The sequence below is a fragment of the Schistocerca nitens genome, chromosome 2, assembly GCF_023898315.1.
Source record: "Schistocerca nitens isolate TAMUIC-IGC-003100 chromosome 2, iqSchNite1.1, whole genome shotgun sequence".
Lineage (NCBI taxonomy): Eukaryota > Metazoa > Arthropoda > Insecta > Orthoptera > Acrididae > Schistocerca > Schistocerca nitens.
The window spans coordinates 261147324-261291502 of record NC_064615.1 but is presented as its reverse complement, the minus strand read 5'-3'; the positions used below and the strand labels follow the sequence as shown (position 1 = coordinate 261291502).

Genomic DNA, 144179 nt, shown 5'->3' with positions numbered 1-144179 from the left:
CATCAGAAGATCAAAACAAACTGCAAAACGATTTAGAAAAAATATCTGAATGGTGCGAAGAGTGGCAGTTGACCCTGAATAACGAAAAGTGTGAGGTCATCCACATGAGTGCTAAAAGGAACTCGTTAAACTTCCGTTACACGATAAATCAGTCTAATCTAAAAGCCTTAAATTCAACTAAATACCTGGGTATTACAATTGCGAACAACTTAAACTGGAAGGAACACACAGAAAATGTTGTGGGGAAGGCTAACCAAAGACTGCGTTTTATTCGCAGGACACTTAGAAAATGTAACAGACCTACTAAGGAGACTACCTACACTACGCTTGTCCGTCCTCTTTTAGAATACTGCTGCACGGTGTGGGATCCTTACCAGATAGGTCTGGCGGAGTACATCGAAAAAGTTCAAAGAAATGCGGCACGTTTTGTATTATCGCGAAATATGGGAGAGAATGTCACAGAAACGATACAGGATTTGCGCTGGAAATCGTAAAAGAAAGGCGTTTTTCGTTGCGACGGAATCTTCTAACGAAATTTCAATCACCAACTTTCTGTTCCGAATGCGAAAATATTTTTTTGACACCGACCTACATAGGGAGGAACGATCACCACGATAAAATAAGAGAAATCAGAGCTTGTACGGAAAGATATAGGTGTTCATTATTTCCGCGCGCTATACGAGATTGGAATAATAGAGAATTGTGAGGGTGTTTCGATGAACCCTCTGCCAGGCACTTAAATGTGATTTGCAGAGTATCCATGTAGACGTAGACGTAGGGGCACTCAACTACATTTCATTAATACAGTGTTATTGCATAATCCTTTCTGCTGTTTCTTGGTGCTACAATAACGTCTGAAGACAAAATTTTGTAATTTTGAAATCCATCATCCGAAGTAAATGCCGTCAATAAGATAAAACAGCTGAATTGATTACCCAATAACAGTACATGAGGTGACACAAACTGAGATGACAAAAATCATGGGATACCGCCTAATATAATGTCGGGCCTCCTATTTTCCTGGCGTAGTGCAACAGCTCGACGCGGCGTAGATTCCCACAAATCCTTGGAACTACCCTGCAGAAATATTGAGCCACGCTGCTTCTATAGCCGACCGTAATTGCGACAGTGCTGCCGATGCAGGATTTTGTGCACGAACGGACCACATCATTCCATCCCTTGTCGGCCGATCGCTCGAATTGTCCAGAATGTTCTTCAAACCAATCGCGAACTGTTCTGGCCCAGTGACACGGGCCATTGTCATTCATTTAAAAATTGCATCATTGTTTGGGAACATGAAGTCCACGAATAGCTGCAAATGGTCTCCAAGTAACTGAACATAACAATTTCCAGTCAATGATTTTTTCAGTAGGACCAAAGGACGCAGTCCATTCATTGTGAACACAACCCACACCCTTATGGGGCCATTAACAGCTTGCACATTGCCTTGTTGGCAACTTTGGTCCATGGCTTCCTCAAGTCTGCGTCGCGCTCGAACACTACCATCAGCTCTTACCAACTGAAATCGGGGTTCCCCTGACCAGGCCACGGTTTTCCAGTCATCTAGGGTCCAACCGATATGGTCACGAGCCCAGGAGAGGTGCTGCAATCGATGTTGTGCTGTTAGCAAAGGCACTCGCGTCGGTCGTCTGCTGTCGTAGACCTTTAACATTTCGCTGACTGTCCCATATTGCTTTCTGCAGTTATTTCACGCAGTTTTGCTTGTGTGTCAGCACTGATAACTCTACGCAAAGGCCGCTGCTCTTGGTCGTCAAGTGAACGATGTCGGCCACTGTGTTGTACGTGGTGAGAGGCAACGCCTGAAATTTGGTATTCTCGGCACACCCTTGACACTGTGGAACTCGGAATATTGAATTCCCTAACCGTTTCCGAAATGGAATATCCAATGCGTCTAGCTCCAACTACCATTTCGCGCTCAAAATCTCTTAATTCCCGTCGTGCTGCCATAATCACGTCGGACGCCTTTTCACGCGAATCACCAGAGTTGAAATGACAGTTCCATCATTGCACTGCCCTTTTATACGCGTGTGTGCGCGATACTGTCGCCATCTGTATATGTGCGTATCGCTACCCCAAGACTGTTGTCACCTCGTTATATGTCTGCAACTACACTCATGCTCATAAATTAAGGATAATTGCAGAATGTGGTGCCACGCAACGTGGTACTACACAAAACTGGCGCTAATAGCATAGGCACATAGGGAGCACACACGAAACAGATCTGTAAGTCCACGGTATTAGTGATAAGTTGAGAAAACCGTCCCGAAACACATGTGCTACAAACCGCCACTGTTTCCTGCACATGTACCCTGACATGAATAAGGGATATGATCACCATGCACACGTACATTGGCCGCACAACGGGTTGGCATACTCTGGATCAGGTGGTCTGGAGAGCAGGCAGGCCACACCATTCGCCTGATATCTACTGTTTCAAAGTACTCCTCCACGATGACAGCTCGGTGGGACCGTGCGTTATCATCCATCAGGAGGAAGGTGGGACCCACTGCACACCTGAAAAGGCAGACATACTGGTGCAAAATGACGTCCCGATACACCTGACCTGTTACAGTTCCTCTGTCAAAGACATGCATGGGTGTACGTTCACCAATCATAATCCCACCCCACACCATTAAACCACGACCTCCATACAGGTCTCTTTCAAGGATATTAAAGAGTTGGTATCTGGTTCCTGGTTCACGCCAGATGAAAACCCGGCGAGAATCACTGTTCAGAGTATACCTGGACTCGTCCGTGAACATAACCTGGGACCACTGTTCCAATGACCATGTACTGTGTTCTCGACACCAGGCTTTACGGGCTCTCCTGTGACCAGGGGTCAGTGGAATGCATCTTGCAGGTCTCCGGGCGAATAAACCATGTCTGTTCAGTCGTCCGTAGACTGTGTGTCTGGAGACAATGTTCCAGTGGCTGCAGTAAGGTCCCGAGCAGGGCTACCTGCAGTACTCTGTGGCCGTCTGCGGGCACTGATGGTGAGATATCGGTCTTCTTGCGGTGTTGTACACTGTGGACGTCCCGTACTGTAGCGCCTGGACACGTTTGCTGTCTGCTGGAATCGTTGCCATAATCCTGAGATCACACTTTGTGGCGCGCGGAGGGCCCGTCCTACGACCCGCTGTGTTTGACCAGCCTCCAGTCTCCCTAGTATTCTACCCCTCAAAACATCATCAATATGTGTTCTTTGAGCCATTTTCAACACACAGTCACCATTAGCACGTCTGAAAACGTCTGCACACTTACTAGCTGCACCGTACTCTGACATGCACCAACACACCACTGCGTATGTGGACTCCTGCCAGCACCACCGTGCGACGACCGCAGGTCAAATGCACCGCATGGTCACACCCAAGGTGATTTAAACTCGCAAATCACCCAACAGAGCGTTGTTTCACCATGTATCAGCATTATCCTTAATTTATGAGCGTGAGTGTACAATCAGAAGAATATTGACTGAACCTAATACCCAAACTATAAACACTCAGCACTGACTCCTTAATTTGTAGACTATAAACACACTGAAGATGAAATGGGTAGGTACTTTGCCATCTCCACACAACACTGAGAAGTGTAAGTATTCTTCGCGTGACAGTGTGCACGGCGAGAATGTTTTCTTTCTACACTGCGTCGGCGGTCTCATTCAGGTGAATCACGAACGCTCGGAAACGTACCGACCGCACGCAAAGCATCGCATGCTGTGAGAAAACAGTTCACCGTCAACAGCTCCGCGAATACCTCCGGCAGAACGCAGCTGCGAGATTAAGAAATACATCCGCAGAAGCCGGAAATTATTGGCGTGCCTGCAGAGTCAACACTGGTGTTGATGTATTACTCCGTATGAACACTCGCATTTAACGAGACTAGTTAAATTCTCCGTTTTGGCGTTCCAATCAGAAAGTCCTATAACCAATCATCTCCGTAAAACACGTTTCAATAACGGCATGCTAATTATCTGTTTAATCACGCCTCGGATGTAATTCACGCTTGCTATGTACACTATATTGGCGTTATGTTGTTGTTGTTGTGGTCTTCAGTCCTGAGACTGATTTGATGCAGCTCTCCATGCTACCCTATCCTGTGCAAGCCTCTTCATCTCCCAGTATTTACTGCAACCTACATCCTTCTGAATCTGCTTAGTGTATTCGTTTCTTGGTCTCCCTCTACTATTTTTACCCTCCACGCTGCCCTCCAATGCTAAATTTGTGATCCCTTTATGCCTCAGAATATGTCCTATCAACCGGTCCCTTGTTTTTGTCAAGTTGTGCCACAAACTCCTATTCTCCCAAATTCTATTCAATACCTCATCATTAGTTATGTGATCTACCCATCTAATCGTCAGCATTCTTCCGAAGCACCACATTTCGAAAGCTTCTATTCTCTTCTTGTCCAAACTATTTATCGTCCATGTTTCACTTCCATACATGGCTACACTGCATACAAATACTTTCAGAAACGTCTTCCTGACACTTAATTCTATACTCGATGTTAACAAATTTCCCTTCGTCATAAAAGCTTTCCTTGCCATTGCCAATCTACTTTTTATATCTTTTCTACTTCGACCATCATCAGTTATTTTTCTCCCCAAATAGCAAAACTCCTTTACTACTTTAAGCGTCTCATTTCCTAATCTAACTCCCGCAGCATCACCCGACTTAATTCGATTACACTCCATTATCATCTTATATCCTCCTTTCACTACACTGTCCATTCCGTTCAACTGCTCTTCCAAGTCCTTTGCTGTCTAACTCCCTTCCCAACCACTGCTTCCCTTTCATGCCCCTCGACTCTTATAACTGCCATCTGGTTTCTGTACAAATTGTAAATAGCCTTTCGCTCCCCCTATTTTACCCCTGCCACCTTTATAATTTGAAAGAGAGTATTCCAGACAACATTGTCAAAAGCTTTCTCTACGTCTACAAATGCTAGAAACGTACGTTTGCCTTTTCTTAATCTTTCTTCTAAGTTAAGTCGTAAGGTCAGTATTGCATCACGTGTTCCAATAATTCTACGGAATCCAAACTGTCCTTCCCCAAGGTCGGCTTCTGTCAGTTTTTCCATTCGTCTGTAAAGAATTCGTGTTAGTCTTTTGCAGCTGTGACTTATTAACCTGATAGTTCGGTAATTTTCACACCTGTCAACACCTGCTTTCTTTGGGATTGGAATTATTATATTCTTCTTGAAGTCTGAGGGTATTTAGCCTGTCTCATACAACTTGCTCACCAGATGGTAGAGTTTTGTCAGGACTGGCTCTCCCAAGGCTGTCAGTAGTTCTAATGGAATGTTGTCTACTCCCGGGGCCTTGTTTCGACTCAGGTCTTTCAGTGCTCTGTCAAATTCTTCACGCAGTATCGTATCTCCCATTTCATCTTCATCTGGTCCTGGCGGAGGTTAGAGTCCTCCCTCGGGCATGGGTGTGTGTGTTTGTCTTTAGGATAATTTAGGTTAAGTAGTGTGTAAGCTTAGGGACTGATGACCTTAGCAGTTAAGTCCCATAAGATTTCAAACACATTTGATTTGAACATCTTCATCTACATCCTCTTCCATTTCCATAATATTGTCCTCAAGTACATCGCCCTTGTATAGACCCTGTATATACTCCTTCCACCTTTCTGCTTTCCCTTCTTTGCCTAGAACTGCGTTTCCATCTGAGCTCTTGATGTTCATACAAGAGGTTCTCTTTTCTCCAAAGGTCTCTTTAATTTTCCTGTAGGCAGTATCTATCTTACCCCTAGTGAGATAAGCTTCTACATCCTTACCTTTGTCCTCTAGCCATTCCTGCTTAGCCATTTTGCACTTCCTGCCGATCTCATTTTTGAGACGTTTGTATTCCTTTTTGCCTGCTTCATTTATTGCATCTTTATATTTTCTCCTTTCATCAATTAAATTCAATATTTCTTCTGTCACCCAAGGATTTCTACTAGCCCTCGTCTTTTTACCTACTTGATCCTCTGCTGCCTTCACTACTTCATCCCTCAGAGCTACCCATTCTTCTTCTACTGTATTTCTTTCCCCCATTCGTGTCAATTGTTCCCTTATGCTCTTCCTGAAACTCTGTACAACCTCTGGTTTAGTCAGTTTATCCAGGTCCAATCTCCTTAAATTCCCACCTTTTGCAGTTTCTTCAGTTTTAATCTACAGTTCACAACCAATAGATTGTGGTCAGAGTCCACATCTGCCCCTGGAAATGTCTTACAATTTAAAACCTGGTTCCTAAATCTCTGTCTTACCATTATATAATCTATCTGAAACCTTCCAGTATATCCAGGCTTCTTCCATGTATACAACCTTCTTTCATGATTCTTGAACCAAGTGTTAGCTATGATTAAGTTATGCTCTGTGCAAAATTCTACAAGGCGGCTTCCTCTTTCATTTCTTACCCCCAATCCATATTCACCTACTATGTTACCTTCTCTCCCTTTTCCTACTCTCGAATTCCAGTCACCCATGACTATTAAATTTTCGTCTCCCTTCACTATCTGAATAATTTCTTTTATCTCATCATACATTTCATCGGTTTCTTCATCAGCTGCAGAGCTAGTTGGCATATAAACTTGTACTACTGTAGTAGACGTGGGCTTCGTGTCTATATTGGCCACAATAATGCGTTCACTATGCTGTTTGTAGTAGCTTACCCGCACTCCTATTTTTTAATTCATTATTAAACCTACTCCTGCATTACCCCTATTTGATTTTGTATTTATAACCCTGTATTCACCTGACCAAATGTTTTGTTCCTCCTGCCACCGAACTTCACTAATTCCCACTATATCTAACTTTAACCTATCCATTTCCCTTTTTAAATTTTCTAACCTACCTACCCGATTAAGGGATCTGACATTCCACGCTCCGATTTGTAGAACGCCAGTTTTCTTTCTCCTGATGATGACGTCCTCTTGAGTAGTTCCCGCCCGGAGATCCGAATGGGGGACCATAAAACAGCTATATCTAAACACCAAGATCGTCTTTTATCTCGAAATATTGCCTGAGAAGCCATAGTTTAGTTTGCGATTACTAGTCCTCGTATCACCAAAAGCAAATCTGCCAAGAGGGAACATAGGTTTGATGCCAACTACCGGTGTCCTATAATGTTTTCATCCGGAATTTTCATTAGACCCCACTCTCGCAGATGGACTCACCTGTAGTATAGCCTAGTAAACTATCTTCCCATATGGGGACATCAGGCCCATATACACTTGTGTAGCGCTAAGGGGAAGATGATGCGGAAACACTTATTGGAATCATACTGCCAAAAGCAAAGGACGGTTTCTGCTTCCACTGGGCTAACTATTCTAACAGAATTGATAACCTTCTAACAGGGCTGCCAATACGCTGCTCATTAAGCAGAAGAATGAATCATAGTAGTATTATTAGGCTGTTCTATAAGTTCGTACCTTTTTTTTTGTTTGCACATTTGTTATTCCGGTTGCTATGAGCTTATTTATCGATTGGCATTTTCTATTTGCAGTTCGCTGTTGCTCTTTGAGTTTACATATTGTCATTTTGAAATAGTGAGTGGAACTGTGGACGCTAGAAAATGGAGTGTCAAGCGGAAAAATTGAAACATTTCCGACATATTCTTCTATTTGAGTTCTATGAGGGAGTGACAATACCGGAGGCAGCCAGAAATATTTGCGCCGTGTATGGGGATAATGCTATTGAACAGAGCACAGCAAGAAATTGGTTTCCTCGTTTTAAGGAGGATTGTTTTGACATTAGTGACTCTCCACGTTCAAAAGACCTTCAGAGTTTGATGAATTAATCCACAACGATCCATATCATTGTACTCGAAAACTGGCTTATTCCACCAACGTGCGGCATTTGCAAAGAGTGGGGAAGGTTCTAAAATCGGGCGTATGTGTACCGCATACTTAAGCTAAAATCACAAAAAAACAGCTGGTGGCCATATGTGCGTCTCTGGTTCCTCGTCATCAATTGGCTCGTGAACCACACCGATCATACCTATCCTGTAACGTTACTGGCGACGAGAAATCGTTGAGCCCAAACAAAGCAGCAACTCCCCATATGAAGACCTGCACGCCTCAACAAAAGATAATGTTATGCATCTAGTGGAAGAGCGACGGTGTGGTGTACTACAAATCGCTTCCCCGAGGTGTAACCATCACTGCTGACATTTATTATCAACAACTGAGATTTCTTGCAGACGCAGTCCAGGAACAATGACCAGGAAGACTGCGTGAAATGATGCTACTCCACGGTAACGCCCGCCCGCATTCTGCCACGCTGCCAAAAAAAGGCTATACATGTTTTGGGATGGGAAGCCATTCAGCATCCACCATATTCATCTCATCTCGCGACCTCCGATTTTCACCGTTTCCGCTGTCTATCGAAAATCTTTCAGGAAACTTCCTTACCGGAAGAAAATGCGCTCCGAACATATCTCTACGAGTTCTCCGCCTCAAAACCACGTTGAGTTCTACAGTCGCGGATTCGAAAAACTGGCGCAGCGTTGGTAGAATGGTTCAAATGGTTCTGAGCACTACGGGACTTAACTTCTGAGGTCATCAGTCCCCTAGAACTTAGAACTACTTAAACCTAACTAACCTAAGGACGTCACTCACATACATGCCCGCGGCAGGATTCGAACCTGCAACCGTAGCGGTCGCGCGGTTCCAGATTGTAGCGCCTAGAACCGCTCGGCCACTCCGGCCGGCTCAGCGTTGGTAGACTATTGTAAAAAGTGAAAGGGTGAAGGGGCATATATTATTGATGATTAAAGTCTGTGTTACGTGTATCTGTGGTGTTTACTAAACTTATGGTTCAAAAAAATGGCTCTGAGCACTATGGGACTCAACTGCTGTAGTCATAAGTCCCCTAGAACTTAGAACTACTTAAATCTAGCTAACCTAAGGACAGCACACAACACCCAGCCATCACGAGGCAGAGAAAATCCCTGACCCCGCCGGGAATCGAACCCGGGAACCCGGGCGTGGGAAGCGAGAACGCTACCGCACGATCACGAGATGCGGGCTGCTAAACTTATGGAAAAATGCTACTAAGTTATGCACCAATCCGACAGATTTGAGATCAGCGTTTTTTCTCCTGTTGCCTTTACACAATGGAGTATGTAATTCGCCTATAGCCTTTAAAGCACATGAACTACAGAACACTATCCCATAACGATCACAATAGCAGGTTCTCTTTTGCTGGATACAGGATTAATAGGAAATAAATTACAGATGCCTTGCCTGAAGAGGTCACCGACGATGGAGAAATTATTCATTTTGGGACCCCTATTACCGATTTCCTGCGTAGACTCGGATCTTCAGCCACGGGACTGTGGAAAAAAGGGTGTAAGATATAGGGGAACAGCTTATGCACAACCGTTCCCTGTGCTATCAGGGTGTGAGTGACATGACAGCTGTCGAGGATCATCAGAGAGCTTCAGAGACAACGGGTCACGCTTTAGCTTCGATCACTGTTGCTTCAGCGAGCATCTTATATCTTCATATCTTCATTATACTGGTCTTACAATGTCGCCACAGCGTTAGTAAGAGCATATGGACTATCAGACCCATTGTGTGATTGGATTGAAGAGTTCCTAGATAACAGAACGCAGCATGTCATTCTCAATGGAGAGAAGTCTTCCGAAGTAAGAGTGATTTCAGGTGTGCCGCAGGGGAGTGTCGTAGGACTGTTGCTATTCACTATATATATAAATGACCCTGTGAATAACATCGGAAGCTCACTGAGGCTTTTTGCGTATGATGCTGTAGAATATCGAGAGGTTGTAACAATGGAAAATTGTACTAAAAAAATGGTTCAAATAACTCTGAGCACTATGGGACTTAACATCTGTGGTCATCAGTCCCCTAGAACTTAGAACTATTTAAACCTAAGTAACCTAAGGACATCACACACATCCATGCCCGAGGCAGGATTCGAACCTGCGACCGTAGCAGTCGCGCGGTTCCGGACTGCGCGCCTAGAACCGCTAGACCACCGCGGCCGGCGAAAATTGTACTGAAATGCACGAGGATCTGCAACGAATTGACGCATGGTGCAGGGAATGGCAATTGAATCTCAATGTAGACAAGTGTAATGTGCTGCGAATACATAGAAAGAAAGATCCTTTCTCATTTAGCTACAATATAGCAGGTCAGCAACTGGAAGCAGTTAATTCCATAAATTATTCGGGAGTAGGCATTAGGAGTGATTTGAAATGGAATGACCATATAAAACTAATCGTCGGTAAAGCAGATGCCAGACTGAGATTCATTGGAAGAATCCTACGGAAATGCAGTCCGAAAACAAAGGAAGCAGGTTACAGTACACTTGTTCGCCCCCTGCTTGAATATTGCTCACCGGTGTGGAATCCGTACCAGATAGGGTTGATAGAAGAGATAGAAAAGATCCAACGGAGAGCAGCGCGCTTCGTTACAGGATCATTTAGTAATCGCGAAAGCGTTACTGAGATGATAGATAAACTCCAGTGGAAGACTCTGCAAGAGAGACGCTCAGTAGCTCGGTACGGGCTTTTTTGTTGAAGTTTCGAGAACATACCTTCACCGAGGAGTCCAGCAGTATATTGCTCCCTTCTACGTATATATCGCGAAGAGACCATGAGGACAAAATCGGAGAGATTAGATCCCACACAGAGGCACACCGACAATCTTTCTTTCCACGAACAATACGAGACTGGAATAGAAGTGAGAACCGATAGAGGTACTCAAGGTACCCTTCGCCACACACCGTCAGGAGGGTTGCGGAGTATGGATGTAGATGTAGGTGTAGATGTAGATGTAACGTGCTTGTGGTGAACAGGAAAGTACCTACATTATTTTTTTCGATAGCATTGACATAGTTCCACAAACGTATGGTTGGCACATGTGCTAAAGCTGATCTGTTCTCTGCCAACATCAATAACGTCGATATCACAGGGGAAGGACTGCAAAGTATAAAGGCTGTTATCGAAATAGGAAAAGATCGAGACGTTGACCTAATGGAAGGTGCATGGACAGCATTAGAAAACACATCGTAGCAACGTGGACCCATGCACCCAAAGACCACAAGGGATAGAGGAATAGACCTTCGTCCAGCAGTGGATGTCAAATACTGGCAATGGTGATGGTACTTGCCTTTGGTATGAAGCTACTAGTGTGCATAGACAACGTTGTCTGAAATTGTTAACAGTTCGTCAACTGTTTATTTGTTTGCATTGTGTAAATAATTATCAGTGTGCTAGTGCTAGCGTGTGTCACACCCTCTCAGATGAGGGTAAAATATGAAAGAAACATCGTACTGGTTTTCTTGTTTTCTCCGACAGAAATAGCTCGGCGGACCAGTCGTTGAGAGAGCTACAGTTTCTCGAATCAGACGTACTGCAGAACATGATATTTGGACTTAGGCCTACACGTAACATGTAGAACAAGTAAATAATACCCCTATACATCGCTCGAATTTATACTCATGATGGACGACATTCGACTTCCCAACTGACATCAGATTATAAATTAGCAGGTAGAAGACCTATTCATCCTGCTGAAGCTCACTTTTCATCAGTGTTTGACAACAGAACGTAAGATAATGACAATACGGCAAAATAACATTAGGAAAGTGCAAAAAAGCAATAGCTTAATTTTAGGCTTAACATATTGTTGAATATGTGTAATATAATATTGAGTAATCCTGATTAATTGCAGATGACAAACTGGAACAATGCATCATTTATATCGGAAAAGACAGGTCCACATTTTTATTAATAAGACCACGAATGTAAATATCATAATTCCAAAACCGTATGTATTAGGATTCAGATTTTTACATTGAAAGTATACTCTTCTTGGCTGAAACTTCCTGGCAGATTAAAACTGTGTGCCGGGCCGAGACTCGAACTCGGGACCTTTGCCTTTCGCGGGCAAGTGCTGTACCAACAGAGCTACCCAAGCACGACTCAGGGCCCGTCCTCACAGCTTCACTTCTGCCAGTGCCTCATCTCCTACCTGACGTTGTGACGGACCCTGAGTCGTGCTTGGGTAGCTCCGTTGGTAGAGCACTTGCCCGCGAAAGGCAAAGGTCCCGAGTTCGAGTCTCGGTCCGGCACACAGTTTTAATCTGCCAGGAAGTTTCATATCAGCGCACACTCCGCTGCAGAGTGAAAATCTCATTCTCTTCTTGACTGTTTCGCCGCGTCTTGTTCCTCTTAAATTTCTTCTCCACGATCGACGTTCTGATGTCTCTGCTGGAATGTTCTTGAGGCCATACTGGTGTTCACGGTTAGTAGACTATGAATACCGGAATATACTGAAGGACATTCCAGCAGACGCGTCAAAACCTCGATTGGGGTGAAGAAATTGAAAAGGCACATAATGCGGGTTAACAATCTAGAAATTTTACTTTCAATAACAATGATCACGAAATCCTGTAGACTTACATAAATTTTTACATTTTTTTAGAGAAAATAAATTAACCCTATGACAGTTGTGAAATTTTAGAAACATGTTTAGGTGTTAAAGAAGAAATTTTGTGCTTTCTCAGGTTAGATCCTAAGACGAGATCAGCAGACAGTTTGTTAAAACGGAACAGGTGAAGTGCAGAAAAGGAAAGAAATGTTATTCAGTGCATGGAATTTTATTAGAAAGTAATGAGACTGTTCGCATTATTCAGGAACTAGACAGGAGGTAAGGGGAAAAAAAACATCGACAACGTTTAGTATTTTGTACAGGATGACAAGGAGGACATTTTTCAAGATGGAACCTCGTTTGAGAACGGAGGCGTCAAAGTTTCTTCGAATTGTGATTCGTGTTGTAATTAGTTGATTTCTCAGTCATCGCCGGCCGGAGTGGCCGTGCGGTTCTAGGCGCTACAGTCTGGCACCGCGCGACCGCTACGGTCGCAGGTTCGAATCCTGCCTCGGGCATGGATGTGTGTGATGTCCTTAGGTTAGTTAGGTTTAAGTAGCTCTAAGTTCTAGGGGACTGATGGCCACAGCAGTTAAGTCCCATAGAGCTCAGAGCCATTTGAACCATTTTTTTATCAGACATCCGCGTAAAATAAATGTATGGATTACGCCTTATAGCTTTCATGCACACGCGCTGCAGCTTCCCAATGTCCTTTGTTCTCGACGTAACTAGATAGTTGTGCTGTGTACCAGTGCAGTAATATTACTGACAGTATTATGACGTGCACCAGTACGCAAGTAACGAGGTAAACAAGATGCTGCTTGCATTCGACCGTCACAGTTGCTGTGGCTACATTAGCAAGTGGCTAAGTTTCCTAACAAAAACACTTCGCATTTGTCTGCAGTCGGGAAGACTGTGACTCTGAAGTTTGCAGCCTGGTGTTTTTGCAGCATTGTAGTGTGTATATGCAGAAATAAATTTACTCTACAATGCTAGGCATTCTGAATATTGAGTCAATTATTCTGCATTTTCGTCCAGTATTATATAGCGATCAAAAGAGGATGCTGGCCGTCCATGTTCCGTTTGAACAGTTGCCTTATATGAGGATATTTTGAGACACTTCGATGAAGAGCCGCCCTTCAGCAGTCGCCAAGTAGCGCAGACGTTGGGCATCTATCATGCTAAAGTGTGCAACTATAGCTACATGCACACAATCTTCACAAAGATCATAAACAGAAGAGGACTAACAGCGACGAGTGCAATTATGCACAGTGATATTTACAACGCTGCATATGTCAGCCACAGTTTCCAACAGATAAAGGCATGTTCATACGAGACACCATTCAGAACTTGCCCAACACCCAAACCCAGACAGGTAAAACCTCTGATCCAAGTCGTCCTATGTAACCAACACTTGTTCAGTGTGTCTATACTGCCTGCAATAATCACTGATCAAATCACAGTCTGTATCAAATGACAACCAGATTAGCAGGACCGAGTTACCTTGTTTTTCTCAGGGATGCCCTTCCTACCTTGTTGGATGAGATTCCACTAAATATTCGTCGGGTAATATGACTGCAAAATAACGAATCTCGACCTCTCGTTGAAGCAAACGTGTGGCATCACATGGCCACTACATTCCGTACTGAAGCCTCTAGAACCGCTCGGCCACAGCGGCCGGCATGGCCAGTTCACTGTCACGCACAACATACAGTACAAAGCGCCTCACAAACACAATCCGTACATCAACCCACACTGAGGACCGTTTTCACAAAACCAACAACTATAAAATTTGCAAACATGAGTCATGGAATAGCAATATGCACATATACAGATGGCGATAGTATCGCATACGCAACGTATAAAAGAGCAGTACATTCGCGGAGCTGTCATTTGTACTCGGGTTATTCATACGAAAACGTTTCCGACGTGATTATGGCCGCACGACGGGAATTAACAGACCCTGAACGCGGAATGGTAGTTGGAGCTAGACGCATGGGACATTCCATTCCGGAAATCGTTAGTAAATTTCAAAATTCACAGTATCAAGAATGTGCCGAGAATACCAAATTTCAGGAATTACCTCTCACCACGGAAAACGCAGTGGCCGACGGCCTTCACCTAACGATCGAGAGCAGCGGCGTTTGTGTAGAGTAGTCAGTGCTAACAGACAAGCAACACCGAGTGAAATAACCCCAGAAATCAATGTGAGATGTGCGACGAACGTATCAATTAGGACAGTTCTGCGAAATTTGGCGTTAATGGGCTATGGCAACAGAAGACCGACGCAGTGCCTCTTCTGGAATCGTGACCGTATCCGTTGTGGCCTGGGTAGATGAGTTCCGATTTCAGTTGGTAAGAGTTGACAGTAGGGTTCGAGTGTGTCGCAGACCTCACGAAGCCATAGACCGAAGTTGGCAACAAGGTCTTGTGCAAGCCGGTGGTGGAGCCATAATGATATGGGCTGTGTTGACATGGACTGGGCTGCGTCTTCTGATCCAAATGAACTAATCATTGACTGTAAAAGGTTATGTTCGGCTACTTGGAGACCATCTGCAGCCGTTCGTGGACTTCATGTTCCCAAACAACCAAACAACAATGGAATTTTTATGGATGATAATGTGTCGTGGCACCGGGTCACAGTGGTACACGACTCGTTTGAAGAACGTTCTCGACAGTTCGAATAAATCGGCCACCAAGATCGCCCGACAAGGGACGTAATCGAGAGGTCAGTTAATGCACAAAATCCTGGCACGGGAAATACTTTCGCAATTACGGGCGGCTGTAGAGGCAGGATGGCTGAATATAGCTGCAGGGGGCTTCCAACGACTTGTTGAGCAACCACTCAAAATGTCTTAAGCCAGAAATCTTTTTATAAAAAAGAAAGGAAAAAAGAAAGATACTGCCATCTGCAGGATCGACACAACGTACTTTTCCTCTCCGATCACTGTTGAGTGAAGAAGATACACTCCTGGAAATTGAAATAAGAACACCGTGAATTCATTGTCCCAGGAAGGGGAAACTTTATTGCCACATTCCTGGGGTCAGATACATCACATGATCACACTGACAGAACCACAGGCACATAGACACAGGCAACAGAGCATGCACAATGTCGGCACTAGTACAATGTATATCCACCTTTCGCAGCAATGCAGGCTGCTATTCTCCCATGGAGACGATCGTAGAGATGCTGGATGTAGTCCTGTGGAACGGCTTGCCATGCCATTTCCACCTGGCGCCTCAGTTGGACCAGCGTTCGTGCTGGACGTGCAGACCGCGTGAGACGACGCTTCATCCAGTCCCAAACATGCTCAATGGGGGACAGATCCGGAGATCTTGCTGGCCAGGGTAGTTGACTTACACCTTCTAGAGCACGTTGGGTGGCACGGGATACATGCGGACGTGCATTGTCCTGTTGGAACAGCAAGTTCCCTTGCCGGTCTAGGAATGGTAGAACGATGGGTTCGATGACGGTTTGGATGTACCGTGCACTATTCAGTGTCCCCTCGACGATCACCAGTGGTGTACGGCCAGTGTAGGAGATCGCTCCCCACACCATGATGCCGGGTGTTGGCCCTGTGTGCCTCGGTCGTATGCAGTCCTGATTGTGGCGCTCACCTGCACGGCGCCAAACACGCATACGACCATCATTGGCACCAAGGCAGAAGCGACTCTCATCGCTGAAGACGACACGTCTCCATTCGTCCCTCCATTCACGCCTGTCGCGACACCACTGGAGGCGGGCTGCACGATGTTGGGGCGTGGGCGGAAGACGGCCTAACGGTGTGCGGGACCGTAGCCCAGCTTCATGGAGACGGTTGCGAATGGTCCTCGCCGATACCCCAGGAGCAACAGTGTCCCTAATTTGCTGGGAAGTGGCGGTGCGGTCCCCTACGGCACTGCGTAGGATCCTACGGTCTTGGCGTGCATCCGTGCGTCGCTGCGGTCCGGTCCCAGGTCGACGGGCACGTGCACCTTCCGCCGACCACTGGCGACAACATCGATGTACTGTGGAGACCTCACGCCCCACGTGTTGAGCAATTCGGCGGTACGTCCACCCGGCCTCCCGCATGCCCACTATACGCCCTCGCTCAAAGTCCGTCAACTGCACATACGGTTCACGTCCACGCTGTCGCGGCATGCTACCAGTGTTAAAGACTGCGATGGAGCTCCGTATGCCACGGCAAACTGGCTGACACTGACGGCGGCGGTGCACAAATGCTGCGCAGCTAGCGCCATTCGACGGCCAACACCGCGGTTCCTGGTGTGTCCGCTGTGCCGTGCGTGTGATCATTGCTTGTACAGCCCTCTCGCAGTGTCCGGAGCAAGTATGGTGGGTCTGACACACCGGTGTCAATGTGTTCTTTTTTCCATTTCCAGGAGTGTAGTTTCAAGGACATTGATCGATCAGCTGTAAAAAAACCAAAAAACTATGTGAATGTCAAAAAATCTGACGATGGAAAGGAACTAAATATATTTTTATACACTACGAGAAGAAGCCCGAGAGTTTTATGGGGAAGGTCCTAAAGTGTTACGACGAACATGAAAATGGAAATATTGAGGTATAGTACCTTAATAAACCAATTCATTATGTTATTATTTGTCCAGTATGTTAAAATAAACTTGAACAATACTGCTATAAAATAATTAACCTGTTCAGTTTTGAAAAAAATCGTGACTTTTACACTTTTTTTATTTGCAATTGAAAGTTGATAGAAACGCTTTTCCATCATTGTATTATGTATCTAGGGTTTATTTGTGGAATGTAATTTTGTAAGACCTCAGCAATGTATACCGTTCAAGTAATTCAGTGAAATGTGTTTCCTAAAAATTTTGTTTTTTGTAATTATTATGTCAAAACGGTCCTCAGTTATGACCAAGTACACTAATGTAAGGTCTTTTTGCCACTAGTTTCAACTAAAGGCTATCTTGCGTAGGCACCTTCAATTGCATCATACCTCGAATGGCTTCATACGGCGGATATTCAATAATAAAAGAGAAAGGTTCTTACAGACATGATACAATTTTGTAAAAGATTTGTACTTTCGTGACTTTATGTTGGCATCATCGGGATAAGCTGAGAACAGCTGACGGATAAAAAGCGTTTTGTTCGTAACCTCAATATTGCATTTTACGACGGTGTGTCCTCTTGTAAGTTGCACATTACTTGAACAGCGTTCAGTGGTCCCCTTTTTGCATTCTGGAGGTGAAAAAACGGCTAAAATCTTTTCTTGAATTATTTTACAGTATTGTGAAATGAAAGTTGTATGGACCACGGAAATTTTTTATAAGTTGAAAAACGGTCGAACCTCAGTGACTGACGATCAATGTGGTTGAAGTGTCAGCTCCATTGCTTGAAACCCGATTGATGACATTATTCGTGAAGACGGACGTATTACAGTTGAACATATGGCAAATACAGTTTCAGTAAGTGATGACACAGATCAACCGTTGTCAGTAATAAGCTCAAGTACAGCAAAGCGAGTACAACGTCGGTCCGGAAAGAGTTAACAATAGCAGGAAACATGCCGAAAGTGTGTACAGATTTGAAAGAAGGTTATGAAAGGGAAGGTGACTCTTTTCTAATGAAAGATTTTAATGTGTGGTGAAACACGAAAGACTACAACTCGATAATAACTTCATCTGGGAAGGGCACTCCACAGAATTTCTGAAGCGCCTAAACAAGTCTATATTTGAAATGCGAATGAAATGAGATGTAGGAGATACGCATATAAAAAAATACTTCGATACTTTGCTTACTTTAATTCTATTATGTCGTATGGGATCATATTTTGGGATGACTCGCCAAACCGAGGAAAAGTTTTTAGAGTGGAAAAACATGTAGTAAGACTCATTTGTGGTGTAAATTCAAGAACATCATCTAGAAATTCGTTCAAGGAACTAGGTATTTTAACTACTGCTTCTCAGTACAATTATTTTTCTTAATGAAATTTGCTGCAAATATTATGTCTCTATTTGCAACCAACAGCTCAGTACATAGTATCAATACTAGGAATTATGACAATCTATACAAAGACCTAAAATCACTTACTTGGCCCCAAAAAGGGGTTCCTTATTGAGGAACACACATTTCCAATAAATTGCCAGCAACCAGATAAGGCACAGTTTAAACAGTCTGAATGCCTTTTTGGTAGGCAACTCCTCCTACCCTATAGATGAATATGTTAACAGGGACTGATAGAAAGGCTTAAGATTTCAGTTTTGACAGCACTTTGTCGCAACAGTCAAGATTAGGTATTTTGTGTATAATAAATTTAGTAAAAGTGCATAGCTGTGTTTCATCCTGATAGTGCATTAATTCTGTAAATATCAGTAGTTTCAGTTTACTGTATTGCGTATACATATTTTGCCAATCTCCTGACAAATGGTCAGGGAAGTGAGTATCATATTCAGATGTCATTCTTTCTGACATGCTCCCCAGCCCTGAGAATCATCTCTATAGAATGAAAACTGAATCTAATGTAATCAAAAAAACTATTTTGAACCAGTGTTCAACAGCAACTAACAGGTCAAACAATTAGTGGGAATGTGGCTCGAAAAACTAGACTAAGACGTCTTTATATCTAATGTACAAAAACTAGTTCATCGTGTATTAATATTGGTGAGGATTATGTCGAGAAGCTGTAAAATTCTCATTTTGTAAAAATAAATAGCTTTTTTTCAACGTAAGTCTGTTCCTTTAATTATTGAATGTCCTTCGTACATCTCATCAGGCATCACTTCCAGAATGTCATTATTATTTTTATTAACTGTCTGCGTTTTTTTAATTCGTATCTAGAACTATTCAAATATTTAAAATAGTCTTCAGATGTTTTCTTTCATTTGTTAGTTATGTCAGCCTAGTGAGCTAATGAAAAGTGGACTCGATCCTTCCAAAGTTTCTATTTCCTCTTCGTAATACTTTTAATGTTTTGAGTTATTCTATTATTCATATTTTATCGTATCTTCTCACATTTCATAGGTGTCATTTACCAATAGATCTGTTTAATTCGGCACATTCTATCATATTCTTATTACTTGCTGCAACTTCAGGCTTCTCTTTAATATATGACTCGTTCGACTTTAGAGTTTCGTGTCTTTTACTTTCTTCGTCTCTGTAATACATTTTGTTGTATGCCTAAATACCTTTGTTCGTGTGTGACTGTATAGCTTAGATTATGCAACACGATGAAGATTTTGCTTAATTTATTCTGATATGCTCCCATGCTCTTTAAAAAAATATCGTAACCTACGTTTCTGAGTGTAACAGAAATGTTGAAATATCTTAACTTGCCTGAATTTGAAGAAATATGTTGTACATGTCGCGAAAAGCCACTTAGAAAACTTCAAGCACCGGCCTTCCGGCCAGAAGCTTCCGACTCGGTTAAAATGAGGTAAACAGCGTCTCGCACAGAGGAATACAGGAAGTCATCTTCCTGCACTTCGTACGGGAACAGAGAGGAAATAAATCTTTACATATCATAAAATAAAAAGTACCGTCTACACACACTTCATGGTGATCCTCGCCGCTAGATGTGTTTCAAGTCCATGTCTGAAGGCCATGTCCCATTAAAGGTCGCTCGCATCGGTTATCGTGCCGAATGTCAACTTAGTCAGCGCAGTTATTAAAGACTCCTCTGGAAAACGTCTTGTGGGGGAGGATGGGAAAAAAACAAGAGAGATAGAGTTTTCCCGGAGACTGCACAGTGCACATGCCACTGTGTTGATAGGTTCTGATAAAATGTGCCACAGTGTAGAAATTAGAGATACAGTTAAAGGTTCGAAAACAGCTGTGCGCTGATGCGTCACGACAAATAGATCAATGTTAATGCGAGCAGTCTCGTTTCCTTCTCTTCTGAACCGTAAAGTCAAGAGAAGAAAATTGCGATAGTTGATTTTTTATAATGTCATTCATTACAGTTTTCTGTCGCACTTTTTCGATAGTAATAACCAATTTAGTTAAGTTATAGAATATCTTCGGATAAACAGAAGTTACAGAGTAAACAGTCAGTTTCAGCAGTAGCACTCAACAATCAACGCGGAAAAAGTGCGACAGTAGATCATACTAAAGGACATTATAAGATCTCGTATTCACTTACGCTAGCAATATGTTCCGTGATGGGATGATGGTACTGTTGGGTCCTAGCAATGAAACAAATATAATAAAATCTATAAAACATTTTCGTACCTGTAGTCCACAACAAAAGGGGTCATGACTTACATCACGGGTTTTCTTAGCTACTTACCGAGCGTGGTGGCGCAGTGGTTAGCACACCAGACTCACACTCGGGAAGACGATAGTTCAAACCCGCGTCCGGCCAGCCTGATTTACGTTTTCCGTCTTTTCCCTAAATCGCTTCAGGCCAATGCTGGTGTGGTTCCTTTGAGAGGGCACCGCCGACTTCCTTCCCTAATCCGATGGGACCGATGACCTCGCTGTTTGGTCCTCTCCCCCAAATCAACCAACCTGAGATACTTCCTGTCAAGGGCGAGTTATGACTTTTACGTACCATACAGACACGATCGTAGAGGCACAGTCGGAATAACTTTGGAAAAGAAATTTGTCTAGACCTGTTCGACAGAACTATCTCGGTATTCGACTGAAATGATTCTCGACAGTCGCAGAAAAGCGAAACCGGGATAGCTCGGTGGAGACAGGGACTCTGTCCATCCTAAAATCGAATCTGTTTTCTAAAGAAACGTGCAGTCATTTTGGATGTTGCCAACGTACTATAACCTGAAACTTCGTTTAAACAGCAGTTTTACAAACAGCTGTTTTTACTTAGCTCCAACCAGAAAACCAGCTTTCGTAGCCATTTGTAGGGATTGACGTAGAGCCTGAACAACTGTACAATTCGACGTTTCACACATACAAAAAATATTTATAGATTGGTAACAGAAGTTGACTGCCAGAGAAAATTACAAGAGGAAGCTGGGGTCGAAAATAAAATTTTTAAACAGGACACTCACGAATACTTTGTTTTGCAATCTTATGTAGGTCCTCCTCAGCCGATTCAGAGCACAGTCGCAGAATAGTCCCAACAAAATTCGAACTCGGGACCTTTCGCGGGCAAGTGCTCCACTGACTGAGCTACCCAAGCATGACTGGCGCCCCGTCGCCACAGCTTTAATTCCGCCAGTATTTCATCTCTACCTTCCAAACTTTACACAAGCTCTCCTGCGAAACTTGCAAGACTAGCACTCCTGGAAGAAAGGATATTCCAGGGACGTGGCTTAGTCACGTCCTGGGGGATGTTTCCAGAATGAAACTTATGAACTTCCACTCTGCAGTGGAGTGTGCGCTAATATGAAACTTCCCGCCAGATTAAATCTGCGTCCCAGGCAGAGACTCAGACTCAGGACCTTTGCCTTTCGCGGGCAAGTGCTCCACTGACTGAGATACCCAAGCACGACTCACTTCCCGTCATCACAGCTTTAATTCCGCCAATACCTCGTCTCCTACTTTCCAAACTTCGCAGAAGCGCTCCTGAGAAACTTATCGTGAGGATGGGGCTTAAGTCGTGCTTGGCTAGCTTAGTCGGAACAACACTTACCCGCTAAAGGCAAAGGTCCCGAGTTCAAGTCTCGGTTGATTCATTCACCCGTCCTGTTCCATAATTCCAGTCAACAGGGAGAATCGATAAGTGTGCTTAGCGAATCAAACTTACATTGTCACATTGTTCAGCAGCTATCTCTTCTATGGAGTACAAGAACAATTACTACTAATTTTCTGAGATTGTATTCCATTAAGAAGTTTGTGCACCTCGACAACACAATAAGAATTTCAAACAAGAGAAATTGTATAAATCTGAAAGAGTTTCTTATTATTGCATATCGATTTCGATCACAAAGTGATCATCTTTAGCGCAAGACTAAATCCGGTGGACTCATGTAATCACGCACAAAATAATTTCAAACATAGGTGTTTATCGTGAAGAACATGCCAACTAGCAGGTAAATATCTGCTAGTTGACACGTTCTCCAAGATAAAACACCTATGTTTGAAGTTATACTTTGTCCATGATTATATGAGTCTACTGGACTTAGTCTCGCACTGAAGATGATCACTCTCTGATGCAAATTGATATGCAATAACAAAAAAAAGGTTTCAAATTATTTACACAACCAGTGCTGGAGTATCCCTTGTTTGCAACTGACTTATGTACACTATCGCCCATTAAAATTGTAACGCCATGAAATTGGCATACACAAGCATCAAATTGGCGTGAATTTGCATGGATACACAAATAATTAGCTCTTCAGCACAACTGTACAAAGAAATCTACATTCTGCATGTAAGGAAATATTTGGGCGACGGATTTATCGTTCGGAAATCGCATTTAAGTGTCGGATGTTGATGAGGAAATGGTGTAATGTTTCATGTAAGAAGGAGAAACAACTGTCAGTGCGTGTGTGAATTCCGTATCTTGCACTCGAAGATGACCTGCAGTTTATCGTTCCGCGATAGTGCCATCCGCGTTGGTTGGTATCGCACGACAGTCATACGAATATGGAATTTACGGGTCAGTACAGCCATGTCCTACGTTATGCAGCATTTAAGCAATCTCGAGCGACTAGCTCTCTAGAGGCAAACATGCACTCAAGGTGACAAACGTCATGGGACAGCGATGCGGATGTATACAGATGGCGGTAGTATCGGGTACGCAAAGTATTAAAGGGCAGCGCATTGACGGAACTGTCATTTGTACTCAGGTGATTCATGTGAAAAGGTTCCCGACGTGATTATGGCTCCATGGCAGGAGTTTAAGATAGTTGGGGCTAGACACATGGGACATTCCACTTCGGAAATCGTTAGAGAATTCAATATTCCAAGATACACCGTCAGTGTGCCGAAAATGCCAAATTTCAGAGATTACCTCTCACCATGGAAACCGAAGTCCCCGACTGCACTTAACGACCAAGAGCAGCGCGTAGAACTTCCAGTGCTAACAGATAAGCAACACTGGGCGAAATAACTGCAGAAATCAATGTGGTGCGTTTGACGGGCGTATTCGCTAGGACAGTGCGGCGAAATACGGCGTTAATGGGCTACGGTAGCAGACCACCAATGCTAGTGGCTTTGCTAACACCACGGCATTGCCTGCACCACCTCTCCTGCGCTCGACATCAAATAGGTTGGACCCTAGACGACTGGAAAACAGTGGCCTGGTGAGATGAGTCCCAATTTCAGTTGGTGAGAGCTGATGGTAAGGTTCGAACGTGGCAATGGTCCCACCAACTCATGGATCCAGGTTGTCAGCAAGGCACTGGGCAAGCTGGCGGCGGCACCATAATGGTGTGGGCTGTGTTTACTTGGAATGGACTGGGTCCTCTGATCCAACTGCACCGATTATTGGCTGTAAATGGTTATGTTCGGCTACCTGTAGACCATTTGCAGCCATTCATGGACGTCAAGTTCCCTAACACGTCACTGGGGCACAATTGTTCACGATTGATTCTGGACAATTCGAGCGAATGGTTTGGCCACCCATTGAACATTTATGGGACATAATCGATAGGTCAGATCGTGGAGAAAATCCTGCGCCGGCAACATTTTCGCAATTATAGACGGCTATAGAGGCAGCATTGCTCAATATTTCTGCAGGCGTCTTCCAATGACTTGGTGAGTCCATGCCACGTCGAGTTGCTACACTACGCCGGGCGAAAGGAGGTCCGTCGCGATATTAGAAGGTGTCGCATGACTTTTGTTACCTCAGTGTAGAGTGGTGCGCCCAATTACAGTATCTTCAAATTGCCCTTTACAGAGCTAAAAAAGAAATTAAAATTACGGCTCCTAAGCAATCCTGTGTATTCAACGGACGAGTTTCTAGATTTAGTACACTCATATGATGGAAGACCATCATATATGAATCTCAGATCTTAGACTGTGTCACAAACTATAAATATATGAATCTCAGCTCTGAAGACTGTGTCACAAACTGTAAATTTCTTAATCGGTGTATTGCAATAGCAAATTGTTTTTATGTATAGTCTTTATATATAACATCGTTCTCTCGAATAAATTTAGAAAATATTGTGTACATAATAATACCAGGCAATATATGTAACTCTAGCAGGTAAAAGCACTCCGTCGTCAGGCCACGAGTGGCCTACCGGGACCATCCGACCGCCGTGTCATACTCAGTGGAGGATGCGGATAGGAGGGGCGTGGGGTCAGCACACCGCTCTCCCGGTCGAGTAGCTCCTCGATTGGCATCACGATGCTGAGTGCACCCCGAAAAATGGCAACAGCGCATGGCGGCCTGGATGATCACCCACCCAAGTGCCGGCCACTCCCAACAGCGCTTAACTCGATGATCTCACGGGAACCGGTGTATCCACTGCGGCAAGGCCGTTGCCTTCTAGCAGGTAAGGCTCAACCTTTTGCAGAAGACTGGAACAAAAAACGCTTTTTTTGTAATCAGTTGATGTAACAAAAAAAATATAAAAAAAATAAAATTACACTGGACACAGACATGGCAGCACGTCGCCTTTTCGGGAGTGTTCCGGTTCAGCATACAATTAAGTATGACGCTAAACGTACGCGTGTTTGGAGGCTCCGAAGAGAACGAATGTTGCCACACGACATTCCCTATTGCCGTATGGGCCCAGCACTTTCTATGATGCCCTTGGTTGCCATTGGGTGCACAACATTATTACCTGTTTCCAGAATGAGATTTTCACTCTGCAGCGGAGTGTGCGCTGATATGAAACTTCCCCTGTGTTGACTCCCTCTTCGAATTCTTGCTTTCAGTTTTCTGAAGCAGTACACCGACGTAATTACATTACACACCGCCTGTTACGCGCTACAATATGGAGCCCTCCAGTGGCGGATGGTCGCAACTCGCGTCAGTGAAGTGGTAATGTCATACGATTAATATGTATGACATTTAATACCTCAACCGATACTGGGAACCGAATAAGAAATTCGGAGGCATTACTTTTCATCATACTTTCCATGGGGGCTTAATTAAAATAGAATGCAAATAATTTTAATTTTTTGCTTCAGTAGCTGTCTGTTCGGTTACGAAGTCTCGTAACGGTTGGCCCTGACTAGTATTATTACGCAATCTGACTGCATAGAACAACAACAAAGAATGAAATGGAAATTTTCATTAACACAATTAATTAATTAAGTCCCCAGCAACTATAAAACGTACGAAACCAAAGCACAAGTGTAACTGTTCTGTGTGTGGAAGTATGACTCAACGTACGCATCTGGCACGGCTCTTCTTCAACAACACAAGAAATTTTAAATATCATTTATACTGAATTAATTAAAGAAAATAGAAATACCATAATTACTCAAGAAAACCAGAATTACACTCTAATACAAGAACACAAGCCAGATGCTTTGTTGACTGAACCTGTAATGACGCATTATTCAGGACATTGAAATAATGAGAAAGAAAAGAAAAGTAGTTTGTTACCTTAATTTATATTGATGAAAAGCACTCTAGACATTACAATCTCTCCACACCGACTCGCTACTATCACATCTCAACAAGAACTTTTCAGTGTCACATCTCAGCAAGCACTGCCTACTAGCTCATCTCAACAAACACTCCTCACTACGACATCTCAGCACTGACTACCACGAGTTCTCCCAAAGCACTGCCCACTACGAGTTCTCAATAATCACTGCCAGTGGAGGCGGCGGAACAATGCTCTCTAGCGCGATCTCTGGCGCTGTGGCTCAGTGTAGCCACCTTTCATATGCCCTTCCTCCACGGGCTAGAATTTGATGGTATTTTTGCCAGCATTGGTGGTGAAAATACCACCAAATTCGTAAAAAAAATACAGACAAAAATAAAAGATAATATTCATGCGTAAATATCATATAACTAGATAAAATTTTGGCTTTGCACTGACCTTTCAATAACCTAATATATAAAATACAGTAAGCAATACAAATTCTTTCATACATGTGACTTTACATACCAGTTTACACAAGTATTATGTGGTTAAACAGTTCAATCAATAGCGTCAGCAATGACGAATATGTGCAGGTAAGAGTCTCATAACTTTTCACAAACAGTAATACACAAAAAATCAGTTTATACAAATATTCACATAAACGCTTTCCATAGCTCAAGAATAAGCAGTTGACAGTTCCAGCAGTAGCACCCAGCAATGGTCAACAGGTGCAAATACCAACAAGTGACATTTTTTCAGTAGAAACAGTCCATCAGTGGCACACAGTAATGTTGAATAGGTGCAGACACCAACAAGTAACACCATTTCAGTATAAGCAGTTCCATTAGTAGCACCAGCAATGTTGAGCAGGTGCACACAGCAACAGGTGACATCTTTTCAGTAGAAGCAGTCCATCAGTGGCACCCAGCAATGTTGAATAGGTGCAGACACCAACAAGTAACACCATTTCGGTAGAAGCAGTCCATCAGTGGCACCCAGCAATGTTGAGCAGGTGCAGACACCAACAGGTGACATCTTTTCAGTAGAAGCAGTCCATCAGTGGCACCCAGCAATGTTGAGCAGGTGCAGACACCAACAGGTGACATCTTTTCAGTAGAAGCAGTCCATCAGTGGCACCCAGCAATGTTGAGCAGGTGCAGACATCAACAGGTGACATCTTTTCAGTAGAAGCAGTCCATCAGTGGCACCCAGCAATGTTGAGCAGGTGCAGACATCAACAAGTAACACCATTTCAGTATAAGCAGTTCCATTAGTGGCACCAGCAATGTTGAGCAGGTGCAGACACCAACAAGTAACACCATTTCAGTAGAAGCAGTCCATCAGTGGCACCCAGCAATGTTGAGCAGGTGCAGACAGCAACAAGTAACACCATTTCAGTAGAAGCAATCCATCAGTGGCACCCAGCAATGTTGAGCAGGTGCAGACATCAACAAGTAACACCATTTCGGTAGAAGCAGTCCATCAGTGGCACCAGCAATGTTGAACAGGTGCAGATATCAACAGGTGACATCTTTTCAGTAGAAGCAGTCCACCAGTGGCACCCAGCAATGTTGAGCAGGTGCCGACCGCAGTCCATAATATTCACTTTCAATAATCACACTGTTCATCAGCAGAAATTAAACATGACTAAATGTCACACATCATGTTGAAAAGTGCAGCACCATCATTAATCAGACGGTTCAGGCATGAACAATAGTTTGAATACACATACAATGCTTTTACACAAAACATACAAATCATAATAAACACACAAATGATATCAGATAATTGTCATATTAAATATTACAAATACACAAATATCAGTAAACCTATAATTTTTATGGGTGTCAGTGCAAGCCACAACAAACAAGTAAAATAATATTTAGGAGATAGGTTGGGATCACTTCTCTGGGATTATAAAAGGAAAACACACAAAACACACTCACTCATCTTTCATCCACATTAGTGCTACTGTGTAATTGAATAGTGTTAACTATGTAAATGCAATTCTGTCAAAATTTTATGTTCATCATGTGTATCAAGTAGTAGTGGCGGCAATGTATAACAGTCAATAATAGTTAGTCAACGTCATAGTCATCATGTCAAGACCAATGTTTGCCAAGCCAGATCAAAATGTACGGTTGCTGAACAACTGTCAGTGAGCCAAGATATGCAAATGCTTCTTCTCTCAAAAAAAAGTATATACTGCTTAGTGATTTGACAAAGTGTGTGTGTAGACAATCTTCTTTCTACTTGAGTGTTCTAGTCTGCCATCTTCATCCTCCTTGTTCCATATAGACCAACAAAAAAAAAAAAAAAAATATCCTCCTCACTTACTTCACCTCTTATCCACCAAACTCCAATAATCATCAGCATTACATAATCTCAATACTTCAATAATACCTCATTTACCTTACCTCTTGTCCACGAAACTCCAATAATCATCAACTTCACATAATCTCAATACCTCAATAATACGCCGATACATATAAACCTCAGCACCAATATCATTTCAGTTCCATAACAACTCTTTCCTCTAGTCAGTCTCCTCGAACAAGTACAGACAAAATCCTAGTGCAACTTCAATTCAGCATCCCATACAATCCGAAGACACAGTGTCCACACACAACCTCTGTGTAATCCATCTGACACAAATTTTCTACTCATTATAAATTATAAGATACATTTTGGTTCCTTGTCCATCATTAAATAAAAGAAATGCATACATGACCTCTAACAGACTTAGTTCGAATAACTCTCAGTAATTAAGTACGATTACGAAGTGTTAATGATCGTAATTTTTCAGTGTGTACACCACTTCAAGAATTATGGCAAACAGAAGCAAACATGTGGAGTATTTCTTGTGTCAAGTGTCACTTCCTATTTCAATTACTCACGAAAAATGCAGTGTAATAACTGTCAATGGTCTAACCTAGTGTTGGTATGTCATGTCGTTAGCTTCCTTCCTATTAGCATAAATTTATACAGCTTCCATAAAACCTCCATCTCATGTGACTTCTATGAAGTTTCTTGTACTAATGTCGTTCGTAGCATTATAGCAGTTCATTTTCTTATCTTAAAAATATCAGGCACTGAGCGTAAGCAAAACATGCAATAGCGAGTAAATATACCAGTAGAGAACAGAATGTCAACAAATGGATACAGCACAATTCGTACAACGAGGCTCTGCCAAGCGAACAATCTATAATTAATACCACAGTGTAACCTAAACTCTATGTACGTACACAGTATATCAGCATTGCTATATTCTAAATTGAAGAGTAGTTGTGACAACAAACAGAAATGTGTAAATATGCAATCCATACGCACAGCAGCAAACATATATCTTACATAATAAACAAGTCATTAGCATCATATCAGCATAAGCAAATAAATGTTCATATGTAATCTTAATAAGTAAACATGAAGGCGCAAGCAGATAAATCACAAAGTATAACTTACATACGTAACCATATCAGCACAATTAATCAGGTGACAATTAAAATGTAAATAAATAAGCACAGCAGGCACATAATAAAAAAAATATGACATCAGTGAAAAGGCATAGCAGCCAAGCGATGCATAATATACATAAGTAATAACACTGTTCATTAATCAACAATTGTCAAAATCAGCAAATGTACACAAGCACGTCGCTTCACAAGTAAATTCATGGAACATGAAATTTAGCACAAAGTCTGAATCACGTAATTGCGAGCAGCAAATTACGTCTAAAGTACGTACCTAGGTGGAATTATGTTACCTGAAAAATAAACTCAATTAATAGTTACCCTTTTTTAGTTTATTACTTTTTTCTTCGAAATTACATTCTTCCTGAAATTTTCTCCAAAGCAAGTCGTCTTAACGTCGGACACGCACAGAATTTACCTGAAGGTCTTAAATATTTTACACAACCGTATCCTGAAAAATACTGAACGTTAATAACATAATTTATAAAGTCACCATAGCTTTATACTGAATTTAATCCGAGAAATTAGACTGTGTATTTGTTTACGTCTGTCAGTGCATTCGCACTGAGCGCTCGATCAGCTGTAGACGCGTGACGTAGAAGGTGATTGTTTGCGGTCAACGACAGCCTTTTGCGGCGCGCAGACTTCACTGTTGCTTTGAGTATCTGCCGCCGCCGGAACACGGCGCGGTATCCTTGCATTCTCCACATGTTTACGTATAACTGTTGGTTTCTCAAAAGTATGTCATTCCACAAAAAATTTTACGTTCGATATATGATGTATTCCCTTAGAGCGCCGAGATTCAAGAGTTTCTACTTCAATAGTGTTATCATGAATAATTTTGCGAATCCTATATGGACCGTTATAAAGCAGAAAAAATTTGCGACATAAGCCTTTTCCTTTATGAGACAAACGATGAGACTTAATTAACACCTTTTGACCAACTGACAAAATTTTTAAACGACCAGGACGTTTAGCTGATTTCTCTCTTCTTGCAGCCGCAGACGCAATATTTCGTAGAGCCAGGTTGACAACTTCAGAATGCCGCAGTTTCCGTGAAGGCGGAAAAGGAACGATTTCAGAAATGCGATTTGTTGCTACTTTATTTTTTAATATCAGTATAGGCGGTAAAGAAGTTGAGTCATTAGGAAGTTCATTCAGAATGTTTTGAAAAATATGAAGATACTGATCCCAAGTTCTGTGATTCTGATGACAATAAAGACGGCACAATTTATTGATTTCCTTCATCCATCTTTCTGAAGCGTTAGATTGAGGGTGAAAAAGTGAAATGAAGATTGGTTTAATTTTACGACGCCGTAGAGTACGAAGCCAAATTTTAGAGCGAAACTGTGATCCATTATCTGATATAACCTTATCAACATGACCCACTTCTTTAAGAAAATGTTTGATGAAAGCATTAGATACTGAACGAGCTGTTGCCTTGCGTAAAGGTGTAAAACACACGTATTTTGATGTCAATTCCACTGCTACGAAAATGTACGCAAAACCATTAGTAGAACGAACCACTGGACCGAACAAATCGACTGCAGCCATGTCCTTTAATTTTGCTGGAATGATAGGAAACAACGGTGCTCTGTGAGAAATCGTTGGCGGCTTAGCTTTTTGACATAATTTGCATTTGGCAAGAACAGAACGAATACGTTTTTCCATATTACTGAAGTAGCAATTTTCTCGTAATTTATGAAAGCATTTTCTGGGACCAAAGTGTGCATAACTGAAATTTGTAAACGAGGTGTGGCCAAATCATCCAATCTAACAAAGCGTCTAAGAAAATTGCGGACACCAAGGAAACTACGAACATCACGTTTTGTAGTAGGAACAGCATAATTACGAATAGCGTCTAATTTCTCTGGATCGGGAAGAATACCTTCTGTAGAAATAATGTGACCGAGAAATTTCACCTGAGAACGACCAAATTCAGATTTTTCCAAGGTCACTGTAATGCCAACTCTTGCAAAAATACGTAATAATGAATCCAAAATTTTGTTGTGCTCACTCCAAGAACGTTTAGCAATAAGAATATCGTCAACATATGAAGTAATATTGTCACGAAGATAAACAGGTAAAATTTCGTTTAAATTACGAATGAATGCTGCAGACAATATAGTAAGTCCAAACGGTAATTTCCAAAGTCACTTTTGGGTAAAACAGTCAAATCCGGTTATTCTTTACCTACTGTCTAGATAGATAGATAGATAGTAGAAGAGTTGTTTTTATAGATGCAAAGAATAGTGAAAGAGTAGGCAGCGGTGCAGAAAACTAAAAGAGAAATAGCACCACTACAGCTCGGGGCCCTGTGAACGCTACGGCACATATTCACTTAGTGTAGTGAATCCCCTGAGGACGTTAATAGCTGCACATAAATTTCAGTCTGTGACCCAGTGGCAAATTTGGCGGAAGTACGTACGTAAATTGATCTAACCATGCACATGGATGGATCTCATTCTTAGAATTACGAAAGATCTTAAATTTCCGAACAGTCAAAAAGTGTTTATAGTCAAAGTTTTCGCCTCGTGGCGACAAAGACCCACCGCGTCTGTCCCAGTCCGAATGTCGATTATTGTCAAGTTCGCGCGCCTGGCGCTCTCTTGTTGCATCCCGTAAATGAAACAAATTATTTTCTTCAAACCCCTCTGCTATCTGTGATTCCAAATTTCTTTTGCTGTCCTTTCCTACAATTTCCCCTTCAATTTGTTTGACTCGCCTTCGCAACGCCTCAACTTCCCCTTTAACACGTTCATTAAATTTTCCCTGATTTTCAACATGCTTATTTATGTTCTGGCACTCCTCGGTTTCTGCAAATGGCAATGGAGCTGTATCATCCGACTCTCTGTCCCCATGTAAACTAAGATTTGTCAATTTATCTGAAATCTCCTCAACTCTTTCCGATAAGTCACCTATTTTTTCTTTCTGTTTATTGACGTCTTCCGTAAGTGTCGCGACTCGGATCTCAGTATTAACACATTTGGCAGTTAACTGTTCATATTGTTGTGTTAGGTTATTTATTCTGTCATTTGGTACTGATTCCTCGATTCTCTCAAATATTTCTTTCTTATCGTGTGCACGTTGTAAATTTAACTCTGAAAATTTCTGTACTATCACGCGATCTCCTTCTTCCTGTTCTCTATCCTGTTCCCTTTGTCTAATCTCTACTGCAATTAATCTATTATTGTGAGCATTCAAAATCGGTTGTACTTCTTCTCTGATTTCTTTCTTTAATTCATCTTTCATGTTTTTGAAACATGTCCCTATTCGTGAGTCTATCCGTGTTTCCATTGTTCCCATCTGTGTTTTTAATTCAGATCCAAACCGTGTTTCCATTGTTCCCATATCAGTTTTTAATTCAGATCGTAAAGTTCCCATCTCTGTTTTAATTGTTCCTATTTGTGATCCCAGTGATTCCATTGTTCCCCTCTGTGTTTTTAATTCAGATCCAAACCGTGTTTCCATTTTTAATATAGCACTCATCAACTGCTCCATAGTAACTGATTCGAAACTCCTTTCGCCCCTAACATTTCCCGCAAAACCAGTTTCCTTCGTCATAGCTGTAAAGCTATCTGTGTTCGATACTATTTCAGACTCTTCTATCGTTAATCTCGTATTCTGTGAATTTCCTGATTGAGAAAAATTTTGAAATGGTTCCGGACTATTTTCCCGACTTATTAAATTGTTTTCCACTCCATTATTCATCATACTGTTGTCCTGTGTTGGCGAGTTCGCCATGTCAACAATTTCGTCATTCTCACTGTCCATCATTTTTGCCTTTTTCATCGACCGCGTAATCATTTACAAAACATACAAAACTCGTCACTATATGAAATTACACACAATGACACTTTATCTCCAACAATACCATTCACACGAAATGTTTCCCTCAAACACGATTAATCGAACAATTGAAATAATTGCACTAATTGTCAAACCCATAGACAAGACAACAGAAATGAAATTTTGCAAAAAAAAAAAAAAAAAAAAAAAATACCATTAGAAGAATGACAATTACCAAATCTACACATGCAAAATAGACTACAATTGCTAAACTACAAATTACTACAACAATACTACTGTCTACTATTTTTACAATCAGAAGATTCCAAGGGACGATCCGAAGCAGCGGTCGCCACGTGCATGGGGGCTTAATTAATTTATAATGCAAATAATTTTAATTTTTTGCTTCAGTAGCTGTCTGTTCGGTTACGAAGTCTCGTAACGGTTGGCCCTGACTAGTATTATTACGCAATCTGACTGCATAGAACAACAACAAAGAATGAAATGGAAATTTTCATTAACACAATTAATTAATTAAGTCCCCAGCAACTATAAAACCTACGAAACCAAAGCACAAGTGTAACTGTTCTGTGTGTGGAAGTATGACTCAACGTACGCATCTGGCACGGTTCTTCTTCAACAACACAAGAAATTTTAAATATCATTTATACTGAATTAATTAAAGAAAATAGAAATACCATAATTACTCAAGAAAACCAGAATTACACTCTAATACAAGAACACAAGCCAGATGCTTTGTTGACTGAACCTGTAATGACGCATTATTCAGGACATTGAAATAATGAGAAAGAAAAGAAAAGTAGTTTGTTACCTTAATTTATATTGATGAAAAGCACTCTAGACATTACAATCTCTCCACACCGACTCGCTACTATCACATCTCAACAAGAACTTTTCAGTGTCACATCTCAGCAAGCACTGCCTACTAGCTCATCTCAACAAACACTCCTAACTACGACATCTCAGCACTGACTACCACGAGTTCTCCCAAAGCACTGCCCACTACGAGTTCTCAATAATCACTGCCAGTGGAGGCGGCGGAACAATGCTCTCTAGCGCGATCTCTGGCGCTGTGGCTCAGTGTAGCCACCTTTCAACTTTCATAGATGTAGAATCAAGAGCGTACTTCCGGCATCATCTTCCAGGACAAACTCCGTCTCGTCAACGATTTGTTCAGAAAATCTTGCCATGTACGTTCAAATGCTTCTTTTTGTTAGCTCTATCATCAAGTGTTAGTCTTTCAACCCTTACATTAACTCTATAGACATATGTTACAATCTTATTAATAATTACTGAGTCATATTTATTAGCAAAAAATTTGAATTCATCAGTTATGTCATAGTGTTTTAGTGTGGTAAAATTATGTGCATTTTCATCGTATTTTTCCGTTGTGCCCATCTTGCCATATTCAAATCGAACTCCATCTGATTGCGTATACTCGGTACGCCACTTGCACATTCGTCCGAAATAAGGCCTCGTCAGAATGTTCCGACGGCGTATCCAACGCCTGGGGCGTGCACGGCGAAACCGGGTCATCATCTTCATCCGACGATATGCAAATAATCTCTTCCTCGGCCTCCACGTCCGACGGATCCGACGCCATTTCCTCCTTAACATTCAAGCAATGTATTATATGGCAATCGGCATGTATAACGGTTAGGCGAGATATCAAGGCTTCATCGCCAATATTAAAATCGTTAGACACAAAGATAACAAGTCCACGATGCTTTATAACGAGACATGCCGATTGCCATATAATACATTGCTTTAATGTTAAGGAGGAAATGGCGTCGGATCCGTCGGACGTGGAGGCCGAGGAAGAGATTATTTGCATATCGTCGGATGAAGATGATGACCCGGTTTCGCCGTGCACGCCCCAGGCGTTGGATACGCCGTCGGAACATTCTGACGAGGCCTTATTTCGGACGAATGTGCAAGTGGCGTACCGAGTATACGCAATCAGATGGAGTTCGATTTGAATATGGCAAGATGGGCACAACGGAAAAATACGATGAAAATGCACATAATTTTACCACACTAAAACACTATGACATAACTGATGAATTCAAATTTTTTGCTAATAAATATGACTCAGTAATTATTAATAAGATTGTAACATATGTCTATAGAGTTAATGTAAGGGTTGAAAGACTAACACTTGATGATAGAGCGAACAAAAAAATATTTGAAGATCAAGGTGCTTTGGAGAAAGTGCGTATAGCATGTAGTAGAGGTACTGGCAGAAGTAAAGCTGTGAGTACCGGGCGTGAGACGTGCTTCGGTAGCTCAGTTGGTAGAGCACTTGCCCGCGAAAGGCAAAGGTCCCGAGTTCGAGTCTCGGTCGGGCACACAGTTTTAATCTGCCAGGAAGTTTCATTATTACCTGTTGTTCGCGTGGCCGGTAACTCGGGCAGCAGGTGTTGCATTCCTGATCTGTCAAGGTCGGTGTGTGTGCCCTGTCTTCTAGGTGTTCGTGATTTTACTTTCAGCAAGATAACGCAAAACCGCTTTTTGCTCGTGCTGTCCTGACCTACTTCGACAAACGCGGTCGTGCGACTGTTGCCCTGGCCAGCACATACGTCGGACTTCTCGACCACTGGAAACATCTGCTCATCAGTTGTCAAGCGACCTGCACGCCACAACTGGCTATCTACTGCGATTCATTAATTATGACACGGAGCTGAAGAAGCATGGGACGACGAGCCCATGTACATGTAGCTTATCGCCACACCCACACTCAACTTGCCGCATATGTTTAGAACTTTAATAATAAAATACATTAATTTTAATCTTTGTTTACATCATTGGTTTGCTTTTTTGCGGTGGGATTGGGTGGGGGCGCAAGGGGGGGGGGGGGGGGGGGGAGGGGAGAGGAGTGAAGGATGATGACCCCGATGACTGCAACCTTGGATCCGCGCTTGGCCATTGTTGTCAGCTCTGTGGTTCTATATTTCATACACTGTACATCCAAAGTATAGCGAATCTGCTTGAATCACTTAATAGAAGCGAGACTTCCGGTCCAGATTGTGTACTAGTCAGGTTTCTCTCAGGGCCTACTGATACAATAGCTCCGTACTTAATGATATACAACAGTTCGCTCGCCAAAACATCCGTACCTAAAGACTGGAATGTTGCACGATTCACACCAATACCCAAGAAAGGGAAAAGGAATAACCCGCTGAATTACAAACCCATATCGCTAAATTCGATTTGCAGTAGGATTATGGAACACATGCTGTATTCGAACATTATGAGTTACCTCGAAGAAAACGATTCATTGAAAACAGCCAACACGGATTCAGGGAATATCGTTCTTGTGAAACACAACTAGCTCTTCATTGTCACGAAGTAATTACTGCTATCGACAGGGGGTGTTAAATTGGTTCCATGTTCTTAGATTTCCAGAAGGCTTTTGGCGCCGTTCCTCACAAGCGACTTCTAATCAGACTGCTTGCCTACGGAGTATCGTCTCCGTTGTGCGACTGGATTCGTGATTTTCTGTCAGAAGGATGACAATTCGTAGTAACTGATGAAAAGTCATCGCGTAAAACAAATGTTACATCCGGCGTTCCCCAAGAAAGTGTTATAGGCTAAATTTCCGTTACAGAATAAAACAGACGAACTAAAGGCTGTAAACTCAACTAAATACTTAGGAATTACAGTTACGAATAACTTACATTGGAATGATGACATAGATAACGTTTTGGGGAAAGCAAACCGAAGACTGCGATTTGTTGACAGAACACTTAGAAAACGCAACAGGGCTACTAAGGAGAATGCTTACACTACGCTTGTCCACATCATATAGCATTGACGGAGTACAACGAAGAATTTCAAAGAAGGGTAACTCGTTTTGTATCACCGCGAAATAGGGGATAGAGTGCCACGGAAATGATAACTCGAATTGGCGTGGCAATCATTAAAACAAAGGCGTTTTTCGTTGCGGCATGGTCTTCTAATCATATTTCAATGACCAGTTTTGCCCTAAGAGTGTGAAAATATTATGTTTAGCGCCCACCTACATAGGAAGGAATGATCATCATAACAAAATAAGAGACACCGTAGTTCGTACGGAAAAAATTAAGTGTTCCTTTTTCCCGCACGCTGTTCAAGAATCGAACAATAGAGAAACAGTCTGAAGGTGGTTCAATGAACCCTCTGCCAAGCACTTAATTGTGAATTTCAGAGTAATCCTGCAGTTATTGTTGAAATCACCTAGAGATTTAATCATGTCGTCTTCGTACTATACTGTATGCACAAAATAAGTGTGGTTTCATTATTTGCTATGTTTTACAGTGTTTCAGTTTTAATCGTAATCATTGTATAAATGTGGTAGATTGTGTGTGCGCTGTTTCATTTATTCACTCCACTTTAAAGGCTGCAAATTATGGAAGGAAAATTACCAATTCATAGTTATGTTTGTTTGTATGTTGAGTATGACAGAGGGAGAGAGGAAGGATGGGTGGTGGGTGGGGGTGGACGTTCATAAATAACGAGTGTAGAACTACCCTTTTGAAAAGTGCAGATTTTTAACGTTCGTTTAATACCTAAAGATCTGTTTCTGTTGTTACGCAGTGCGTAGGGGAAGTTTCGATTTTCTGTGTAACTGATGTATACACTTAAACCGGGAGACTTATAATTGTTATGGGTGGTGGTTAGTTCCTATGGGACCAAACTACTCAGGAATCTAACTTAAACTAACTTACGCTCAGGACAACACACACATCCATGCCCGAGGGAGGACTCGAACCTCCGACGGGGCCCCAGCCGCCCGAACCGTGGCAAGGTGCCTGAAACCGAGCGTCTAACTCGCGCGGCAATTGTGGGAAACGTAGTTTACGTGTGTAGATGAACCTCGAGTATTACGGAATAGCTGGGCAGCATGGTATCCGAGATTTCTCATCGGTCGAGTGGTGCTCTCAAGCTGGAGATGGATGATCTACTTCAAAATGTTTGCGTGATGCTCTGAGGCAGTGTACTTCATCTCCAGACATCACGTGATCACGTGAGCTACGGCGCAGGAACATTGTGTTCGTGGTTTGAAAAAATTTTTGAGGCAAAGTTTTCGAAAATATGCAATAATTGTTGAAAATGTACACTAAAGATTTATTAAGTAAAGCAGCAGTAGGTCGTTATGTGTTGCGCGACTCTTGGGTATGGAAACTGTAGGTCCTGTTGTTATGTTGTGAAGCCCATGATGGCATATCGCGCGATATGAAACACTTGGTATTCCATAAAATCCGCTGTGCAGGTACTGAGAACGAAGATTAGATTTGTGACTTACGCAAACACATGAATGTAAAACCTGTCGCCTCTACTATATAAACAAATAACTGTTTCAAAACTTTTTAAGTTAATAAACTTAACAGTTTTGTTATCAAATCGAATTTGTGTTTCTGTTACTGGTACGTTCAAGTGTTTAAATTGACAGCAGTTGTTCAGAACTGTATTTTGTGCGCATAATTTTTTTTTTCAAATTTATATTATCTGTATTTTTACAACACTATCCCATGTTTCCCGACTATTCCACATTAGTCTCCAAGTGTAACTTTTTCTAAAAATTTCTTTTTGTGTGGTTACTTTTTTAAATGTTATAAAGAGAAGTGCAAATACTTATTGCCAGATACTTGAAGTTTTTGATAGAGCATGTTTGAGAGCTAAGAATGACTTCAGTTTGGAGATAACAGGGTGACAATTATTGAACTATATGAAAAAAACGTAAATTACCTACAAACTAGGCGTACGTACACTTTATTCAACATGTAAACGTCACTACAGATATTCGGATTTAGGTTATGACATGTTCGATATGCTTGCCGTCATTGGCGATGATGTGGCGGAGACGAAAAGCAAAATTCAGCATGACCTGCGGAAGTGTTGGAACATCGATGCTACCATTGACGTCCTGAATGGCTGTTTTCAGCTCAGCAATGGTTCTGGTGTTATTCCTGTACACCTTGTCTTTAACATAGCCCCACAAAAAGGAGCCGCGTGTGTTCAGATCGGCAGAATATGGCAGCCACTCGAGGCCCTTGGCACTGGCCTTTGAGTACCCCAGAGCCAGAATGTGATCCCCAAACAGCTCGTTCAGGACAACAAACACTTTTCTGCTTCGATGGAGTCGAGCTCCGTCTTGCATGAACCACATGTTGTCGAAATCAGGGTCACTTTGGCTAATGGGGATGAAATCTTCCAAAACCTTCACGTACCGCTCGGTAGTCACCGATTATTCAGTGACTGGACATTGCTCACCACAGTCACCAGTTGAGGGTGAAAAGACTTCTCGATCGCGAAATACGGATTATCAGTCCCCCGAACGCGCCAGTTTTGCTTATTGACGAACCCGTCCAAATGAAATTGGGCTTCGTCGTTAGACCAAACCATTCTCATTTCCACCATGCGCCGCAGCCAACCGTGCAGTTTGAACGTCTTAAAGTAAACCGTTCAAAAGTTATGACGATTTTATCTCATACAGTTCAATAATTGTCCCCCTTTAATTACAAAAGTACTTTCTACGACCGTCAAAATAATAAGAAACGTAATATACGTGCAATATTAAACCGTCGAACAACTGTAAAACATTACTGAAAGAATATTAGAAAAAAAAATGGCTCTGAGCACTATGGGACTTACCATCTGAGGTCTTCAGTCCCCCAGAACTTGGAACTACTTAAACCTAACTAACCTAAGGACATCACACACATCCATGCCCGAGGCATGATTCGAACCTGCGACCGTAGCAGTCGCGCGGTTCCGGACTGAAGCGCCTAGAACCGCTCGGCCACCGCGGCCGGCAGAATATTACATCTAACAACTATAGACAGCAGCAACAGTTTGCTCAAAGTTGACTTATGTCTGTTGACAAGGTGAGGACTTGAGTACATCATCCAATATAGAAAACCATTATAAATTTTATATATTATAAGAAATGCGATTGTTTGCAGATGTACTGGTGAAGGAAATAAACCCGAAATAACCTTACATACAAAACAAACGCTGTCCCAACAGACTTTGAAGGCCCAACGGTACCGACCGGCCGCCGTGTCATTCTCAGCCCTGAGCCGTCACGGGATGCGGATACGGAGGAGAATGTGGTTAACACACCACCCTCCCGGCCGTTGTCAATTTTCGTGACCGCTGCCGCTGCTTCTCAATCAAGTAGCTCTTCAATCGGCCTCACAAGGCTGAGTGCACCCAGCTTGCCAACAGCACTTAGCAGACCCATGCAAGTGCTAGCTAAGCTCGACAGCGCTTAACTTCAGTGATCTGGCAGGAACCGGTGTGACCACTGCGGCAAAGCCTTTGGCAAATAAGCTAACATACAAAAAGAAAATATCAAGCGGCATATTGTCTAGTAATTCTCTACATAATGTTCTACTGTGACAAAAGTACACTACTGGCCATTAAAATTGCTACACCAAGAAGAAATGCAGATGATAAGCGGGTATTCATTGGACAAATATATTATACTAGAAGTGACGTGTCATTACATTTTCACGCAATTTGCGTGCATAGATTCTGAGAAATCAGTACCCAGATCAACCACCTCTGGCCGTAATAACGGCCTTGATACGCTGGGGATTGAGTCAAACAGACCTTGGATGGCGTGTACAGGTACAGCTGTCCGTGCAGCTTTAACACGATACGACAGTTCATCAAGAGTAGTGACTGGCGGATTGTGAGGAGCCAGTTGCTCGGCCACCATTGACCAGACGTTTTCAATTGCTGAGAGATCTGGAGAATGTGCTGGCCAGGGCATCAGTCGAACATTTTCTGTATCCAGAAAGGCCCATACAGGATCTGCAACATGCGGTCGTGCATTACCCTGCTGAAATATAGGGTTTCGCAGGGATCGAATGAAGGGTAGAGCCACGGGTCGTAACACATCTGAAATGTAACGTCCACTGTTCAAAGTGCCGTCAATGCGAACAAGAGGTGACCGAGACGTGTATCCAATGACACCCCATACCATCACGCCGGGTGATACACCAGTATGGGGATGACGAATACACGCTTCCAATGCGCGTTCACCGCGATGTCGCCAAACACGGATGCGACCATCATGATGCTGTAAACAGAACGTGGATTCATTCGAAAAAAAGTCGTTTTGTCATTCGTGCACGCAGATTCGACTTCGAGTACACCATCGCAGGCGCTCCTGTCCGTGATGCAGCGTCGAGGGTAACCGCAGCCACGGTCTCCGAGCTGATAGTCCATGCTGCCACAAACGTCGTCGAACTGTTCGAGCAGTTGGTTGTTGCCTTGCAAACGCCCCAATCTCTTGACTCAGGGATCGAGACGTGGCTGCACGATCCGTTACAGCCATGCGGATAAGATGCCTGTCATCTCGACTGCTAGTGATACGAGGCCGTTGGGATCCAGCATGGCGTTCCGTTTTACCCTCCTGAACCCACCGATTCCATATTCTGCTGACAGTCATTGGATCTCGACCAACGCGAGCAACAATGTCGCGATACGATAAACCGCAATCGCGATAGGCTACAATCCGACCTTTATCAAAGTCGGAAACGTGATGGTACGCATTTCTCCTCCTTACACGAGGCATCACAACAATGTTTCACCAGGCAACGCCGGTCAACTGCTGTTTGTGTATGAGAAATCGGTTGGAAACTTTCCTCATGTCAGCACGTTGTAGGTATCGCCACCGGCGCCAGCCTTGTGTAAATGCTCTAAAAAGCTAATCATTTGCATATCACAGCATCTTCTTCCTGTCGGTTAAATTTCGCGCCTGTAGCACGTCATCTTCGTGGTGTAGCAGTTTTAATGGCCAGTAGTGTAGATGGTATTCTATAATAACTGAACTTCCTGTGCCTCTTGTTCTATGTCTGTAACTTACGCTCTGTTCTCTGTATTTTCTAAAGATTTTGTGACCTTCGCTTAAGTGAAATCTGCTTTCTTTGTGAAATTCCAGTTGACAGGAACAATTCTGTCATTTTTTGTAAAGCGTGACAGGTTGTATTCTTGTGTTACTTATTAGTCGTCGTATTTCTCGTTCCTCGCTTGGAAGACGGAGATAAGAGTAACACCAATTACTGGCTGAACGGTTTGAGGAAATTCTCGAGGCCATTCCGCGTGACAACAACACTGCGCCTTTGTGACAGGTTGTATTCTTGTGTTACTTATTAGTCGTCGTATTTCTCGTTCCTCGCTTGGAAGGCGGAGATAAGACAAACACCAACTACTGGCTGAACGGTTTGAGGAAATTCACGAGGCCATTCCGCGTGACAGCAACACTGCGCCTTTGTAGATCGTCATCGCCAGGCAGAATTGCGTGCAGTATCGCGTCGCTGAAGAGTGGCGCGTCGTTCCTGGAAGCGGCTTGTGCGCGCGCCTGCCGGTGGCTACTTAAGCAGCGGGCGTCGGCAGCGGGGGCAGTCGAGTGTCTGAGCAGCCATGAGGAGGAACGCGCAACTGCTGGCGGCCGTCTTGCTGTGCCTCGCGGGGGCGGTGGCCGGCTACGGGGGCAGGAAGAGGCCCACCCACGCGCCGTCGACGCCGGCGTCAGAGTTTCCCGAGGTGCAGACGCCGCAGGGCCGGCTCCGGGGAAGCCTGCTGCGCTCGCTCGACGGCCGAACCATTTACTCCTTCCGCGGAGTGCGTTACGCACAGCCTCCCGTGGGGGAGCTCCGCTTCAAGGTAGGCTCTTTCCACGCACACACAAGCGCGCGACTTCTTTCAGCTTGAGATGTTGCTCATTGACGCTACGTGTACACATCCCCCGGAAGACGAAAAGCCGCGTGGGATTAGCCGAGCGGTCTCAGGCGCTGCAGTCTTGGACTGTGCGGCTGGTCCCGGCGGAGGTTCGAGTCCTCCCTCGGGCATGGGTGTGTGTGTTTGTCCTTAGGATAATTTAGGTTAAGTAGTGTGTAAGCTTAGGGACTGATGACCTTAGCAGTTAAGTCCCATAAGGTTTCACACACGTTTGAACATTTTTGAAGACGAAAAACGATTTCCGGGAACTGTTTTTATTTTTATTTTATTTTATTTTATTTTTTTTCGACACGGTTCCTCACAAGCGTATTCTAATGAAACTGCGTGTCTACGGAGTATCGCCTCAGTTGTGCGACTGGATTCGTGATTTCCTGTCAGAAAGGTGACAGTTCGTAGTAATAGACGGAAAGCCATCGAGTAAATCAGAAGTAATATCCGGCGTTCCCCAAGGAAGTGTTATAGTCCCTCTATTGTTCCTGATCTATATTAACGACATAGACAATGTGAGTAGCCGTGTTAGATTGTTTGCAGATGATGCTGTCATTTACCGTCTTGTAAACTCATTAGATGATCAAAACGGCTTGCAAAATGATTTAGATAAGATATCTGTATGGTGCAAAAAGTGGCAATTGACCCTGAATAATGAAAAGTGCAAAGTTGTTCACATCAGTACTTAAAGAAATCCGCTAAATTCAGCTGTAAATTCAGCTAAATACTTAGGGATTACAATTACAAATAACCTAAATTGGAACGATCTCATAGATAATATTGTGGGTAGAGCAAATCACAGACTGCGATTCACTGGCAGAACACTTAGGAGGTGCAACAGGTCTACCAAAGAGACTGCTTACACTACGCTTGTCCGCCCTATGCTGGAGTACTGCTGTGCGGTGTGGGATCCGCATTAGGTGGGACTGACTGATGACATCGAAAAAGTACAAAGAAGAGCGGCTCGTTTTGTATTATCGCGAGATAGTGTCACAGACATGATACATGAATTGGAGTGGCAATCATTAAAAGAAAGGCGTTTTTCGTTGCGACGGGAACTTCTCATGAAATTTCAATCACCAGTTTTCTCCTCCGATCGCGAAAACATTGTGTTGGCACCCACCTACATAGGGAGAAATGATCATCACGATAAAATAAGAGAAATCAGGGCTCGCACGGAAAAATTTAAGAGCTCGTTTTTCCCGCGTGCCGTTCGAGATTGGAACGGTAGAGAGACAGCATGAAGGTGCTTCATTGAATCCTCTGCCAGGCACTTTATTGTGAATAGCAGAGTAATCACGTAGATGTAGATGTAGATGTCGTCTTTACGTGTTAAAGCCTGAATTGACATTGCTGACTCAGTCAAATTAACACCACCAAAAGACAAGGCCAAACAACCATATCGTGACGTCATTCCCAAGGGCGGTCGTAATATACAGCGCCCAGCACCAAAATAACTGTGTGGCTCTTTAAAATGAGCGATTTTTGAGTTGATACTTGAATGAGATTAGTGAACAGAGAAAATATATATGAATTGTCTATGTGGAAGTGAGACAAAAGTAATTAAGAAAGCATAACTTCGATTTATTTCGTATATAGCATATACAACATGACAGGCACGTTTGCAAACAAAACTACTAACGTCCTTGAAAAAAAATACTTTACTAACACTTTACTTTCGTGCGTATGAACTGTTAGGAGCATTTGGGGCGTTTTTAAATGTATAGTGGTCGTTTAATAAAACATTCATACACTTCTAAACAATATTTGTATACAATAACACGGAGACATTCACATCACAGTCGGTTGTACTTACACAATTTTCTGTTACCAGTAGAAATTCGCATTACAAATTCAGTGACTAGAATTTTGTTTAATGGAACTCCTTTCGAGCAGAGGTACACTTTCAAATGATTATCAGTCACAGTGTACACTCTGTAATGGGACTGCACAGATAAATCGATGTACATAAAAATAATACGCTCTTCTTTCGCTATTTTCCCGAATTCTTCTGTAAAGATATTACGTTAACTTTATCTTTCAGTTCTTGAAGGCTATTGTATGTAATTATTTTTAAATACTCATTATGGCTGGCTACACTCGCCTTGATGTTTTTCTGCAATACTGCTGCCTCCGACGTGTTTTTTCTCCTGGTTTCTTCCTGGATAGTCCTGCAGATGATGACAGGTAGCATGGACAGATCGGTAAATTGCCTGGAACGGCATTAGAATCAGGTCGTATTTTGAAAGTGGAGCTGCTATGGTTTTCTCGTCTGTGGCAAATACTTGCCTGATAACATCGCTAGCTTTGAGATGCACGTGACACAACAGAAAAAATGGCAGTGAAGTACATTAACCGTAATGTATTCAAGCCAGGTGTTCCGGCAAACAATGATATACCGTACTGTAATACACGCATTACTAAATTACGTTCAAAACAAAACTGAACAATTAGTAACCGCGAAATCCTACCTTGGAATTGAATGGAGTCATTTCTGACTTATTATATCATCTGCAGTAAACATGAATACATGAATCTTGCTTCCTGCTGTATAGTCTGCACTACTTTTTGGTACACAATACTTTCTAACCGTAATGAAGATGGAAACTGCGTAACGTATATTACTTTGCGGCAAACTCACAAAAACGCATATTAGTAACAAACAGTATGATTTCTGTGTGCGTAAATAACAATCTCGTAACCATCACATAGCACAATGAGTTTTTTATATCCAAAAAGTTGTAACTACAACACAAAACAGCGACTTTTGCCGCTTCTCTCTGGCTTCACAACTTGCGAGTTCTTACAGTTGTTCGGTATTTCCATCTGGAAAGTGTTGTACAAATACCAATTTTCCGATCGTCACTTGTTAACACGAATGGCCTCTGGTGATCAGCTGCTCCGGTTTCCGGTTTAGTCAGCAGGATGGCTGCTTCTCTTCAGTTGATAATAGGAGATGGATGACTTCTTCCTCGATTAGATATTTTGTTTTTCCTTTTGCTGCACAAAACGTGACTCCTACCATACTAGCCGCAATTTTGAAAAGCAAGACGAAACTTGATTAGGCAACCACATTTCAAAAGTTGTTGGCCGTTTACATGGGAGTGAAAATCGACTATGGAAAGGTAAATATGGTAGCTAGAACCGCATTTCCAAATCGATATTGGGGTGTTTACATGCTCGATCAGGAGCCATATTAGGAAATCAGTTGACGAAAATCCCCCGCTCCTAAAGGTAGACCGGGCAATTCGAGTTATGACCAGTCATAGAGTCAAGGTCTTTCCAACCAAATAGCAGGCGAGCTGGTAGTGGTAGAAAGGGAGTCCCAACTGCGAGCTTCTGGGTGGGGATTTCCGTTTTCGTAATTAATAATTTTTTCCGGAGGGCATCCAGCTTTACTGTATGATTAAATGATGATGGCGTCCTCTTGGGTAAAATATTCCGGAGGTAAAATAGTCCCCCATTCCGATCTCCAGACGGGGACTACTCAAGAGAACGTCGTTATCAGGAGAAAGAAAACTGGCGTTCTACGGATCGGAGCGTGGAATGTCAGATCCCTTAATCGGGCAGGTAGGTTAGAAAATTTAAAAAGGGAAATGGATAGTTTAAAGTTAGATATAGTGGGAATGAGTGAAGTTCGGTGGCAGGAGGAACAAGACTTTTGGTCAGGTGAATACAGGGTTATAAATACAAAATCAAATAGGGGTAATGCAGGAGTAGGTTTAATAATGAATAAAAAAATTGGAGTGCGGGTAAGCTACTACAAACAGCATAGTGAACGCATTATTGTGGCCAAGATAGACACGAAGCCCACGCCTACTACAGTAGTCCAAGTTTATATGCCAACTAGCTCTGCAGATGATGAAGAAATTGATGAAATGTATGATGAAATAAAATAAATTATTCAGGTAGTGAAGGGAGACGAAAATTTAATCGTCATGGGTGACTGGAATTCGACAGTAGGAAAAGGAAGAGAAGGAAACTTAGTAGGTGAATATGGATTGGTGCTAAGAAATGAAAGAGGAAGCCGCCTGGTAGAATTTTGCACAGAGCATAACTTAATCATAGCTAACACTTGCTTCAAGAATCATGAAAGAAGGTTGTATACATGGAAGAACCCTGGAGATACTACAAGGTTTCAGATAGATTATATAATGGTAAGACAGAGATTTAGGAACCAGATTTTAAACTGTAAGACATTTCCAGGGGCAGATGTGGACTCTGGCCACAATCTATTGGTTATGAACTGTAGATTAAAACTGAAGAAACTGCAAAAAGGTAGGAATTTAAGGAGATGGGACCTGGATAAACTGAAAGAACCATAGGTTGTACAGAGTTTCAGGGAGAGCATAAGAGAACAATTGACAGGAATGGGGGAAAGAAATACAGTAGAAGAAGAATGGGTAGCTTTGAGGAATGAAATAGTGAAGGCAGCAGAGGATCAAGTAGGTAAAAAGGCGAGGGCTAGTAGAAATCCTTGGGTAACAGAAGAGATACTGAATTTAATTGATGAAAGGTGAAAATACAAAAATGCAGTAAGTGAAGCAGGCAAAAAGGAATACAAACGTCTCAAAAATGAGATCGGCAGGAAGTGCAAAATGGCTAAGCAGGGATGCCTAGAGGATGAATGTAAGGATGTAGAGGCTTATCTCACGAGGGGTAAAATATATACTGCCTATAGGAAAATTAAAGAGACCTTTGGAGAAAAGAGAACCACTTGCATGAATATCAAGAGCTCTGATGGAAACCCAGTTCCAAGCAAAGAAGGGAAAGCAGAAAGGTGGAAGGAGTATATGGAGGGTCTATACAGGGGCGATGTTCTTGAGGACAATATTACGGAAATGGAAGAGGATGTAGATGAAGATGAAATGGAAGATATGATACTGCGTGAATAGTTTGACAGAGCACTGAAAGACTTAAGTCGAAACAAGGCCCCGGGAGTAGACAACATTCCATTAGAACTACTGACGGCCTTAGGAGAGCCACTCCTCACAAAACTCTACCATCTGTTGAGCAAGATGTATGAGACAGGCGAAATACCCTCAGACTTCAAGAAGAATATAATAATTCCAATCCCAAAGAAAGCAGGTGTTGACAGATGTGAAAATTACCGAACTATCAGTTTAATAAGCCACAGCTGCAAAAAACTAACGCGAATTCTTTACAGACGAATGGAAAAACTAGTAGAAGCCGACCTCGTGGAAGATCAGTTTGGATTCCGTAGAAATGTTGGAACACGTGAGGCAATACTGACCCTACGAGTTATCTTAGAAGAAAGATTAAGGAAAGACAAACCTACGTTTCTAGCATTTGTAGACTTAGAGAAAGCTTTTGACAGTGTTGACTGTAATACTCTCTTTCAAATTCTGAAGGTGGCAGGAGTAAAATACAGGGAGCGGAAGGCTATTTACAATTTGTACAGAAACCAGATGGCAATTATAAGAGTCGAGGGGCATGAAAGGGAAGCAGTGGTTGGGAAAGGAGTGAGACAGGGTTGTAGCCTATCCCCGATGCTATTCAATCTGTATATTGAGCAAGCAGTAAAGGAAACTAAAGAAAAGTTTGGAGTAGGTATTAAAATCCATGGAGAAGAAATAAAAACTTTGAGGTTCGCCGATGACATTGTAATTCTGTCAGAGACAGCAAAGGACTTGGAAGAGCAGTTCAACGGAATGGATAGTGTCTTGAAAGGAGGGTATAAGATGAACATAAACAGAAGCAAAACGAGGATAATGGAATGTAGTCGAATTAAGTCGGGTGATGCTGAGGGAATTAGATTAGGAAATGAGACACTTAAAGTAGTAAAGGAATTTTGCTATTTTGAGAGCAAAATAACTGATGATGGTCGAAGTAGAGACGATGTAAAATGTAGACTGGCAATGGCATGGAAAGCGTTTCTGAAGAAGAAAAATTTTTTAACATCGAGTATTGATTTGTCAACAAGTCGTTTCTGAAAGTATTTGAATGGGGTGTAGCCATGTATGGAAGTGAAACATGGACGATAAATAGTTTAGACAAGAACAGAATAGAAGCTTTTGAAACGTGGTGCTACAGAAGAATGCTGAAGATTAGATGGGTAGATCACATAACTAATGAGGAGGTATTGAATAGAAATGGGGAGAAGAGGAGTCTGTGGCACAACTTGACTAGAAGAAGGGATCGGTTGGTAGGACATGTTTTGAGGCATCAAGGGATCACCAATTTAGTACTGGAGGGCAGCGTGGAGGGTAAAAATCGTAGAGGGAGACCAAGAAATGAACACACTAAGCAGATTCAGAAGGATGTAGGCTGCAGTAGGTACTGGGAGATGAAGAAGCTTCCACAGGATTGAGTAGCCTCAGTCTCAGGACTGAAGACCACAACATCCGCAACAATTAACCTTACAGCCAAGGAAAACTTTCCGAAAATCTTGGTCAGAAACAGGGGCGGGAACTCTGCCACGATATGTCCCAGACAAAATACATGAAGCCTAGTGTATGTGAATGTATACTGTTCATCTGTATACTGAAATGAAATGAAATGATCGTATGACATTTTTGGCCGTTATGTCCCATTCGGGTTCGGCCGCTAAGTGCAAGTCTTATTTCATTCAGCGCCACATTGGGCGACTTACGGCGGGTGATGAGGATGAATTGATGGTGAGGACAAAGCAACACTCAGTCCACGAGCGGAGAGAATCTCTGACCCGGCCGGGAATCGAACCCGGGCCCAGTGCATGGGAGGCAAGCATGTTACCACCCAGCTAAGCAGGCGGACATGTGAATACTGAGTAAAGTCGATGACTTGCTAGACATATAGAATATACCTGTTTCCGTTGCATACCTACAGCATATCACTTACTGCCATTTTAGTTTACGAAATCTAACAAAACAACTGGGCGATTTTGGTAGCTCTTTAAAACGTCGTCAGGTAGGAAGTGCATTTTTCGTTGGACTCGAATTGCAATTAAAATACCCTTATGACGTTGAAATACCGCGTCTGACATAGTATGTTCTTTATTAGTCATTGCACCGATATTTAACTAGCAGAAAATATTATGAAAAATATTTCAGTTTTAGTCTCAAGATAACCCTTTAAAGTCTTTGCTGCCAACATAAGCATTGCCAAATGCTGGAGAGTCATCGTAGTCTTAATTCCTCTTGTTGGCAGATTCGAAGACTCCAATTGTTGCCATACTTGGAGATTCCAGTCGTTGCGACATTCGGAGATGGTATTGACTGTTTTGGCCCGACATTACAATATGTATATAGTGTTACCAAACGTATTGTTTCATCTGTAGAAATCTGATTTAGAATCGTAATTATTGCGAAATAAAATGCTTTATGTATTCTTTCACTTCCGACTGCGCTCATCTTCGTTAATATTTGTTTATTTATTCATCAATCTTGAAGCATGTACTTGCTGTTGATGTCTTCGTGTATATTTTCAAAACTACTTTTAAAGAGGAGATTGACACGTCAGAAAAACATGGTTACCATTTGTATAGTGTTACCTGTTATTTACTAAAATTTACACAGTCAAATACCTGACGCATAAGCATAGGGGCACTGCTAGTGGTTAAAGTATGTGTGATGTGGCTTTAAAGGTGATGTACTAATAGCTTTATTACAATACACCGGTATTTGTAAGCATTCTGGTTTTTTTATTTATCTTTTTTTTTAAGTTTAGTGGAAAGTATACCTATCTCCAGTGCCTCACGAGAATTGTGCTGCTGCGCAGAGTACCATAGACTGTACTTGTTATAATTTTTAATTTTCAGAAAAACTAAGTATAATTTGTATAGAGAGAAATGGGACCGTTAGTGTATTTAGCTGGTTACAATAAGACCTACAAGATTCCAGACGTTGCCTGGTGGCCTTCTTCTTCCAGATAAAATGGTTTCTGGCCTCAGAAGAATCACCCCCAAAAGAATGCCACGTCTTAGATGGTAGTGAAAGGAGACGTAATTGGGACTGAGTAACAATCTAGAGCATAACCAAGATCTGAGCTGGAGGGACATTTTACTTAATGACAAATGACTCTTAGGTACAAGTCAATATTCATTTCACATTATGGCTTTCTTCAAGCTGTTACTGCAGTGATGTGTCTGTATCTCGGAGAAGGATGCGAGTTGATCAAATGGTTCAAATGGCTCTGAGCGCTATGGGACTTAACATCTGAGGTCATCAGTCCCCTAGAACTTAGAACTACTTAAACCTAACTAACCTAAGGACATCACACACATCCATGCCCGAGGCAGGATTCGAACCTGCGACCGTAGTGGTCACGCGGTTCCAGACTGAAGCGCCAGAACTGCTCGGCCACATCGGCCGGCGATGCGAGTTGTGTTCGGGGAGATTTTTATCTCATGGGATGGGGGTTGAGTCAAACAGTTGCCATCCCGTATCCACTATGCGCGTTATTTAGTCGATAGGGAAAAAAAAGAAAGAAAAAAAAGAAAAAAAGCAGGTGACCACTTATCTATAGTAAAGAATTTAACACTCATTGTCAACGATACTTGCCGCTACCGCAGCTATTGCTCTAAGATCGACAGCAGAGGCACATTTTCGTCTCGACTGGATTGCTTAGGTACGCACCCCGCAGCCGGCCTCTGTGACCGTGCGGTTTTAGGCACTTCAGTCCGGAACCGCGCTGCTGCTACGGTCTCAGGTTCGAATCCTGCCTCAGGCATGGATGTGTGTGATGTCCTTAGGTTAGTTAGGTCTAAGTAGTTCTAAGTCAAGGGGACTGATGACCTCAGATGTTAAGTCCCTTAGTGCTTAGAGCCATTTGAACCACACATCCAGCAAGACTGAAAGAACCAGAATGGGATGGAATCAATGAGCGCGCGGCACATCTACATCTACGTAAGTGCTCTGCAAATCAGCGTGATGTGCACGGGAGAGGGTGCTTACCACTGCACCACGAGTTAGAGTTTCTTCCCATTCTATTCGCGCATGGACCTAGGGAAGAACGACTGTGTAAACCCCTCCGTGTCCGCTGTTGTTAGCCTTATCCTGTCGTCGCAGCCGATGTGTAGGGAGCATAGAACATTCTTAATATTTTTTACTTGATAATGATCCCAGAAACTTGGTAAGTAGGCTTTCCTGGGATAAAACGTTTGAGTACCTCGTGTACTGCAGCTTTCTAATATTGAAGAAAAGACATTTTTAAATGTTTAACACCGCTATTTATTTACTGGTTGACTAGTACTGTGTATTTAGGATGTTTGGTGTGGGCAGTTCTGTTTACGTCATCAGACTTCAATGTTGCTCACATCTTCTTTATCCAGCGCGACTGAATTCACATGACAACGATACTTTATGTACGGTGGAGAATTTGTTCTCACTGGATTACACCATGTGTCACGCTGGCCTACTTATCATAGTTTTATTACAAACTTACAAAATTACGATAAAAACCTACGATAAATAATCCACCGTGGCACACAGTGTAATCTACTGAGAACAAATTTTCCATTGTATATAAAATATCGTTGGCACGTGGGTCACATCATGCTGGATAATGAAGATCTGAGATACATTTAAGTGAGAAAACATAAACAGAACTGTTCACATGTAAGATATCCTAATACGAAATATGTGACCCGCGAAAACTAATCAGCCAGTAAATAAATAGCTGCTTGGTGTTAAACATCTAAAAATGTCTTTTCTTCATTGTTCGTGGGACAGTTAACATTTATCTTCAGCCTCTGCCAGTTCCAATTTTTTAGCATTTCCCTGACAGTCTCCTTTGGGTCAAATACGCCTTTGACCATTTGTGTTGCCGTCTTATCTATGCGTTTCGACATCCCCTGTTAGTTTTGTTTGTTGTGGAGCCCACACACTGGAGTGTTTTGTGAGTAGTCTCATTTGAAAACTGTAGCAGACTGCATTCTCCCAGTGTCCTACCAATGCATCGAAATACGAGGTGCATTCAAGTTCTAAGGCCTCCGATTTTTTTTTCTAATTAACTACTCCCCCGAAATCGATGAAACTGGCGTTACTTCTCGACGTAATCGCCCTGCAAACGTACACATTTTTCACAACGCTGACGCCATGATTCCATGGCAGCGGCGAAGGCTTCTTTAGGAGTCTGTTTTGACCACTGGAAAATCGCTGAGGCAATAGCAGCACGGCTGGTGAATGTGCGGCCACGGAGAGTGTCTTTCATTGTTGTAAAAAGCCAAAAGTCACTAGGAGCCAGGTCAGGTGAGTAGGGAGCATGAGGAATCACTTCAAAGTTGTTATCGCGAAGAAACTGTTGCGTAACGTTAGCTCGATGTGCGAGTGCGTTGTCTTGGTGAAACAGCACACGCGCAGCCCTTCCCGGACGTTTTTGTTGCAGTGCAGGAAGGAATTTGTTCTTCAAAACATTTTCGTAGGATGCACCTGTTACCGTAGTGCCCTTTGGAACGCAATGGGTAAGGATTACGCCCTCGCTGTCCCAGAACATGGACACCATCATTTTTTCAGCACTGGCGGTTACCCGAAATTTTTTTGGTGGTGGTGAATCTGTGTGCTTCCATTGAGCTGACTGGCGCTTTGTTTCTGGATTGAAAAATGGCATCCACGTCTCATCCATTGTCACAACCGACGAAAAGAAAGTCCCATTCATGCTGTCGTTGCGCGTCAACATTGCTTGGCAACATGCCACACGGGCAGCCATGTGGTCGTCCGTCAGCATTCGTGGCACCCACCTGGATGACACTTTTCGCATTTTCAGGTCGTCATGCAGGATTGTGTGCACAGAACCCACAGAAATGCCAACTCTGGAGGCGATCTGTTCAACAGTCATTCGGCGATCCCCCAAAACAATTCTCTCCACTTTCTCGATCATATCGCCAGACCGGCTTGTGCGAGCCCGAGGTTGTTTCGGTTTGTTGTCACACGATGTTCTGCCTTCATTAAACTGTATTGACAATGGACGCGGCCTCATTTTAAAACAATGCGCATGTTTCTATCTCTTTCCAGTCCGGAGAAAAAAAATCGGAGGCCTTAGAACTTGAATGCACCTCGTATTGTTCTGTTGCGGTATGTTACGTTGCCCTTATCCCTTTCGGGGCTTTATTCAACATTGTTACGAAGTTCAACATTGATTCTGATAGCATTTAGCCACCTTAGATGTAAAAAAAAAGATACATTCAAATTTACGAGGGGCAAACAGCTGTATAGACGTTCATAGGAAAGTCCTGTTGAGTACAGCGATTGGAGTCCCCCAGACCCACTTATTAACGACAAGATATTCATTTCAGAACTAAGCACTGTGAAAATCCACAAAAACTGTAAAAATTCGAGTCAAAAATATGAAAGCCTTTTCAGCTTCCAATTGAGGTACTCAAGATGCTGTTTTTCCTCAGTCTGCTGACAGATTTTATGCTGGCCGTCAACAGTTCTTTTCCTTTGCCAACCTCTTCATCTCAGAGTAGCGCTTGCAGCCTACGCTTCAATTATTTGTTGAATAAACGAGGATGCTTTGACAATCTCCTTTGAGGGATATACAGTTGGTCTAGCTTTTTCATCTCACCGGAAAAATAGGTTCTGTCAAACTCCACGAGATACTCATTGACTGCAACTATCACTTTCTTTTTTGATGAAAATTTCTTCCCAGAAAGCCAACGTTTCAATTTAGGGAACAGGAAGAAGTAACTTAGGACTAAGTCTGGTGAACAGGGTGACTGAGGATCCAATCAAAGTTCAGTTATTGCACTTTCGCCATTGTTATTGCTGATGTGTGGGATGGTGCGTTATCCTGATGAAGAGCACTTTTTTACATGCCAGCCTTGATCTTTTTTTCAGTCAATGCAAGTTTCAAACCATCCAACAAGAAAGCGTAGTAGGGTGCAATTATGGTTCTGACCTTTTCCACGTGGTCTATGAGGATTATTTCTTGGGAATCCCAAAAAAACATTGGCTATCGCGTTACCAACAGACAAAACGGTCTTTGCCTTTTATGGTGCACTTTTAGCAGCCTTTGCCCAACGTTTTGACCGCCGCTTTGACTCTGGTGTGTATTATGCTGACACTGTATCATGGCAGTTCTAGGTGGGGAGTGTTTCGAACCATTGTTGGGGAAGATACCGGTAGAGGTCGGGTCTGAAGTGCCTACCAACCACAGCAAACAATTGCGCTGTAGCCACTACCAAATGCTTTGTGTACTCCAATTTTCATTGTGTTGTGGATCACTTGACTTTTTTTTCTTATTTCGAAATGAATGAAGAGCATAATCCTGGTGCTTAAAGAGATTCGAATGCTACTCTCGGCACATCAAAAGGACCGTTATGTCAGTTCTGTTTTCGTGGAAGTACAGAACGCGACGTAGGATGGCAACCCTTCCAGAACGAGGTGGGTCTTATTTCCCCTCACCGCTCCTCTCCCCTCTTTTGTTTACGGTCGCGGCCGACTGCAATGATATAGTGTACGCATAATAATGATGGATCCAGGTTTCATCAACAATCACAAAATGGCACAAAAAATCTTGTGGGTTGCGATTTAACATCGCCAGAAATGTTGGCCGGATGCACTTTTGGTCGACTATGAGCAATCGTGGCACTCTCCTCACACACAGTTTCTTCATAGCCAATTCTCCATGTAGGAGCATCCGCTCAGTTGAAATGCTTCAAGTCTCAGTAATCTCATGAATTTGGATTCGACGGTCTTGCATTACCATATCATGGAATTTGTCAATGGTTTTCTCCGTGGTGACCTCAGTTGGATGGCCGGAGCATGCTTTGTCTTCAGTGCTTGACCGACCACGTTTAAATTCATTAATTCAAAAGTAAATGGTCTTCAGTGTTGGTGCAGAGTCCACGTGAACTTCATCCAGCTTTGTTTTGATTTGTGCGACAGTCCAACGCATCACATGCAAATGTTCAATAACAGCACGAAACTCTTTTTTCTCCATCTTCAAATGGTTCAAATGGCTCTGAGCATTACGGGACTTAACACCTGAGGTCATCAGTCCCCTAGACTTAGAACTACTTAAACCTAACTAACCTAAGGACATCACACACATCCATGTCTGAGGCAGGATTCGAACCTGCGACCGTAGTGGTCGTGCGGTTCCAGACTAAAGTGCTTTGAACTGCTCGGCCACTCCAACTGGCCTCTCTATAGCTCCTTCAAGTTCTACGGAAGTTATCTCTTAATGCCTTAATATACTTCCTCTAGGCTCTGTCCCTTCTTCTCGTAAAAGTGTTTTCCACATCTTCCTCTCCCTGCCTTCATTACTTACCTTATCAGTCCACCTAATTTTCAACATTCTTTTGTAGGATAACAACTCAAACGCTTCGATTCTGTTCTGTTCCAGTTTTCCCACTGCCCATGATACACTACCATACAATACTGTGCTCCAAACGTACATTCTCAGAAATTTCTTAGTCAAATTAAGGCCTGTGTTTGATACCACTGCACTTCTCTTAGCCAGGAATGCCATCTTTGCCTGTACTAGTCTGCTTTTTATGTAATCCCTGCTTCGTCCGGCATGGGTTATTTTGCTTCCAAGGTAGCAGGATTCCTTAAATTCCTTTACTTCATGACCATTAATTTTGATCTTAACTTTTTCGCTACTCATTTCTGCTAGTTCTCATTACTTCTGTTTTCGTCCAGTTTACTCTCAATCCATATCATGAACTCATTATACTATTCATTCTACTCAACAGATCCTGTAATTCTTCTTCACTTTCACTAAGATTGGCAATGTTATCAGTGTATCTTATCACTGATAAGTTTTTACCCTGCATTTTAGTCCCAGTGCCTTCTTTTCTTTCCATCACTGCTTCTTTGATGTATAGATTGTATAGAAGGAGCGAACGACCACAACCCTGTCTTACCTCCTTTGTAATCCGAACACGTCGTTCTTGGTCTCCCATATCCCCCCCCCCCCTCCGTCATGGTTCTTTTTCCCCCCTCTTGGTTCTTGTACATATTGTGGACTATATAATCCGTCTTTGTCTATGGCTTACATCTATTTTCCAGAGAATTTAGTATATGTTGTATCGTTTTGCATCATCGAAAACTTTTTCTGGGTCGACAAATCCTCTGGACGTGTCTTGATTTTTCTCAGGTCTTGCTACCATTATCAAGTGCGAGGCAAGAACCGTCTTTCTGGCGCCTTTACCTTTCCTAAAGCCAAACTGGTCGTCATCCAATACATCCGCAACTATCTTTTCCATTCTTGTGAATATTATTATTGAAACTTCCTGACAGATTAAAACTGTGTGCCGGACCGAGACTCGAACTCGGGACCTTTGCCTCTCGCGGGCAAGTGCTCTAATAGCTCAGATGGTACCTCAGATGGTAGAGCACCTGCCCGCGAAAGGCAAAGGTCCCGAGGTCAAGTCTCGGTCCGGCACACAGTTTTAATCTGCCAGGAAGTTTCATATCTGCGCACACTCCGCTGCAGGGTGAAAATTTCATTCTGGAAACATCTCCCAGGCTGTGGCAAAGCCATGCCTTCTTCCAGAAGTGCTAGTTCTGCAAGGTTCGCAGGAGAGCCTCTGTGAAGTTTGAAAGTTAGGAGACGAGGTACTGGCGGAATTAAAGATGCGAGGACGGGTCGTGAGTCGTGCTTCGGTAGCTCAGATGGTGGAGCACTTGCCCGCGAAAGGCAAAGGTCCCGAGTTCGAGTCTCGGTCCGGCACACAGTTTTAATCTGCCAGGAAGTTTCATATCTGCGCACACTCCGCTGCAGGGTGAAAATTTCATTCTGGAAACATCTCCCAGGCTGTGGCAAAGCCATGCCTTCTTCCAGAAGTGCTAGTTCTGCAAGGTTCGCAGGAGAGCCTCTGTGAAGTTTGAAAGTTAGGAGACGAGGTACTGGCGGAATTAAAGATGCGAGGACGGGTCGTGAGTCGTGCTTGGGTAGCTCAGATGATAGAGCACTTGCCCGCGAAAGGCAAAGGTCCCGAGTTCGAGTCTCGGTCGGGCACACAGTTTTAATCTGCCAGGAAGTTTCATATCTGCGCACACTCCGCTGCAGGGTGAAAATTTCATTCTGGAAACATCTCCCAGGCTGTGGCAAAGCCATGCCTTCTTCCAGAAGTGCTAGTTCTGCAAGGTTCGCAGGAGAGCCTCTGTGAAGTTTGAAAGTTAGGAGACGAGGTACTGGCGGAATTAAAGATGCGAGGACGGGTCGTGAGTCGTGCTTCGGTAGCTCAGATGGTGGAGCACTTGCCCGCGAAAGGCAAAGGTCTCGATTTCGAGTCTCGGTCGGGCACACAGTTTTAATCTGCCAGGAAGTTTCATATCTGCGAACACTCCGCTGCAGGGTGAAAATTTCATTCTGGAAACATCTCTCAGGCTGTGGCAAAGCCATGCCTTCTTCCAGAAGTGCTAGTTCTGCAAGGTTCGCAGGAGAGCCTCTGTGAAGTTGAAAGGTAGGAGACGAGGTACTGGCGGAATTAAAGATGCGAGGACGGGTCGTGAGTCGTGCTTGGGTAGCTCAGATGGTAGAGCACTTGCCCGCGAAAGGCAAAGGTCCCGAGTTCGAGTCTCGGTCCGGCACACAGTTTTAATCTGCCAGGAAGTTTCATATCTGCGCACACTCCGCTGCAGGCTGAAAATTTCATTCTGGAAACATCTCTCACGCTGCGGCAAAGCCATGCCTTCTTCCAGAATTGCTAGTTCTGCAAGGTTCGCAGGAGAGCCTCTGTGAAGTTGAAAGGTAGGAGACGAGGTACTGGCGGAATTAAAGATGCGAGGACGGGTCGTGAGTCGTGCTTCGGTAGCTCAGATGGTAGAGCACTTGCCCGCGAAAGGCAAAGGTCCCGAGTTCGAGTCTCGGTCCGGCACACAGTTTTAATCTGCCAGGAAGTTTCATATCTGTGCACACTACGCTGCAGGGTGAAAATTTCATTCTGGCAACATCTCCCAGGCTGTGGCAAAGCCATGCCTTCTTCCAGAAGTGCTAGTTCTGCAAGGTTCGCAGGAGAGCCTCTGTGAAGTTGAAAGGTAGGAGACGAGGTACTGGCGGAATTAAAGATGCGAGGACGGGTCGTGAGTCGTGTTAAGGTAGCTCAGATGGTAGAGCACTTGCCCGCGAAAGGCAAAGGTCCCGATTTCGAGTCTCGGTCCGGCACACAGTTTTAATCTGCCAGGAAGTTTCATATCTGCGCACAGTCCGCTGCAGGGTGACAATTTTATTCTGGAAACATCTCTCAGGCTGTGGCAAAGCCATGCCTTCTTCCAGAAGTTCTAGTTCTGCAAGGTTCGCAGGAGAGCCTCTGTGAAGTTTGAAAGTTAGGAGACGAGGTACTGGCGGAATTAAAGATGCGAGGACGGGTCGTGAGTCGTGCTAGGGTAGCTCAGATGGTAGAGCACTTGCCCGCGAAAGGCAAAGGTCCCGAGTTCGAGTCTCGGTCCGGCACACAGTTTTAATCTGCCAGGAAGTTTCATATGTGCGCACACTCCGCTGCAGGGTGAAAATTTCATTCTGGAAACATCTCTCAGGCTGTGGCAAAGCCATGCCTTCTTCCAGAAGTTCTAGTTCTGCAAGGTTCGCAGGAGAGCCTCTGTGAAGTTTGAAAGGTAGGAGACGAGGTACTGGCGGAATTAAAGATGCGAGGACGGGTCGTGAGTCGTGCTTGGGTAGCTCAGATGGTAGAGCACTTGCCCGCAAAAGACAAAGGTCCCGAGTTCGAGGCTCGGTCCGGCACACAGTTTTAATCTGCCAGGAAGTTTCATATCTGCGCACACTCCGCTGCAGGGTGAAAATTTCATTCTGGAAACATCTCTCAGGCTGTGGCAAAGCCATGCCTTCTTCCAGAAGTGCTAGTTCTGCAAGGTTCGCAGGAGAGCCTCTGTGAAGTTTGAAAGGTAGGAGACGAGGTACTGGCGGAATTAAAGATGCGAGGACGGGTCGTGAGTCGTGTTAAGGTAGCTCAGATGGTAGAGCACTTGCCCGCGAAAGGCAAAGGTCCCGATTTCGAGTCTCTGTCCGGCACACAGTTTTAATCTGCCAGGAAGTTTCATATCTGCGCACACTCCGCTGCAGGGTGAAAATTTCATTCTGGAAACATCTCTCAGGCTGTGGCAAAGCCATGCCTTCTTCCAGAAGTGCTAGTTCTGCAAGGTTCGCAGGAGAGCCTCTGTGAAGTTTGAAAGTTAGGAGACGAGGTACTGGCGGAATTAAAGATGCGAGGACGGGTCGTGAGTCGTGCTAGGGTAGCTCAGATGGTAGAGCACTAGCCCGCGAAAGGCAAAGGTCCCGAGTTCGAGTCTCGGTCCGGCACACAGTTTTAATCTGCCAGGAAGTTTCATATGTGCGCACACTCCGCTGCAGGGTGAAAATTTCATTCTGGAAACATCTCTCAGGCTGTGGCAAAGCCATGCCTTCTTCCAGAAGTGCTAGTTCTGCAAGGTTCGCAGGAGAGCCTCTGTGAAGTTTGAAAGGTAGGAGACGAGGTATTGGCGGAATTAAAGATGTGAGGACGGGTCGTGAGTCGTGCTTCGGTAGCTCAGATGGTAGAGCACTTGCCCGCGAAAGGCAAAGGTCCCGAGTTCGAGTCTCGGTGCGGTACACAGTTTTAATCTGCCAGGAAGTTTCCTATCAGCGGCCACTCCGCTGCAGAGTGAAAATTTCATTCTGGGATGGGATGTTTTTATTGTCAACAACTTGTTTCCCTACGATACTGCAGTACGTATGTTGTTCAAAATGACGACGTAATGTTTCTTCGGACGTGCATGCATGTCCGAAGAAACAGACAATGTAGCGACTACAGCCGTCATGAAATGTATTCGCAGTTACGAATATGGACTACCATATACATGCATGCGTATTCGAAGGAGCATTACATCGTAATTTGGAATAACATAGGCACTGCAGTATTGCGTTTATCCGCCGATGCAGGGTTCTCACTTGTACGGGAATATACATAATCGATGTACAAGTTCAGGTTGTAGACATATGATTGACGACATATGGAAGTTGGAAGGTCGCCGTGAGTCGTGCGTGCCCGGATAGCCAAATGGTAAGGTGGCCGCTTGCGATAAGTGGGAAATCTGGGTTCGAATCCCTCACAAATTTTCGCTGTCACCATTCCATTATACAGCTGATGGTAGTCCATATTCGCAACTGCGGATACATTTTATGTACTTCTGTTTCAAATGCCTGTTAATCTGATTGTTCGATAGTTCTCGCACTTACCTGGTCTTGCTATCTTCAGGCTTGTGTGTGTGAAATTTTCTGACGGTATATCTCCAGACTTTTGATTCTATGAACCATCTTGAATAGTCGTTTGGTTGTCATTCCGTGATTTTACTTTAGAAATTCTGAAGGAATGTTATCTATGCCTTCCACATTATCTCATCGCAAGTCTTCAAAAGCTCCTTCGAATACTAACTCTAATAATGGATTCTCGAGGTTTTCCATATCGACCCCCCAATTCGTTCTTAAATCACGTAATCAGACAATGCTTTTTCATTTCCATGATCGTAAAGTTTTTTCTCGGCCTGCTTCCTCTTTCATTGTTCAAATCTCCTTTCCCAAAACTTACAGCTGCTGCAGTTGGCGGGTGTTTTCCATTGCAGGTAACAAATGACAAAGAGTCATATATGGAATGGTAGTTGAATTAACTGTGACTCGCAGTTTTTTGTTCAACCCCAGGCGTGCTACAGAAATCGTCTGCAATAAAACATAGATGGTATCAAGCAGAGTAAAGTGACGACAGGAAGATTATGCCACGGACAGTATCTTATAAAGCGCTGTGTTCTCATAAATAATTTCCGGATGATGAGCGTTTCAACTTCAGTGACACCCGTACTCGTTGGTTTCCGACGGAGATTGCAGTGTTGTGACATTATTACGCTGCATCGGTGAGTTTCCGGCGTCGGAAGTTATGCGGTCAAATCACTACCGCCTAGTGCGGCTAAAACCTGAGAAACTGTCAGATTCTGTCACCTTCCTGTTGACGGCGATAACCGCTGCGACAACAAGATAGCATGCTGTTGCTTCCCGCGCCGAAAATAAATTCTTGACACACGCGAAGGTGAAAACCGCCTTCTCCAACCGCTTCGCATATTCTCTTGCAGCGGCAAACACCAGTGGATTCTCGGTTTCAGTGGCAAAAGGCTGACTGTCGGTTTTTGTCTAATTGTTTGTCCATGAATTAGAAACTCTCTTAGGCGCTGCAAAATCTTGAAAGCCTACATCCACATCCTCATTCCTTACGTCACCGTACGGTGCGTTGTACGTCGGAAGTTTCCCAGCGTGTACAAGAATCACCAACGCTTCTCCTCTTCCACCTTTCTCCTATTGCGTCAGTAAAGATTCTCGGTGCCCCCCCCCCCCCCCCCCCGTCCCTGTGCACGATCGGATTTCTCAAATTTTACCTATGTGGTCATCATGTGGAACGTTCTAGTCTTCATCAGCCGTTTGACTCAGTAAATGTCTCCTCCAGAATTCTCCATACGTTAAAATCTTCATCTGTACAAATAACTCCAGCTTGCTTCAAATTTTCTGTAGAAATGTATTCATAAAGTCTTCAAGAACCTCGTACCCATCATATCACTCAACTTCAAGTGTTCTGTAACTCGCTGTACCAATGTACATAAAAAATGAAAAGGGGATAAAACTTCAAGTATTCTGTACCTCGCTGTGCCAATGTACATAAAAAATGATAAGGGGATAACACAGTATAGTAATATGACACTTAGTCCTAAAATTTAAATTATCAAATCGAAAAAATGAAGCTGTGGCTACGCAGTTGGTGTTAGTTCTTCTCAACACATTCATCCTTCAATGCGGCACGTTTTCTCCTATGGTGGTGGCTGGCAAAGACCTTGGTTACACAGAGTGGTCAGAAAGAGACTGAAAAGCTTGTAAGGGTGTTGCAAGGGAGGGGGTGCTGAGAAATAATTGTTAAGAAAAAAATTCGATACGTTGTGCTGTTTCCGAGTTACTTAGCATTGAAGTTGGCCAATCAGATTGTCACATGCGCAAATTCAAGTAGCCTCCCAGAGACGGTGTCACCAAATTTATTCTTCGTTTGGTTTTCTCAAATCATAGAAACATAGCTTTTGCTCACCTAGCTTAAATTACCGAAAAAGGCTCATTGTAACTGGTGATGAGCATTTTGGACAAGAAGTAACTACAGACCTACAGATGTCTGTGCATCATCGCTCTTCAACACGTGCAGCTGCTTCAGTATGAGCATGCAAGGACCTGATTGGCTAACTTCAATATTAAACAACTCGGAAAAGGTGAGGAAAAAGAGAGAAGTCACTTGGTGTCATGTCAGGAGAATACAGAGGCAGAGGCAAACTCTGACAGCTCAAAAAGGAGTTTGTATGACTCTGGCTACATGTCCTGCCCACTCATTAATCTCAATGCTGGCTCTAAGAGTTTTCACATCCTAACAAAAGATTATATATAATCATTGTTGTAAAACAATAAAACAGTTGTAATACATCTTAAATTTGTTTACCTGTAATATGTTGTATTTAGTTTGAAAAATAAGGGAACAACATAGCTACAACACATTAAATATGAGAAGTAAGGAAACAGTATTACAAATATTTAACACTGACCACTTTTTGCCAATTTTATTTCCACGTCGATGCCTCTAGTGATAAACTGGCTACAGAATCTGAAGTTCAGATTTATAGTGAGAGTTTAGCAAATATGCTCGAACTATCATTTAGAGGCATTATTTTTGTATGACATAGCACGTGAAAAAAAAGGGAGCCAGCAATCTCAGGTGGGTTGAGCCTGCAATGTGGTATGAAAGGCCAACACAGTAAGCTCTCAGCCATAGACACTAGCAGTAACAATAATAATAATAATAATAATAACAACAATAATTTCACTAGTAATTAAGATTTCAGGAAATTAGGACCAGTTATTTAAACTTAAATGCATTGAGACATAAATTAGATTAAATGCTTAGGAGTGTGAAACAATACAAAAACTACTTTTTATTTGAATTGTAGACTCATATGGAAGTGAAATGTGGACAATGTGAGGTTCACAGAAGAAGAGAATAGAAGCATGCTGATAGTTAAATGGATAGATCACGTGTCTAATGAGGAGGTAGCAATCTGAACAGGGGAGAAAAAAACGTATGGTACAAAATCACTAAAAGGAGGGATGAGTTGGTATGACATTCTGAATCACTAATGAATTGTCAATTTGATACTGGAGCAAACTCTACGGGATAATTAGAGGGAGACACATCATGAATACAGTAAGCAGACTCAGAAGGATATAGGTTGCAGTACTTACACAGAGATGAAGAGGCTTGCACAGAGTAGACTAGTATGAAAAGCTGCATCAAAGCAGTCCTTGGACTGAACAATATAACAGCCACTACAATCTATGGCTAACTTGATAAGTGCCAGAATACAGATCCAAAGGTCTTGGGTTCAGTTTGTGGTTATTGTGTTATTTATCACTTCTTTCATCTATGCCAATCATCTGCCTATGTGTAAAATGCCAAGATGCTCTGGATTCCACATTAACCTGTAGGCCCCCTTATAACCCCACTAATGGAAATATATTCGATCTAATGGCCAACAAACTAGACCTGACCTCTTTGAGAATGTACCCTACAAAATTGGTATCAGTGACCATGATACAGTTGTGGTGACATAGGACAACTAAAACAAGCTGAAAGAATATATGTTCAGTAAACTAGATAAAAAATTAGAGGTGTCATATCTCAGTGAGGAAATTTAAACTTTCAGCACAGGCCAGGAAAGTAGAGGAAATATGGTTCAAGCTTAAAAGAATAGTTGACTCCACACAGGATAGGTATGTACCCAGTGAAACAGTCCATAATGGGAGGGAACCTCCATGGTAAACAGCCACTGTAAACGAACTTCTAAAGAAACAGAGATTACTGCATAATAGGTGTAAAACAACATGTAGGGCTACAGATAGCCAGATGCTGAATGAAACACATTTGGCTGTCAAAAGAGCAATGTGTGATGCCTTCAATGCCTACCGTAGCAAAACATTGTCAACTGATCTTTCATAGAACCCAAAGAAACTCTGGTCGTATGTAAAGGCTGTTTGTGTCCGGTCCTTAGTGAATGAGTCAGGAACTGAAATTTATGGTAGCAAAGCAAAAGCTGAAATGCTTAACTCCATTTTCAAATGTTCCTTTACAAAGGAAAACCAAGGAGAATGTCCCAATTAAATCCTTATACCATTGAAAACATGAATGAAGTAAGTATTAATGTCAGTAGTGTTGAGAAACAGATGAAATCATTAAAACTGAACAAACCACAGGGCCTGACGGAATCCCTGTCAGATTGTATAGTGAAGTTTTGGCTGAGTTAGCCCCCCTTCTCACTATAATATATCATAGATCCCTCGAACAAAAAGCCATTCCCAGTTCTTGGAGAAAAGCACAGAACACACCTGTCTACGAGAAGGGTAGTGGAAGTGATCCACAAAACTACCATCCAATGTCCTTGACATCAATCTGTTGTAGAATCTTAGAACACAATCTGAGCTTAAACATAATAAAGTATCTTGAACAGAATGACCTCAATGCCATCCAGCATGGATTCAAAAACCATTGATCATGTGAAATCCAGTAGCACTTTTCTTGCACGAGATTCACAATTTCTTGATTTCCAAGAAGCATTTGACTCAGTACCACACCTATGTTTATTGTAAAAAGTATGATCATATGGGGTATTAAATGAAATTTGTGACCGGATCGAGGACTTTTTGGTAGGGAGGACATAGCGTGCAAGTAACTTCAGGTGCCCCAGGGAAGTGTGCTGGGCCCTTGCTGTTCATGTTGTATATTAATGATCTTGCAGACAATGTTAACAGTACCATCAGGCTTTTTGCAGATCAGTTCTCTACAATTAAGTACTATCTGGAAGAAGCTACATAAATGTTCAATCATATCTTGATAAGCTTACAAAGTGCTGTAAAGATTGGCAACTAGCTTTAAATCTTCAGAAATGTAAAATTGTGCACTTCACAACACAAAACAAAGCAAAAAAAATGTAGTGTCCTCTGACTATAATATCAATGAGTCACTGTTGGAATTGGCAAACTTCTACAAATACCTGGTTGTAACACTTTGTAGGGATATAAAATGGAATGATCACATAGGCTCAGTCATGGGTAAACTAGGTAGTAGACTTTGGTTTATCGGCAAAATACTGGCGAAGTGCAATCAGTCTACAAAGGAGACAGCTTACAAATCACTCGTGCAACCCAACCTAGACTACTGCTCAAGTATGTGGGGCCTGAAACAGATAGGACTAACAGGGGGTATTGAACATATGCAGTGAAGAGCAGTGCAAATGGTCACAGGTTTGTTTAATCCATGGGAGAGTATCACAGAGATACTGATAATGAACTTGAAGACTCATGAAGACAGATGTAAACTATTCTGAGAAAGTCTATTAGAGGACAGATTTAAACCATCCTAAAAAAGTCTACTGACAAATTTCAAAAACCAGCTTTAAATGAAAACTCTATGAATATACTACAATCCGCTATGTGTCGCCCGCATAGGGATCATGAGAACAAGATCAGAATAATAACTGCACGCACAGAGGCATTCAGACAATCATTCTTCCCACAGTCCATATGTGAATGGAACGGGAAGAATCCCTAATAACTGGTAAAATGGGATGTATCCTCTGCCGTGCACCTCAAGGTGATTTGCAGAGTATAGATGTAGGCATAGGTAACTGGCTGGATGAACTGGTTCAAGGTTTGGAGAAAGGTGAGGGCATACTGCCTCCTGTAGAGATACAGTGTTCAAACCAACCTTCAGGTTGAGGGTGACTTTACTCAAAACATTTAAGATGCACACAATATTTTTTGATGTTGTGTTTGAAACATTTTCCTAGGCCAGCAAGAATGGCTGCACTTGACTGATGCATGCATGGCCACAAGAGGAAATACACTTGCATCATACTGACCAAACCTAAACTGCTAACATCATCCACTGATAAATTGAGTTCGTGGAAATTTTCTAGAGTTATGCCCCCTCTCCTCCTCAAAATCGCAGCACCAAAGGTGGCTGCCTAGTGTATATACATGGTGATTGTAATGCTGATTATGATAATGATTAAATCTTCCTCTCCAGTTTGTTCCCTGCTCCATTATCTCTCCATTGCTCACAGTACAACTTTGAATAGTTTTCCTATCACATGTGCTATGCCTTCCCCCTCTTCTCCATTACAGTGAACAAGAGTGTACCCAGAGAGGGACCTCATCTTAATAGGTTCACAGAAAGAGAATTGGTGGAGGGAATGAAAATTTCTTACACAATAAAACTAAACCATTGAAAAGATGTGTTTATTAATCATCTAACATACTAATTTTACCACTTTATAGTTGGTACGTACTACCAGTAATGTACTCAGCTGTGAGAGTATATTTTACATGAGACAGGTTCGTATTTCCTTTTTGAGTTTTTTGTAATACATAGACAGAGCTAGAATGGTTTCTACCTTTCCCTGGGTAGTCTTTGTGGATTTGGGAGGAGAAGACAATTTGAATCATCATGTAGAAATAAATAGCAGTTCAGCTACTTTAACCATTCTGAACTGATAATTAACCCCCACAGACATTCATGATTGTTTACTGGTATATGTGGTAAGCTTAATCATAAAACAGAATCAGACATCTTCCAAACCTTCCCAATGTTGTCAGAAAAGAAATGGTTATCCAGGAAATTTAAATTTATAGTCACAAACTTGGATAATTAATCTTGAGCAATGGTTGTCTTAACACTAAGATACATTTTAAATAAGTAAGCAAAAATGCAGTTCCTTAAGAAAAAGTCAATTTTTCAGCCGCCAGTGCCAGTATCAACCTCTGCCACCTCTTCACGTAGTATTGTGGATGCTACAAAGGATGGAGCATTTTGTCCTTCAATACGAGAACTAAATACTAACGCAACTTCTGAAGACTGTTTGTTTCTCAATGTGTACACAACAAAAGTAAGTAAAAGAGTGCCTTTTAAGAAGTGACCTCTGTATCTAAGTATTTGAATCTGAATCATTAGTTAAAAATTTGCTTGTTGATACATCTTTATTGTTTTGTTTATTCAGATACATATTGTCAAATGATGTGTTCTAATTTAGAGTGGAGCATGCATATAGACATCACTACCTAGATACTGGGGCAAATAGTTTAAGTCGTACTGAAGACATACAAATGGCTGCCAATATAAATGTAACTCTTTCTTCCTAGTGATAGGCATCTTCATTGTAGGTAATACAAATATTTTATTCACTGACACAGTAATTTGTTATTTTATGCAGTAAGTAATTCTGCAATATATTAGGTGCATTGTTATTTCTTCATTCAAGTAACTGATAATTCAGAAATGAATCAGAATGAGACACCCTTCTGACTTTCAAAGGGTGGAAGTTAATGGCTTTTTAAGTGTTTTTAACAACTTTATTAGCCATCTACATTGTAACATCACAATACTTGTTATGAAATTGATGAAGCATGTGTAATAATGCTTCAGTGATGCATTGCACTTGTTTTCGGTTGGTGCATAAATTCGTAGTATTTTTCTCTAAGTTTAATAAACACAACAGATACACATAACAGAGACTTTAGTCATGAGTAATATATTCTCCTTCACTATTTACAACAGTCTTCCAATGCAGGGAAAACTTTTCAATTCTGTGACTGCAGAAATCATGTCATTTTGAGCCGAAGAACTCGTCAAGCCTTGTTCAGAGTGCATTTTCATCTGGAAAGGAATTTCCTTGACAGTTGTTCAATAGAGAGTGGAAATGATGAAAATTTGAGGGCACAAAATCAGGGGAATAAGGTGGATGTGGAATGACTTCGCCACCCCACTCCTGCATAGTGTTTTTCGTCAGTCAAGCATAATGTGGGCAGTCTTTATTTTGGAATAGCATCACTTCACATAGTCTTCCTGGTCACTGTTGTTGGATTGCATCTGCAAGACATCTCACTTATTGACAATAAATCTTTTATACCTTGGGGAAGCAATTCGTAGTACACCACACCATCACTGTTCCATGAGGTGCATGACCTTATCTCTTGTGGATGCATGCAGGTCTTTGTATGGGCAGTTTCTGCATTATTTTGGCTCAACCATTCCTTTTGTTACCCTATCTTAGCATAAAGACACCGTTTCTTCTCACCAGTAATGATACAGAGTAGGAATTGCCAGTGTTGTACATGAGCCAATTGATGATGAGCAAGCAGAGATGCTCATATGGCAATCCACTGATTTGTGTGATATTGGCTTAGAGCCTGCAGGAGACATACACCCAAAGTTTGAACCTTCCCCAGTGTATGAAAATGTCACATGATGTTAAAATGATTACAGTTCATTCCATCTGCCAGTTCTTGAGTACACTGACATGGATCATTGTGGATTAATATGCTTAAATGATTGTTGTCAAACCCCAGAAGCCTTCCTGAACTTGAAGAGTCACTAATGTCAAAATGCTGTTCCTTAAAATTGAATCATTTTCTCACTATGCTCTGTCAAATGGCATTATCCCCATGCAAGGCACAAATGTTTCTGGCTGCGTCCTCTGCTGTTGTTACCCCTCTACTGGACTCAAACAGAAGAATATGTCAAAAATATTCTGATTTCTCTTCTTGGCATACCATTTCCTAGCATTCACGGCTCCACTCACTATGCTGAAATGGCAAAATAACAATATGTGAACTAAAACTGCTATAGTGAATTATAAATTAGACAATTAGTTAATAAACCCATAGCAAACAAAATACCAACACCCAAAACAAAAATGCTACAAACTTTTACGCCAACCAAATAACTTATAAAATTACAGAGCTGAAGATGGCTAGACCTAGGTAACCACCTAATGATATAAGATATTGCAGTCTAAGTGATTAATAAACTTATTGGGAAAAAATATGTTTTTCATCACAGTCCTAGTGAACTGGATAAACTTATCATTTGCTACCAAATGACAATCTATTAATATCACAGCCAATAATGTCTTAGCATGACACAAATGCTGCTGTGATTACGTATATAGGCCAGTTAGGACTGTAACGGTGTAATGTTCTTCAGTGACTCATTCATTGTCTTGTTTCTAACAGTGAGTCAATAGCATGAATTATCTCAACTTGTGTATGGAACTGCCTGTCTCCTACTACCCCATCACTGAATGTTGAGGTGTTAAGCTCTACCCATTCTTTCCTTTTTCTGCAAGTAAATCCTTTGGTACAGATGTAATTAGCAAAGGTATTAACTTCTAGGATGACAATAGTCTGAGACAACTTGATCGTTCAGATCAAGTTTGATGAACATCTGGCAAAATATCATTACATCTCCAGACTGATACTTAATCGCTAGCAGACATTTGTTGTAGATTTTATAGCAGAAAAACTTCCACACATATTCTGCACTACCACTATTGATAACACTGAAGGCTATGCTGCAGCATTCCATGAGAAACAGTCTACACTATTTGTGGTAAAAACACATGAGTGGGACTAACATCAGTGCTGTTTTGACCTTTTTTATTCAACTTTAATAATTATTTTTACAATCTGCTCTGCAGAAGTTAAAAGGTAGAAATACTATGTTTCCAGAGGACACACTAAACAGATATAGGGAGCTTGTTTTTACACCAGACAAATTTCTTGTAAAAGTCATTTTATTTTTCTAAAACATAAAGAAATTAAATGTTAACAGAATGCATTTAGTTACAAAAATTGAAAGAGATCAACAGCCTTTATGGCAGACCTGATAACCTGGTTTGTGATGTTTCAGTCTTTTATTGCAATTTTTTTTAAAATTAAGAAACTGTAATTACAATCTCTTACTATAATCAGTTTTTGTCCAATGCAGTTTATTAGTACATGTATGATTCATATTTATGAAAGCTATTACTTCAGTTATGAAGTCATTTTAATCTATGAAATATTAGTGTCATTAGTATTATCACACAAGATAGGAAAACATAGAACTAATCATACATGAAGAAAAATGTGCTTATGTAAATAACTGTCTTTAGTAATAAATATACTACATGTACTGAGAGAGAGCAAGTAGAGAACAGCTTCAACCACACCAATCATGGACGTTACTGCTGAAGACCTTCTCATGCTACACATGCACGAGGATCAGAAAGTAGAGCACAATAAATTTTTTCTCCCCTGGTACTGCAAATGGAATGTTGAAATTTCATGATGATATAGTTTGAAGTTTGTGCTACAAAGGGTATTTTGTTTTCATGTGGAGCACTAGCAAGAGAAGCCTGAACTACAAAATAAACAAGAATGCATGTTGCTGTCGTCAACTTGTGAAGAGCAGCAAAGTGTAATTAGATATTTGTGGGCCAAAGGGAATAAACCAAGTGAAATTCATAAGGACATGTGTGGAATGTATAGGGGCAACTGGATAAACCATAGCAATGTCTCCAGGTGATGTGCATTCTTCCAAGAAGGGCATGTGAACTTTAGTGATTTGTCACACTTCGAGTGGTCAGTAACAGCTGCTACCCGAGAGAATGTTGGAGCCATTGAGGCAGTAATTTTGAATGAATGCTGTGTACAAATCTAAACATTATCACAGCAGTTCAACATTTTCTATGGTGTGGTATATGATATTGTTCATGACACACTGAAATTTTGTAACGTTTGTGCTTACTGGGCCTAAGAATCTGAAAGACAACCACAAGGGACAGCAAATGATGACAAGCTTGGAACACTTAAAGTGTTACACCCTAGAATGGCATGACTTTCTGAAAGGAATCGTCACTGGTGTTGACTCGTGGGCATATCACTACCATTCCCAAAGCCAAAGAGGCTTCTATGGAGTGAAAACTTGCTGGTTCCCTAGTATACACAAAATTCAGAGTGACTTAGTCTGCTAGGAAAGCGCTTGTGACAGAGTTCTGGGATATGCACATTGTATTACTGGTGGACTTTGCTGAACACAGGACCACTGTGAATACTGCAACCTGCATTAAAACTTTGGTTAAGTTGCATTGTGTCCTTCGTGACAAATGTCACAACATTAATACTGATGGTGTCATACTTCTTCATAACAATGCTTGCCCCCATGTTTATGCTCCTGTTTGTGAGAAAGTTGCCCGATTTTGGTGAGAAGTGCTCCAGCATCCACCATGCAATCTGGACCTTGCACTGTTGGACTTTCGTTTGTTTGGTCCCAATGCTTTGTGACAGATGTGTAAGTGAAATCAGCAGCCCACAGATGGCTATACTCCAACCAGACTTCTACAAACGAGCATATTGAAACTGGTACCACAGTGGGAGAAATGTGTTGAGAACATTGGTGACTTTGTAGAAAAGTAGGTAAAAGATGTAAGTTCGTTTATGATTTCTTTTGTTTTGTTACCCATTAAACTTTTTGGTAATAAAAATATTGTACATTACTTCCCAATCTTTGCTCACACTTAGAATTATTATTGATCTAAAGTGTATACTTAGAGAATCATACAGTTTGACATTTGTTTTCTGATGACAGTTGCCAGACAGAAGAGGAAACCCAAGGAGGCCAGTGATGATCTTCCTTCATCCTGGTGCTCTTTACCTTTTTAGAGGATCTAGTGACTTGTTTGGTCCCCAGTATTTGATGGATGAGGACATAGTTCTGGTGACTCTCAACTACAGGCTTGGAGCTTTAGGTATGTTGGCCCAAAACAGCAAATGAATACACTTATACACAAATGTACACAAATGATTCCTCACATGTAAGTGCAAGTGTGCATACATACAAACACACATACAAACATATGTACATACATACATATGTGCAAAGTCTTCCTTTATTTCACACACCAACACATCTCGTTGAAAGAAACTCATTGAACATGAGATGGAAATCTGATTTTGGTGCATTTTAATTGTTTTTTTGTATATTAACATAATTTGTGATGATTATATGATGTATCATAAGCCACTAAGTAATATTTTGTTTATAGTTATGAATTTTGCTCTACAGAACAAACTTTTTTCATTGTTATTTCAATTCCTGAGAAATTGTGGGCTGACAGCTTATGAAACAACTATCCAGCCAAAAGAGTTTTTAAATACATAAAGAACTGATGACAATGAACATAACAACAATAATCAATTATTGGTAATATAATATAAACAGATAGACAAAAATCTACTCACCAAGCAATGGGAGGGGAACACAAACACAAAATGATTTAAATTTTTGCAAGCTTTCGGAGCCAGTGGCTCCACTGTCTGGCAGAGGAGCCAAAGGGGAAGGAAAATGGGTGAAGGAAAAGGACTGGAGGGGTTCAGGGAAAGGGGTAAGTTCAGAAGTCACCCAAACACCAGGTCAGTGGAGACTTACCAGACAGGATGAGAAGGAATGACTGATTCAGGTGAAAGGGTATCAATGGTAAGATTCACTGATGAAAGTGAGGAAGAATTACAGGACTTGCTGAATGGTATGAACAATCTAGAATGCACAAAATATGGATGGAGAATAAACGAAAGGAAACTGAAAGGATTGAAAATTAGCAGAAGTAGGATTAGTGATGAATTTAACATCAGACTTAGGGATCACATAGTAAATGACGTGGAGTACTGCTACCTTAGAAGCAAAATAAGGCTTTACAGATTCAGCAAGAAGGATATTAGAGCAAAGTAAAATAGGCAACGAGTGCATTTCTTACTAAAATAAGTCTAATAGTATGAAACATAGGCCTTAATTTGAGAATTAAGGAAAGAATTCTGTTAATTCAGTGGACTGATAAGATAATAATTAGGGAGGTCCTCTGCAAAATTGGTGGTGAACAGAACATGTGGAAAACACTGAATAGTAGATGGGACAATATGCTAGGACATGTGTTAAGACATCAGGGATGTAAGAGAAGAGAAAGGTTGGAATATATCACAGAAATTATTTATACCACTGAGTGTAAGTGATACTCTGAAATTAAGAGAATGGCACAGGAGAGGTCTGTGAACAATACAAAGCAACCACATATTCCAGAATAATTTCTCATCTGTCAAGCTCTTACCTGAGGAATAAAACTAAACAGAAAAATGAGAACAGAAATTAGAGGATCAATTCATTTTTTTAAATTTTATGCAGAGAGGAGAATTATAATTATTTTTATGATAAATCATGAAATATTTTTGTGATCTTAGGAGTCCCTTTAGTAGCTGTAGATATTTTACCTTCTTATCTCTCTATTTGTTAAAACTGTGAATGATTAGTGTGTAGTCATATACAGATATTAGGGCATTGTAAGTATAACTTTTATGAATATGGTAACACAAAACCATTATAACACTGTAAAAAATAGAAACAGTAAAGACAAAATTAGTCACAAAGGCATTTCAGTAGTCCTTTTAGCTGTGCTCCATAAGCTATTGGAACAGGAAGAAAACCTAACATGTGATATCATGCTAAATGCCTCTGCCCTGCACTTTACAGGGGTGTGCAGAGCACATGTGTAGGTAAATAAGTAGCTGTAGATGTAAATCTAGGAGAAAGTGACAAGATAACAAATCATCTTTCAGTTCTGGATATGCACCCTGCTGCTATTATTGCCTCCAATCTGATGATCCAGAAGATAAAAATATTAATTTAAATACTGTGAAATTTGTTACACTAAAACATACAACATAACCTATCATTGTCAGACAATAAACCATATTTTTATTTATGCTATGCAGCTTCAGTTATAAAATGTAAACCTGTATATTTGGTTATGTCACAGGATTCCTGAGCACCGGAGATTCAGTTCTTCCTGGAAATAATGGATTCAAGGATCAAGTGATAGCTTTTCGATGGGTGCAGCAAAACATTGCTTTATTTGGAGGTGACCCAGGCAGTGTAACTATTGCTGGCTATAGTGCTGGGTCCATCAGTGTGTATTTGCATATGCTGTCTCCAATGTCCAGAGGTATGTCAAAGTTTCACACTAATATCCACCTAAAGTACAGTGTGACTGGAAATTGTGCAGGTAATATAAACAGTATTATGAAAAGATTAGGTTGCTACTCACCGTAAAGATTATACATTGAATTGCAGACAGACATCATAAGAAGACTGTGCACATTTAGCTTTTGGTCACATTTAGCTTTTTGTCACACCAAAAGCTAAATGTGTAACAGTTTTTCATTGTGGCTGTCTGGAACTGAACATTTCATCTTTACTGTGAGCAGTAATCTATCTTTTTCATTGTACTTCACTGTTAACATAACTTTTTTTATATATACAATGAAAAATAAAACTCAAATTGACAAGAACTGGTAGGCAAGAGACTGCTATACAAGATGAACTTTTTTAAAGAGAGATCTTATTATTACATGGTTTACAATTGTTTGGTTTATGCATGTGAAAAATTATAATAATGTGCTAGCAGATTTAAGTTGGAACTGAAATGTTATTTATATTCAAGAACATTGTAAAATTATACTGAGCAAGGTGACAGTGATAAGAAACTGGACTAATATTTAGAGGGTTTGTGGTTCAATTGCCTGTCCAGCTATGCAAATCTAGATTTTCCCTAAATTCCAGATTGGTTCCTTCAAAAAGGACATAGTCAGTTTCCTCCCTCGCAATTCCCTATTATGAACATGTGACTGATCTCTAATGAAGTCGCCATCAATGGAGCAATAAATCCTAATCTTCTTTTATTGAAAAGTCATAACATGTTAAGCTCCTGTTTGTAAATTATGTCAGATTTTCCGACATCAAATGGCAGATGCTTGTTTAAGACAGTTGCATGCTGACACAAACAGTCATGTGCCTGCATGCACGCACGCATGCAGACGCACGTGCGTGCAGGCGCACACACACACACACACACACACACACACACACACACACACACACACACAGCTGACTATCTGCAGCAGAAGGATGCTGCTTCTTTTTCTGGGGTTTCCTAAACTAGATTTGGAATCTTTAGACGTTAAAAGCAAAAGTGTTATCATTGACAGGCATACACAAAAAAGAAAGAAGACTTGCCAGCTTTTGGAATGAATCTTTTCTCGAGCTAGAGTACAAATACATAACACATACACACACATAGTGTGTTTTATGCAGGTTTGTGATCAACAACACTGGCATATCTCTGTGTGTGTGTGTTTTGTGTGGGTATTTGCACTCTAGCACAAGAATGGATTCATTCCAAAAGCCTTCAAGTTTTCTTTCTTTTTTGTGTGTGCCTGTTGATGATTTTATGATCCTACTTTTCAGTTAGTGGTCTCTTTTACTCCTTAAGTATTTACATTATACCAGAACTTTCCATTTTGATTAGTTTTGGAGTCTGCAAGAAATATTCAACTTCAGCATTACAACTACTTGAGGAATTGTATAATGATTACATTCTCAATATATCACATGAAATTATAGTCATTTTTGGTTTTTATTTGTACCATATACTATCACTGCATTGTACTTCAACTGAAAGAGATAGGTACCTGATTTGGGTCTATGTGTTATTTGAGTATGCAAGCAATAATATGGAATATTTTTATTAGTACTGGTTCTCTTTTTCAAGGATATGAAAATATTCCAACAGATAATTAATATATCCCAGTCATTTACCTTGGTATTGGAGAGTTGTGAAATAATGTAAATGATTTAAGAAGTGAAAGTATCAACTTACTGAATAATACTATTCAGTGAGTTGTTATCTTTACTCTTCAAATTAATTAATTATTTTTCTGTGAGGAACATACACTGTGTTGATTGTATCTGAGAAGCTAAAATTATGTTCTAGACTGAAACCTGGATAATGCCTCACAGAACAACACAAGCTGTATAATCTGAAAGAATTGAGGAGAGCCAGTGGCAAGTTGGAGTTTAGTCATCACTGTTAAGACAGATAAACACACTGTAAAATTACAGTTTTGAACATGGCTATCTCTCAGAAACTGTATACAAGTTTCAATGGAGAAATAAAACAGCCAACTGGTTTCAACAAATTTTTAATTCATTGACCTAGGTTTTGACACCTGTAAGGATGTCTTCATCAGAATGAAATTTGAACAACTGTTAAGTTACAAATGCAATAGTCAACATTACAAGCATTTGGTATGTTTAACTTGTAATGAACAACATCAGACTTTGATGTTCTTCATTACAGGGTATACGTACCAAATGCTGGAACATTTTTCATTTTTGATTTGAGTATGTCTGCTTATAATTTTGACTATTGCCTGCTCACAATGTAACTTTATGTGTGTTAAAATTCCATTCAGATGAAGACATACTTAGAGGTGTCAAAACCCAGGTCTATGTATTAAAAATTATTTGCAGCTGGTTGGCTGTATTATTTCCCCATTGACACTGTAAAATGATTTCTGAAGGAGAAAGTACCTTGGAACATTTTAAATAGAAATATATGATTATAATAATAAGCTGGAAATCTTATGCAGTTAACCAATGAATATTTTCATAAAAGCAAAAGTTATAATGTAGATCACTAAAAAGGGTGATGTTACAGAAATACTTCCTGAATTGTTTAAAATATTATAATCCTGCACTTCAACAAATATGATAGGATAAAAAGTAATGGACATAAAAGGATGTTTTTAAAGTTATATCTATAATATCCATCAATTCCCTTCTACTGAAGTCAGATAAATTAATTAGAAACCAGACACATGACTGCCTGAGAGACATGTAACCTATACCACTGTATATGGTGCAAGATACCAAGTGGCAAACTTGGCTATCTCTGGGGCTAAATGCAAGCAGAAGATTCCTTGCTAATGTGATAATGTAGAACTCTGAAAGGAAAAGACTAGCACAATTTTTGTATGTTAGTAAATTATTAGAATGCAAAGATTTTAAAGGTGACATTTAAAACTGTTATATGAATTGTTCCATAAAATTTCGGGTTAACTGCCAGATGTCAGTAAATTGCTGCTTGAAATTTTATGGAAAAAAAATTTGGTATACTTGATGTCATATGACATTTTCCTTTGCTACAGATCATTTTAGTTGTTATGTCATACATAGTTGTGCTAATCAGTTTGACTAAAATATTCTGCTCACTCTGGGTTAGCATACATAAATGACATTTTAATATTCTGACCTAATCATGTTCTAAACTTCATTATTTGATTAGTGCTAGAATTTTGACAATTAAGTATATGTCACATTTCACAATAAAGGTTTTCATAAATGTAAAAGCACACATTAGGTAACCTTTTCCTTTTACTAGCATTTATTCACTAATGAGTGGATCAGTGATGATTGTCCAAAACCTAATACACTGAAACCACTGCAGGTCAAACAAAAATATTTACTGTCATGCTATTCTTATGCAGTATTTTAACCACAAACATTGTAAATAATTTTAATAATCCTTAACAAATGACAGTTTGCTGAATAGAATTCACAATTCCTAGCCAAAAATGCTATTATGCCCCAATTACGTATAGAGCATTACTTGTTGCTTCTATGAACACCATACAGTTTCCACTCTACTTTGTTTCATAGTTCTATATATGGTCTAAGATGGAGTTTATTTACACCAATACTTCAAAGTTACATAAATGGACATATTTCATATAGTTTATGTGAATGTATTTTCAGTTAATAACATGATATAGTTAACCCACATTGCATTGTATTACTCAGTAATTCAAGTACATTTTTAAATATTTCTTATCAGGTCTTGCTTTTTAGAAAGCAATATGAGCATTAGTAATTGTTGTACTTTGACATATATGGTATTCTCTTTAAATTAAATTATTTTCCAAATTTTTACATAGTGGATGGAATCAAACACATTTCTGTAATTAGGATAGATATTACTTTAACCCAATATAGGTCAATGTTTCAGCAAGTGAAGTCAAAATTTTCCTTTATAAAGCCAACTGCACCATAGGAATCAGTTAAAGATGAATTGCTATCTGAATAATAACAAACTGGAAAACATTCCTTTTGAAATAAATTTGTAATTTAATAGATGATTATTGTCCAAAAACAAATTTCATCAAGCAGAAAATATAGGGATGTTACCAGAGCAATTGCAGAACCTATATTTTAACCTACTCTGAATATGAATCCTTATTGACTGTCCTTGATTATACAGGCTTGCAGTTCACTGTGTGAGAAATGTAAAATTGTGGTTTCTAAAATGAAAACCATTGGCTGCAGGTAGCAACTATCTACATACTTCTTGTTTTTCCCCCAGGCCTTTTCCACCGAGGTATGGCAATGAGTGGTGCTGATTTGACAAAAGGCATTACTGACCCACTGGGGCAAGCCAGACTGCAAGCAAGGTTGGTGAACTGCACTGATACAACTTCAGAAGAGATTATTAACTGCCTGAAAGGAAAGGATGCTTTTGAAATTGCAGAATCAGCAGCAATTTTATACGTGAGCACTTTATTACTTGTTGTTTCAATAAAAATGCATAAGAAAAAGTTGGTGGCAGTTATTTGTTAATATCAATTAACAGATAAATTACTCCAGATTGCAGAGGATTATGCCACCTGCTTTTTATATAATATATGTAGTACAATTTTATTCATAGCTCTTATTTCCTCAGCAACTGTAGTATATTTATCAGAATAAAATTCAGTCATCAGTTGCAGAGATATTTTTATTTTGCTTTACCACTTTCAATAGTTCAATATGTCACCTTCAGAAGCTTACAAAATTATGGATATTATAAATCATTAGGACTTGGCCATACATTTATGTAAAGTATAAGAAATGTATTATCAAAACTTACTTAGTATTTCGTTTGACTGATGTCTAATGTACTAAATGTAACTTCTTTACAAACTATAGTTAGTATTTTTTATATGTTCATTACTGCTAGCACAACAATGTGTCTGCGGAGATAAGTGTGATTCATTTAGTGTAAATTATCAATCGGTCCAGTGCTAATAATAATCACAACCAATATGTACATTTTTGGACATGTCATGTCATTATGCTTCTGTGAAGAAGATAGTGACATATGCTAAACCAATAGCAGTGGGGCTTTTTCCTCACTCCTCATGGCTCCAGGTCCATTTATCCTTCTGTCGATGAGGCAAAAGTCTTTACTCTACCTACAGTTTGGCCCATAGCCTTGTCATGGGCGCAGGACACAGACTTTACTTTTTCTGTACTCAGTATATACCCTGTCCTGCATATGAGGGCCGCTTCAAAAGAGATGCAGTGTTTTTTAAACATCCAATTTATATTCCATGCCTTTGATATTTTTACAGTATGTTGATATACAATTCAGAGACAAAGTGTCATTTTTTCACATAATCTCCATCCCTGTCAACTTCTTATGCCATCATGGAACTAAGGTTTGTACACCTGCACAGCAGAACTCAGGACCAACACTTCTGAGCCACTGTTTATTGGCCTTCATGAGGGCATCATCATCTTCAAATCTCATTCTGTAAAGGACTCCTTCCATTTAACAAAGAGGTAGCAATCACATGGTACCAGATCAGGGCTGTGGAATGGTTGTTTCAATGTCACCCACTCAAGCTTTGTGATCTGAGCTGTGGTTTGCTCCCTGATGTTTGACCAGACACTATTATGCAACAGAAAACATTGTGTTTCTTCTGACATTGTCAAACACATCATATTTGAACTTATAGTTTTTCAAGGGTTGCCACATATGTGCCAGAACTGATAGCAGTTCTCTGTAGCAAGAGTCCTCAAGCAACATTTATTCTGAATCAACAAACACAGTAGCCATTACTTTTTCTGCTGATGGTGCAGTTTGGAATTTCTTCTTCTTCAGTGTGTTTGTATGATGCTATTCCATTGATTGCCATTTTGTTACCAGTTCACAGTGATGCAACCACATTTCATATCCCATCACAATTCTTACAAGGAAGTCATCTCAAGAATTCTTGCACTGTTCCAAGCATTTGCTGCATATTGTCCTCTGTGTTTCTTTGTGGACATCTATGAACATCCTCGGGACCCACCTGGCACCAACTTTTTTCAGCTTCAAGTGTCACAATATTTGACACACAATTGCTTCTCCTATTCCCACTTGGATTGACAGTTCACTCACTGTTACGCATTTGTCAGCCAAAATCACATTATGAATAAGCTGTACACTGTCAGGAGTCTGTGCATTGCTCAGTCTGGTGCCATGTGGGAGGTCTCAAGTATTGGAGTGTCTGCTTTCAACAGAAAATCTGCTTGCCCAACAGCTACTGTAACTGTAGTGTGATCAACAGTGACATCCCCATACATCTTCTTCAGTGTCTTGTGAACATTTGTCACTGTCTCATTCTCATAACACAGGAACTCCCTAACAGAATGTTGCTTCAAACAAACATCAAATGAAGCAGTCATCTACAGCTGTGTGGTATGCTGAAATGGGTTGATATAAATTTGCATACAAGCACAAGAAATATTTCTATGACCTCTGTAATTAGCAAGAACATAGAACAAAAAGCTGAAATTTTTGAAACAAAGTGGTGTGCATTTATTTTGGAGTGCCTCTCTTACTCACTTGGAAACTGAGCCATAAATTTGAGCCCTCATTGCAAGTGCACTGTTTAGTAATAGTTAAACAACTGAAATTATTAGCTATTAATTATAGTATTCTGTTTTGTATTTCTAGCAATGGAACAGCAGTACCCCAAGTTCATTTGGTTACGTCGTTGAGCAAGATCTTGGAGATGGAGCTGAAAGATTTGTAACAGCTGATGTCACAGAACAGCTTCTTAAAGGGAATTTTGCTCAAATTCCTTTGATAAGTGGATCAACCAAAGATGAACTCACCTGGCTGCCAATACGTTAGTAATCTGTATCATGGTTCACTTACACATAAGTATAATAATATGTGGAAGAGATGTTAAGTCCATGCAAATGGAAATGGCTACATCCAAAATATTAGTTTTATGGGTAGAGACTGAGGAGAGGGTGGTTGATGCCTTAACCACCACAGGTATTTAATCTTGGGTTTGAACAATTAGCCATCTGAAATATCTGTCAGTGGATAGAAAAGACCAAAGCAAGCAACAGAATGCTCTTATTTTGATTTCTGTTTGATTGGCTTAAGTAAGAGTCAGTATTCAACAATATATCTGTTAATGAAAGATGGATGTATCAATCCATCATGAAGATAAAGTAGGAGTCGGAGATTCCACCACTATACTCAAAGGTGAAGGAGGCAGAGAGTATGGACAACACTTTCTTTACCAGAAAAGCCATACTTATAGATAAGAGGGCAGTAACTGGAATTTGGTATGATGGATTATGCCTAATTAAGCTTTTGAGAATGATTCCAATGAAATCTGTCAAAGTTGACCATTGTGTGTGTCACACAATGGAAGCTAGTGGGAAAGAAGTTCTTGCACCACCATGTTAACTCACTTGCTTACAGGTTTGACAAAACCCAATTACTTCCTGGGCCTTAAATCTACCTTCCAGATGTTATCTGACCTATGTGATTACATTTCTTGACAAAATAATAACAAACAATCAAATGTGTTATTCTAAATTCTGCAAAGAGAAAAAGTTTGTCTGCAAAGCATACTGAATAGAGAAGCATTTTCTCCCACAGCCTTAATATAGCTCCTTCAATAAGTATTCTGAGGAGATGAAATACAGCATACAACTAGGAGCCAGATGCTTCAAAGTATATGAAGGTACATGCTTTGCAAAAATTCAGGAATATGTAACATTTTCTAAAAGCTTTTCGTGTGATGTTAATGCATGTACATTTAACGAGGCAGCAATATTGTTTGTAAGTTCTAAGTCTGTCCACCACTATGAAAATATCAATGTGTGTGTGTGTGTGTGTGTGTGTGTGTGTGTGTGTGTGTGTGTGTGTGGTGTGGATGAGCAGATGTGCTTAAAAGAGAGAAAAAACCAGAAAGAGCAAAAGAAACAAAGAATGCTAGTTGAAAATGATTTTCTTGTTCATCTATAGATATTGCAACAACTATGTCATTGTAATGGTACTTCTTAATATTTCAGAAACTCTTGAAGGCAATTTTTCACAGTCCGCAGTAGATAGTTATGTGACAGCACTTTTAACTGGTCTCTTCCAAGACAGAAATGCTACAGAGCTAGCAGAATTGATTCAGCAAGTAAAGGAATTTTACTTTAATGATAGACAAACAGCTAATGAGACTGGAGTTGCTCTTGGACAAGTAAGTAACACAGCAAATTTAATTATGAGAAGTGGCAGAGGTCAAGTTGGTACTATGTTTAAAGAAATCAAAATGAAAATAAAATTGAATATTAACAACAGAATCTGAGAGACAGAAGGACATCTGCTGGTGCTATGAAACAGATACATAAAATAGCAAAAATAATAGAATGTCTATTTTTTAGGGTTCCTTCATCATAGGGAAATAAAGTTGTGAAATAGATGTACGAGAATAAAACTGTTGCAACCCATTAACAAGAAAGGTATAGTACACAGTGAACAAACCAGAAGTAACAGTAGACTATAATGTGTTTTTAAGATTCTACCATGTGAGGTGGTGCAGAAGTTTTTATATTGGACTTGAACTAAGTACTTGTACAAATTCTTCCATGGTTTCAGTTACTGACTTATATGGAAAAATGGAAAATTCCTTTTGAGTGTCCACAACAGAATTCCTATCCCATGGAGAGATGTATGTGCCATGTTTCTTCAGGAACATAAAAACTGGACATGTGTATATATTATGCTTCATTTCCCAGTGGGTCATCTGTTCTTTTTAGTAACTCATATATTAAGGAAAAATGCCTAACTCTCATTTACAAGTTTGGTGATTGAGTCTATATTAGGACAGATAGATTCAGATGTTCTAAGATATCATGAAGTGCGTTTGCACCTTTATGAAGCATACAAAGGCAATCATCAAATAAATTGTGCAGAATTAATGGACACCCTTAAATATGTCTTCTACTAAACTACAAATTTAGATTTATATTCCAAAATACTTATAATGGGCTGCATGTAATGTAAGATGATAGCTGAGCTTCAAAGGAAATGACAGAGCAGAATGAAAGATTGGGGCAAAAAATTAACAGAATATTTTAAACAAAAAGTGCAGAAGAGGAGGGGAGGAGAGACAATTAAGAAAAATAAAGAAAATTTTTTAGTTACGAAAACAAATTATGACAGACAGAAAAACTGAGAACACAACAGGGTGGAAAGGAAAGGAAAGATGAGGTACTGTGGAAGGCACTGAAAAATCAAAAGAGTTTTAAGTATTACAAATTGAGAATAGATGGATGGCAGTTGGCAGGCACATTTGGGGAAACCTATTATATCTCTGGTATTTGGCTGTGTGGGGAGGTTCAAGCATAATGGCCTTATCTTTGCCAACATTTTCCTTAGAATATCAAACAACTGAATAAATGATGCTGCTGGTCTGGACAGTTTGTCTGGTGCCATATATTCTGAATGAAAGCTACTCCCTGAAAAGCAGCTGCACACCATCTGTGTCTGTTAGCCATGTTTCTGTAAAACTATCATGTAGAATATGAAAGTTGGACATTATTGGGGTCACCACTCCGTGGCCTACTGCTGCAAATCTATATATTGTCTTCCATTCAAACAATGGAAAGCCTACGATGGAACAACAACAATATATGAAAATAATGTATTGCTACTCATCACACAGAGGAGAGACTGAGTCACAGACAGGCACAATAAAAAAGACTGCTAAACTTTTACATTTTCAAACAAAAGTGTCATTCTTTCAAAATGGAAAACACACACACACATTCACACAAACACAACTCACAAATGCATGACTACTTTCTCTGGATGCCGGGGCCCAACTGTAGTCTGAGAATGCATCTGATGTGAGCATCAATTTGCTGGGACAACATGGTAGCGATGAGGGGATGATGCCGTGCTATCTTTGGGAGCATGTACTTCAATGGTGGGGCAGGATATGGTTGCTAAGTGCAGAGTCAAGAGGCTGTGCTGGGGGACAAGGAAGGGCAAATGGATAGGGGAGAAGAGAGAAGCAGAGAAGGGAAAAACACTGCCAGGTGGGATAGAAGGTGTGTATAGTGCTGGAGTGGAAACACAGAAGGGGGTAGGTAGGGGGGAGGATACAGACTAGCTAAGGTTGGGGCTAGGAGGGCTGCAGTAATGAAGGATATGTTGTAGGGAGGGTTCCCACCTGCAAAATTCAGAAAATCTGGTGTTGGTAGGAAGAATCCAAATGGCACAGGCTGCGAAGCAGTCACTGAATTAAAGTACATTATGCTGGGCAGCATGGTCAACAGCTGGGTGGTTCAGCTTTCTCTTTGCCACAGTTTGGCTGTAACCAGTCATGTGGACAGAGAGCTTGTCAGTTGTGATGCCCACGTAGAAAATGCCACAGAATTTGCAGCTAAGTTTGTAGCTCAGGATGGCTGCTTTGACATGTAGCCTTACCTTTGATGGGGTAGGAGAGGCCAGTGACAGGGCTGGAGAAGGTGGTAGTGGGAGGATGTATGGGACAGGTCTAACATCTAGGTCTATTGCAGGGATAAGAGCTATGAGGCAAGGGACTGGGAACAGGGGTGGACTAGAGATGGACAAGGAAACTGCATAGGTTTGGTGGATGGTGGAATACCACTGTTGAAGGGGTGGGGAGGATGGTGGAGAGGACAGTGGGGATAATTAGAGGTAGGTGAAACCCCAGCAGAGAGTATGTTTCAGTTGCTACACTCCTGGGTGGTACTATGTCATGAGAGGAGTGCTCTTTTGTGGCAGGACAGGGGGTATACAAGAGATGGTAGGCGGTTGGAGAGACAAGGCATGGGATATCTCTTTTTGGACAAGGTGCTTAGGTAATTTTAGTTTGTGCCAAGGGTTTCACTGAGCCCTTCACTAGGGTCAACCCAGCACAACCTCCATGGCACCCTACTCCACCAGCCAAAATGCAAGTGTGTGAGTGTACTCTTATTCAACACTGTATTTATTCCAAAAGCTAGGAAATTTTCTTTCTCTTTTGTGTGTGCCTGTTGATGACTCATGCTTTTGCTGTTTGGTGAGTGGTCTTCTTTACTCTTATATTATCTGATTCACTTACTTGTATTCTGTCTTTTAAGACTATTCTTTGATTGTTTCTGCATTAACTTATTTTTATATTCTTTTTTGCAGTTATATTCTGACATCATTGTGATATTCCCAGTGGATCGTGCAACCAAGCTAGTGTCTCGGCGGAACACAGCACCTGTATATTATTACCATTTTGTTTACCAGGGCAGGTACAGCTGGGCATACTTACCGGGAACACAAACTCCGTATGGTAAGACATTCCTCCATTAGCAGACACTAATTTAAAAAGAAATTTAAAGCCAGCAGAGAAACCCCTGACCCAGGATTTTGGATGAATTTTCTGAACTCTCACCATTTATCACACACCACCAGTTCATTTCCTTCATCCCTCTTCCTTTCCCTTCAGCCCTTCTGCCAGAAGAAAGAGCCACTGGCCTTGAAATCTTGCAAATTTCAAATCTTTATATGTATTTTCTCCAGTTGTCACTTCATGAGTAGATTTTTTTTATCTATTCAGCAGCTAAATTGCATTACTATACCAACATTTCATATTCATAAGAGAATTGTAAAGCATTATTTTTGTGTTCCTCACTCATGGCCACCATACATGTATCATTCCTTAATCACCTGATGGTGTATGGCAGAGAAGTGGCCTACTCAATGCATCATTGTAACACTCCCCTCTCTCCCTCTTTCTCTCTTCCATTCAGTAACAGTTCAGTAGTCTTTATCATAGAAGCCAATGTAGTATGACTATTAATGTTTGATGGCCAGAGTTGCTGTACCATTATAACAATGATCCATTGCCTTAATATCTACAAGAATGTATTATTCACTCTGCATTGGAGTGTGTGTTGTTTTGAAACTTCCTCAGGGATTTAAACCTTGTGGGACTCAAACCCAGAACTGGATCTGGGTTCATATCATAGTCCATCATATAGTTTCAGTCTGCCATTAAGGTTGATACCTGTTGTTTATTTTTTCTTATAGGCACTGTAACCTGCCTTTAATCACAACCACTCTGCTTCAAGAATACCCTGAGATATTTTGTTAATATAGTGGGGATTCTTCCTTCATTGCTAATCCTGTGAACACCACAAAATTCAGTTTTTCTCTGCAGAATGGTAGTGTGATTCAGCACCTAGGTACTGTATTGGCAGTTCAAATACTGCTGTGGCCATGTCTTACAAATAGATTGTTTTCACAGCAGAGCACTTGAAGTATTTGAATGGGTTTTATAGATATTCCTCATTTAATTTAATGTTTTTCACTCCTGAATGAAACTTTCACCCTGCAACAGAGTGTCTGGTGGTATGAAACTTTGTGGTAGATTGAAACTGTGTGCTGGACTTTGCCTTTTGTGGACAAGTGCTCTACTGACTGAGCTACCCATGACTCATCCTCACAACTTTACTCCTGCCAGTATCTCATATCCTATGCTTCCAATCTTCACAGAAGCTCTTCTGAGAACTTTGAAAAATAAGCATCCTGGAAGAAAGGATACTGTGGAGACAAGGCTTGGCCACAGTGTAAGGGATGTTTCCAGAATAAAATTTTCACTCTGCAGCAGATTGTGCACTGGCATATTAAAAATGTGTGCCAGCCAAGACATGGATTCAGGACCTTTGCCTTTCACTGCCAAGTGCTCTCCCAACAGAGCTAACCAGGCACAACTCACTCATGCTTGTAGAACACTTTCCCACAAAAGGCAGATGTCTCGAGTTTGAGTTTTGGTCTAATATACAGTTTTAATCTGCCAGGAAGTTTATAATTCTTATTCTTATGTTGTTATTGGACAAAAAAGGTTCGCCTTATGAATGTAAGTTATCAAAATGCTAACAAAAGCCCAAATCTCCAAAATCAAATCAAGAGTTCAGTGTGACAAAGTCAATTCCACTGCCACTTTGTCAACTTATTCAGTAGTAGCTCCATGTCATTTAAGATTAGCTGATCTTTTGAGTGATCTACAATGAATAAGACATCCACCTTAAAAATCTGTCAGCAGCTTTTACCAAGGAGGTAAGAAATGTTTTGGCCTGCAGCTTTAGATTTATCTTATATGAGAACACAATGATGAGCCCTTCAACTTTGTAACTTGCATACCTTAATGTGCATCTGTTTAGGAAAAGTTTTTCGTACATTGTACTATTTTCTGGCAAGTGCATAATTTTTTCTCAATAATTTAATTTTTTATAAGATTCTGTTCCAATAGTTTGATTACTATACTCAGGCTTTGTGACTGAAATACCTGTACTAATGATAATTTCTGTCTAATCTGGATGAAAAAATTGTCTTTTTAGGTAAGAAAATCATATATGCTAACAGAATTTTTCTGTTTTCCCTATTATTTATGTCTTCTTTCCTTTTTTTGAAAGGTGTTTCCCATCATGATGACCTCATCTACTTATTCTACATCTCAGCATTGGTCCCCGAATTTGTTAACACAGACCCTGAATATACAACAGTAAAAAGAATGACAAAAATGTGGTCAAATTTTGTCAAAACTGGGTAAGTACTTCTTGTTGGTGATTTTATTTTACTATTTTCTTATTGTAAAGATAGGCGAGCAATCACTGGAGAGAATGCGTAATTACAATAAATAAACTTTTTCTGTAATTTGTGCTTCATGAATATATTTCTCTTAAACACAGTCAGACAAAAATTATTTAGAACAATTTACGGGTAATTGCCAAATTCTGTCTTTTAAAAATGGCAATGAAATTACATAAAAGTTTTTAAAAAGTCATTACTATACAGGATGATCGTTAATAAAATCAACAACTGCATGGCTGGATTCATGAATGGAAATGGAGGAAAAAAGGTACTATGAACATATGTCTGGAAATGGACAGTGTGTGTTCAATGACAATAAATCATCCTGGAACACAGTACAGAGCTGCATCACATCCACATCACAACAAATGTTGAAAGTGGCCTCTATGGGGTTGCAAGTGATAGGGATAGTAGTGGTTGTCATAGGGATAGTAGTGGTTGTCATGTAGGATACACATAATTGTGCATTGGCTTACACTGTTTGGCAGGCCACTTGCTTGAAGCTTGTACTAGGGTTTGCCTCAATATCTTGTAGAACCTGGTCCTCCAAATGTGGTGTATACACATCCCCTGCCTCCCCACGTGTTTGTCTTTCTGAAAGGACCTCTGATCACACAAACGCCCAAAACAGCCTTGAAATGTTGTGGACATGATTGTGTCTGTGAGGGTATTCATTTTGGAATATCTGTGCTGCCTCTCAGCCATTTCCATCTGTTTGGCCATTTTGGTATAGCCTTGCTGCCTTTTGACCATTTCCATCTGCTTCGCCATAGACAAACACCATCTTGGCATGTTCTCGATAAGAATATAGGACCAGTCTGCTGCATAGGCCTGTCCTATGTGAGTGACAGAAGTGACCGACAGCAAGCAACTTCTGGATACATGACATTCCAGTGACAAGCAGCAGCATCAGGTGACATTCTCAACTGTCCTGTATGCGAGCGACAATGTTGCATTACAAGATGGCTGCTAAGAGCCAAAAAGCTGTTTCTGTAAAACGCGCCCCTGAACTGTAGAATACTGTAGCTGAAGAGTAAGGCTACAAAACTAGGTTTACTTAAGAAAATAAAGCGAAAAGGAATTTTGTGCATGAAATTTACAAAGGGAGGAATCTCCATGGAGAATTTCATAATTCATATCATCAGCTATGAAGATCACCAAACAAATTCTTCGAATACAGGTGAATGAGCAGAGGAGCATTCGATTATCTCATCAATAAATTAAAGACAAATGTATTTTACAAGATCAAGAACTTTTAACAGCCTATAAATGCAGAAGAATTATTAATCACGGTAAATAATTATATTAAGAACCTGTTACCGCAGCCAGCTGTGGTGTAGTGGTGGCATAGCAGACTACGATATCGGTTTCGTTCAGGTCATGGGATCAATGCCAGGCACATATTGTGTTTTAACTTACTCAGTTACAATTCTGCATACTAAGTTTTATATATACTGTTTACACTACAATGCTGAGTATATTTTTAAGGTATTGTCAAAGTACTTGATCTTTAAGTGCATGTACGCCTATCCCAGTATATCACACACATTAAATTCCTAATAAATTTTACAGATATTTGATGTTGCGAATGTAATTCATCAGCAGTCAATGTTAAGGCCAAGCATTTCAATTAATCTAAATAGTATTTAAAAGTAAAGCATACAAAATCTTTTGAAAAGAAAGTCAAACATTTTGTGAAATGATTTGTCTGAAAGTACGAAATAAAAAATGTTAGGGAAACGTTTGGTGCACCTCGTTTTCTGTTCATGATTTTGAGCATCATTCAAAGGCATGCAGAACTTATTTATTTTACACAAATCATTTCATAAAATATTTGACTGGTTTCTTTCATTTTTTATCAACAAGTTTTATTCAGAAAGCATGATCTTACTGACTCCTTGTTTGCCTTCCTAATGTCTTCTGTTCTCGAAAATCCTAACTTTGGTACCTGATTTGAAGGAAACCTTTTTGACATTTAAATACCACACCAGTGTATCTTTTTATGTGCAAAATAGTTATGCCTTGAACAGATGAAATTTTTGACACTTAATTTACATAGCTTGGCAGCAGTTTTTTGTGAATTATTTCAACTTTTCCTCAGCTTATTAATTAATTTTTCATTAATTGCCCTGATTACTTTCAAGCAGTTAAATATTTTCACTAGACTTCATGCTGGTCCTTTTGATACCTGGTTTACCTGTTTCTCTCTCCTTCTTTGGCTATGAAAATTTGGACAAAACCTCAAGCTGTAATTAGAAGGCAGTCTTGTTTTTGCTCTGCCCACACATTTACAAAAACTTATCAAATGTTAATCATAAGATAAAATAGTCCTTTCTGTATACTGTCATTTCCAAAAATCATCGTTTTGATGTCTTGAACTGCTTGTGAGATACAACAATTTTTACCACCACTTGATTCCCAAAGTGCAGGGAATGTTTGGACATACCGCGAGCGACCCGTCCGCAGATATAACAACCAATATCTCAAGAATGAAAAGAGATATCATTCCAGTCTCAGCATTAGATACAATTTAAATATATTGGTTACATTTCATATGCAATAATGTATGGCCTTAAATGAACTATACAGAAAGTCTACGCAATGTGATTTTACTTCTGCAAATTCTTAAAAATTTCGTGCAGCCATGTACTCAATTTCATGCAGCACAGAAACTGTGATGAAAAACAAAAATAAATTCAGACCTAATTGAGCAAAGATATCAAGCTATAAGATGCGGAAGAATCAAATTTTTTCACCAAATAGTTTTCTTAAAATCAGGTGATAAGTATTTCATAGCAGCCATTGCATCCGCTCCACTGCTTTGCCGAGAAGACAGGTGGCTGTCACTCTCTGATGCTCATGCTGCAGCGACAAGATTCAAACACGTTTGAATTCAAACATCACCAGTTGCAGCAGAAGACAGGCAATGACACAGATGTCGCTAATGTAGGACACTTCCGTAACTATACCTGCGGTTGTGTTTTGTCGTTTGAAGCTGTCACAGGCTGTCAGTCACTTATGTTGCTTACATAGGACATGGCCTTATAGTAGGCTCCATCAGTCACATAGCCTGCTACATGCAAGGAACACACAGCACATGGTGAGAGGAACTGTCATTCGTCAGCACCATCATCTGTGGCAACAGTGCATTTCTGGACATATATTCACAGGACCTTTTTTCCTCCATTTACATGAGAAGTCCACCCCTGTGGTTTGTTGGTTTTATTAATGTTCATTCTGTATAGTTTTTAAATTTTCGTAAGTACTTATACTTGCCAACAAATAATAAGTAGAAAAATCTCAACAATGACCTTCTTTTAATTGTGAAATACAAACATATAACATGTCTTATGGTATTTTGAAAATGTATCAATCTATGTATCATAATTGTCACTTATTGTTCAGTTTCAGTTGCACAGTTCAAAAAATAAATAGAAAAATGTGCAACTGAAACTGAACGATAAGAGAAAATTATTTTAAATGTCAATATAGTTGTTGTTTCTCTCAAAACAAAATGTTAGCTATAGTGGTATCAATCTATTTTATCTAGCTAATAACACGTACAAATTTGCCAAGCTTGTTATTTGTAACAAAAGTGAATGATTTTTCATATTGAGTAAGTGAAGTCTGGAAGACAGTACAAGTGCCTAAATATGTTCCATTAATGCCTTCCTGGTTCCCACCAATGAATCTGATAATTTACACTACAGCTACCATCAACAAATAAGAGTCACAGTTCATTTGGCAAGTATCATGTGTGAGTATAACCACAAAAAAATAGTCTTGATCACACAGTCATTCATCAAGAATATGACTAGTTTCAGACTCTAGTAGTAGGACATCTTCAGATAATGCACTGTAAAGATGACAATTAAAAGTGCTGATTTACATTGGAAGTTAGAAAACATTAAAAAGAATATATGTTAAGATGATGCATCATCACCCATCCAGCTGACAATAATGATGCTCGGAACAGCAGTGCTGACCCCAGTTGCAAAACTGCTGCTGATGGCTGAGCAGCCACAGGTTAAATAGAGTAAAATGGGGTGTGCATGAAGTCATTGTCAGCAAATAGGAAGCAATTTACATGTCGTTTGTTAAGATTTGAAATTCCATTTTTAAAAATGTACATAAATTTAAGTGTAAATGGCTAAAAAAAATAGGATTTTCAATACCTTATGGATATCATAAACATTAAAGCCAGGTTTATAAAAATTAAATAATAAACCAATATGATAGGTTAAACTGTAACCAAGAATGCCATCTTGACACAATAGCTAGCATTATGAAGATGCTGTTTCCATAGGAACTGCTAGTAAGTCATCAGTTATATTGCATATTCATAACAGAATAAGATGTAAAACAATTAAATACACCAGTATACACCGTATTATAATTGTTTTGTTAAAAATAAGTCAAAGTAACAACAGAAAATTAGAAACTTCAGGGTATATGAATGCTATGTCGTGGGAATAGTTATGCCTAAAGACACTGTTTCCATGGAGACATCATGGTTGGACTGGCTGTCAGTTCCCAAAGATGTATTCAATGGACACTGTTTGTTGCCTTGATCACAGTGGTCAATACACACCATCAAAGATGAAAGAGAATGACTTTACTAGCAGAAGTGGCACCATTGTGCTGAAATTTTTTTGTCAACAGCAAAACATTATTTGATGTTTGCAAAAAAAACGGCCAATTGATTAAAACTAGGTTGAAACCAAAATTGGAAGTCAGAAAAAAGTTTTTTCTCAAGAAGTAAAGTCAACAATAAGATTGCATAAAAATGTATCAGCATCTTTTACATAGATGTGATAATTAACTCTAAAATAACCAGGTATTTTTGTAAGATTCATTGCCACTCTACCCTTAATAGATGAAAACTGGCTGCAATATGAAAATTCTGTAAAAGACAAAACAAAATCATAAGAAGAAGTATAACTAGATAGTCAGCTAACTTCTTGTTTAAATAATGTCTTCAAATAAGTCAAAAAATGCTTTATCGCAGAAATCTGGCAGTTCACTCAAAAGAGTTGACAGATTATTCTTGTAGTGGGCAAAAATTTCCAATTCTTCTAAACTATTCAGAAGCAAACCTTTAGAAGTGGTGTGTATAACCTTGAGATTGTTCATGACATCATTTTCTGGAAGTTTGGTATTAGTAAGTTGTTGTCCGGAAACTGATTTATTGTGTGACACACCTGCACCATGTTCCTTGAAGCATGTTTTAAAATTACAAACAGTTTGACCAATGTATATTTTTTCACAGTCTTTCCACATTAGTTTATATACACTCCTGAACCACGGTAACATTTGTTAATGTTGTCATTGATATGTTTAAGTTTATTAAGAAGCATATTTGTTGAGACTGTTTTTTATTAATTTTACTTAACTGACAGACTGCAGCTTCCAAATAATGTTATCTAACATATGAGTAAGTTTCTTCTCTGCAAATGTGAGCAGATAGTAAATAAACTATTTATAAAGAGTAGCTTCTAAACATGTTCTCATCACTTTAAGGATTCTTATCTCCGTCTTTAAAAATGGAACCTTTATAGGCTCACTTTGTTTTTTGTCTGTCTGTCTATGTTAAGACCCCTTTTTCTTAGGAATGGGTCGAGGTATCAAGTTGAAACTTATATCAAGTACTAAGGTCTATAGACTCTTGGTGGTGTAAGAAATTTAAGCTTCTAAGTCAATGCAATCAAAAGATACAGCCAGATACATCACACATTTTGTTAGTCGTGAACTCACTGATCAAAATCTATAGCTGAACTATATATCACCATTCCAGAAGCACAATGACATAACTGTCAATATGACTGGTTTACAGGAGAGGCAGAAAACCAAATAACATTTTTTAAAAGCTTCACAAAAAACAGTAAAATTATCTATGAAACTGAAAGTTGGCCTAATACAAAAATTATTTCCTTCAGACAGCATCCCATTCACCCCCTTGCAACCCTTTAAATAAATGTGTCATTGTTCTTCTGACATCGTTAGTGAAATTAACAAATACAACTAAAGAAGGTGTGTGGGAAAAAAGAAATATATCTCTAAACCATATTTTTTTCACCCTTACAGTTTTATTGTTTTATTATCATTTTTATTATTTGCATCTTATAACTGACATAAAATAATATACACTACTGGCCATTAAAATTCCTACACCACGAAGATGACGTGCTACCGACGCGAAATTTAACCGACAGGAAGAAGATGTTGTGCTATGCAAATGATTAGCTTTTCAGAGCATTCACACAAGGCTGGCGCCGGTGGCGACACCTACAACGTGCTGACATGAGGAAAGTTTCTAATCGATTTCTCATACACAAACAGCAGTTGACCGGCGTTGCCTGGTGAAACATTGTTGTGATGCCTCGTGTAAGGAGGAGAAATTCGTACCATCACGCTTCCGATTTTGATGAAGGTCAGATTGTACCTTATCGCGATTGCGGATTAGCGTATCGCGACATTGCTGCTCGCATTGGTCGAGATCCAATGACTGTTAGCACAATATGGAATCGGTGAGTTCAGGAGGGTAATACGGAACGACGTGCTGTATACCAACGGCCTCGTATCACTAGCAGTTGAGATGACAGGCATCTTATGCGCATGGCTGTAACGGATCGTGCAGCTACGTCTCGATCCATGAGTCAATAGATCGGAACCTTTGTATGACTATAACCATCTGCACGAACAGTTCGACGACGTTTGCAGCAGCATGGACTATCAGCTCGGAGACCACGGCTGCGGTTACCCTTGACTCTGCATCACAGACAGGAGCGCCTGCGATGGTGTACTCACTGGCAAAGCTGGGAGCACGAATGGCAGAATGTCATTTTTTCGGATGAATCCAGGTTCTGTTTACAGCATGATGATGGTCGCATCCGTGTTTGGCGACATCGCGGTGAACGCACATTGGAAGCGTGTATTCGTCATCGCCATACTGGCGTATCACCCGGCGTGATGGTATGAGGTGCCATTGGTTACACATTTCGGTCACCTCTTGTTCGCATTGACGGCACTTTGAACAATGGACGTTACATTTCAGATGTGTTACGACCCGTGGCTCTACCCTTCATTCGATCCTTGCGAAACCCTACATTTCAGCAGGATAATGTATGACCGCATGTTGCAGGTCCTGTACAGGCCTTTCTGGATACAGTAAATGTTCAACTGCTGTCCTGGCCAGGACATTCTCCAGATCTCTCACCAAATGAAAACGTCTGATCAATGGTGGCCGAGCAACTGGCTCGTCACAAAGCGCCAGTCACTACTCTTGATGAACTGTGGTATCGTGTTGAAGCTGTATGGGTAGCTGTACCTGTACACGCCATCCACGCTCGGTTTGACTCAATGCCCAGGCGTATCAAGGCTGTTATTACGGCCAGAGGTGGTTGTTCTGGGTACTGATTTCTCAGGATCTATGCACCCAAATTGCGTGAAAATGTAATCACATGTCAGTTCTAGTATAATATATTTGTCCAATGAATACCCGTTTATCATCTGCATTTCTTCTTGGTGTAGCAATTTTAATGGCCAGTAGTGTACTTAGTGAAATTAAGAATTTCCAAATGACATAAAAGCAACAAATTACATTTATTTGGAAAGAGAATCATAGAAGGGCTTGTAATATTTAGGAATGATGTTGCTGTCAACTAAATTGTTTAAATCTTGAATTTTATTTCCTGAGAGGGTCATTTTTATAGTATAAGCAGGTTTCAGATCCAAATTACTCCCATCTACATTCCCTGTAAAATACCTCTTTCTCCCTTTGAACTGAACTTGTCCCCACTCGGACTGTTTGTAGCTGTTCTTATACTGAAACACATCACTTCCCTTTTCATATGGAAATGGTTTAATTTCTGACAATTTGAAACTACTTTTGTCAACTTCCTTGGCCATGTAATGAGCCATCTCCTCATACAAAGCTTTAATGTCATTGAAATCTGAAAAACCCATTTCTCTAAGATGTAGCAGATTTCCCTTCTTTTTTGCATTTCAGATGACTGATATGTATTGATTGGGAACATAAATTGGCCCTGACTTCTTAGCACTCTTAACTGCTCTCTCAATGATGCTATAAACTATGTCTCCCTCATTCTGGGTGTTACCACAAGTCAAATACTTGAGCATAATGGACTGAATATCCAGCTTTTGTAATGCATACAAACACATTGCAATCATGTATCTGAAATATAAGAGAATGAACATTTTAATCAATTTGATTTTTACAATAGAAACATTTTGTTACATGATTTCTGCAAATCGCAGTCTGGGTTTATTGTACTTACTTGTCCTTCTATTGCCCTCCACAATTGTTGGAGTAAAATACGACATCCATCCCAAGAAGGTTCTTTGATAACTCTTTAAGATATTGTAAGACACAAGTTGCTATTTCTACCACGCCTTGCTTTCCAATGCCCTGGTGTGTGAGTATGTGTGTGTGTGTGTGGGGGGGGGGGGGGGGGATGTGGCCATTCAAGGAGAAAAGAAAGATTGTGATTTAATGTCCTGCCATGATTAGAACAGTAGACGTAGTTCACAAAGTTGAATTTGACAGGGATACGGAAATAATTAACAATAGCATTTTCAAAGAAGGAGTCCAGTACTGAAGTTAAGAGATTAAAGAAGAAGACAAAAAACCTATATTGGGATGGCCAGTTTCTGATTCAGTCCCCACTTCTCTTGAAAGTGTGTCCAGCACTTTGAACTCTGTGCCACCTTCCTCTATACAATGAAGCTCAATTTAAGTTCAGTATTCTGCAGAAGACTTTTTTGTTATAAAGGTGGGGTCTTGGCACAGAGTTACTTTCTCATGTAAATAAATGCACAAGTAGAGTGAAATTAACTACTCAAGCATGCTCACTAAAGGTGTAAGTGGGATAATAGGAGATCATAACAAGCCTTGCTAATTGCAGCTAGCATGTATATTTATATTTCTTAGTCCATTGTGGACATGGCTCATGTAGTGTCAACAGTTACCACCTTTGCACATATTAATATGCCTCTTGCTTTCCCTCAAAGATATGGTACCTTTTCCCAGTTGTGCTTTGATTCATGCTCCCAGGCAATGTGCTTGCAACTTAAACCCCTTAATGTATGACTTTTGATGTGTTGTCATCAGGTGATGAATGTTAGTTGTCATTTTGTAAGTCCAGTTTTTGTGATTTGCTTTAGCTGATGTAGTTACATACCGCAATTTCCACCCATAGATCTGAATAGTTTGACATTGTTAGACTGAAGTTTGTAATAAAAATCAAATAATACCTTACCTGTGGCAGACTGTCTACACAGTAAAAATTACATTAATGGACAAAGTTGGCTAGTTAAATATTTCATACATCATACAAATTAACCTTACCATAACAGTCTGAATCAACAAAGAAATAATAATTCTCCAAATTCAGTTTTGTAAACAGGTCTAATCTAACAGCAATAATTGGTGTCTATGTTTTAAATGTTAGATGTCCTGTGAACTCTAAACAGACATGACACAGAAACTTGTTACCGGTAAATGTTTTCTCTTCTATTTCCTGAAAATGCAGTAAGAGAACACAGCACAAAAACCACAACACAAAGAAAATTTGATATGTTGCAGCAATCCTACATCAGAGAAGACAGATCTGGTCAATGTCACCTGGGAGACCCTGACACCTTCAACACCACGCCACTTACAGATAGGCTCCCAACTGACTATGAAGCAAGGATTGTTCTATGAGGACCGCATACGGCTATGGGAAAGGCTCTCCCCTCTGCCTAATGTTTCAAGAAGCTCCAGGAAGAAGACAGGCTAAATGAGCAGAGAACAAGACTGGCATTACTCTCTCAACTAAGAAAGCATTTTCCAAGCACCGCAGTGGTGTTCAACTATATTAGAAGTGTACTAGAAGAGAATTTGATGTGTGATGTATTTACATAACTTGTGCTTATATTTATGTATTCCCACTGTGACAATGAAGTCCAGAAATAAAACTGATAAAGTATTTGACATTTAAAGTTATTACTTAGAGAACTAAAAAATATTATGATTGTTACTCAGCGAATAAATGAAAGACTTTCTGTGGCCTCTTAGAATATATTTTTAGTTAGAATATGTTACTTGTTTTGACCCAAATGACCTTCCCCATCAAAACCAGCCTGGATTGCAAAACAATATAGTGCAAAAATAAAACTAATTTCCCTCACAGACACTACACAAGTAATAATAAATTTATTCACTTTCCAAATATTGACAGTTTTCATGCAGTGATTACACCAAATAAGAAGGTAATTTACATATGATGGTTTGCAAAGAAATTACAGATATTAAACCTCCTGCCAGATTTTAAACTGCAAAGGTGAGGAGTAAGTCTCAGCTGATAGCTCAATTGGTAGCATTGCCCATAAAAGACAAGGCTCCAGGTGTCAGTCCTGGTACGGCACATAGTGTTAACCTGTGGGGAAGTTTCAAATAGCTTGCACACTGCTGTAGAACGAGACTTATTTTTGAAATTATAGATTTGTTGACAGAGAAAAAGGAATATATGTATTGGAAAGACATTAACTAACAATCACAGAGGTATCTGCAGATATGTAATAGGAGCGTGATGCTGGAAGTCTTAAATCTCCATTGCTGTCTGTTGTACAAAAACCAAATGTGCTATGATAATGCTTGCATGATGGGAACTTGCTATTATTACAGTGTTCATAATCTTTTTAGAAGGCATTTCACTACGTGGACATGCTAAAAGTGGACTTGGTTTCCCTCTTACTTGTAGATTGGGAAATATTAATGCTGGATGTATGGGAGAATTTAGCTTACATCCAACTAAAACTCTAAAACATCTTTAAGAGTTTGAGTAACGGTTCAGGTCAAAGCTTTCAGCAGACCTCTCCAGAAAATTCAACTATAGTATAGTCCTGATTATTGGGAGTATACTGTAATTTTCTTTGAATGATGATGAACTATCTTTGATTTATTGGATAGACCACATTACAGTTACTGATAAAAAGAAGGTACACTCCAAAAAAGTTATTGCACTGCACTGTTGCATCTGAAGTACATTATGTTCCAAAATATTTTCATAAACCATTGCATTAATATTGTTTATTTTCAGCCATGAAATAGTGGCTGACTTACTGCATTCAACCATGCAACCTAGCTCTTCTGGTTGGGAAATGCTCATCAAGAGAACAATCTCCCATTTTGAGGCACATTAACAACTTCCCTCTGACTAAAATACAGCCAGCAAAGACATGATGATGGATATGTTTTAGTGGAAAAGATTGTTAATTTAGTTTTTTTGCAGTGTGCTATTCTTTAAAACAGTGGTTGTCAAACCGTGCAAGCAGCCCAAATCAATTACTCATGTGGCCCCCAGTTCTCAGCCATATATTATAATAATATGCAGCTAACAGCCAAATACAAACATATCAACTAATCCCCCACTATAGTTGTGAGGATGGGTCATGAGTCATGCTTGGGTAACTCAGTTGGTAGAGCACTTGCTCATGAAAGGTAAAAGTCCCAAGTTCAAGTCTCGATCTGGCACACAGTTTTAATCTTCCAGGAAGTTTTACATCAACTAATGTTAAGAGCTTTGCTGATAAGTAACAAATTTACAGAGACAATGTAAGCTTTTTGGCAGACAAGTTTGATGACTGATGGCTTAAAATGTTGCCAGTAGAACTTCGTTTAGTCTACAGTTGGTCTGTTGTGTCTAGACCATACAGCCTAGACACAATGCTGTAGCCGATAGGGCACGCAAGGCTAACGCAGACGGGCGTGAAGTCTGGAACATGAGAACTTATAAATGAATAAGAAGAAAAGTACGTAGATGCTTGTTACTTAACTTTTAATTAGTCCTTGGAATACATCTCTCTTGAATATTAGTAAGCTATAGGCACTGATACAAATGGCCGCTTGCTAGGTGGTCGCCATTTAACTTAGCAGAGAGCTATTCTACTGTCTATCTCTCGGCAAATGAGAGCAAGGCTTAGCACGTCCAATCGCTAGCTATGTTGTCCGTACAACTGGGGCTGAGGTCTCCTCGGTCTCTCGAGACCTGCCTTGTGGTGGCGCTAGGTTTGCGATCCCACAGTGGCGACACGCGGGTCCGACATGTACTACAGGACCGCGGCCGATTTAAGTTACCACCTAGCAAGTGTGGTGTCTAGCGGTGACACCACATTCCTCCCCCGCAAATCGGCGAACGGTCGTGAGATAAGGCTTCCGCCCGCCGTGGGGAGGACCGCATGTCGACGTATGCGATGAGGTGGGGAGCCTAACAACAGGCGAGGCTGTGCCACCCGCACCCGGCCATTCGGTCCGAGGGGAGCTAGGAAACGCCTGAAAACCTAGTCCAGGGTGCACGTCAACATGCGGTGTATGCACACGTAATGAGACAGGAGGGGCCGAAGGGTCGACCTCCATTGCGTCGGGGAATCCGACGCGCGATGACGACATCTGGTCCGGAGCGGGCAAGAGGTCCATGGCGGAGGAGGCTGGTCACGGGAAGCGAGCGGCGGCGCGTGACCCTGGGAGGCGCCGGGCGGTTGCAGCGAAGCGTCCACTGCGGGCGGCGCCGGCGGCGGCTGCGGCGGCGGCGCGACGCTATGAGGCAAAAGGGAAGGCAGCGTCGGTAACACCTGGGGATGAGACGAGCCAGTAGATGGGTCCCCAAGGCGCTGACCGGACGGCTCCGTCGCTGAAAGCAGACGGGGAGCGGCAGAACCCAGGCGACGACAGAGGCGCAGCTGATTGAGATGCCGACGCACCTCACCAGAGGCCCCCAAAACCAAATACATCGCGCGGCCGAGGCAGCGAAGAATGCGCCCTGCGAGCCAACGCCGTGAACCGCGATAGGTGCGATAATAGACAACGTCGCCAGGAGCAAAAGCAGGAGTCTGCCGCTGCACAGGAACCTGATGTGGCGGACGCAGCAAAGACATCAAGGTGCAATGAGAACGACCATGGAGCAATTCAGCCGGCGAGCGACCATCGCGGGGCTGAGAGCGATACGAAGACAAAAAGAGCAACAAAGCGTCCTCCCGAGAATGCGACTCTTTCAATTTCAACATCTGTGACTTGAAAGTCCGGACCAATCGTTCAGCGGCACCGTTTGACTGAGGCGAAAACGGTGCGGATGTCAGATGTTGAATACCATTGGCCTCGCAGAAGGACTGAAATTCTGCGGACATGAATTGTGGGCCATTGTCGGAAACAATAGTCTGCGGAAGACCTTCAATGCAAAAGGTAGCAGACAAGGCTTGGATTGTGGCAGAAGACGTCGTGGAAGACATCCGGACAACAAAAGGAAAATTACTGAAAGCATCGACCACAACCAACCATCGAGCATTCCAGAATGGACCAGCAAAATCGATGTGCAAGCGTTGCCAAGGGGAAGTGGCTTTCGGCCATGCAAAGAATTTCCGCGGCGGTGCGGATTGTTGTTCGGCACACGCCATGCAAGAAGAGCACATATTCGTAATTGCCGCATCGATTCCGAACCAAGTACAGTGCTGACGAGCAAGTTGTTTCGTACGCACTATACCCCAATGTCCTTGGTGAAGAAGCTTTAAGACAGAGGACTGTAACGAACGTGGGACCACGACTCTGGACTGATCATTATCGGAACGCAACAACAAAACACCACGTCGGACAAAAAGTCTCTCCTTGTGAGCAAAAAAACGACGAACCAAAGGATCCTCGATCCGTGACTTGGACAAGGGCCATTGCGTAGCAACAAAACGCAAAACAGTAGCAAGGACAGGGTCAGCAGCTGTGGCTGTAGCTACACGACGAAAATCAATTGGAAACGATTCGACCACGTCATCGGTTTCCGAATCAATGAACATGCAAGCAAGTTCGGAAGAATCGAATGCTTTATCCTCAGCAACAGGCAAACGGGACAACGCATCAGCGTTTCCGTGCTGAGCAGTGGACCGATACAAGATATCATAGCGGTACTGCGAGAGAAAAAGTGACCAGCGAATGAATTTCTGCGCTGTACATGGAGGTACAGGCTTGGTCGGATGAAAAAGCGATGTCAAAGGTTTGTGGTCCGTGATGATGGTAAAGTGACGACCATACAAGAAATCATTAAACTTTGTAACACCAAACACGAGAGCTAAAGCTTCTTTCTCTATCTGGGAATAATTTCTTTGCGCAGATGAGAGCAATTTGGACGCAAAGGCAATAGGGCGATCATGCGAGCCATCCTTGTGCGCAAGCACAGCACCGATCCCGAAATCCGATGCATCTACCATCAACAAAAGGGGTTTCTGGGGATCGAATGGCGTAAGGCACGTATTTGAAAGTAACGCCGATTTCAACTGGCGAAAGGCGCGGTCGCATTCCGTCGTCCAGACGAACGGAACACCTTTACGGCGTAAGCGATGAAGCGGAGCTGAAATGGAAGAAGCGCGCGGCACAAACTTTGCATAATAATTAATTTTACCCAACACACTCTGTAGCTGTTTCAAGGTCCGCGGTGCAGGTAAATCCTGTATGGCACGGAGGTGCTCTGGACTCGGATGTATACCTTGGGCATTTATGACATGCCCCAGGTAGGGTAAGTCACGAGCAAAAAACACACATTGGTCCTTCCTCAAGCGAAGACCATTCTGACGCAAGACCTGAAATAATGTTCGGAGATTTTGCAAATGTTTGGCTTCTGTCTTTCCTGAGATCACAATATCGTCCAGATAGTTCGCAGCAGTAGGGACCGACGCACAAACAGTTTGTAAATATTGCTGAAACAAAGCAGGGGCGGATGTACACCCGAATGGCAGTCTTTTGAAGCGATACAAGCCAAGATGCGTGTTTACCACCAAGACGCGCTGGGATTCTGCGTCCACAGGTATTTGCAAGTACGCATCTGCTAGGTCCAATTTTGAAAAATATTTTCCCGGGCACAGTTTGTCAAAAAGATCTTCCGGGCGGGGCAAAGGAAAAGTGGCAGTCACAAGTTGTGGATTCACTGTTGCCTTGAAGTCCACACAAAGTCTCAGTTTACCGGAAGGTTTTGGCAAAATTACTAAGGGTGAGGCCCAGAGAGAAGCCTGCACACGTTCAATTACACCTTGAGATTCTAAATCGGCTAATGTTCTGGCGACCTCATCACGCAATGCGTGGGGAACATTGCGCGCTCTGAAAAATTTCGTTTGCGCGTTGTCTTGCAGTTCCAAATGCGCTTCATAGTTCTTAGCGCAACCAAGGCCCGGTGCAAAAATGTCTGCAAATTCTTCACAAAGACTAGAAACACTGGCGGAAGGCACAGTCTGATTCACTAATAGGAACTGATTTACTATAGACAAATTAAACAATTGAAACAAATCTAAACCAAACAAGTTCACTGCAGTAGAAGAACGAAGAACGTAAAATGAAACAAGTTTCGTTTGTCCCTTGTATGTTGCAAGAAGGCTGCACTGTCCTAACACAGGGATATGCTGTCCTGAGTAACTATGTAACTTAACATTTGCGGCACGCAATGGTGGTTTGCCCAGTTGTTTGTACGCGTCGTGATTGAGCAATGAAACTGCAGCTCCGGTATCGAGCTGGAATGGTATCACTTTGCCTTCAAAGTCTAAGTCCACAAAAAGTTTATTGTCCTGCTGACGACAAGAGCGACTGTCACGTGCAATTTGAACTGATACAGGTACAGAAGCACTTGTGACTGTACGGGATTTCCGGCGACGTCGACGCAAACGTTTGGTGGGACGAACATAGTCACTGTTAGCTAAAGTGTCACTGGACGGGTTGGAATGAACTACACGAATGTCCATGGGCGAAGGTCCACGAGCCTGATTGTCCTGGGTTCGATTCCGGCGCGAAGCAAAGGGCCTGGAATTATTGTGATTGTCTGATCTAAGCCTTTTCTGGCAAACACTTTGAACATGACCTTTCTTTTGACAGTAAAAGCAAATAGCTTGGCGTGACGGGCAATGTTCACGCGAATGTCTAGTGGCACACCGCGGGCATGATTTCACTGCAGTTGCTTGCTTACACGGCGCACGTGTTTGCAAGGTAGGCTGCCGCTGCGGTAACGGGCGCGAGGGCTGCTTAGCGTCCCGTGCAGCGGGCCTGGCGGGCCGGTGAATGTGACACACTGCTGGCGAAGTTTCAAATGAGTCCTGAGCAAAGTCAAGTGTGTCTTGCCTATCCAATATGTCTATCACTTGTTGAAGGGAGGGATTTACTAGTTTCAAAATCTGTTCCCGTATGCGAACATCAGAAACGTTCTGTGCAATTGCATCACGCACCATAGTATCTGAATAAGGGAGGCCACATTCACATTCAAACGCACACTCCCTAGTAAGTCCTTGCAATGTCGCAACCCACTCCCTATAAGTCTGACCGGCCGTACGTTTTGTACGAAAGAACGTATACCTTTTCGCAACTACATTAACTGTTTCCTTGAAATAGGCATCTAAAGCAGACAAAATGTCTTCGTAGGTCAGAGTTGCTACGTCCCGTCGGGGAAACAATTTCACTATCACACGGTAGGTAGACACACCGACACAAGAAAGCAAAAACGGCTGCCGCTCTGTACCTTGAATTCTGTAGGCTGCTAGGTGAAAGTTGAACTGGCGAGACCATTCGTGCCAGGTCTCGGACGTAGAATCAAATTGACGGAAGGGCGGCGCAACGGCGTTGTGTGGCTGCGGTAGCGATGAAGCGGCGGCTGCCGCATCGTTTTGCAGCGCACGTTGACCCTGGACGAGCTGTCCAAGAGCTTCCAATAACGCCTGCGTCTGCTGATTCTGCAAGCGAAAAAATTCGGACAGTACATCCGGAGATTGTGGCGAAGCCATGACACAAACGAATTAATACAAACTCTTTTTCTCGTCGCCAATAATGTTGTGTCTAGACCATACAGCCTAGACACAATGCTGTAGCCGATAGGGCACGCAAGGCTAACGCAGACGGGCGTGAAGTCTGGAACATGAGAACTTATAAATGAATAAGAAGAAAAGTACGTAGATGCTTGTTACTTAACTTTTAATTAGTCCTTGGAATACATCTCTCTTGAATATTAGTAAGCTATAGGCACTGATACAAATGGCGCCTTGCTAGGTGGTCGCCATTTAACTTAGCAGAGAGCTATTCTACTGTCTATCTCTCGGCAAATGAGAGCAAGGCTTAGCACGTCCAATCGCTAGCTATGTTGTCCGTACAACTGGGGCTGAGGTCTCCTCAGTCTCTCGAGACCTGCCTTGTGGTGGCGCTAGGTTCGCGATCCCACAGTGGCGACACGCGGGTCCGACATGTACTACAGGACCGCGGCCGATTTAAGTTACCACCTAGCAAGTGTGGTGTCTAGCGGTGACAACACATGGTCAACACATGATTTTGGATGTATTTTCGTGAGGGGATAATGTAGTTTCATTTCACTGAATCTGGAGGTGGGAGCTTGTTCTTTAAAAATGTGTAGTTGAATAAGAAGGATAATATCACATGGTTGGATGTAGTAATTTAAGGTATTACCACTGCCTTCATTTTAATATGGACTACAGCTAAAGATTTGACTCCAAAGTAAGAGAAACAGTCACAGAGTACCATACCACATTCACATAAATACCATCCACCAGGCACATGTTTGCCCCATGAAAATGGAAAGTTACAATGAATGTGCTATCATGTTTTAAACTGTACATTATGATAAGTAATTTTGACTTAAAATTTATATTGGGTCCACCAGTGTGAAACATCATTCAATTTTCTTGTTTAGAACTTGTGAATGCACACACAGGTTGTGGGAGTTTTACACCAAACTCCATAGCACCTAGCATGACAAATGGTTCAGACATGAAGTATGGTACTTAGCTTTTGTTTTGTTGGTTTCCTATAAATTGAAAATGCACTATGCATTTCCCAAGCTCCTCTGAAATATCATGCAGAGTGGGTTTAATATCCTCAGTTGTCCCTTATATAAAACACTGATCATAAAATTTGTTGTATATCTGCAGTTATACATTAGTAGACTAATCCCTACTCATTGTAATACACTGCACAATCTCCAGCAGTGTTGCACAATACTTGTGCATACAAAACATATGACAATTGCATCGCCGGCCAGAGTGGCTGAGCGGTTCTAGGCGCTACAGTCTGGAACTGCGCGACCGCTACGATCTCAGGTTCGAATCCTGCCTCGGGCATGGATGTGTGTGATGTCCTTAGGTTAGTTAGGTTTAGGTAGTTCTAAGTTCTATGGGTCTGATGACCTCAGAAGTTAAGTCCCATAGTGCTCAGAGCCATTTGAACCATTTGAACAATTTTATCTGTACATTAACGCATCCAACCTGCAAGTGTCTTTTGCCTCAAAAATTTCTAAGGTGAGAGGCATGACTCCCAGTATCAATTGGTCAAGAACTTTTTCTCAAATTCATCAAATATCAGATTTTGACAGTTGAGCTGGTTGGCCCAATGTAATACTTCTCCCTCAATTTTCACAAATTTAATTTTTAAGTCATTACTCAATCCTAAAATTATATTATCTTTGCAGTGTTGCATGAAAGCCACAAGGTCGGAATGTCTCTCCTGGGGCAAACTTTTCATGGGGATATTTGAACATTTATCAGACCAATGGTAAAAGAATGTTTTTGAACAAGCCCCTTCATGTAACAACTGTACTCATTTTGAACATTAACAATATTCTCATGTAAAGTTGATAAATTCGTCTTACAACATTCATATTTTACAGCTACAACTTACATCTTTCTTTAGCTCTTCAGTTCTATCACTGAGTGTGCTTATTAGTAGTTTCAGTTTAATTCTTACATATATTAGGCTCTACATTGGTAATTTCCTCTCTGAACATTTTCTCTACTTCAGTCAATTTGAGTTATGAGGTATTTCCGTGCTGGGTGACAGGGAACAACCCAACAATGAGGTCAAGAGAGTTGATAGCGAATACACCTGCCACATGAACCATGGACATTCCTTTGATGGGATGGCTTGCATTCCTCAATGATACCAATAGCCATACTTACATGTGCAACCACAGCAGAGGGGACCCTGTTGAGGCACCAGACAAATGTATGGTTCCTGAAGAGGGTCAGCAGACTTTTCAGTAGTTGTAGGGACAACAGTCTGGATAACTGACTGATCTGACCTTGTAAGTTCAACCAAAACAGCCTTGGTGAACGGCAGAAAGCAAGGGGAAACAACTGCCTTAATTTTTTCCTGAGGGCATGTAGCTTTACTTTATGTTTAAATGATGATAGCATCATCTTGAGTAAAACATTCCAGAGGTAAAATAATCCCCCGTTTGGATCTCGAGTGGTAACTACTCTGGAGGATGTTGTCATCAGGAGAAATAAAATTGGCATTCTACAGGCTGAAGCATATAATGCTAGATCCCTTAATCAGGCAGGTAGGTTGAAAAATTTAAAAAGGGAAATGGATAGGTTGAAGTTAGATATAGTGAGAATTAGTGACGTTCAGTGGCAGGAGGAACATGGTCAGGTGAATACAGGGTTACAAATACGAAATCAAATAGAGGTAATGCAGGATTTGGTTTAATAATGAATAAGAAAATAGGAATGTGGGAAAGCTACTATGAACAGAATAATGAATGCATTGTTGTAGCCAAGACAGACACGAAGCCCACAACCACCACAGTACTACAAGTTTATCAGGTGCAGAAGTATGAAACCAGAATTTGGTTGCAATAATTACACATCTGTTGTTTGAAACTGATAAACAATATTTTATTCAAAATAATCTCCATTGCTATTTATACATTTCTCCCAACTCTCTGGCAGGATATGAATGCCATGCCAAAAACAATAGTTCTTCTATTAAAGCGAACCAGTCAGCGAGCCATTTTCATACATTTTCATATGAATTAAAGAGTTGTTCAGCAAGAGCATGTCCCAGTGATGCAAACAGATGATAATAAAATGGAGCTGAGTCTGGAAAATAAGCTGCATGCTCCAGTATATCCCAACCGAATGCCTCAATTGTTTCCCTGACCCATTTTGCTGGATGTGATGGGGCGTTATCATGGAGCGATATGACATCATGTTGCCTTTTTCCATATTCTGTTTTTTTTTTTCACATAACGCTCAATTTAAATTGATCATTTACTGTTGGTAGTGATCAGTGTTAATGGTTTCACCAGGTTTTAGCAGCTCATAATAGATGACACCCTTGTGATCACACCAAACACAGAGCATTATCTTCTTTCCAAAGCGATTTGGTCTTGTAGTGGATGTCAATGGTTTGTCTGGATTCACCCATGATTTATGCTGCTTAGGATTCTAAAAATATATACAGTTTTCATCACCTGTCACTATTCAATGGAGAAAATATGGCAAACAGCATTTCACAAGTGATATTTCAATTTGCTTGCAGTCTTTCATTCAGTTCATGCAGAACCCATTTTCCTACTTTCTGCAATTTTCACATAGCTTTCAACCAAAGAGAAACGGCTTTCTGTGTCACATTCAATTGTTCCACAAGTTCCCGTTGAGTTTGAGTATCATCTTCATCCAATAAGACCTGCAACTCATGGTCTTCAAACTTTTTTGGTGGTTTCCCATGCTTGTTGTTTCTCACATCACAATCACCACTTTTGAATTGTTTCAACCACTCAAAACACTGTGTTTTCTCAAGAGCATGTTTGGCAAAAGCTTTGACAAGCATTTGATGCAATTCTGCAGCAGTTTTCTTCAAATAATAACAAAAACCCATGCTGTCCTCAAATAATAATTTGTAGGTACAAAACTTGACATGTTTATGGGTTTGAAACAGATACTGATGTATGGTACTGGGGTTACTGTGTGTTGACATTCATCGTCAGCTGTTACAGGAAGCAAGTGGCACAGCAGACATGGTCTCATGGGTCCTACACTGACGGCTAGCATCATCTATAAGGAAATTCCGGTTTCATACTTCTACACCTGGCATTTGCCAACTAGCTAAACAGATCATGAAGAGATTGAAAAAAATTATGATGAGATAACAGAAATTATTCAAATAGTTAAGGGAGATGAAAACGTTGTAATGATGGGGGACAGGAATTCGATACTAGGAAAAGGAAGAGAAGGAAAAATAGTAAGTGGTCATGGACTGGGAGAAAGGAATGAAAGAGAAAGCCACCTGTTAGGGGATTATGGGATGGGGGACTGGAATTTGATAGAAGGAAAAGGAAAGGAAGGAAAAACATTAGTTGAATATGGACTGGGGGAAAGGAATAAAAGAGGAAGCTGCCTGGTGGAATTTTGTACAGAACGTAATTTAATCATCACTAACACTTAGTTTAAGAATCATGGAAGAAGATTGTATACATGGAGGCACTGGAAGATTTCAGATTGGTTATGTAATGACAAAATGGAGATTTTGGAAATAGATTTTAAATTGTAAGACATTTCTAGTGACAGACGTGGACTCTGACCATAATGTATTGGGTATGAACGGAAGATTAAAACTGAAGAAATTTGCAAAAAGGTGGGAAATTAAGGAGATGGGATGTGGAAGAGCTGAAAGAACCAGTTGCTGAGAGTTTCTGAGGGAGTATTAGGCAATGATTGACAAGAACATAGGAAAGGAATACAGGAGATAGCTCTGAGAAATGAAACAGTGAAGGCAGCAGATGATCAAATAGGTAAAAACACAAGGCCTAGTATAAACTCTTGGATAACATAGGAGGTATTGAACTTAATTTATGAAAGGAGAAATATAAAAATGCATCTATAAAATGAGACTGGCAGGAAATGTGAAATGGCCAAGTAAGAATAGCTAGATGACAAACGTAAGGACTTAGAAGCACATATCACGAGGGGAAAGTTAGATACCACCTACAGGAAAATTTAAGAGGCCTTTGGAGAAAAGAGAAGCAGCTGTGAAAATATCAAGAGCTCAGATGGAAAACCAGTCCTAAGCAAAGAAGGGAAAGCTGAAAAGTGGAAGGCATAGATAGAGGTTCCACACAAGGAGATGTACTTTAGGGTTACAGAAATGTAAGAGGATGTAGACAAAGATGAGATGGGAGATATGATATTGTGAGAAGAATTTGACAGAGCACTGAAAGACCGAAGTCAAAACAAGGCCCCAGGAGTAGACAACATTCCATCAGAACTACTCATGGTCTTGGGAGGGCCAGCCATGACAGAGTTCTTTCATATGGTGTGCTGGATGTATGTGACAGGCAAAATACCCTCAGACTTCAAGAAGAATGTAGTAATTTGAATTTTTAAAAAATCAGGTATTGAAAGGTGTAAATAGTAAGTCATGGTTGCAAAATACTAACACAAATTCTTTACAGAAGAGTGGAAATACTGGTAGCAGTCAATTTCAGGGAAGAGCAGTTTGGATTATGAGGAAATGTTAAGGACACATGAGGCAAAACTGATACTATGACTTGTCTTAGATGACAAATCTATGTTTATAGCATTTGTAAACATAGAGGAAACTTATGACAATGTTGATTGGAATACTCTCTCTGACATTCTGAAGGTAATAGGAGTAAAATACCAGGAGCAAAACGCTATTTACAACTTTTACAGTAATCAGACTTCATTTATAAAAGTCAAGGGGCACGCAAGGGAAGCAGCAGTTGAGAAGGGAGTGAGACAGGGTTGCAGCCTATCCCTGATATTATTCAATATGCACTTTGAGCAAGCAGTAAAGGAAAAAAATGGAGTAGGTCTATGCATTGAAGTCAAAGGAGAAGAAACAAAAATATCAAGGTTTGCTGATGACATTGTAATTCTCTCAGAGACAACAAAGAACTTGGAAGACCAGTTGAACAGAATGGACAATGTGTTGAAAGAAGATATAAGATGAACAGCATTAATAGCCAAACAAGGGTAATGGAATGTAGTCAAATTAAGTCAAGTTATGCTGAGGGAACTAGATTAGGAAACAAGAAACGTAAACTGATAGTTGAGTTTTGCTATTTGCACAGCAAAATAACTGATGATGGCTGAAGTAGGGAGGATATAAATGCAGACTGACAATGACAAGAGAAGTGTTTTTCAGGAAGATAAATTGGTTAACACTGAATATAGATTTAAGTATTAGGAAATCTTTCTAAAAGTATTTGCATGGGGTGTAGGCATATATGAGAGTGATACATGGATGGTAAACAGTTTAAATAAGAAGAGAACATAAGCTTTTAAAATGTGGTGCTACAGAAGAATGCTGAAGATTAGATGAGTAAATGATATAACTCATGAAGAGGTGCCCTTAGAATTGGAGAAAAAAGATATTTGTGGCACAACCTGACTAGAAGAAGGGATTTGTTGTCAGGACACATTCTGAGATATCAAGGGATCACTAGTTTAATATTAAAGGGAAATGTTGGGAGTAAAAATCATAGAGAGAGACCAAGCAGATGCAGAAGAATGCAAGTTGCTGCAGCTACTTGGAGATGAAGAGGCTTGCACAGGATAAAATGGCATGGAGAGCTGCAGCAAACCAGTCTTTTGACTGAAGACCACAACAGCAACAATACTTTATTCACAAAGCATGAGACATCAACATGAACTGAAGGTGGTAGATTGCCCAAATACAATACACAATATAAAAAATCTTGATGAATGTTTCTCTATGTTTTTATATATCATTAAAAATGCAGTAGGTAGTCACTGTCCACTTATCACAAAAAGATGCACCCCAACAACAGAAAAAAACCTCAGCACTCTAACAGTGATACACTCCAGAGCTCAAGCAAATGAGGACACTCCTACTTGGCCGCGACCAGTTTGGAAAATTTGAATTCTATTTACGAAATAAGTGAGGAAGCATGGAATAAACCGTGTTCCTGTAACAAAACAGCAAGAAAAGGCATGTGTTGTGTAAAGTGTAACAGGAAATTCCATTACTCATGTGTAAATTCAACGAATAGAGTGAAAAGCTGGAAATGCAGTGATTGTTTTCGTACTGACGATGACGATATGGACGAAATCAAACCAGACCCGTTAAAAACGTGTATGTGCGAAAAGTTACAGAATGAACTCAGAATAGTAAGAAAGGAACTTAAGTATTCAAAAACAATTATATGTTTGCTAACAAACGAACTACAGAAGCGAGAATCAGGCAAGATAGAACTGTGCAAAAACTACAGATTTGATGCACCCAACATAAATCACGATTCACAACACAGTGTGCATACCACAACACAGAACGCAGTTCAAAAAGGAAATCAATCTATTGGTGCAGCAATGAAAATGCAAACCTTTTCTCCTGAGAATCAGTCAGTGAATAGGAGACCCAAAATATTCATTGCCTCAGATAGCCATGGCAGAGACAGTGCAAGAAACATTTTAAACTTAGCTTCAAATAAATATGATGTTGAAGGGAAGGTGATACCAGGTGCCCCCACTAGTGTAATACTAAAAAAATGCAATGACCCCCATAAGTTGACAAGTGAAGATTTTGCAGTTATCTGGGCAGGGGCTAACGATGTGGCAAAGAATGAAACCAAGTTGGCAATTCGTTCACTACATAAAGCCTTGTCAGCATTACAAAATACAAATACAAAAGTGACTGTAGTTGGTGTACCACATAGACATGACCTGCCTGAATGGTCTTGTGTAAACCAAGAAATTCAATCTGCAAACAGAAAACTGAAAAAAACAATGAAAGGCTTCCATAACACTTGTTTTATTGATACTCCTAGTAACAAGAAGCTTTATACAGCACATGGACAACACCTTAATGCAACTGGTAAAGAACTAATTGCCACAAGGATTTATGAATCAGTGGAAACAAACAGGAAAGTGTACAAAACAGCAATAGAACTTAAATGGAAGGATACTGAAGTCTCAGATAAAGAATCAGTGAGAATTGTTATTGACACGACTCCAGCACAAATAACAACAGAATCCTTAAAAGTGAACTCTGTTTGTGGGGAGAGGACAATTACTCAAGCAATAAACTTACCCAAGAGGACAGTGCAAACGTTTGAAGAAGCAGCAAATAAGGTGGCAGGAAAGAAGGCACCATATAAGAAGAGAGACCTACTTGCAAAAAGAAGAACAGCAAATCAAGCTCAAGGGATGAGAATACCAACACGTGGAGTACGGCAGTCAACCCGAAAAAAGAAACCACAACTGAGGGACCAGGATTTTTGGTGGGATCAGCAGTGGTTTCACAGACGAAAGCAGTTAACAAAGTGAGTCATCAAGTGGATGAACAGGTATGTGACTATCATAACACACATGATCACAGTGCATCAAGATTAAAGACATTAACGGAACCTACAACTTCAAATATAAAGTCAAATTGCTCTCAGAGGAATACAGACAGAGACAAACTACTTACTTTTCTACAAGTTAATATACGTTGTATTAGAAATAAAATTTTAGAATTAGAACATTTATGTAACACTGAGCATGTAGATGTTATAAGTGTATCTGAGCACTGGTTAACACAAGAACAAGTAAATATGTTCATTCCCCAAGGGTATGTTGTGGGAGACATGATATGTAGAAAACAGAGAAAGAATGGTGGGGTGGGAATTTTTGTAAAAGAAGGAATAATGTTTTCCAGAATTGACGTATCTACATACTCCTCAGAGCTAGATGGGGGGTTTAGTTGCGTAAAACTAATGAATGAAAATATAGTGGTAGTTAGTCTATATAGGTCGCCAGATGGTGATGTAAATTTGTTTATTGAAAAACGTGAATTAATAATTTAAAAAATATTGAAGAGTAAAACGAGAATTGCTATATGTGGTGATTTCAACATAGAAATGGTAAACACACAGAGACCAGTTGCTAGGACATTTTTGAATGTGCTAAGATCATTAGACCTCTATTGTACAAATAACTGTGCCACACGTAAGAATGCCTGTATAGACAATATTATTGTGAATTTCCATAGGGAGGATTTTACAGTTAGACTTGCAGGAAGTGGACTTGCAGATCATGAGCCACTACTCCTTACCCTCTGTACGAGGCAGCCAGTTAAAACTGAAGAATCTAAAGTAGTAGTGGTACGAAGACAGAAGGAAGAGTACATAAATATGTTTGTTGATAGATTAGGAAGTGCAGATTGGGACTTTATATACACTCCTGGAAATGGAAAAAAGAACACATTGACACCGGTGTGTCAGACCCACCATACTTGCTCCGGACACTGCGAGAGGGCTGTACAAGCAATGATCACACGCACGGCACAGCGGACACACCAGGAACCGCGGTGTTGGCCGTCGAATGGCGCTAGCTGCGCAGCATTTGTGCACCGCCGCCGTCAGTGTCAGCCAGTTTGCCGTGGCATACGGAGCTCCATCGCAGTCTTTAACACTGGTAGCATGCCGCGACAGCGTGGACGTGAACCGTATGTGCAGTTGACGGACTTTGAGCGAGGGCGTATAGTGGGCATGCGGGAGGCCGGGTGGACGTACCGCCGAATTGCTCAACACGTGGGGCGTGAGGTCTCCACAGTACATCGATGTTGTCGCCAGTGGTCGGCGGAAGGTGCACGTGCCCGTCGACCTGGGACCGGACCGCAGCGACGCACGGATGCATGCCAAGACCGTAGGATCCTACGCAGTGCCGTAGGGGACCGCACCGCCACTTCCCAGCAAATTAGGGACACTGTTGCTCCTGGGGTATCGGCGAGGACCATTCGCAACCGTCTCCATGAAGCTGGGCTACGGTCCCGCACACCGTTAGGCCATCTTCTGCTCACGCCCCAACATCGTGCAGCCCGCCTCCAGTGGTGTCACGACAGGCGTCAATGGAGGGACGAATGGAGACGTGTCGTCTTCAGCGATGAGAGTCGCTTCTGCCTTGGTGCCAATGATGGTCGTATGCATGTTTGGAGCCGTGCAGGTGAACGCCACAATCAGGACTGCATACGACCGAGGCACACAGGGCCAACACCCGGCATCATGGTGTGGGGAGCGATCACCTACACTGGCCGTACACCACTGGTGATCGTCGAGGGGACACTGAATAGTGCACGGTACATCCAAACCGTCATCGAACCCATCGTTCTACCATTCCTAGACCAGCAAGGGAACTTGCTGTTCCAACAGGACAATGCACGTCCGCATGTATCCCGTGCCACCCAACGTGCTCTAGAAGGTGTAAGTCAACTACCCTGGCCAGCAAGATCTCCGGATCTGTCCCCCATTGAGCGTGTTTGGGACTGGATGAAGCGTCGTCTCACGCTGTCTGCACGTCCAGCACGAACGCTGGTCCAACTGAGGCGTCAGGTGGAAATGGCATGGCAAGCCGTTCCACAGGACTACATCCAGCATCTCTACGATCGTCTCCATGGGAGAATAGCAGCCTGCATTGCTGCGAAAGGTGGATATACACTGTACTAGTGCCGACATTGTGCATGCTCTGTTGCCTGTGTCTATGTGCCTGTGGTTCTGTCAGTGTGATCATGTGATGTATCTGACCCCAGGAATGTGTCAATAAAGTTTCCCCTTCCTGGGACAATGAATTCACGGTGTTCTTATTTCAATTTCCAGGAGTGTATAATTGTCAATCTAGAAAAAGGGAAGCTGAAATTAGCTTTGGTAACTTCTTTAAAAAGTACACAGATTTATGGTATTCTTGCTCACCAGTAAAAAAAATTAGATATCCAAATGAAATGAAAAAGAAAAGTCTGAATTGGTTCACACAAGAGCTAGTAGAAATTAGAGGAAACTTGCATATGCTGTACCAGATGCATAAACAAGCCTCTGACCAAGGAGCAGAACAGAGTGTGAACATTCATAGGTCATATCTGAAATGCAAAAAATACTATAAAGCTAAACTACTTCTGGCAAAAAAGCAAGCAGTGGAGAACTATATAGAAAGAGCTCCCAATAAATGCAAGGCAGCCTGGCAAATAATAAAACAAGAGAATACACCGAAACGCACAGAAACAGCTCTGCTTGATCCTGAAGAATTAAATGAGTACTTTTTAAACTCAGTTAAAGAAATAAGTAACAGTATCAAAGCAACAAATTCATCTGCAATGAACCTTGTTGGAACACCACTGCCTGTTAACCTGGCATTTCAATGGAGGGCTGTCACACCTGCTGATGTTATAAAAGCTGTATCCAAATTTTCAGGTTCTAAAGTATGGACTATTATTGGTTATCAAATAACATAATTAAAAAGACAATACACTCAATCGCCAAACCATTAGCTTATATTTTTAATAAATGTGTAGAATTTGGAGTTTTCCGGATGCACTCAAGGTATCAAAAGTTGTCCCAGTTTTTAAAAAAGGAGACAAATATCTCCCCCAAAGCTACAGACCAGTCTCCATTGTTCCAATATTCTCAAAGGTATTTGAGGCGCTGATACACACACAAATAAGCAACTTCTTTGAAAAACACAATATCCTATGTAACAATCAGTTTGGCTTTCAAAAGGGAAGAACACAACAGGGGCCATCTTGGAAATCATTGACCAAACCTTAACAGCTTTTGAAAATAAAAACATGGTATCACTGGTATTATGTGACCTAAGCAAAGCTTTCGATTGCATTCCTGTTGACATACTACGGGGGAAACTAGAGTTTTATGGGGTGAGAGGGAGCACTTTATCTGTGATAAATTCTTATTTAAGTAACCGAAAACAATTCGTTTCAGTCAGAAATTTAAATTCTTCCATCATGGAAATCAGCACAGGTGTACCACAAGGGTCTATCCTTGGACCCTTCTTCTTCATTGTCGCTATTAATGATTTACCTAAAAATATAGCTCACCCTGTTGTGTGTTATGCTGACGATACAACACTACTTACCACACATCAGAACATTTCAGATCTGAATAACCTAACAAAAGAAACACTAGATAAGGCCCTGGACTGGTTTGCAGTCAATAAGCTCCTATGCAACCCTGACAAAACACAACAACTTTTAATGGGAACATCAAATGAAGTAGGCAATAAGTCAGTAAAACTCTTAGGTATTCACATTGACTCAAAACTATATTGGGAGGAACATGGCAATCATGTATGTGAAAAAATATCTCGGGTGGCATATCTTCTCTTGAAACTAAGGGAGGTAGTGAGCTTGGAGTACCTCAGGGTGACATACTTTGGGCTATTCCAGTCACGTATTTCATATGGTCTTATTATATGGGGGCACTCCCCTTACATCAAAAACGTATTGAAATTACAAAAAAAAGTCATACGTATAATATGTAAAAGAGGTCATAGGGAGCACTGTCGTCCTCTTTTCTCCAGACTCAGAATACTTACAATTATAAATTTATACATCTATGTGTCTGTACTCTATATTAAAAATAATATTTCAGAATTTATTGCCAGAAAGGAAATACACGAACGCAACACCAGGGCGAACGGTAATTTAGACATACCGCGCCACAGATTAGCGAGAACAGGAAATTCCCACAAAGTTAACCCACTCAAAATGTTCAATAAACTGCCAATTCATGTTCAGTCTATGGATACAAATTCTTTTAAAATTAAGTGGTACAGCTGGCTGTCAGATCACCCATTCTATGACATTAAAGAATTCTTTGAAATGCCTGAGGAGAATATAAGCATTTAAAAGTTGTCTGTAGTTAAACATATTATTTTGTGCTGTGGTTAATCGTGTGTAATTACAAAGTTTATACTATAAACAATAAAATACCTTATTATATTAGATTATAAGATAGCTTGTTGTGTTAGCTTTTAAAAGCTATCCTTTGTAATTTGGTACACTGCCATGCTTCAAATGTATTTATAATATATTGACAGAAGTTTATTTTGTTATTCTGTATGTACTAGTACATCTTGTATGACGAAGCCAATATTATTGTAAAATGATCTATGGTGAATAAAATTCTTGAAAATTCTTGAAATACACTAAAAAAATAATAGTGATAAAAATGAGGAAGCCAGGAAACACTATGTGAGCCTTTTAGGACTAGCACCAAGACAAAGTTGCAAAAATATGAAATAAAATCAGCTAAATGTAAAGTAAATGATGAATATATTGCAGGCTCAAAAAATGCCTGTCAAGCAGCTTGGAATATAATAAAAAGTGAAATCAATATGAGCAAACAGGAAGCCACAGTGCCTGTAGATTGCAACATCCTTAAAATATTTTTATAAATTTTGCCAGCTCTCATTCTTCTTCTTCTTCTTCTTCTTTTGGTAAAAATAATTCTGATAATATTTCAGCTGCTGTAACCCCTCTTAAACAACAAGCACCAGCAACCAAGAAATTCTCTTGGTCAAAAATCACCTCCAGCCACATTATCAAATCTATAAAGACACTTAAAAACTCAAAAACAGAGGACTATCATGGGCTTAGTAACAGTATTGTTAAACACATAGCTACTGCAGTCTTAATGCCACTAACATATCTAACGAATCGCATACTTGAAGAAGGAATATTCCCTGAATGTATGAAAACGACAGTTACACTCCCAATCTATAAGAAAGGTGACAGAAAAATGCCAAACAATTATAGACCTATATCAATAGTTCCCATTACATCAAAAGTAATAGAAAACTGCATACATATCCAAATTTACAATTATTTTGAAAGTAATAAATTATTGAGTAAGAACCAGTTTGGCTTTCGATCTGATCTATCGACAACCAAAGCAGTTGAATGCCTCCTTAGTAATATATATGAAGGATATGAAAACAAGAAACTCATTTGTGCTACACTGTTAGATTTAACGAAGGCCTTCAACTCAGTCACACATGAAATAATGATAAAAAAACTAGAACATTATGGTATTGTAGATAAACCATTACAATTTTCTCAATCATACTTAAGCAATAGGGTACAATTAGCAAAAACAAACTATCAAAAGTCAACACCCATGAAAGTAAAGAGAGGAATTCCACAAGGCTCAGTGCTTGGTCCTTTCCTGTTCATTGTTTACATCAGTGACTTCTCAAATTATATGCCATGCAACAATGTACTGTATGCTGATGATATGACACTAATAACAGATGGAGAAAATATGCAAGATGTCATAGAATACAACAAAGTAGTAATTGAAATGAGCAGTGACTGGTGCAGAGCCAACCTTTTATCAATAGACAAATTGAAAACTGAAGAAATTTACTTCACCCTGATACCAATTGAACAGAACACAAAAACTGTCAAGTTAGTAGGTTTACATATATATCAAAAAGTTACATGGGACAGACACACAAATTATCTATGTGGCAAATTTTCTTGAACTCTCTTTCTATTATACAAGCTGAGACATGTTATCAGTAAAAATCTGCTAATCTCCACATACTTTGCTTTTTTCCATTCACAACTGCAATACAGGGTACTTCTTTGGGGTAACTCAGTGGGTTCAAGTAGCATCTTCAAGTGGCAGAAGAAAGCAGTCAGGTGCATTTTAGGACTAGCATCAAGACAAAGTTGCAAAAATCATTTTAAAGAACTAAAGATAATGACACTACCTAGTATATACATTTATAATTGTTTAATATATGCTAACGAGAATGTAAAGAACATTAATTTAAGATCTGAAGTGCATGTTCATAATACTTGAAATAATAGTAACATAGACCTACCATACACAAGGCTGACATTAACACAAAAGAGCCATAAACACCTTAGCTTGAAATTTTATAACATACTCCCAAAGGCTGTGAGCGAACTACCGTTGAATAACTTCAAGCAAACAATAGAAGTGTGGCTCAAATGTATCCCATATTACTCACTTGATGAGTTTCTAAACAGTGACACAAAAGAGATATGCTACATGAAACAAAAATCTGCCACATGAATTATACTGATATGTTTGTGACAGTAATGTACCAACAAAGACTTTTTACATGGATACGTAAGATGTACCATAAATATATTTTGATACTATTGTATATTTAACTGTTATGATTTATTATTATTATTATTATTATTGTGAATGAATAATTGTTGTATTATCAATATTACTTTAGCATGCATATCTGCTTGCCCTGCACAGGCACAATTATGTAGAATAATAATTATCGTAATTTAAAAAAAAATGTATTGAACACACTGACGATGCCAATTGTATGGAAAACATACTGAAAGGCAAATAAAGATTCTATTCTATTCTATTCCGGATGTCTACCCAACAGTGTGTCACTACTGATATCCCCACAGAGTCCCCCCTCATAGTGCAGAGCACTGGAGGAGAGATGCAAATGGCATCATTGTCTGGCTGGAATGGCATGCACAGGTGTGTGTGACTAGCTGAGTCATGATTGGTTGCAACACAGGAAACAAGTGGACCATTTCATGTAGTTGTGTCACATGTGGCGCTGGTGCTGTACAGCTGGTAGGGTGGCAAGTGGCTTGGAAGGCACTTCTGCAGCCGTACCAGGACTCTGATGTGTGGCTGGAGATGAAAGGGAGCATTGGTGGTGGGGCTGCCTCTGCAGCAGGATCTGCCCCAGCCTGTGGCAGGGTTGTAGGCAGTGATCATGGTGGTACCTGTGGGCAGCTGATGGTGTAGGGTGCCATCTGTTGAAAGGTGAAGTGATATGGATGTTTTGTCTGTGTTGTTGAATAGTGTGCATCAGATGTGACCAATGTCCCATATCAGAGGTTTGTCACTGAGGGCAGCGTGGCATCTGAAGTTGAGCCTAATGATGACAAGGTGTGCTGCATTGGGTTTGGCTACTCACACATTGGGTAGTGGTTGATCATCCCTGTCATCATTCATGGTGTTCAGGATGATGTTCTCACAGATAACCCACACTGGTTTCAAGCAATTAATCAAAATACTTGTTGATTTGTCATTAATCAGAATGTCAAACACACATGTGCCTCTCTTAAGGAACTTGAAATGTCCTGTGTTTGGGGGTGCAGCACTGGCCAGACTGTGTCATCCTGTTGCATGGCATGTTTAAAGTGTGAGAGCACTTTGTGTGTGAAGACAAGTGGCATCCACTGTGGAACAGGAAGTGGCATGTGGATATATATGTGATCCTTTATCCACTGAACCAGTGCAGATAGGTACATTTCCTTAGAGTCTTATGTGGGTAGAATGAAATCAGTGGGAAGCACCAGTGATTTGCCAGGTAGTATCTCGCTGAGGGATGCTTGCAGGACCTCCCTGAAGGCAGTTCAGTTACTGAGTAGTACCCATGGTGATGCTTCAACCCACAACTCGCTGTGGCGCATAAGGGGAGCTTTGCACGTTCTTTGCCACCACATAAAACAGTTTATTGAGACAACACTGATACAAATGATTCTGTTACCAAGCACCAAGATGAGCACTTTATGAAAAATTATATAAACTGATGGTGATTATACTAATGTCCAGGAAGTGCAAGTGAAATGCAGAATTCTGGTGGAATCACAAGTCCATTGACACACTGAGCCTAGTGAATGTTGAAGTCTCAGTTCCCTCATACCGTTCTGATTCTAAGTCCAGAGCACAGCCAAATTGACATCATACAGCAAATCCACCACAGTATAGTACTCCCCAGTTGTGGAGTAGAACATAGCACATTGAGAACTGGCTTGTAGGCATCAGTAGTGGCGTTAAATAAGGCTCCATAGTTAATGAAGCCGGTGGCTGGAGTCAGTGTATACTCTGGGCAGCCAATTGCCGAGTGTTATGGGTGGCCAATAACTGTGGTTGGAAGTGCATGTACATGAAAGTGGTCTGCAATACTAGCAGTGTTCTGTGCTAGGAAAAGTGTGGCCAATGATGCGTTTCATGGCTGCGCGTGATGGAGTACACCACTGCTCCGTGCAGAGCTTTAGTAGTGCTGTATACCACAAGTACCAAATTGATCTGGAAGCCTTGGTCTGTAGTTATTGTGTCTGATGTGCTGAAACATGCTATCCACATTTCTACAAAGGTGGAGGTGGTGTACTCTGCTGTAATGTCCTTGAGGGAGCTGCTTCCAGCCACCGGGACACTTTGTCTACTATTGACAGTAGATACTCGGATCCCTCTGACTCTAGGAGAGAGCCAATGAGACAGATGTTTACATGAAAGAAGCAAGCTTCCAAAATTTAAAACGACCTAATTGTGGGTGTGCTTGTCTCTCAACTGTACTGCACTGGCAAGGTACACTTGCTTGAGTCCAGGTGTGGCAGTTCCACTTGATGGTGAGCCACACAAAGCATTCTGTAATGAGGCAGACTGTAAGTCTGACACCTGGGTGGAACAAGCTCTGGAGTTGTCATAAATAGTATGACACATTGTTTGTGTCACAAATGGCTGTATTCTGTTAAGAGAGACATCACAGAGGATCAGTGTTTCAGTCCAAGGAATAGGGTGTTGTTCGATTCATAAGCCAGTAGCATCATTGCACACCAGTTCCACTATGTTCACCTTGTGATATTTTTTACTCCCCCTCCCCATCTGCCTCCTTAAAATTCATTTTTCACTTTTGACTAATTACCATTAATGTACATGAGTGTAATCTACATTTTCATTAAAAAGAAAGGTTGGCCATCAGTTTTAAAGAATATAACACCAGCTGTAATTTTGTGCTTAGTTTTATGTATGTAATTGATTTTCTAATTTATTTCATCTATTCCTAGTTGGTATCTTTTGTTATAGGGTAAAATCAGTAATTGTTTCGTAACTTAAATTCTATTGTTGACACATAAACAAATATAAATTCTGTACCAATTATAAACATTTGAAAGAACAACTAATAGTATTCTTAAAAGATCTATTTGGCTCTACTTGAACATGTTAGCAAAGCCAGCCCTTAACTAATCCCAAAGTAAGTAACAGTTTTATCAAAAGTATTCTTTGTGTAACTACATACATTAATTTCATCAGTTAAACAAATAATTTGGCTTAACCCTTGTAGTAGGAGAAACTGTTAAAAAGACAGAAGTTTTCAATGTATTCATTTAACTTAATGAGTTAAGCTTTAATTGCAATTTCGGTAAATTAAACTTTGAACAATGTGTAGTTTCAGCACCTGTTATTGTGAGGACATATAAGGGCCTGATGTTTGGTCCTGAGACAGTCAGTTCAAGGACAAGTTTCGACGAGGAACGTGTATTGGTTAGATCAACAACAATGCATCAAATTAACTGTGAAATAAGTGTAACACAATTAGGCCATGTGTTAAAACAATGACAGTGCCTGTTCCATAAATACCTTGTTATTCTTCAAGGACTACATGGTTATGTTTTTTACTCCTCGTAGATGTTCAATAGTAATTTATTGTAGCAGTATGTGGATGTTCACCTGGAAACTAGTAATGAGGCTTATCGAAAGTTAAACAATAGTGCACTGGCCACATTAAATGTGTATATGGGGGGGTTGTGAAATGCAAATGTGCACCTGTCAGCTATATCATTTAAAGTAGTCCATTTTTAACTTCCACCTCCCATTTTTCAGCAAGTATAGCAACACAGTATGTCGATACTGAGGACAACAAACAAAAAAGAAAAAGAAGGCGAACCATTAGATTTGGTGCCCCGGGTGAGGAATATTGTATGTAGCCACAATAAAATGGGACTCGCAAACTTTGAACAGTGAAATCAACAGCAGATTACAGTGCATGGGTTTCATGACCACAGTATAACAGCAACCAATGAGCTAGTGGGTTCTATGGAAGCAGCCACTGAGTACAGGAGCAGCCAATCAGCACGCAGGTGGACACAGCTGACTGGAGACAAACAAGAGGCCTTGCCTTGCCAAGAGAATTGCAACTTGCCGCAGCTGGTCAGAACAAGATGACAACCACAACTGCAGCAGCAGCAATCAGCAGATGAGTTGTAAAAAAACAAGGTAATTTCATAACTAAAGCCACTTCATATTAAGTGATACATAATGAGTGGACTTAATGAACAAGACATTGTGATCGGAGACAAGGTACAACACGGGCCTGGTTCAGCAGACGATAGTGCTTATAAATCAGACCTGATGGGGACAAAAGTCCTACTATAGATGAAATGATAAAAGCATCATCTACAGTGTATGGTGAGGTGAGCAAAATGGACAAAAACAGTACTGAAGTGCATGAGGTCATTAAGGTTAAGGAGGAAGAACCTAGTAGCGAAAATCAGCAAGGGCAAAAGTTTATGGCAGACAGAAAAGTGGAAGTGATATTAATGCCAATTATGAACAGTTTAAGTAATATGCATATGAAAGAAGACATTAGTAGTATGAAAGAAGACATTAGTAGTATGAAAAAACACATTAATAGGGTGGAAAAGAAAACTAATAGCATTAAAAAAGACTTGGTTAATTTAAAGGATGAACTGAAGAAATAAATTAAAAAGGAGATTAAATTAGTCAGTTCTAATCTCTTAGAATTAAATAAGAAGGTTGGAGTGATAGCCAAAGATAGTGATAAAAAGATAAAGACAGTAGTATATAACACTAATGAGAAATTAACATTGATGAGTAGTAAATGTGTAGAAGAGAGAAAGAAGCTTTGTGATGACTATAGTAGGAAGTTGGAGGCATCTGAAAAAATGTGTAAAGATGAAGTCAAAACAGCCAGGATTTTTGTGCTGAAAATAGTGTTAAACTTGAGAACCGAATTGATCAGATGAAAATGATTAAGAAACAGAGGTAGAAACCAAGTGTGCAGTAGTGGTAGAGGAAAAACTGGTAAAAGTAAATAAAAATGTAGATTCCAAAGTGGCTACAATGGAGAAAAAGATAGAAGAGGTACAAAATCAAAAGCATAGAGTATGTAGTGTCGCAAACAGTCCTTCATTTGTTAGTTGTAAGAAATTTAATAATTTTGAACCATATGGGGAAGTGCATCCTCAGACCCACCAGGGTAGCTGAGAGCGTTAACGCACTGCTTCCTGGACGTGGGTAGGTGTGCCGGCCCTAGATAGAATCCACCCTGCAGATTAATGACAAGGGCCAGTACACCGGCCAGACTGGATGTGGTTTTTAGGCAGTTTTCCATATCCCACTAGGTGGATACTAGGCTGCTCCCCACATTCGGCCTCAGTTACATGACTCGCAGACATTTGAAAATGTTTGCACTCTTCCATGGCTTACACTAGGTGCAGACAGCTTGGATACACTCATTCTGTCCTGGAGGGATTTGGGGTGGTGGCAGAAAGGGCATCTGGCCACCCTCTGCCACTAACACTGCCAAATCAATAGTAACACAGCCAACCCCGCTTTTATGTGCAACAAAAGCCCAAAGAAAAAAAGAAAGAAAGAAATGGGGAAGTGCATCCACTGGATTTCATTAGAGAATTTAATGATTTGCCTGAAACATGGAATGACAAAGAGAAAATGTCACTTGTGAGAGGTTTTTTGAACAGTGATGCTTATGGATGGGCAGCTCAGGTAGCTGATTGCTGTACTTCATGGTAAAACTTTGAGAAAGCATTGTTAGATGAATATTGGTCCAAAGAGAAGCAGCAGAGAATTTTGAGTGAATTTTGGGAAGGAGAGAGATTTGACTCTATGAAGGGTACTGTTTAAGGTTTCTGTCAGCTTTTGATAAACAAACTGATATATTTGGACAAAGAGCTAGGTAGTGAATCAATAATTATGGGTTTAGAAACTAAGTTGCCTCAGAAGGTTAGCCAATTGCTTGTACCTGCCCCTAGGGGTAACATTAGTGATTTCTTGAATTATGTTGATAAAGTGGAGGGGGTAAAGCCCTCAATGGACGATTGTAGGAGGACTTTTAATGACAATAATCAATCAGGGAGAGAATTTCAGGCAAATAGGATGAACAGGAATAATTATAGTAGAAATTCAAGGAATGGTTGGGTGGAGGATAGCCAGAACGGGCACGGAAATGGCAGGAGAAATTCAAGTAAAAGAAATGGAGGAGATGATTTTAGTTCTGGGTCAAACCATTTAAAGCAGATAATGCTCCAGTTTTGGCTCACACTAGAGTAGGTAGTGATGAAGAGCCACATGTATATAAATGTGCTGTAATAACAGGTATGAGTAATGTAAATGATAGTGGTGAGATGAGTGTTATCTCTAATTCTAGTGAGATGTTGAATGATGGCACATGCAGAAATGTAAAAAGAGAGGAGGAACATACTGTAATGTTCATTGAACAAGAAGTAAGACCTACAAGCAAGTAGGGGAACAACATTCTGTGTTGTATTAATTTATGTGGCAATAATGCTTATCCCATCTGTCTGTCTCAATATTTCATGTTTCCTGAGGCAGTCAAACTCTTCTCCTATCCTATCTGTAGTTTATAAGTGAATCACAAGCATTCTTTCTTTGACTGTCACATGACAGTGTCAGCAAATGTGAAGGACAAGGTGCAGATTATCTGAAAACAATAATTAACATCTGAAGTAATCAGCTCATGTGGGAAATTAGAAGAATTTCATACAGTATCAGAGACAATATGTAGTATAAAGCATCTTGAGTACTAGATCTTATTATTAATTGTAGGATAATAGAAGTGTTTGGGTTCAGTGCAGTCAGTATTATGAGATAACTATCTACCCATAGAAGTGTCATGGTACAGCCTTGTTTAACAGTAAGGAATTACAATTTAAACAAAGTTGCCAGGAGTAATGTAAGCGGAAAGAATAAGCAAAGTTTTTATGTGTGGCAACTAGCGACCAAGTTACGTGTAGTATCTTTTATTTTGGCAAGCTCTTTGCAGCAGTCTGTAACTGCGCGTGAAAGAGTACAAACATGCACAGAGAATCAAGAATGTATATAACTGTATATGTGTGCTTGTGAGTAATGAAATAGTGCTTATTACATTGGATTTGGCAATTCTACAACACTAAACACAAACTGGCGACCCCAAATTTTGGCGTGAGTAATACAACGAACTCTCATACCTCCAAGGGTACACAATGGATCGCTTGCCACCCGCTACACCACACACGTGCCAACAAAGTTTTCCAATGGACGCTTCGGCATTGTTTTCCAATTATCCACGTTGTGTTGGCAATAGTTCGATGCAGTTCCTAAACACACCAACTAGCTGTACTCAACAGGACAGTGCTTCTACATTCCCACAGCCACGTGTGCTGGCATCAGGTACGAACAATAATTTTCCATTACTGTACATGAGTCAGCAGTCATGTGGCAGTATTCCATACCACAGAACGTTTTTTGTGCACAAAACTTTGAAGTTAAACATTTTACGTCAAGTGTGGACTTTCCACACGTTCCAAGTGCTCAACAACGGCTGACACAATGTCCTCAAACCCCAGTGACTATGCTTACGGGATTCCCAAGTGCCAGGGTGATCTTTCCACCTGAATCAGTGGCAACACAAATCGAGCCGGATGCTCAAGACAGGGAATTTCATGTCTATTCGAGAACGCCAACCCCCCACCCCACCCCCCACCACCTACACTACCAGTGTCCGCTTTATGAGTGTTTCCAACAGCACATGCCATTTCTGCCAATTCTACCACATGTGTTCCAGAAACATTAGGTGATTTTAACAATTTTAATGAACTTGTATGGGAGGGGCCCAGTATCTGTACTCTGTCATTCTCCACACATCAGTCGACTACGATCAACTCTACCATGCTGGTCCATTCTACACCTCTTGGCGTTACTCTGTCGAATGCCAGATTCATTGAGTTCTTGACCAAGGCCGAGCCAGCCCCGCCTACCGTGCTGTGTGCCACTGACAGTGTCGGAAGCTGGTGCACCACTACTGCAACAGAGCCAATTACGCTGCAGAACTATAGACAGGGAGTGACAGTTCCTGATGAACAGTTATGTCAAGACCTCCCCATCCACTGGCCGGAGCTACCAGCCCTTCGCAGGGACCACCCATGCACACGGTTTGCCTTGGATGACCACGTCCTGGAGCTACACGGCATTGCCACTAACAATTCGAAGTTCCTGTGCATACTATGTCACCTCCATGATGAACTGGACCTGATATGTGGTATTGAAGCTATCTGCCTCATCAGTCATGAGTCTCTGGGTTCCAGATTCCCGTCACAGCTCTGGCATCATCTCTGTGCCATGATAGACACACATCACATGCCAGACGTTACACTTTGGTCCATCTGGTTGCTCAAACTTCCTCCAGAAGTTCAAATTCAACTTCTCCATGTGACTTCAGCCCCACTAGACGCTAAACTGAAGATCGCAGACCAGGTTTGCAACATTCTGTCTGCCCCGTATACCCCCCAGGCGGCCCTCAGGCCTCAGGGGTTGGCACACTTGCGTGGCAGCTTCCATTGTGCGGTACAGAGTGCACATGACTCACTCTGTGCATTTGCATGGACCCAACACTGCCTGGCAGCACTGCCATAACTCCTCTCCTACCAGCACTGCTGCAATGCCGACATTCGAGGAACCTACAAACAAGACCCTCTCCACTGCCGCTTTGACCTCAACCAGCACGACAGACGATGCCACACGCCATCCCAGTTGGTGTTATTTCCATTCCCACTTTGGCGACATGGCTAAGAAATGTTGTTCTCCATGCTCATTCCCAAACTAGTAACACAACCAAATTCAGGTGCTACGGGCAGCGTTGCACCGCACAGATGCCTATCACTTAATATTTCTTCACCTCACGCACCAGGATTCTTGTACGTGAAAGATGCAGTGTCTTGCCTTTCATTTCTAGTCGACATGAGGGCCAAGGTTTGTGTGATATCTTTGTCTGCAGGTATTAAATTTGAGCATCAGCCATGCCCCCTGCTTTGAGCTGCCAATAAGTCCCTGATCCAATCTCATGGAATAATTAATTTAAGCCTTAAACTGCAGGGTATTAATACCCCCTTACAGTGGACTTTCATTATCACAGAGGTGGATGAACCCGTGCTCAGGGTAGATTTTCTCTTAACCCACACACTATCAAATGGTTCAAATGGCTCTGAGCACTATGGGACTTAACATCTGTGGTCATCGGTCCCCTAGAACTCAGAACTACTTAAACCTAACTAACTTAAGGACATCACACACATCCATGCTCGAGGCAGGATTCAAACCTGCGACCGTAGCAGTCGCGCGGTTCCGGACTGAGAGCCTACAACCGCTAGACCACCGCGGCCGGCCCACACACTATCACCCAAACTACAATGAGGTACACTAACCTTTAACTCGATAGACCATACCACTGGTTCAGGTATCTCTTCCCTCTCATCTGAGAGTGCCAGCAATGAAGCCCTCCACTTACGTATCGCCGCCATGCAAGCCAGGCTCACAGTTGCTCACAAGCAAGTCACCCAGCTGTCATGCATGGCCATGCCCGCAACCCCCACACTGCTTCCTCGCATCTGCCGCCGACGCCACGTGACGTTTCTACTGCTGGACAGAAGCTGTGCCTGTGACACTACCAAGTACCCCAACATGCTCTACGACAAGGACTACCAGTGGATCACCAACACTGCTGCTGACCTGCCAGCCTGGGACACACAAGTGTGTGCATTACAGGTTAGTCATAGTGCATTTGGTGCGGGTACATCATCCTCATCGGTGTTCGCGATCAACAACGGTACTGTCCACAGAATAAATACCACAGAAGGCCCACCGGTACGAGCAAAGGCTAGGTGGTTAAATCCAGAAAAACTTAAACATGCAAAAGCTATTATTCAGGAACTTTTAGGTAGTAAGACTATTTGCTCATCTTCTAGTTGTTGGTCGTCACCCATTCATTTGGTCCCCAAGAAAGATGACACATTCCGCGTCTGCGGTGACTATCGGATGCTTAACACCAGAACAATTCTAGATAATTTTCCCATCCCAAATATTCAAGACTTTGCTTTCCAACTGCACGGGTCACAAATTTTCAGTGTAATCGACTGTCACAACGCGTACCACCAACTTCCAATGGCACTGTAGAACGTTGAAAAAACCACTATCATCATCCCATTTGGGTTGTTTGCGTATTTGTTTATGCTGTTCAGCCTTAAAAATGCTGCACAGACATGGCAGTGGTTCATCGACTTGTTGGTTGGAAAACTGGACTTTGCATATGCCTACCTGGATGACTTGTTAATTTTTTCTTCTTCCATTGAGGAACATGAACTCTATATAAATACAATGTTCCAACTATTAAAAGCAAATGGTGCCACAGTGAACAATGCTAAGTCACAACTCTGCCGCACTAGTGTCACTTTTCTGGGCCACGGGGTTTGTGCCATTGGCATCTGCCCCCTACCCGAACGGGTCAAGGCCATTAGTACAATGCCTTTGCCCAAAGATTTTGAGGGACTCCGCTGCTTCCTTGGAATAGAAAATTACTACTGTAAACACATCCCCCATGCCGCCAACATACAAGCCCCACTGATGGATGCACTCGCAGGAAAAAACACTTCACTGTGGTGGGTGGTCACATTGACTCCAGATATGTGTTGCACATTTGATAACCTAAACTCAGCCTTACAGACGGCCGTTATGCTTGCTCACCCCATTCCTGATGCTCCCATCTTGCTTACTACAGATGCAAGTGATAAGCAGTGGGGGTGGTACTTCAGCAGTCCGTGGGTTCTGTTGGCCAGCCGCTCAGATTTTTCTCACACAAACTGTCTGCTTCCCAATGTAAATGGTCAACCTTCAACCCTCGGGCCCCTTCCTTTACATACTGTCTTCCATTGACAGGTTTACCCATTGGGTAGGGGTAATTCCTCTCACTATTATCAGAGCCAACACAGTGGCCTGAGCCCTTTTATTAATGTGGATCTCATGCTTCGGCTGCCCAGTTTCTATCACCACTGACCAGGGCCACCAGTTTGTGTCCACCCTCTTTCGACAGCTTTGTGAACTGTGTGGGGTGAAATGATTTAGGATTACAGCATACCATACCCAGAGCAATGGGCTTGTCGAACACTGGCACCAATCACTTAAAGCTTCCCTGATATGCCATGGAGGTGAGTGGGCCGACATTGGTAATGTTAAGCGCTCGGGCCTTGGTGCATCCCTGGCAGAAGTACTGTATGGAGAACCCCTCACACTCCCAGCAGAGCTAGTCAAGTCTTCACTCCCTCCAGATCAAATCTGGGACTTGACATTTGTCAAGCATATCAAGGAGCTAATCGCTAACATTCGCATGCCTCCTCCTTGACCGCACTCACTCCCTCCTGTATTTCTGCCTAAGGACTTGGCGTTGTGCACTCACATTGTGGTGCGCGATGACACCGTCTGACCAGCACTCAGACCTCCATACTCACATACTGCAACAGGCATTCTGGTCCACTACCCCGGCTCCTCACAAACCACCATGAGGATTCAACCTGTTAGGCAAGACCATCCGCCCTGGCTCGGAGACTTCTGTTACTAATGTAATGTAAGGTATGGTTTCGGTTTAAACACCCTCTCCCTCCCCCCTGGGTGTTTCCTTTACATGTATGCCCCAATAATTATGTTTTGTGCTCCAGACTCTAGTGGGGGGGGGGGGGGGGGGGGCTAATGTGGTGACAATCAACCCAGTTGCATGTAATATCTCTGTTTTGGCAAGCTCTTTGCGGCAGTCTGTGGCCGTGGGTGAAAGAATACACATGTGCACAGAGAATCAAGAATGTATATAACTGTATATGTGTGCTTCCGAGTAATAAAATAGTGCTTATTACATGTGGCATAGTGTGCATCATTGGATTTGGCAATCTTACAACACTAAACCCATATATGTATATCATCTATCAGGCTAGAATCTTAAGCAATTTGATGGAATACAGTGAAATAATAGTTTTTCTAAGTGATAATTGTGTCTGAACAGTAATGAGATTTAAATTTGCCTTAGCATAAGGATCTGTTACTGTGGAGTGTTTTTCAGTAGAATCAATTTTGCATTAGATAAGCAGAGCAGGTGTTTATTTATTAGATAATGAAACAATAAGTAAATAATAAAACAATGAATAATGTTAGGGTCTTAATGGTTAGGTAGGCTGTCTCTACAGGAGGGATACTTTTGAGAATGCACTCTACAAGTTAACTAAGTGAGAAAGGTAAGTAAAGTAATGGAGCTAACTGACATGCTTGAGTAATGAAAAGGGTAACTGCATACAAACAAATGTGGTGTAACTGTATTGATTATCTAATTGTGAACTTGGCAACATTGGGTACTGTGTATATTGTGCCATTCATGACCTTGCAGCTGGGAATAAGAGCTTAACAGAAAGAGCATTATTTTAGTGAGGTACTAGTAATATAATGCTGCATCATTTGATCCATACATTATCCGAAAACTTCTATTTGTGTTCTGAGGAATTGCGAGCTTAAAGTGGTAACGCTGGAATGGAGGAAAGTAATTTTGCTGATTAACTGGCAACTGTGGCGCTAAACTGATGTGAATATTCTGACATGTCAACTAATTGGTAACATGTTGTGATTTTGGGAGAATTTAATTTTCCGGTTGAATGAGAGTAGTGCTCAGAGTTGAGTAGAGAAGCAGAGAAATTATTTAGTACAATTTCTGTCCCCTTAATTGTGAGTTGAATAGTAATTAATTTAAGTGATGGTGACTCTGTTCTCTTTTCATAACCTAATGATGCCATGCTACTGCATGTTTTGAGTTTTTGCTATTTTGAAAATGCGGAAGAAACAAAAGTCTTTCAAGTTTAACCAGTTTCACACATTTATGACTTAGAGTAATGTTTTGTAGTGTAATGTGCACTTGATTCAAAATTTTTTCTGCTCCTCACCTTTCATACTATAGTCAAATTTAGTGCTAATTATTGTAATGTTATGAGATGTTTGCTTGCAAACTATTAATGAGGCTTATCGAAAGTTTAACAATAGTGCACTGGCCATATTAAATGTGTATATGGTGGGTTGTGAACAGTGAAAGTAAACAACTGTGAAACGCAAATGTGCACCTGTTTATAACAATGCAGTATGTCAACACAGAGGGGGAAAAAAATGACAGTGTCAGCCACGTGTAGCTGGTGGATATCTATTGTTTACTAGATATAAGGTCCAGGTGTCGGTAGCATCAGAGCTGATGTCCTTCGATGGATGCCATGTGGCATCGATAAGTGGTTCATAGTCTGTGAACACCACAACTGGCTGCCCTTTAATAACTTCATGGGAGTATCTCAGCACCTTGTATATGGTGATAATTTCTCAGTCAAAAGACTGACCATTTTGATTGAGAGATGGGAGTTCCTGTGAGAAAAATTGAAGGAACTTTGCCTACCTGGCCAGTAGCTGCTGTAATACAGCACCAATCATGGTGTCAGTGGTGACTGTGAGCTGTATGTATGGAATGGGACTGGCCATTGTTTGAATGTGCAAGGCAATCCTTGGGTGTGTGTGTGTGTGTGTGTGGTGGACTTCAGTCCTGAGACTGGTTTGATGCAGCTCTCCATGCTACTCTATCCTGTGCAAGCTTCTTCATCTCCCAGTACTTACTGCAACCTACATCCTTCTGAATCTGTTTAGTGTATTCATCTCTTGGTCTCCTTCTACGATTTTTCCCCTCCATGCTGCCCTCCAATGCTAAATTTGTGATCCCCTGATGCCTCAGAACATGTCCTACCAACCGGTCCCTTCTACTTCTCAAGTAGTGGCACAAACTCCTCTTCTCCCCAATTATATTCAATAGCTCCTCACTAGTTATGTGATCTACCCATCTAATCTTAAGCATTCTTCTGTAGCACCACATTTCGAAAGCTTCTTTTCTCTTCTTGTCCAAACTATTTATCGTCCATGTTTCACTTCCATACATGGCTACACTGCATACAAATACTTTCAGAAATGACTTTCTGACACTTAAATCTATACTCAATGTTAACAAATTTCTCTTCTTCAGAAACACTTTCCTTGCCATTGCCAGTCTACATTTTATATCCTCTCTACTTCGACCATCATCAGTTATTTTGCTCCGCAAGTAGCAAAACTCCTTTACTACTTTAAGTGTCTCATTTCCTAATCTAATTCCCTTAGTGAGTTCAAATGTGCCATCTTCACGGTTCACTCCATCTTGCTTCTCCCTTGCTTGTTAGATCCTACCAGTGAGTTGGTGAGGGGGGCTCATAAAGTCTCTGCTTGCCACAAGTGACACCAATAAAAGTTCAGAATTCCTAAGAGTCAATGGACTAATGGTAATTCTGCCTTATAGTGTTGGCTCAGCCTGAGGTTAGTCTGATCCCTGGAACACTTACAACAGACCTGCGGAAGGTACCTTCTGTCTTCTGTAACTGAGACTTGTTCTTGTTGATCACCATGTCCTATCTTTTAGGCCAATGAGAACTTGTTTGAGGTGTTGGTTGTGGCCTTCAGTCTTAGACAAAATAATTAGAATGTCATCAAAGGAGGCATAGCAGAAATCGAACCACAGAAGTATCTCATCAGTGCAGTGCTGCCATGCCTGAGCTGCATTCTCCAACACATATGGCGTGAAAAGATATGGAAAGAGACCAGATGGTGTGATAATCGTGGTTTTTGCAAATATTGTCTGTGTGCCTGGGGATCTGTATGTTAGTTTTTTCACAGTCAATCACACTGAATACAGTTGCACCTGACAGCAAGTGCATGGTCTCTCTCATAAGTTGGGTATGGGTAGCAGTCAGACACTGTAGGAGTGTTGAAATGTCTGTAGTCACCACAGAGTTTTAAAGTTTCTTCTTTATTCAGTGCTAGTTTGATGGCTGAACTACACCTGCATGTAACCGTTCATTGATCACTGAGTTAGCAGTGTGTAAGTTAGCTGGGATCAGCTAGCATGCCTTGTGATGAACAGACCCCTGGTAGTCATTAGTATACATACATTCTGCCATTACTGATGACACAAGCTTTCACCTTTGTGTGAATGAGAGTAAAGAGGGCAGTAAGGCCTATGTACGAGGTGTCGTGCATTGAGGCAGAGTGTGCAGGGGGGCCCGGTCAGTCAGCAAGAGCAAGACCACCCTAGTTTCCCCATGTTCATTGGTGTGGTGGATGCATGAGATGATTTGAGATGCTTGTATACTAGTGTGCTAGTGTAAGTGCTGTGAATGTGTCCTCCATGTGTTGCATGAGAGTCGTGTTCTAGGCATGTAGTGTGTCAGAAACTGAGTAACATTCATTGTAATGCTGATATGTTAATGTATGCAAAATCATTGTCCTGCTGCCTGGATGGGCAGTGTGTTGTGTCATGTAGGAGTGGGGTCATTGGAGCAAATAGCTCTAGAATGTGGTGGCCCAAATCTTGATGCAGCAGTGAAGAATGTTTCCTGTCCAGGGAGAAACGGAAGTGATGTAGGGAGTTGATTTCCACTACCTGTTCTGTGACACACATGACGTAAAAAGGTCCACATGAGATGATGAAGAGGTAACAGTTATTAGGTGTGTGTGGTAGATCCATGCACTGTGATCTTTGCATTATTAGCTGCATGAAGTTGTAGCACTGAATAGTGGGTCAGGAAGGGAATGAGCCAACCTTCAGATGACCTTTCGTGTCATATTGTAGCTATGGCAACCAACATTGGATCATGTTTTAAGTGAAGTGACTAATATCTGACTGGGATTTTAAGAGATTTAAGAATTTCAGCTGCATAATTACATCATATTTTCATTGAATGGGTGCCAATGGAGATATGCATAAGAAAACTGGCATACTCTCTTTACTTTTACTCTATAATGTGATACGGTGCCATATTTTAGAGTAACTTCATTTTCATTGCGAGACCATATCATGAAAATTAATTCACTTTAGCTGAAAGTGAAGACATGTAGGCACTGAACAATACAGTAGGCATCATTATGGAAAGAAGACCACACATTTTGAAACATTTTGTAGTGACTGTCCACTGTTTTTGATTGCTGCCAATTTAAGTGATCTGTCAGTTCTGGCTCTTTGGAAGCACTGCAAAATGTTATGCTGTGTTAGTCAGTCTAGAAATAAATCATGTAATGAGTGGGTTTGAACATGAACATCTCTATAATCTGACTTTGTGAGTCATTATTACTTCCATCTGTAATTTATGCCACAGCTGCTGACTGGCACAAATCAAATGTATCTGTTAGTGGCTTGTATTGACTGAGAGACAAGGAAATATTCCCCCTTTCTCACGACCCCTCTAGACATGTAGGCTATTTTTTCTTTTTCTGCTCCTTGCATTGCCTTGAGCCAAACCACCTTCTTCCCATAGGAGCACGAACAGAAAGGAAACTATACATCACCAACAGTATGTTACTGATTATTATACAAGAACTTTTCAAGATGTGTCTGTCAGGGAGTTTAGACTGCTGATGGTCCCCCACAAGATTAATATTTATAACAGTTATCAGTGACAATATGGGGGAAACATGAGGTCAGTAAGGGAGCTGGGTGGTAAAAAAAATGCCATAATATGGGAGATCTCTGGAAATACAGGAGTTTTGGTCATTGTAATTACAGCAGAACTTTCAACTACACTCAAGGCCATTCTGGGAATCTGGACATTGGCACCAGCACTTCCTTATGTTCAAGGCCATTCTGGGACTTGTCCATGCTGATGCAATTAAGCATGTCACATTTTTCTGATATCACCATCATCACTTCCTTATCTGAAAGGCCATTCTGGGATTCTGACATTGTCGCATGATTGCCCTGTCAAGGTCCACCCCCCCCCCCCCTTCTCCAGTCCCCAATGCCCCCATTTGGCAGCCCATTGCTTGCAATGCAGTAGAGAAGCTATGACATAGAGATGTCACAAGAATAATTCATTTAAGGACTGACTTACAAGTCACATCAGAATTGTTTTCTTTGTTGTTATTTCATCCCCCCCCCCCCCTCACTCCATGCGGATGGGGTGGTGGGCTGGCAGTGGTACAAACAACCTGCTCTTCAGCCATTTGAACATGTCTCTTGCATAGATGGCAAAACAAAAACAAAACAAAGAAATATATGTACTATGAATTAAAATTATTTTAAAAGATGAATTACTGGAAAAGTATAAGTAATAATGCTGTCTTGATGAATTGTTTAAAACAGTGATAAAAATGTGGACAGACAGCATAGTTAAAAGCACTTGAGAAGCACTTGAATAACACTAAAAACTTGAAAAATAAATCCTGGATGTGACAGGAGAAACACTGACCGTTAAAAACTGAGCAGTGTACACTTTCACTAAAACTAGAAAAGGACCTGCTCTGGGATGCTCTGAGATGGTAGGCTATAGGGGAAAGGAAGGGTGGGTACATAGAGAGAATAGAGAGTAGTGGTGACGAGGAATGACGAATGGTAACGGGTGGTGATGAGATGAGGGTGGCTGTGGGGTGATGGAGATAGAGGGATAGTTGGTATTGGGATCTATAGATTGGAGAGGAAAATGGGGTTGGAGGATGACAGGGAATAAGAAAAGAGGAGGTGTGATTTGAGGAGAGGAGGAGGAGAGTGTCCGTGGGGGGGGGGGGGGGGGGCAGAAAGAGTAGAATGGATTCAGAGTTGGTAAGATGAGTTTATACTGGCGCAGAGCTTGGGAGAGGGAGACTATTGAAATTTCCTGGGAGAAGCTGTGGAAGGAATGGAGGTGCTTGGTGGATGGGATGTGGAGGCAGAGATGCAACAGCATACTAAGATCAGAAAGGAGAATACACACAATAGGTTTGTTGGAGTCAAGTTTATGGAGAGGTGAGAAGTTAATGAGTTGGTAAAGATTTATTGTGGGGGAATGTAAGCAGACATGGAAAGCAAGGCAGAGAGCATGATGTTAGAGGGTCTGGGGGACTTACAGAACATGGGAGGGGCAGATATCCATGCGACATTGGTGTAGCAAAGAACGGAGGTGGACCAGGGATTTGTACATGTGAAGGACAGAGGAGGGATGTAGTCCCATGTGCAGCCACTTAGTGCTTTTAGTCTTTTATGGGCATCCTGTTGGACAGCTTGTAGGTGAGGTTTTCAAATTAGTTGCCAGTCAAATGTTAGTCCAAGGTATTTTAGTGTATTAGTTAGTTGGATGGATAGTCATAATGGTGAGGTAGAAGTCATGGAGACAGAAGGTGTGGGTGGTGTCTCCTGTAATTATTGGCTGGGTTTTGGAAGAGCTAATCTTAAGGAGCCATTGGTTACATGAGGAGGTAAACTGACTGAGGTGTATTTGGACCTATCGTTGAGATTTATGGAGCATACGATAGAGGACGAGGAAAGTGGTGTGATAAGCCTACTGATGGAGGTGGATGGGAGGAATAGTTCTGAGTGTATCAGCAGTGTATAAGAGATAGAGAAGGGGAGAGAGAATGGAACCTTGGGGCACTCCTGCAGTGTAGCAGAAGATACAGGAATTGGTGTTGTTAACAATGATATAGGATGGGTGATGGGAGAGGAAGGATGCAATAAAGTGGACAAAGTTGGTGGGAAGTGCATAAGTCTGGAGTTTCAAAAAGGAGACTGAAATGCCTTACACAGTTGTATGCTTTCCCTAGGTCAAGGGGGAGACAGATGGTGGATTTGTAGTTGTTGGGATAGGAGGTGGGTGAGCTTCAGGAGTTTATCATCAGCAAAGAAGGGGGGACAGGAGCCACACCGGGTAGTGGGAAGCAGATGATATTGGTGCTGATGGTGGTGGACGCAATGTGAAAGAACTGATTCAAAGTCCTTGCTAAACAATGAGGTGAGGAAGATGAGGCAGTACAGGGAGGTACCACTGTGGGTTTTGTGTGGTTTGAGAAAAGGTAAGATGGTAACATGTGAAGAGGGTAGTGTTGTACAGGGTTGCAAGGGTGATGAGAAAGGAAATAGGGCATTCTTTGAGTTGGTGATAGGTAATATGGTTGTGCCCAGGAGATGTGTTGTGTTTTCTGTTAAGTACTTGTTTTCTGTCCTGTGCTGTGATTTGGGTGTTTATTCTGTTCTGGTTTGTTGTTCAAGTACCAGTAGTTGGGGGCCAGGGATAGGACTTTGATATTTGTGCATTCATAGACAGTAGGAAACTGGAAGTAGTCAGGGATGGAGATGACAGAGAGACAGGATGCAAAATAAAAGGCGCTTCACAAGTCATCAGGTAAGGGAAAGTTGTTGTGAAGGATGGAGCAGTGAGAGAGCAGGTGGGCACCAGTAAGTGGTTGGAATGTTTTCCAGTACTTGACTGAGTTAACTGGAAATGTATTGTCGAGTCTGCTGTATGTCTGGCACCAGTCCCATTGCATTTTGGCAGTGAGAAAATTGCTGATGTGTTGCTCTAGTCACAAGTGACATGTGAGTGTATCTGTGGACAGCTTTTGGATGGAGATTGTGATGGGCCACAGGGGGCAGGGTAGTGTGTAGGATATGATGAGGTGGGCAGCTTTGTGGTTACTTCCAGTTGGATCAAGGACATCTAAGGAGGTTGGGAGATACTAGATGATATGTGGGATGGTGTTGCTTTCAGGATAGGTGTGCTGTGAATAGAGCAATGTCACCATGGAAAGAGTCAGAAAATTGACAACACCACCTGAGTTCTGCACGGGATATACTATGGATGTTGAGGTCAGTGGCAAAAATATAGGTGGAAAAGGTACAGTCAGTGCAGGTGAGGAAGTAATAGGCAGTGGGATCATTAGGTCATATGTGGTAGCACAGGTGACAGTTTGTGTTTTGAAGAAGAGGCTATGGATAAGGCATTCGGTGGGATTGTTGAGTAAGGGTTGTGGCCGAATGGGGATATTCTTGGGATGGCCAGTTGCTATGCCACCTCTGGCCAGGGAGAAGGGTTGTCAGTGAGTGGAAGATATAGGGAGAGGTACAGATGGTGTGGTGTGCTTGGAGGAACGTTTCATTGAGGATGAAGGTATCGATGTTGTGTTGGGACAGGGTATGCATAAGAAGCAGCTTGTTGGTGTGTAGGGAGTGGAGGTTGCTCTTTAGGATGCTGTAGTGTTGTTTCACAAGGAAGTGGGTTTCAGGGATTAGGGGTGGATCGTTTATACAAGGGTGTCGAGATGGGTGGAGACAAAGTGGACTTGGTTTTGGGAGTATGTGACTTGAGTGTTGAGGTGGAATACTGATTTGGCAGTAAGGGGGATTTGCTGAAGGGTTGTGGTAATTGGAAGGGGTGAATATTTTGGAGGACAATGGTAAGGAAATGGATGATGTCTTTAGCAGTGAAGGTGGGTGGAGGGAGTTGTTGGGATGCATGAGATGGTCAGTAGTAAGACAGGCAAGTTAATTCTGCTTTGATGGGTGTGGATTTGGCCTTGCCCTTGGCAGAGTAAGTAGGGTGGGTGTCATTGCAAGTGTCATAGGTGGTGGAAACATAGGTTGGGACATTGCTTAAGGAAGTGGGGTTGCTTACATTGGGTGCAGGTGCAAGGATTCTTACAATCAGCAGTAAGATGGTCATTATAGAGGCAGCATTTTTGGCATCTGTAGAATTGGGCAGGTGGGATTTGGGGGGTTTGAGTTTGTGATGGCAGTTGTAGATGAGGGCTCCCTCTGTGAGGAGGCGATCGATGGTGGGAGCACATTCTGTGAATGCTTGCATGAGCAAGGTGGGACCAGAGTCACTGAAGATATGGAAGGTGGTGCGAATCTCTAGGGAAGTAAGTTCTGCGACAACCTCCTCTGGCATGATCTCAGGGCCAAGCTTCATGATCACAACAGTGAAGGTATGGGGATGGCATGCAGGCTGGAGTTGTTTGGATGGGGGATGGTGGTGAAGGGAGTGAGAGTAGCATGAGGACAAAAGGTAACATGGGGGATTTTGAGGAAAAGGCCTATGTGCAAGTTGGGATCAGTTGATTTGATGAGGACTGAGTATTTGCAGGGGACTTACTTTCTGATTTCAAGGGTCAGGGATTTGGAGTTTAGGAACTGAGATTCAGGGCAGGAGAAAGGGAAGATGTGGACAGCTGGGGGAGAGGGAGTGAGGGACAGAGCATCTACATCTACATCTACATCTACATCCATACTCCACTAGCCACCTGACAGTGTGTGACGGAGGGTACCTTGAGTACCTCTATTCGTTCTCCCTCCATTTGTTCAGTGTGGTCTGGGTCGATCAGGTTTTTTCATGGTAATGTATCTGCATTGGGTCGCTTCTGTGTTCTTTTTTTTTTAACTATGGGATGCAGTGGGGGCTGAGGAATTGTGGAGGGTATGATATGGCCCTGCGCAGGTCCTTCAAGTGAGATGGAATAGGTGCGGCTGCTGGTGGATGGTGTTGTGGCATCTGGTGCAGTGAGGGTGGCACGGTGAGATGTAACACATGCAGTCATTGCAGGGGTAGTGATGAGTGTGGGAAAGGTTAGCAGTGTAGGATGGGCACAAGAAAAGTTTAGGGAAGGTATCACGAAGAGGCAAGGGTTGGCGGCTGATGTGATTGTGGTTGGGAAAGAAACTGTTGGGAGGTGGAGATATGATGGTAGGCTGGAAGCACTCCATGCAGTGATGGTGGGAGCAGGGGAAGGAATGAGGTAAATGATGGAGGTTGTGAAGGCATTACTAATTATGCATATAAAATTTTTTGCTATGACTTTCTTTCATTCTATAATTTTTTCTTTTGTTCCCACCGGCATATATAATTATGATGATGTAACTTACTACTGTGGTTTTAAATGTAAAAGTGTAATTGTGAATATTTTGTTTGCGAATGGATAAATATGTTTCGTGCTTTGTACCTGTGGAAAAGTTTGTAAATTTATTTTTTGGTATGTTATTAATCGTGTAAAATTCATATTTATGTAATTTATGATAATGATATATTTTCTTTAGAGAGGGGACAGTGATAGCGACATCGATAATCAAACAGAGGATGTGTAGTAGATGGTATGGTAGAAATTTGTGTCTGTGAAGTGTGCACGGGAAAATGATACTATGTTTTTATCAAAAGCACCTGGAACTGTATAGGCAGTGATACCGAACTATGAGAATGTCAATTCGTCTACCACTGTGGTATGTAATGAAATCGCCAGCAGACTTTAGGAGAAAATAAAGTGGACTGTGAAAGTGCAGCAAACAAGACTTAATTTTGACCGACACGAACAGTGTTTTTATGTATACGAACTTTGCTGGCATTGATATTTTGTTGGCCTTTCATGTTCTGTCAAGCTGTGAAAGAGGGGACTTTAATGAACTGTGCAGTATATCTGACTTTCAGTGACATTAAGAAGTTTGAACTGCGAAAACAGAATGAACATTGTTTATGGTGTGCATCAGGTAAAAGAACTATTATATGAACTGTGTATTTGTGGTTACAGCTATGTGAATGTGATGAACTGTGTAGTTATGGATGAAAGTGTCACGGACAGTGCACAAAGTGTATAAACGAATAATGTGCTTTGCAATAGGGGACATGTCAACAACGTTTGCATACCAACATCCTGTGTTTTGTTAAACACCACTGGGTTACTCTCACAGCTGTGCAGAAACTGTGTTCATGTTTCACCGGAGAAGATTATTTATTTTAATCCAACATTAACTGATTAGAAAAAAAATTTTCTTTGTTCCAGTCTTCTGGATAACTCAGAGCCTTATTTACTAGAGTTACATATTATTGCCTGGCATTATTATCTACACAACTTTTTCTAAATTTAGTTGAGAGAACAGTGTTACTTATATGGACTACACATTAAACCAATTTGATATTGGAATACATACGTTAAGGATCTGAGATTCATATATTTTTTTTATAGATGGTCTTCCATCATATGAGTGTACTAAATCTAGAAACTCATTGAATATAAAGGATTGTTTAGGAGCCATAATTTTAATTTCTTTTTTAGTTCTGTAATGGGCAATTTTGAGATATTATGATGGAAGCAACTGAGTAGTTTTACACCTGCTTAGTGCGGGCTTTTCTCATAAAGTGTTGTTCTATGAGAGATGATGTGGGGTCTCTCTTTACCTCTAGTGTTGTGATCATGTATTTCTTTGTTAAGTGTTTTGTTACTGTTTACTGCCATAATGATTATGTTAAGTACATACAGGTTATGAACAGTTAGTATTTTAAATTCTTTAAACAAATTTCTGCAGGACTCCCTGGCATATTTCTTTCCCATGATTCTAAGTGCTTTCTTTTGTAGGATAATTACACTATTCTTATTACGGTACCTTTACTACTGGATCCCCATACCTCTATCCCATAGCTTAGATGGGATTCAAATAGTGCAAAATATATTTGCCTCAGAGTGGTAATGTTACAAAAAGGTGTCAGTTTTCTTTGGGCATATATGGTAGTAGATACCCTCTTGCAAATATCATTTACATGATCAGACCAGTTTAAATCAGCATTAAGAGTCAGGTCAAGAAATTTAGTCGAGTGTTCTTTTTTAATGTATTAATTACCCATTAAAAATTGGTTTTCATGAGTTTTTTGTCTCCCAAGATCAAATTCAATATAGACTGATTTATTTGTGTTTAATTTTCGTTTGTTTTCATTAAAATACTGCAGAATTATGCCTGCTGCAGTACTGGATTCCACTTAGAGCTGCTAGCAGCTCAGATTGAGCCATATTAATGTGGTTTCATCTGCATGTAAGACAGCTGTAGTGGGGTTTGTTATAGACTGAATATCATTAACATAAATAATAAAAAGAAGTGGTCCTAATATTGACCCTTGTGGAATACCAAAATTAATGTCAGTGGTGTCTGATTTGTATGCTCTCTCTGTAGTGCTAATAGACATAAACTACTCCCTATTTGTCACGTAGGAACTAATCAGATTATGGGCTGTGCCTCGAATGCCATAGTTCCACAGTTTGTCCAGCAATATGGTCATATCAACACAGTCAAATGCTTTTTGTAAGTCTAGAAAGATGCCACATACATGTTTTTGATTATCTATTGCTTGAGTGACATCTTCGATTAAGTTGGATGGTGCTGTAATGGTGGATGACCCCTTGACAAACCCATATTGCCACTTACAAATCACTTTCTGGCATACCAGGAAGTTCCAGATTCTTATGTATATTCCTTTCTCAAAGATTGTGGATATTATTGGAAGAACAGATATAGGTCAAAAGTTTTCTACTAGATTTCTGTTACCTTTTTTAAAAATCGTAACCCACCGATGTCATGCAGCCCAGTGCAATGCTTCGTATGCAACAACAAGTTAAGATATTTCGCTGAACGCTACCTCCTGATCTAAAAAATTTCTTTCTCTATTAAAAGTAGTAGCATTATGGACTCTATTAAAATCAGGTCTTTGCTTGTTTATGTTTGCTTTCTGCTATTGAAAATAAAAGTGGCTTTAGTGAACTAATAGTTGCACGGTAGTCGTTGTGGAAATGCCAGTAAATATAAACTTCTTCCTCTCATTAGAACTATTTCTCCTTGTATGTCAAAAGTATTGCAGCTGGATT

The 144179-nt window shown here is 41.1% G+C and overlaps 1 protein-coding gene across 1 annotated transcript; it reads left to right on the top strand.

Annotated features, from left to right (window-relative positions):
• The first annotated feature begins 42480 nt into the window (after nucleotides 1–42480).
• Nucleotides 42481–98215, top strand: LOC126235994 (esterase E4-like). The gene is made up of 10 exons (XM_049944991.1): nucleotides 42481–42754; nucleotides 67567–67713; nucleotides 72234–72393; nucleotides 74452–74637; nucleotides 78892–79076; nucleotides 81289–81463; nucleotides 82650–82825; nucleotides 85771–85918; nucleotides 88044–88176; nucleotides 97826–98215. Exons 1-10 carry the CDS (start codon nucleotides 42512–42514, stop codon nucleotides 98019–98021), a joined length of 1749 nt encoding a protein of 582 aa, XP_049800948.1. The 5' UTR covers nucleotides 42481–42511; the 3' UTR covers nucleotides 98022–98215.
• The last annotated feature ends 45964 nt before the right edge of the window (nucleotides 98216–144179 follow it).

What these genes read in the sequence shown, in the direction of transcription:
- LOC126235994 (XM_049944991.1), top strand. Translation starts at nt 42,512, where the DNA reads ATGAGGAGGAACGCGCAACTGCTGGCGGCCGTCTTGCTGTGCCTCGCG. An exon ending in GCTGTCTCCAATGTCCAGAG is followed by an intron (nt 74,638 to 78,891) that starts GTATGTCAAAGT and finishes TTTTTCCCCCAG; the next exon opens with GCCTTTTCCACCGAGGTATG. An exon ending in CTGGAGTTGCTCTTGGACAA is followed by an intron (nt 82,826 to 85,770) that starts GTAAGTAACACA and finishes TCTTTTTTGCAG; the next exon opens with TTATATTCTGACATCATTGT.